The 136,417-nt window shown below is 42.2% G+C and overlaps 6 protein-coding genes across 8 annotated transcripts; 1 reads left to right on the top strand and 5 right to left on the bottom strand.

The window, feature by feature from the left end:
* The first annotated feature begins 30,339 nt into the window (after positions 1-30,339).
* On the top strand, positions 30,340-36,195 carry gstz1 (glutathione S-transferase zeta 1). 2 transcript variants are annotated; one of them, XM_080837882.1, is made up of 9 exons: positions 30,340-30,470; positions 30,569-30,620; positions 32,464-32,531; positions 32,642-32,722; positions 33,429-33,554; positions 33,837-33,912; positions 35,211-35,263; positions 35,628-35,677; positions 35,927-36,195. In XM_080837882.1, exons 1-9 carry the CDS (start codon positions 30,453-30,455, stop codon positions 36,051-36,053), a joined length of 651 nt encoding a protein of 216 aa, XP_080694008.1. In that variant the 5' UTR covers positions 30,340-30,452; the 3' UTR covers positions 36,054-36,195. The 2 variants fall into 2 exon arrangements, with proteins under 2 accessions (XP_080694008.1, XP_080694009.1); XM_080837883.1 differs by lacking the exon at positions 30,340-30,470 and having other exon boundaries at positions 30,589-30,667.
* A 2,749-nt stretch (positions 36,196-38,944) lies between these two features.
* tmed8 (transmembrane p24 trafficking protein 8) lies at positions 38,945-42,642 on the bottom strand. 2 transcript variants are annotated; one of them, XM_080836780.1, is made up of 4 exons: positions 42,508-42,642; positions 40,971-41,261; positions 40,529-40,589; positions 39,435-39,586 (listed from the first exon to the last, which is right to left on the bottom strand). In XM_080836780.1, the coding sequence occupies exons 2-4, from the start codon at positions 41,257-41,259 to the stop codon at positions 39,568-39,570; spliced, it is 369 nt and encodes a 122-aa protein (XP_080692906.1). In that variant the 5' UTR covers positions 41,260-41,261; positions 42,508-42,642; the 3' UTR covers positions 39,435-39,567. The 2 variants fall into 2 exon arrangements, with proteins under 2 accessions (XP_080692905.1, XP_080692906.1); XM_080836779.1 differs by lacking the exon at positions 40,529-40,589 and having other exon boundaries at positions 38,945-39,586.
* A 4,011-nt stretch (positions 42,643-46,653) lies between these two features.
* Positions 46,654-61,822, bottom strand: LOC308364600 (CXADR-like membrane protein; the record flags this gene model as incomplete). Its single annotated transcript, XM_080837784.1, is given in 9 exon segments — positions 46,654-46,695; positions 46,697-46,797; positions 46,956-47,158; positions 48,830-48,968; positions 50,080-50,202; positions 51,415-51,582; positions 53,472-53,670; positions 54,726-54,883; positions 61,792-61,822. Coding segments are annotated over 9 exon segments (1,164 nt in total).
* A 4,378-nt stretch (positions 61,823-66,200) lies between these two features.
* On the bottom strand, positions 66,201-67,331 carry kcnj1b (potassium inwardly rectifying channel subfamily J member 1b; the record flags this gene model as incomplete). The annotated part of the gene is made up of 1 exon (XM_080836488.1): positions 66,201-67,331. The coding sequence occupies one exon, from the start codon at positions 67,329-67,331 to the stop codon at positions 66,201-66,203; it is 1,131 nt and encodes a 376-aa protein (XP_080692614.1).
* A 3,358-nt stretch (positions 67,332-70,689) lies between these two features.
* On the bottom strand, positions 70,690-82,916 carry foxred1 (FAD-dependent oxidoreductase domain containing 1). The gene is made up of 11 exons (XM_080837956.1): positions 82,547-82,916; positions 80,366-80,583; positions 79,518-79,628; positions 79,107-79,225; positions 77,369-77,463; positions 77,118-77,219; positions 76,125-76,201; positions 75,249-75,412; positions 73,519-73,648; positions 72,830-72,934; positions 70,690-71,312 (listed from the first exon to the last, which is right to left on the bottom strand). Exons 1-11 carry the CDS (start codon positions 82,695-82,697, stop codon positions 71,058-71,060), a joined length of 1,527 nt encoding a protein of 508 aa, XP_080694082.1. The 5' UTR covers positions 82,698-82,916; the 3' UTR covers positions 70,690-71,057.
* Positions 82,917-119,624: 36,708 nt separating this feature from the next.
* On the bottom strand, positions 119,625-126,091 carry LOC308364468 (NLR family CARD domain-containing protein 3-like; the record flags this gene model as incomplete). The annotated part of the gene is made up of 3 exons (XM_080837601.1): positions 119,625-121,444; positions 121,561-121,756; positions 126,023-126,091. The coding sequence occupies 3 exons, from the start codon at positions 126,089-126,091 to the stop codon at positions 119,625-119,627; spliced, it is 2,085 nt and encodes a 694-aa protein (XP_080693727.1).
* Positions 126,092-136,417: the final 10,326 nt, after the last annotated feature.

Below are 136,417 nucleotides of genomic sequence, written 5' to 3'. Positions count from 1 at the left end.
GGCCACGAGAGGCTCAGCCGTGGGGGCCCTGGAAAGGGCTACTTACTGGGGAGACTCCAGAGTAACAGGGATCAACCAGCCAGAGTAACAGAGATCAACTAGGCAGAGGAACAGAGATCAACCAGGAGAGATCAACTAGAAGAGATCAACTAGCCAGAGGAGAACAGGGCAGACCTACAAACTTGACTTTAGACAGGTAGGTGATGCTCCGCCGAAGCAGAGCTTCCAAAAATACCGTAAACTCGGGGTGTCCCCTCCACGGAAATCTTTAGTAAAAGGCGAAAGATTTGTACGAGTTGAAGAGAAACCCGAGCGTGCCTTCCACGCCGCCTCTGGCCCGGGGGCTCGTAAGGCGCCGGGCGCGGCCCTCACGGTGTGTCCTGTCTGTCGCAGGCACTGGAACTGCGTAGACGTGGCTTCTGGACACTCAACTAGCAAACGAGCAAACACACACACACACACACAATCAATCAGTCAGTCAGTCAATCAATCTATCAATCAGTTGCAATCTTGTTTTTGAAAAAAAAAAAAAAAAAAAACAGGATTTATGTATGGATTTATGTCTTTCATTATTTATTTATTTATTAGAAAGGAGGGGAAACTCACTAGAGGACTGCAGACTGGACACAGACGTGGAAAAGTTCTCGGCTACTGCTCCTGGAAGACAGAGCGCTCCTTGGGCAGCAGCAGCAGCAGCAGCAGCTGCACTGCATCATGGGTAATCATCCTGTTTTTAGACAAAGAAAGGAGTGCACCGTTCCCAGTGGCACTGCAATACCGGGTCGATGCGTGGAGCGGACGGAGCAAGCCCCTCTTCCGACTCCCTGTTCAAAAAATCCATTTAATATATAGTCCTCGGGTAGAGGACGTATCAGATATTAAACTGATAAGAACAGATACTACACTTGATCTTAGCCAAAAGGCCGAGAAGCGATAACCCACAACTGCACTGGCGCGGGGGGCGTTCTGGGCCACGAGAGGCTCAGCCGTGGGGGCCCTGGAAAGGGGCTACTTACTGGGGAGACTCCAGAGTAACAGGGATCACCAGCCAGAGTAACAGAGATCAACTAGGCAGAGGAACAGAGATCAACCAGGAGAAGATCAACTAGAAGAGATCAACTAGCCAGAGGAGAACAGGGCAGACTACAAACTTGACTTTAGACAGGTAGGTGATGCTCCGCCGAAGCAGAGCTTCCAAAAATACCGTAAACTCGGGGGTGTTCCCCTCCACGGAAATCTTTAGTAAAAGGCGAAAGATTTGTACGAGTTGAAGAGAAACCCGAGCGTGCCTTCCACGCCGCCTCTGGCCCGGGGGCTCGTAAGGCGCCGGGCGCGGCCCTCACGGTGTGTCTGTCTGTCGCAGGCACTGGAACTGCGTAGACGTGGCTTCTGGACACTCAACTAGCAAACGAGCAAACACACACACACACACACAATCAATCAGTCAGTCAGTCAATCAATCTATCAATCAGTTGCAATCTTGTTTTGAAAAAAAAAAAAAAAAAAAACAGGATTTATGTATGGATTTATGTCTTTCATTATTTATTTATTTATTAGAAAGGAGGGGAAACTCACTAGAGGACTGCAGACTGGACACAGACGTGGAAAAGTTCTCGGCTACTGCTCCTGGAAGACAGAGCGCTCCTTGGGCAGCAGCAGCAGCAGCAGCAGCTGCACTGCATCATGGGTAATCATCCTGTTTTTAGACAAAGAAAGGAGTGCACCGTTCCCAGTGGCACTGCAATACCGGGTCGATGCGTGGAGCGGACGGAGCAAGCCCCTCTTCCGACTCCCTGTTCAAAAAATCCATTTAATATATAGTCCTCGGGTAGAGGACGTATCAGATATTAAACTGATAAGAACAGATACTACACTTGATCTTAGCCAAAAGGCCGAGAAGCGATAACCCACAACTGCACCTGGCGCGGGGGGGCGTTCTGGGCCACGAGAGGCTCAGCCGTGGGGGCCCTGGAAAGGGGCTACTTACTGGGGAGACTCCAGAGTAACAGGGATCAACCAGCCAGAGTAACAGAGATCAACTAGGCAGAGGAACAGAGATCAACCAGGAGAGATCAACTAGAAGAGATCAACTAGCCAGAGGAGAACAGGGCAGACTACAAACTTGACTTTAGACAGGTAGGTGATGCTCCGCCGAAGCAGAGCTTCCAAAAATACCGTAAACTCGGGGGTGTTCCCCTCCACGGAAATCTTTAGTAAAAGGCGAAAGATTTGTACGAGTTGAAGAGAAACCCGAGCGTGCCTTCCACGCCGCCTCTGGCCCGGGGGCTCGTAAGGCGCCGGGCGCGGCCCTCACGGTGTGTCTGTCTGTCGCAGGCACTGGAACTGCGTAGACGTGGCTTCTGGACACTCAACTAGCAAACGAGCAAACACACACACACACACACAATCAATCAGTCAGTCAGTCAATCAATCTATCAATCAGTTGCAATCTTGTTTTTGAAAAAAAAAAAAAAAAAAAACAGGATTTATGTATGGATTTATGTCTTTCATTATTTATTTATTTATTAGAAAGGAGGGGAAACTCACTAGAGGACTGCAGACTGGACACAGACGTGGAAAAGTTCTCGGCTACTGCTCCTGGAAGACAGAGCGCTCCTTGGGCAGCAGCAGCAGCAGCAGCAGCTGCACTGCATCATGGGTAATCATCCTGTTTTTAGACAAAGAAAGGAGTGCACCGTTCCCAGTGGCACTGCAATACCGGGTCGATGCGTGGAGCGGACGGAGCAAGCCCCTCTTCCGACTCCCTGTTCAAAAAATCCATTTAATATATAGTCCTCGGGTAGAGGACGTATCAGATATTAAACTGATAAGAACAGATACTACACTTGATCTTAGCCAAAAGGCCGAGAAGCGATAACCCACAACTGCACCTGGCGCGGGGGGGCGTTCTGGGCCACGAGAGGCTCAGCCGTGGGGGCCCTGGAAAGGGGCTACTTACTGGGGAGACTCCAGAGTAACAGGGATCAACCAGCCAGAGTAACAGAGATCAACTAGGCAGAGGAACAGAGATCAACCAGGAGAGATCAACTAGAAGAGATCAACTAGCCAGAGGAGAACAGGGCAGACTACAAACTTGACTTTAGACAGGTAGGTGATGCTCCGCCGAAGCAGAGCTTCCAAAAATACCGTAAACTCGGGGGTGTTCCCCTCCACGGAAATCTTTAGTAAAAGGCGAAAGATTTGTACGAGTTGAAGAGAAACCCGAGCGTGCCTTCCACGCCGCCTCTGGCCCGGGGGCTCGTAAGGCGCCGGGCGCGGCCCTCACGGTGTGTCTGTCTGTCGCAGGCACTGGAACTGCGTAGACGTGGCTTCTGGACACTCAACTAGCAAACGAGCAAACACACACACACACACACAATCAATCAGTCAGTCAGTCAATCAATCTATCAATCAGTTGCAATCTTGTTTTTGAAAAAAAAAAAAAAAAAAAAACAGGATTTATGTATGGATTTATGTCTTTCATTATTTATTTATTTATTAGAAAGGAGGGGAAACTCACTAGAGGACTGCAGACTGGACACAGACGTGGAAAAGTTCTCGGCTACTGCTCCTGGAAGACAGAGCGCTCCTTGGGCAGCAGCAGCAGCAGCAGCAGCTGCACTGCATCATGGGTAATCATCCTGTTTTTAGACAAAGAAAGGAGTGCACCGTTCCCAGTGGCACTGCAATACCGGGTCGATGCGTGGAGCGGACGGAGCAAGCCCCTCTTCCGACTCCCTGTTCAAAAAATCCATTTAATATATAGTCCTCGGGTAGAGGACGTATCAGATATTAAACTGATAAGAACAGATACTACACTTGATCTTAGCCAAAAGGCCGAGAAGCGATAACCCACAACTGCACCTGGCGCGGGGGGGCGTTCTGGGCCACGAGAGGCTCAGCCGTGGGGGCCCTGGAAAGGGGCTACTTACTGGGGAGACTCCAGAGTAACAGGGATCAACCAGCCAGAGTAACAGAGATCAACTAGGCAGAGGAACAGAGATCAACCAGGAGAGATCAACTAGAAGAGATCAACTAGCCAGAGGAGAACAGGGCAGACTACAAACTTGACTTTAGACAGGTAGGTGATGCTCCGCCGAAGCAGAGCTTCCAAAAATACCGTAAACTCGGGGGTGTTCCCCTCCACGGAAATCTTTAGTAAAAGGCGAAAGATTTGTACGAGTTGAAGAGAAACCCGAGCGTGCCTTCCACGCCGCCTCTGGCCCGGGGGCTCGTAAGGCGCCGGGCGCGGCCCTCACGGTGTGTCTGTCTGTCGCAGGCACTGGAACTGCGTAGACGTGGCTTCTGGACACTCAACTAGCAAACGAGCAAACACACACACACACACACAATCAATCAGTCAGTCAGTCAATCAATCTATCAATCAGTTGCAATCTTGTTTTTGAAAAAAAAAAAAAAAAAAAAAACAGGATTTATGTATGGATTTATGTCTTTCATTATTTATTTATTTATTAGAAAGGAGGGGAAACTCACTAGAGGACTGCAGACTGGACACAGACGTGGAAAAGTTCTCGGCTACTGCTCCTGGAAGACAGAGCGCTCCTTGGGCAGCAGCAGCAGCAGCAGCAGCTGCACTGCATCATGGGTAATCATCCTGTTTTTAGACAAAGAAAGGAGTGCACCGTTCCCAGTGGCACTGCAATACCGGGTCGATGCGTGGAGCGGACGGAGCAAGCCCCTCTTCCGACTCCCTGTTCAAAAAATCCATTTAATATATAGTCCTCGGGTAGAGGACGTATCAGATATTAAACTGATAAGAACAGATACTACACTTGATCTTAGCCAAAAGGCCGAGAAGCGATAACCCACAACTGCACCTGGCGCGGGGGGGCGTTCTGGGCCACGAGAGGCTCAGCCGTGGGGGCCCTGGAAAGGGGCTACTTACTGGGGAGACTCCAGAGTAACAGGGATCAACCAGCCAGAGTAACAGAGATCAACTAGGCAGAGGAACAGAGATCAACCAGGAGAGATCAACTAGAAGAGATCAACTAGCCAGAGGAGAACAGGGCAGACTACAAACTTGACTTTAGACAGGTAGGTGATGCTCCGCCGAAGCAGAGCTTCCAAAAATACCGTAAACTCGGGGGTGTTCCCCTCCACGGAAATCTTTAGTAAAAGGCGAAAGATTTGTACGAGTTGAAGAGAAACCCGAGCGTGCCTTCCACGCCGCCTCTGGCCCGGGGGCTCGTAAGGCGCCGGGCGCGGCCCTCACGGTGTGTCTGTCTGTCGCAGGCACTGGAACTGCGTAGACGTGGCTTCTGGACACTCAACTAGCAAACGAGCAAACACACACACACACACACAATCAATCAGTCAGTCAGTCAATCAATCTATCAATCAGTTGCAATCTTGTTTTTGAAAAAAAAAAAAAAAAAAAAACAGGATTTATGTATGGATTTATGTCTTTCATTATTTATTTATTTATTAGAAAGGAGGGGAAACTCACTAGAGGACTGCAGACTGGACACAGACGTGGAAAAGTTCTCGGCTACTGCTCCTGGAAGACAGAGCGCTCCTTGGGCAGCAGCAGCAGCAGCAGCAGCTGCACTGCATCATGGGTAATCATCCTGTTTTTAGACAAAGAAAGGAGTGCACCGTTCCCAGTGGCACTGCAATACCGGGTCGATGCGTGGAGCGGACGGAGCAAGCCCCTCTTCCGACTCCCTGTTCAAAAAATCCATTTAATATATAGTCCTCGGGTAGAGGACGTATCAGATATTAAACTGATAAGAACAGATACTACACTTGATCTTAGCCAAAAGGCCGAGAAGCGATAACCCACAACTGCACCTGGCGCGGGGGGGCGTTCTGGGCCACGAGAGGCTCAGCCGTGGGGGCCCTGGAAAGGGGCTACTTACTGGGGAGACTCCAGAGTAACAGGGATCAACCAGCCAGAGTAACAGAGATCAACTAGGCAGAGGAACAGAGATCAACCAGGAGAGATCAACTAGAAGAGATCAACTAGCCAGAGGAGAACAGGGCAGACTACAAACTTGACTTTAGACAGGTAGGTGATGCTCCGCCGAAGCAGAGCTTCCAAAAATACCGTAAACTCGGGGGTGTTCCCCTCCACGGAAATCTTTAGTAAAAGGCGAAAGATTTGTACGAGTTGAAGAGAAACCCGAGCGTGCCTTCCACGCCGCCTCTGGCCCGGGGGCTCGTAAGGCGCCGGGCGCGGCCCTCACGGTGTGTCTGTCTGTCGCAGGCACTGGAACTGCGTAGACGTGGCTTCTGGACACTCAACTAGCAAACGAGCAAACACACACACACACACACAATCAATCAGTCAGTCAGTCAATCAATCTATCAATCAGTTGCAATCTTGTTTTTGAAAAAAAAAAAAAAAAAAAAACAGGATTTATGTATGGATTTATGTCTTTCATTATTTATTTATTTATTAGAAAGGAGGGGAAACTCACTAGAGGACTGCAGACTGGACACAGACGTGGAAAAGTTCTCGGCTACTGCTCCTGGAAGACAGAGCGCTCCTTGGGCAGCAGCAGCAGCAGCAGCAGCTGCACTGCATCATGGGTAATCATCCTGTTTTTAGACAAAGAAAGGAGTGCACCGTTCCCAGTGGCACTGCAATACCGGGTCGATGCGTGGAGCGGACGGAGCAAGCCCCTCTTCCGACTCCCTGTTCAAAAAATCCATTTAATATATAGTCCTCGGGTAGAGGACGTATCAGATATTAAACTGATAAGAACAGATACTACACTTGATCTTAGCCAAAAGGCCGAGAAGCGATAACCCACAACTGCACCTGGCGCGGGGGGGCGTTCTGGGCCACGAGAGGCTCAGCCGTGGGGGCCCTGGAAAGGGGCTACTTACTGGGGAGACTCCAGAGTAACAGGGATCAACCAGCCAGAGTAACAGAGATCAACTAGGCAGAGGAACAGAGATCAACCAGGAGAGATCAACTAGAAGAGATCAACTAGCCAGAGGAGAACAGGGCAGACTACAAACTTGACTTTAGACAGGTAGGTGATGCTCCGCCGAAGCAGAGCTTCCAAAAATACCGTAAACTCGGGGGTGTTCCCCTCCACGGAAATCTTTAGTAAAAGGCGAAAGATTTGTACGAGTTGAAGAGAAACCCGAGCGTGCCTTCCACGCCGCCTCTGGCCCGGGGGCTCGTAAGGCGCCGGGCGCGGCCCTCACGGTGTGTCTGTCTGTCGCAGGCACTGGAACTGCGTAGACGTGGCTTCTGGACACTCAACTAGCAAACGAGCAAACACACACACACACACACAATCAATCAGTCAGTCAGTCAATCAATCTATCAATCAGTTGCAATCTTGTTTTTGAAAAAAAAAAAAAAAAAAAAACAGGATTTATGTATGGATTTATGTCTTTCATTATTTATTTATTTATTAGAAAGGAGGGGAAACTCACTAGAGGACTGCAGACTGGACACAGACGTGGAAAAGTTCTCGGCTACTGCTCCTGGAAGACAGAGCGCTCCTTGGGCAGCAGCAGCAGCAGCAGCAGCTGCACTGCATCATGGGTAATCATCCTGTTTTTAGACAAAGAAAGGAGTGCACCGTTCCCAGTGGCACTGCAATACCGGGTCGATGCGTGGAGCGGACGGAGCAAGCCCCTCTTCCGACTCCCTGTTCAAAAAATCCATTTAATATATAGTCCTCGGGTAGAGGACGTATCAGATATTAAACTGATAAGAACAGATACTACACTTGATCTTAGCCAAAAGGCCGAGAAGCGATAACCCACAACTGCACCTGGCGCGGGGGGGCGTTCTGGGCCACGAGAGGCTCAGCCGTGGGGGCCCTGGAAAGGGGCTACTTACTGGGGAGACTCCAGAGTAACAGGGATCAACCAGCCAGAGTAACAGAGATCAACTAGGCAGAGGAACAGAGATCAACCAGGAGAGATCAACTAGAAGAGATCAACTAGCCAGAGGAGAACAGGGCAGACTACAAACTTGACTTTAGACAGGTAGGTGATGCTCCGCCGAAGCAGAGCTTCCAAAAATACCGTAAACTCGGGGGTGTTCCCCTCCACGGAAATCTTTAGTAAAAGGCGAAAGATTTGTACGAGTTGAAGAGAAACCCGAGCGTGCCTTCCACGCCGCCTCTGGCCCGGGGGCTCGTAAGGCGCCGGGCGCGGCCCTCACGGTGTGTCTGTCTGTCGCAGGCACTGGAACTGCGTAGACGTGGCTTCTGGACACTCAACTAGCAAACGAGCAAACACACACACACACACACAATCAATCAGTCAGTCAGTCAATCAATCTATCAATCAGTTGCAATCTTGTTTTTGAAAAAAAAAAAAAAAAAAAAACAGGATTTATGTATGGATTTATGTCTTTCATTATTTATTTATTTATTAGAAAGGAGGGGAAACTCACTAGAGGACTGCAGACTGGACACAGACGTGGAAAAGTTCTCGGCTACTGCTCCTGGAAGACAGAGCGCTCCTTGGGCAGCAGCAGCAGCAGCAGCAGCTGCACTGCATCATGGGTAATCATCCTGTTTTTAGACAAAGAAAGGAGTGCACCGTTCCCAGTGGCACTGCAATACCGGGTCGATGCGTGGAGCGGACGGAGCAAGCCCCTCTTCCGACTCCCTGTTCAAAAAATCCATTTAATATATAGTCCTCGGGTAGAGGACGTATCAGATATTAAACTGATAAGAACAGATACTACACTTGATCTTAGCCAAAAGGCCGAGAAGCGATAACCCACAACTGCACCTGGCGCGGGGGGGCGTTCTGGGCCACGAGAGGCTCAGCCGTGGGGGCCCTGGAAAGGGGCTACTTACTGGGGAGACTCCAGAGTAACAGGGATCAACCAGCCAGAGTAACAGAGATCAACTAGGCAGAGGAACAGAGATCAACCAGGAGAGATCAACTAGAAGAGATCAACTAGCCAGAGGAGAACAGGGCAGACTACAAACTTGACTTTAGACAGGTAGGTGATGCTCCGCCGAAGCAGAGCTTCCAAAAATACCGTAAACTCGGGGGTGTTCCCCTCCACGGAAATCTTTAGTAAAAGGCGAAAGATTTGTACGAGTTGAAGAGAAACCCGAGCGTGCCTTCCACGCCGCCTCTGGCCCGGGGGCTCGTAAGGCGCCGGGCGCGGCCCTCACGGTGTGTCTGTCTGTCGCAGGCACTGGAACTGCGTAGACGTGGCTTCTGGACACTCAACTAGCAAACGAGCAAACACACACACACACACACAATCAATCAGTCAGTCAGTCAATCAATCTATCAATCAGTTGCAATCTTGTTTTTGAAAAAAAAAAAAAAAAAAAAACAGGATTTATGTATGGATTTATGTCTTTCATTATTTATTTATTTATTAGAAAGGAGGGGAAACTCACTAGAGGACTGCAGACTGGACACAGACGTGGAAAAGTTCTCGGCTACTGCTCCTGGAAGACAGAGCGCTCCTTGGGCAGCAGCAGCAGCAGCAGCAGCTGCACTGCATCATGGGTAATCATCCTGTTTTTAGACAAAGAAAGGAGTGCACCGTTCCCAGTGGCACTGCAATACCGGGTCGATGCGTGGAGCGGACGGAGCAAGCCCCTCTTCCGACTCCCTGTTCAAAAAATCCATTTAATATATAGTCCTCGGGTAGAGGACGTATCAGATATTAAACTGATAAGAACAGATACTACACTTGATCTTAGCCAAAAGGCCGAGAAGCGATAACCCACAACTGCACCTGGCGCGGGGGGGCGTTCTGGGCCACGAGAGGCTCAGCCGTGGGGGCCCTGGAAAGGGGCTACTTACTGGGGAGACTCCAGAGTAACAGGGATCAACCAGCCAGAGTAACAGAGATCAACTAGGCAGAGGAACAGAGATCAACCAGGAGAGATCAACTAGAAGAGATCAACTAGCCAGAGGAGAACAGGGCAGACTACAAACTTGACTTTAGACAGGTAGGTGATGCTCCGCCGAAGCAGAGCTTCCAAAAATACCGTAAACTCGGGGGTGTTCCCCTCCACGGAAATCTTTAGTAAAAGGCGAAAGATTTGTACGAGTTGAAGAGAAACCCGAGCGTGCCTTCCACGCCGCCTCTGGCCCGGGGGCTCGTAAGGCGCCGGGCGCGGCCCTCACGGTGTGTCTGTCTGTCGCAGGCACTGGAACTGCGTAGACGTGGCTTCTGGACACTCAACTAGCAAACGAGCAAACACACACACACACACACAATCAATCAGTCAGTCAGTCAATCAATCTATCAATCAGTTGCAATCTTGTTTTTGAAAAAAAAAAAAAAAAAAAAACAGGATTTATGTATGGATTTATGTCTTTCATTATTTATTTATTTATTAGAAAGGAGGGGAAACTCACTAGAGGACTGCAGACTGGACACAGACGTGGAAAAGTTCTCGGCTACTGCTCCTGGAAGACAGAGCGCTCCTTGGGCAGCAGCAGCAGCAGCAGCAGCTGCACTGCATCATGGGTAATCATCCTGTTTTTAGACAAAGAAAGGAGTGCACCGTTCCCAGTGGCACTGCAATACCGGGTCGATGCGTGGAGCGGACGGAGCAAGCCCCTCTTCCGACTCCCTGTTCAAAAAATCCATTTAATATATAGTCCTCGGGTAGAGGACGTATCAGATATTAAACTGATAAGAACAGATACTACACTTGATCTTAGCCAAAAGGCCGAGAAGCGATAACCCACAACTGCACCTGGCGCGGGGGGGCGTTCTGGGCCACGAGAGGCTCAGCCGTGGGGGCCCTGGAAAGGGGCTACTTACTGGGGAGACTCCAGAGTAACAGGGATCAACCAGCCAGAGTAACAGAGATCAACTAGGCAGAGGAACAGAGATCAACCAGGAGAGATCAACTAGAAGAGATCAACTAGCCAGAGGAGAACAGGGCAGACTACAAACTTGACTTTAGACAGGTAGGTGATGCTCCGCCGAAGCAGAGCTTCCAAAAATACCGTAAACTCGGGGGTGTTCCCCTCCACGGAAATCTTTAGTAAAAGGCGAAAGATTTGTACGAGTTGAAGAGAAACCCGAGCGTGCCTTCCACGCCGCCTCTGGCCCGGGGGCTCGTAAGGCGCCGGGCGCGGCCCTCACGGTGTGTCTGTCTGTCGCAGGCACTGGAACTGCGTAGACGTGGCTTCTGGACACTCAACTAGCAAACGAGCAAACACACACACACACACACAATCAATCAGTCAGTCAGTCAATCAATCTATCAATCAGTTGCAATCTTGTTTTTGAAAAAAAAAAAAAAAAAAAAACAGGATTTATGTATGGATTTATGTCTTTCATTATTTATTTATTTATTAGAAAGGAGGGGAAACTCACTAGAGGACTGCAGACTGGACACAGACGTGGAAAAGTTCTCGGCTACTGCTCCTGGAAGACAGAGCGCTCCTTGGGCAGCAGCAGCAGCAGCAGCAGCTGCACTGCATCATGGGTAATCATCCTGTTTTTAGACAAAGAAAGGAGTGCACCGTTCCCAGTGGCACTGCAATACCGGGTCGATGCGTGGAGCGGACGGAGCAAGCCCCTCTTCCGACTCCCTGTTCAAAAAATCCATTTAATATATAGTCCTCGGGTAGAGGACGTATCAGATATTAAACTGATAAGAACAGATACTACACTTGATCTTAGCCAAAAGGCCGAGAAGCGATAACCCACAACTGCACCTGGCGCGGGGGGGCGTTCTGGGCCACGAGAGGCTCAGCCGTGGGGGCCCTGGAAAGGGGCTACTTACTGGGGAGACTCCAGAGTAACAGGGATCAACCAGCCAGAGTAACAGAGATCAACTAGGCAGAGGAACAGAGATCAACCAGGAGAGATCAACTAGAAGAGATCAACTAGCCAGAGGAGAACAGGGCAGACTACAAACTTGACTTTAGACAGGTAGGTGATGCTCCGCCGAAGCAGAGCTTCCAAAAATACCGTAAACTCGGGGGTGTTCCCCTCCACGGAAATCTTTAGTAAAAGGCGAAAGATTTGTACGAGTTGAAGAGAAACCCGAGCGTGCCTTCCACGCCGCCTCTGGCCCGGGGGCTCGTAAGGCGCCGGGCGCGGCCCTCACGGTGTGTCTGTCTGTCGCAGGCACTGGAACTGCGTAGACGTGGCTTCTGGACACTCAACTAGCAAACGAGCAAACACACACACACACACACAATCAATCAGTCAGTCAGTCAATCAATCTATCAATCAGTTGCAATCTTGTTTTTGAAAAAAAAAAAAAAAAAAAAACAGGATTTATGTATGGATTTATGTCTTTCATTATTTATTTATTTATTAGAAAGGAGGGGAAACTCACTAGAGGACTGCAGACTGGACACAGACGTGGAAAAGTTCTCGGCTACTGCTCCTGGAAGACAGAGCGCTCCTTGGGCAGCAGCAGCAGCAGCAGCAGCTGCACTGCATCATGGGTAATCATCCTGTTTTTAGACAAAGAAAGGAGTGCACCGTTCCCAGTGGCACTGCAATACCGGGTCGATGCGTGGAGCGGACGGAGCAAGCCCCTCTTCCGACTCCCTGTTCAAAAAATCCATTTAATATATAGTCCTCGGGTAGAGGACGTATCAGATATTAAACTGATAAGAACAGATACTACACTTGATCTTAGCCAAAAGGCCGAGAAGCGATAACCCACAACTGCACCTGGCGCGGGGGGGCGTTCTGGGCCACGAGAGGCTCAGCCGTGGGGGCCCTGGAAAGGGGCTACTTACTGGGGAGACTCCAGAGTAACAGGGATCAACCAGCCAGAGTAACAGAGATCAACTAGGCAGAGGAACAGAGATCAACCAGGAGAGATCAACTAGAAGAGATCAACTAGCCAGAGGAGAACAGGGCAGACTACAAACTTGACTTTAGACAGGTAGGTGATGCTCCGCCGAAGCAGAGCTTCCAAAAATACCGTAAACTCGGGGGTGTTCCCCTCCACGGAAATCTTTAGTAAAAGGCGAAAGATTTGTACGAGTTGAAGAGAAACCCGAGCGTGCCTTCCACGCCGCCTCTGGCCCGGGGGCTCGTAAGGCGCCGGGCGCGGCCCTCACGGTGTGTCTGTCTGTCGCAGGCACTGGAACTGCGTAGACGTGGCTTCTGGACACTCAACTAGCAAACGAGCAAACACACACACACACACACAATCAATCAGTCAGTCAGTCAATCAATCTATCAATCAGTTGCAATCTTGTTTTTGAAAAAAAAAAAAAAAAAAAAACAGGATTTATGTATGGATTTATGTCTTTCATTATTTATTTATTTATTAGAAAGGAGGGGAAACTCACTAGAGGACTGCAGACTGGACACAGACGTGGAAAAGTTCTCGGCTACTGCTCCTGGAAGACAGAGCGCTCCTTGGGCAGCAGCAGCAGCAGCAGCAGCTGCACTGCATCATGGGTAATCATCCTGTTTTTAGACAAAGAAAGGAGTGCACCGTTCCCAGTGGCACTGCAATACCGGGTCGATGCGTGGAGCGGACGGAGCAAGCCCCTCTTCCGACTCCCTGTTCAAAAAATCCATTTAATATATAGTCCTCGGGTAGAGGACGTATCAGATATTAAACTGATAAGAACAGATACTACACTTGATCTTAGCCAAAAGGCCGAGAAGCGATAACCCACAACTGCACCTGGCGCGGGGGGGCGTTCTGGGCCACGAGAGGCTCAGCCGTGGGGGCCCTGGAAAGGGGCTACTTACTGGGGAGACTCCAGAGTAACAGGGATCAACCAGCCAGAGTAACAGAGATCAACTAGGCAGAGGAACAGAGATCAACCAGGAGAGATCAACTAGAAGAGATCAACTAGCCAGAGGAGAACAGGGCAGACTACAAACTTGACTTTAGACAGGTAGGTGATGCTCCGCCGAAGCAGAGCTTCCAAAAATACCGTAAACTCGGGGGTGTTCCCCTCCACGGAAATCTTTAGTAAAAGGCGAAAGATTTGTACGAGTTGAAGAGAAACCCGAGCGTGCCTTCCACGCCGCCTCTGGCCCGGGGGCTCGTAAGGCGCCGGGCGCGGCCCTCACGGTGTGTCTGTCTGTCGCAGGCACTGGAACTGCGTAGACGTGGCTTCTGGACACTCAACTAGCAAACGAGCAAACACACACACACACACACAATCAATCAGTCAGTCAGTCAATCAATCTATCAATCAGTTGCAATCTTGTTTTTGAAAAAAAAAAAAAAAAAAAAACAGGATTTATGTATGGATTTATGTCTTTCATTATTTATTTATTTATTAGAAAGGAGGGGAAACTCACTAGAGGACTGCAGACTGGACACAGACGTGGAAAAGTTCTCGGCTACTGCTCCTGGAAGACAGAGCGCTCCTTGGGCAGCAGCAGCAGCAGCAGCAGCTGCACTGCATCATGGGTAATCATCCTGTTTTTAGACAAAGAAAGGAGTGCACCGTTCCCAGTGGCACTGCAATACCGGGTCGATGCGTGGAGCGGACGGAGCAAGCCCCTCTTCCGACTCCCTGTTCAAAAAATCCATTTAATATATAGTCCTCGGGTAGAGGACGTATCAGATATTAAACTGATAAGAACAGATACTACACTTGATCTTAGCCAAAAGGCCGAGAAGCGATAACCCACAACTGCACCTGGCGCGGGGGGGCGTTCTGGGCCACGAGAGGCTCAGCCGTGGGGGCCCTGGAAAGGGGCTACTTACTGGGGAGACTCCAGAGTAACAGGGATCAACCAGCCAGAGTAACAGAGATCAACTAGGCAGAGGAACAGAGATCAACCAGGAGAGATCAACTAGAAGAGATCAACTAGCCAGAGGAGAACAGGGCAGACTACAAACTTGACTTTAGACAGGTAGGTGATGCTCCGCCGAAGCAGAGCTTCCAAAAATACCGTAAACTCGGGGGTGTTCCCCTCCACGGAAATCTTTAGTAAAAGGCGAAAGATTTGTACGAGTTGAAGAGAAACCCGAGCGTGCCTTCCACGCCGCCTCTGGCCCGGGGGCTCGTAAGGCGCCGGGCGCGGCCCTCACGGTGTGTCTGTCTGTCGCAGGCACTGGAACTGCGTAGACGTGGCTTCTGGACACTCAACTAGCAAACGAGCAAACACACACACACACACACAATCAATCAGTCAGTCAGTCAATCAATCTATCAATCAGTTGCAATCTTGTTTTTGAAAAAAAAAAAAAAAAAAAAACAGGATTTATGTATGGATTTATGTCTTTCATTATTTATTTATTTATTAGAAAGGAGGGGAAACTCACTAGAGGACTGCAGACTGGACACAGACGTGGAAAAGTTCTCGGCTACTGCTCCTGGAAGACAGAGCGCTCCTTGGGCAGCAGCAGCAGCAGCAGCAGCTGCACTGCATCATGGGTAATCATCCTGTTTTTAGACAAAGAAAGGAGTGCACCGTTCCCAGTGGCACTGCAATACCGGGTCGATGCGTGGAGCGGACGGAGCAAGCCCCTCTTCCGACTCCCTGTTCAAAAAATCCATTTAATATATAGTCCTCGGGTAGAGGACGTATCAGATATTAAACTGATAAGAACAGATACTACACTTGATCTTAGCCAAAAGGCCGAGAAGCGATAACCCACAACTGCACCTGGCGCGGGGGGGCGTTCTGGGCCACGAGAGGCTCAGCCGTGGGGGCCCTGGAAAGGGGCTACTTACTGGGGAGACTCCAGAGTAACAGGGATCAACCAGCCAGAGTAACAGAGATCAACTAGGCAGAGGAACAGAGATCAACCAGGAGAGATCAACTAGAAGAGATCAACTAGCCAGAGGAGAACAGGGCAGACTACAAACTTGACTTTAGACAGGTAGGTGATGCTCCGCCGAAGCAGAGCTTCCAAAAATACCGTAAACTCGGGGGTGTTCCCCTCCACGGAAATCTTTAGTAAAAGGCGAAAGATTTGTACGAGTTGAAGAGAAACCCGAGCGTGCCTTCCACGCCGCCTCTGGCCCGGGGGCTCGTAAGGCGCCGGGCGCGGCCCTCACGGTGTGTCTGTCTGTCGCAGGCACTGGAACTGCGTAGACGTGGCTTCTGGACACTCAACTAGCAAACGAGCAAACACACACACACACACACAATCAATCAGTCAGTCAGTCAATCAATCTATCAATCAGTTGCAATCTTGTTTTTGAAAAAAAAAAAAAAAAAAAAACAGGATTTATGTATGGATTTATGTCTTTCATTATTTATTTATTTATTAGAAAGGAGGGGAAACTCACTAGAGGACTGCAGACTGGACACAGACGTGGAAAAGTTCTCGGCTACTGCTCCTGGAAGACAGAGCGCTCCTTGGGCAGCAGCAGCAGCAGCAGCAGCTGCACTGCATCATGGGTAATCATCCTGTTTTTAGACAAAGAAAGGAGTGCACCGTTCCCAGTGGCACTGCAATACCGGGTCGATGCGTGGAGCGGACGGAGCAAGCCCCTCTTCCGACTCCCTGTTCAAAAAATCCATTTAATATATAGTCCTCGGGTAGAGGACGTATCAGATATTAAACTGATAAGAACAGATACTACACTTGATCTTAGCCAAAAGGCCGAGAAGCGATAACCCACAACTGCACCTGGCGCGGGGGGGCGTTCTGGGCCACGAGAGGCTCAGCCGTGGGGGCCCTGGAAAGGGGCTACTTACTGGGGAGACTCCAGAGTAACAGGGATCAACCAGCCAGAGTAACAGAGATCAACTAGGCAGAGGAACAGAGATCAACCAGGAGAGATCAACTAGAAGAGATCAACTAGCCAGAGGAGAACAGGGCAGACTACAAACTTGACTTTAGACAGGTAGGTGATGCTCCGCCGAAGCAGAGCTTCCAAAAATACCGTAAACTCGGGGGTGTTCCCCTCCACGGAAATCTTTAGTAAAAGGCGAAAGATTTGTACGAGTTGAAGAGAAACCCGAGCGTGCCTTCCACGCCGCCTCTGGCCCGGGGGCTCGTAAGGCGCCGGGCGCGGCCCTCACGGTGTGTCTGTCTGTCGCAGGCACTGGAACTGCGTAGACGTGGCTTCTGGACACTCAACTAGCAAACGAGCAAACACACACACACACACACAATCAATCAGTCAGTCAGTCAATCAATCTATCAATCAGTTGCAATCTTGTTTTTGAAAAAAAAAAAAAAAAAAAAAAAAAAAAAAAAGAGTAAAATGGCGGGAAAACTCACAGTGGCCGAAAAGGACTGACTGGGAAGTTATTTTGAAAAAAATTATTACATTTAATTTTAGTACATATTTATTAGTTCAGTTCATTGATTGAATTGATCTGTACACATTATTTTTTAATTTATACACAAATAAATGTATTTTTTCACAAAATGTAACTTTTTCACGTCGTTTTAGTTTTGAAACAGGGGTGTGTTTGTTAGTGTCCAAAAGTCCATGTTTGTGTTTAAAGTCAGTGTGTGGATAAACAATACAAACCAATAAATAAGGCAGGAGGATGTGAAGATGGCGGCCAGTTATTCTGTTTAGACTTGGTATTTAGTGGCCACTGGAGAGTTGGCAGCCATTCTATCATTATCAATTGGACAATGAGAACAAAATATAACTGCAAATGTTCAAGAAGGATCAAAGTTATGGTGAAATAGTACCTCTCTTAACCTGCAACACTATTTACAATTAGTTTTTTCACTTTGTCTCACATATTATTGAATACTTTTCAGTCCTATAGTTTGTGTTATAATATTTTAGTTTAATATGTATGTTGTCAACACTGCATCATCCTGTAATTTCCAAGAGGCATTTCCCCATTCTATCATCATCAATTGGATACATTCAATGTATACATTTAGAGGTAAACTAAATGTATCCTAACATACCCTAACATGAGCACAAAGCATAAGAATAATACTCTCTAGTCCTAACATATTTGTATTTCCTTACCCCTGGCATTTTAAAGGAGAAATACTATACATACATACATACATATACTATACATATAATCAATAGAAATGCCACTGTGTTATTTCTCAACCGAAGATAGTCTCACTAGGAGAGAGAGAGAGGAAGAAAGAGAGTGGGTAGAGTGTGGCTGTCCATATGCGTAGATGAGGAGTAGTAGTGGTGGTGAGGAGCGATGTTTCCACTTCCATCAGCAATTGGATCGTGCTATAAGGGAGAGAGAATATTTTTCAACTTTCATGGATAACTCCCAGAGTACGAAATACTATCACTATCATTAAAGAGCACAAAGCATAAGAATCATACTCTCAAGAGTGCTCACATATTTTAATTTTCTAACCCCTGGCATTTTAAAGGATAAATACTATATATATCAATAGTATTTCTATTGATTATATGTAATCAATAGAAATACTATACATATAATCAATAGAAATGCCACGGTGTTATTTCTCAACCGAATCCAGGCAGTGAGTGAGAGTGAACAGGTCAGTGAGATTACCAGCAGCCACAGTAGCAGGTCTGAGAGGAGTGGTGTCGTGTGTGTGCGTGCGTGTGCGTGTGCGTGTGCGTGTGTGAGCAGTCAGATGCAGTGAGATTCCCAGCAGCCACAGCAGCAGGGCCAGCGTCACTCTTCCTAGACCACACACACAGGAAACAAGCAGATTCTTTAGAGGTGCATTTTCACACTATAAATATACATAATATTATATATAACTATAAATATTAAAAAATGGCATTTGAAATGAATATGTAATTTGTATTCAATTCAATTCCATTTATATAGTGCCAAAACAAGATAGGAGGTGGAGGGAGGGAGGGAGGGTTGTGTGGCAGAAGGGGAACAACAACAGTATGCACTTAGTATATATATTATGCTTATATATTAGTATATATAGGGTTATATTAGTATATATATATTAAACTTATATATTAGTGTATATATTATGAAAATCTACTAACATCTACTAACATCATATGGTGGCATCCTCATCATTATTTATTCAGGGAGGATTGACTCAGGGAGGATTGACTGAGCACAGGGCTCTTTTGCAGCAATGCCCTGATCGAGGGTACATAATACAGATGAACAATAAATAAACAAACCATAACAAAACAAAAGACAAAATACATTTTACAACTCAGAAATTAGGTATAAAAAAAAGTTAAAAAAACTAAATAAAAACAGAGAATCAGAGGAAGGCTTAGCATCTAAAAGGCTCTTCAATTGGTTGACAGACAAATCCTTGGTTAGTTTCAAATCCAGTTGAACAGTGTTCCATTTATGGGAAGCAGAGAACTTGAAAGCTATTCGACCTATATTAGTTATGGTAAGGGGGATTTGAGCTGCTCTGTAACCGTGTGATATGACAGATGGATTTACATTTTTTAAGTGACATAATAAGGCAGTTTATCACTAAGGCTTTATAAACAAATAAAATACAGTGTATTTCCCTCCTGTTTGCTAGAGGGGTCCAACCAACATTCTTGTATAAATTACAACAGTGGGTCCTGATAGCGTCTCCTGTGACAAAGCAAATAGCACTATGGTAAAGAGAGTCTCGGAGTTTTAAAGTAGAGGGTGCAGCATGCATGTAAACAGTGTCACCATAGTCTGACTGAATTATTGATTCGGCTTTTCAAAAGTAAAACCAGATCTAATTCTATAAAGAGAGCCCAGTTTAATTGAATCCTTCGTAGCTAGTTCAAAGACATGTGATTTAAATGACAGCCTATCATCTAGCCAGATACCTAGGTATTTATAGCAAGGAACTTGCTCAGTCCCAGGTTCATACATGCTGCATGCAAAAACAGATTAGTGGGTCTACACTGTGCTACTGTTACAGGGGCAAGTAACATGGTTTTAGCTGGCAATAATATATATATATATATAATTCTAGCATAGGCTATAGGGTAGAGTAAGTGTACGGAATCACAGTGGTGATGGGTGCATCTGGGCCGAGTGTATCTCCAGGTAGATCGGGTTGAGAGACTACAGCAGCGTCCCATAGCGAAGATAGTCGGACTAGGAGAGGAAGAAAGAGAGTGGGTAGAGTTTGGCTGCCCACATGCGTAGATGATGAGTGGTGGTGGTGAGGAGCAATGTTTCCACTTCCATCAGCAATTGGATCGTGCTATAAGGGAGAGAGAAAATTTTTCAACTTCTGTTTATTGGAATTTTTCAAAATACTACATAAATCCAAGCCCATGTGTACTCCCCCCACCCCAACCCAGCATCAATTTGACAGACACACAACCAAACATTAAAAAAAAAACTTAAGTGACATACCTCACCTGTTCTTGAAGGCACCTTTAACTGACATACCTCACCTGTTCTTGAAGGCACCTTTAACTGACATACTGTACCTCACCTGTTCTTGAAGACACCTTTTACAGACATACCTCACATACCTCACCTGTTAGCACCCTTCACTAACATACCTCACCTGTTAGCACCCTTTACTAACATACCTCACCTGTTAGCACCCTTTAGTAACATACCTCACCTGTTCTAGTCAGCACCTTTTTCGAAATACCGCACCTGTTCTAGTCAGCACCTTTACTGACATTCCTAACCTGTTCTAGTCAGCACCTTTACTGACATTCCTAACCTGTTAGCACCTTTACTGACATTCCTAACCTGTTAGCACCTTTACTGACATTCCTTACCTGTTAGCACCTTTACTGACATTCCTAACCTGTTAGCACCTTTACTGACATTCCTAACCTGTTAGCACCTTTATTGACATTCCTAACCTGTTAGCACCCTTTACTGACATTCCTAACCTGTTAGCAACTTTACTGACATTCCTAACCTGTTAGCACCCTTTACTGACATTCCTCACCTGTACTGCATCCAATGTTGGATCCCAGTGCAGAGGTTCCCTGAAGTGAGAAGCCAGGTGCAGTGATGTCAACAGCAGCAGAGGACTCTGGACCACACTAGAGTAAACAGTTAAAGTGCATGTCTTGTTAAAAAAATTAAAATCAACTTTCAGATGTGTAACAACTGATGTGTTCAATTTATGTGTCCAAAAAATAAAACACAAAGAAATGAAAGTAAATATATTTTAATATATAAATACATATATTATAATACATGAAACAAATATTACAAATTGGCTAAAGTTCCATTTCAGTTAAAGCTTAAACATTAATTTGGTACAAACTGCATCGATCTGTAGTTCCTCATTCATTGCATTCGAAAGTTTATGATAAGGCAAATACTGCCACCTTCTGGCAATATAACGCCACAACCAGGCATTTTAATGAGCAATAAAAAGGGCAAGGATCACCTGTGAATTAAGCAGAAATAAGTACCACAATGCAGTCCAATTCTTCAGAATGCCCATGGAGTACAAACTCTATGCTTTCATAGTATGAACATAGTTCAGAACAGAATGTTAACAACTGTATTGGTAAATATAAAAACGCGACAGGAAAATAAATACAACTGTGAGCCTAAATATCATACAAGCGAACACTTGTTTCAACAGAATCAGGACTCTGTTTTAAGCATACTTTATGATGTACTGTAGTTATGCCGACAAAGTTTTAATTCTACTTCACACTTTTATGCCTCATCTTATTCGGTGGTTCTTCTATGTGTTACCGTGTTAATTACGCACGAAGAACACCTACCGTCACCAACCGTCTACCTACCACCTACCTACCGTCTTCCAACAAAACGATGTATTAATTAATTTACAGTTAATTATGGAAGCGACTACATGGTTTCTAAACTGTTAAGACGCAAACTTAAATATATATATATATATATAGCCAATTGTGTACCCATTAAAAGTTTCAAAACTGACTGAAGTTAGCTAAATGGCATCTCATAGCTGTAACGTTATAGGTTCGTTCATTTTACCTTTCTTATGTTAGGAATTGGCTGACGTGAGTGAATGCTTTCCTTTATATTGCCAGAATTCCTATACTTAACCAAATCTTAATATGACAACTGTTTCCATCTTTGTTTGACAGGCTAGCAAACGCCAGTGTACTCATAGCTCACCTTGTTTTAGCACAAATGCTCCCATGCGATGCTAATATAACGTCTTTATGCTAAATTACCGCGCACAAATCACAGAAGATGCACAACTTATGAGACTGCAACGCTGAAATCATTTGCTGGTCCTATTTCTTATCTCTTCACACATTCTTCATAATCGACGTTTAACGTAACTCAAATGGCTTACTGTTAGATATACAAATATACCAGCCTTAGTCAAGGATGCAGCAATGCAGCAATGCAACTGCTAGAAATCAATACCAATTCCACCTGGAGTTGCACCATCCTAGCTAGGTTAGCAAACAATACTTTTATCCGGTTTCAGTCGTCTATTAAATTAAACATAAAATTAAAGCGTAACAAAATAGGAACAACTCTCCACACACGTATTTAGATTTTATTTTCATTTTAAAGTTGCATAACCAATTGCACTTACTTACCCCAAGAGGTGACGAAAGGCGGGTTCATCTCCATGCATGGTGGTGCGTCGGGACAAACTTGTAGCCCACTCCGGTTGCTAAGAAAACTATATATAGACTATATAACTAGATATTGGCAGAGGTGATTTTTGTATGTATCTTTACTTTAATCGAGTATTTATTTTCTGGCATATTTTTTTTTACTTCTAACACAGTTATCTGTACTTTCTACCCTTTACATTTTTTCAAAAGGCTCGTTACGCTTGGTTCCGGTTTTGTTTGAAAAGTTTCAAATGTGCGCCATCCAATACAGATCAATGGCGCCATCCACATATGCTTATTTCGAGCGTAATTGGATGAAGCATAGAGACCCATAACACTCATTGGTAGTTAGGCTATTCATCCTCTTTACGCATGACGCAAAACAAGAAAACAGAGGCAACTGAGCGACAAATGATACAATGCGCATCATCAACGGCAGTGTCAGAAAAAAAGCAGGAATTTCATCTGAACTCCACTTCCGGTGTTTAAAGAACAAGTTTGGCATTCATGAAAGTTTTCTCATCTGGGATTTGATCGAACTTCAGAAGAATTTCAGAACGCGAAATAGCGGTCAGTTAAATGCAATTCCTCAAAAAAACACAAGATGGCCCACGTAGCAGCTCTGTTATTTAAGGACTATCCCTGTGGATGGATATTTAGGAGCTTAATAATGCACTAAGAAGGTTAAGCAATCTACTCCAGGTCGGGATAACATCTGCTATGTCAGAAAAAAGAGGAAAATAATCTCTAGTCAAATAATTTAACAAGATGTGGAAGGAGGGTATTATGCCAAGGTGCTGGAAAGAGTCAGTGGTTATTCCCATAAAGAAGCCAGGAAAGGATCCCACACTACCTGATAGTTATAGACCAATAGCTGACCTCTGAAATGAGGAAAGTTATGGAAAGGATGGTCAATGATAAGCTAATCTACTATCTAGACACTAAAGGTCTGATTAATGTACAGTATATCAGAGTGGTTTCAGAAGGGGAAGGAGCACTATGGATCCTGTGTGATTCTATAATTTAGGGTACATTCCATGTCCACTAATGTTAATGATTATTATTCTATAAAATATCTTCAAGCCCAATACATTTTATACATTAACTTACTCCATGTAATAACATCATGCAATTTTTTTTTTTGCATTATATGCATGGTTTTGCTTAAAATGTGTCTTAAAGTGCTTAAATTCACTAATTCTGCCATGCCCGAATTCCAGTTAGGCAAGTTGATGTGTCAAAAATATTGAGTAAAAACCATTAAAATAAATAAAAACTTGTTATAATTAAGTTGAGAAGTCTAAATACTAAAGGAAATTATTATTTTTAAAAACTGACTTTATTATTTAAATACTTTAAATAAGTTATTTTTGTATGTCCACAAAAAGCCTGTAACTAAGTATATTTCCCACTGTAACTCAAAAATGGCTGCATCATGTGATGTAATTTTCCTCTGTGGCGGCAATTTTAAACCAAGACATCCGGTGGTAAATACATGATACAGGCAAGACCAGTTTACTGTACTAATACAGTACTGTTACTGTTACAGGGGTAGGGGACGTAGGGACAGAGAAACATTTCAGTGGTGGCAATAAATAAATGTATATTGTATATAAATGCTAGCATAGGGTATGGGGTACAGTATGTGTACGGCAATGCAGTGGCGGTGGGTGCAATTGGCCGAGGGTTTCTCCGATAGAGCAGGTGGAGAGACTACAGCAGCGTCCCATGGGGAGATAGTCTTGATTAGTAGGGAAAGAAAAGGAAGAAAGTGAGTGGGTAGAGTTCAGCTGTCCATGTGCGTAGATGAGGAGTGGTGAGGGTGAGGAGGAATGTTTCCACTTCCATCAGCAATTGGAACATGCTATAAGGGAGAGAGAACATTTATGTTAGTAGACATCAATTTCAGAAACAGATAGGGAGAAACATTTGGGTAGTAGATTTAACAGTAGGCAATATGGCTATTTTATCAGTGTTATTATAGGCATACGCAATATGATATGGAAGGAGAGAGAGAGAAAGAGAAAGGGAAAAGATATGTTTAGTAATGCTGGCAATTTGTCATTTAGTTTAGTAATGTACTTATGGAGGTATCAGTCGTAAACTTTAGGGTCGCAGGGTATACAGCAGTGCCCAATTGGCTGGTGACAGTAGCAACACGCGCCGTATGCTGTACCCGGGATCCGTAAAGGTCCTCCTACACGGTACAACATACGCTGTCTGTAGCCCAGTTTTGTTGATTAGGGGGGTATTGCATGTGTTTAGATATGTTTAGTTTTGCTGGCATTGAGCATTTTGTTTAGTTTGGTATATGTGGAGATTTTAGTCGTAAGCTTTGTTAGGGTTGCAGGGCATCAGTGCCCATTTGGTTGGTGACAGTCGCAACATGCGGCGTATGCTGTACCCGGGAACCGTAAAGGCCTTCCTACACGGTACAACATGCGCTGTCTGTAGCACATATTTTAATTTTGATTTTTATTAAAACAATATTTGTGTTCGGATATGTCAGGGTGGCTGGCACAGCAGGTGATGGGTTTGTTGACGGATTACTTTTGGCTATAGGATGCACTAAAGAGGAATGTCTTAGGAGGAGAGGGAGGAGAGGGAGAGGAGAGGGGCTCGGTAGCTAAAGGCTCTGCCTCCTATTGTGGTTTTTAATATTCTTGGAATTACCAGGAGGCCTGCACTCTGGGAACGGAGCAGCCTTGGAGGGCAATAGGGGACGACTAATTCCTTAAGGTAGTTTGGAGCCAGGTCGTTTAGGGCTTTATATGTTAGCAGGAGTACTTTGAAATCGATTCTACTTTTGACGGGGAGCCAATGCAAAGAGGCGAGTACCGGTGAGTTGGAGGCTCTTAATTGTGTTGATGCTGCATCCGGACAGGAGAGCATTACAATAATCGAGGCGGGAAGTAACAAATGTGTGGATTAGTTTTTCTGCATCTTGGAGGGATAGGACCTTTCTAATTTTGGCAATATTGCGTAAATGAAAAAATGATGTCTTTGAGATCTGTTTTATGTGTAAGTCAAGTAGAATGTCTTGGTTGATAGTTACACCAAGGTTTTTGATGTTAGTGTTGGGTGTTGGGAATAGAGGTCGACCGATATGGTTTTTCTATAACCGATGCCGATGCCGATACTTAAAGGTCAGGGTTAACCGATAGCCGATATGGGCTGCCGATTTTTTTTTTGCCGATTTTTAGGGCCGATATCTAAAAGTTTTCCCATTAATTTGCATGCTAAAGCGTCACACTAATAATAAGTAGATGCAGACAATTTTTACAATTTTTACTCCCCTACTAGTATCTTAAGTCTGAAGTCCGTGCCCCCGTACACACACACACACAGCCTAATACTTACAAACATCCATAATCTAGGAATCCAGAGAACCCCCACCCCCCCTTTTTTAATGTATTATTTATTATTTTTGTTATGATTATTTTTGTTATTCTTTTCTTCAATGTATATACATATATGTATGTGTACAGACTATGATTTGTCTTTATTTTAGGGTTGCTGTCTGGGCCGTGGGAGGGGGGAAGGGAGAATTCTTTGTAAAACTTGAATCCGTCACATTTTATGTTTTCATGTGTTGTTACTTTAAAAAAAAAAAAAAAAAAATATTTTTTATAAAAATCGGCCGATGCCGATAGATTAAAAAATGACACATATCGGCCCGATACATCGGCCGACCGATATATCGGTCGACCTCTAGTTGGGAAGCCATTGAGTGTGGGTAGAAGGGTAGATAGTGAAGTTCTCAGTTGATCGGGGCCTACAAGCATAACCTCAGTTTTATCAGAGTTGAGGAGCAGGAAGTTGTTAGCCATCCAAGATTTTACATCATGGAGGCAAGCTTCTATCTTGGGTAAATGTAAAATTTCATCAGGTTTCATGGATAGGTATAGAGTTGGGTGTCATCAGCGTAGCAATGGAAGTTAATGCCATGTTTCTTTATGAATCTCCTCTAAATTTCAGAGTTTTTGATCATAATAATGAAATGATAGGTGAAATTCTAACATGAAAGAGTTTAAGAAAATGGCATGTGGTCTTGTAGCCTGTGTCTACCATTTTAGTTACTGGATGAAATATGGAAAATTGTCAACTAACTGACCCGTCAACTAAGTTACACCTAGGTACCTTAGTTGGCGGGTCACTTAGTTGACAATTTCCATATTTCTGAATGTCATCAGACATAATCACCTAATAATTGTCATTAAGAGTCTACATATCTTTCAACACACATGATAAACCTGGTTTAACTTTCTCACTGAACAGATATTTAAGTATTCTTTCATTTTTTTGGTGAAACTGGTGTAACCTAGTTGACAGCATAATTTAAGTTAAAATATATAAAAACAGTTCATGTTTAAGCTTTTGCAGCCAACAGATATGTGTCACTGACAGGTTTAACTAACTCAGGGCTTTGTTTGTTTATTTGAGGAAGAATCAGGTCCATACACTTTTTTGTCACCATGAAATGTACCCTAAATTATAGAATCACCATGTCTGGGGCTGTGGTTTGATGACAAGCTTCTGTGGGCAGATCATATTGATAAGGTGGTGGGAAAATGTAAAAAGGTACCTTTAATGTGATGAGGTGTTTGATTGGGGGGCAAACAGGACTGCATTAAGAGCAATTTACACAGAATTAATATGGTCTGAGATTGACTATGGGTGTTTTATGCTGCACCGAGCCATTTGATGAAACTTGATGTAGTCCAGTACTAAGCCCTGAGAGTGTGTTGTGGTCAGTGGTCAGTTTACGATACAGAGCTTATCCTGCGTTTGTGTATAAATTACAATATCAAGTCTCTAGCTTTAGAGACTTTCCACAGGCCTTCAAAGATTCTGCAACAGAACGTAGAGTAAAATGTCCGAGCTAATTCAACGGAATTCAAATCTTTCTTAATTAGGTCATTTAACTTGGGAAGATAAGACAAAAACTGAGAACTAGATGAAATATTGTTTGAAAAGACAGAAAAGAGTTAACATACATCACTTGTAGCAGCCACAGATTCTTTCTTTCAACAATACAAAGTAAACAAGACCACGTCTTCAATCGCATCTACTGTCCACAAGGTGGCAGTGTTTATCTAGCTACAATACTAAATCTACTACATTTAAGCATAGCATTTCTAGAAGAAGGCAGAACACTCTCCCTTACGCTCCTTTGTAACTTGCCTTGCAGTGTTGAGCACTCGGCATGTTCAAATTATTGTCCTCACCGCCTTCTTCACTATGCATTTAACATTCTCCTTGCAAAGTGCTAATTATTATTTTTTGTATATGTATTGTATGTATCTTTAAAGAAGAAGATTCAATGTTTCTGGGGATGTTTTATGACACTAGGACAAAAACTCGCGGAGCTCCAAAGGCATATTGACAACAATAACAAACTCGTTTTATTTTCTTACACATTTAGCTCGGTATCAAGTTACTTACTGTCTGAAAAAACGTGTATACTTGACTGCTGGTCCAGTTTTCTCTGCTTTTAAGGTAACCTCAAATCCTCCATTACTCTACCTTACTTTCTTTGCGCTCAACTGACTGACGAAAAAGTGTTAGGTATCCATGCCAGCGCAGAAGGACGTGAGGTGGTTTCAAACAAAATCACACAAGTACAATTAGGAGGGGGGATTCACACACTTGTGTTTTTCTTAACAAACGGAAATACATTGAAAATAAATAAGACATGACAAGAGACCGGGTTCATAAAAGGAGAACATATGTTTTACATATTTTCTGCTGTATATTGGGGGGGGGGGACGGGACAGGTTGGTATTTTCTCAGTATTGGGGGGGACACGACACCCCCCCCCTCAAAGAATGCGTGGTAATGCTGTGGCCGTTGCCGTGCACTAGAAACTTCTTGGAGCCATAGATGAGAGATAGGTAAGTAGTGAGGACCAGTGGCAGGAGTCCATACGGAGGAGGTGGCTGACTGATGAAACAAAGGGACGACTGCTACTACACCCCACACCCCATGCACTAAATATAAATACTGCTCTATACTTACAGAAAAAAACATGTCATGCACAGTAAAAAATAGCAAAACACTCATCAGGCAAGCGAAAAGAGACTGATCTAAATAGCCAAAAAGTGTGAAGTTATTCACTTGAGTTTTTCTAAAAGTAGAACAATTAGAATCAGCAAGCAAGAAAACATAGATCACATAGATCATAGAAAACATATATCAAACATAGAACACAAGATCATTCAAATCCAACAAGAACATGCATTTCTATGAGCAAAACCAGATGCATTCAGTGTCCATCTTGAAAAATGGCCGCCACCTTGGATTTTTGAATAGCACATCAGGCAGAAGTTTCCAAAGGGCCAGGCAAATGTCACAGATCCAAAAAACAGCTTTGGGTAAAGAAAAACCAGCCAGGAACCAGGGTCGGGGTAAAACCTGGACTGGAGCAAATATCAAAGTTCAAAGTACTTTATTTGTCATTGCCACGAAGACAACGAGACAGTAGAGGCAGCAACAGACTTCTTACACAGCTAAATAATAATAAATAACAATTAATAAATAGATTCATAAATATCATACATAAAATAATAATAATAATAAAAAATATGGGACAGACATTAAACAATACAGGACACCATAACACATGGACTAGGGAGTGGAGGTACCGGGCCGGACTGTGACAGATGCGAATGGTTACGGGTGATAATAAATTCAAAATAAAAAGATTGTTAACAAATCCCAAAGCTTGAGTCCGAGTCAAGTCTCAAGACAAGTTACTTCAAATACAATTGAATTCAATTTGTTTTATATAGCGCCAATACAAATACATTGTTAGAAGACCCCCTAAATCTCTTAGTTTATGATGTTCCCTACTAGAAATCCCAGGAAAGCTGTCTAAGAACAGCCTACTCAATAACTTCTGCAGAACAGTAAACATCCTCTATCCAGGCCCAGACCTTTGCAGTGTGGGTATGAATACTGGAATGGTGTATGCAGGGGTGTAGTGGTCCCTGGAGAAGTGGGTATACTCTAAAAAAAAAAATAAGCAGCCCATACAGCACAGGATAAACGCCCTGTTTTGAGAAGTGGGTATACGCAATGCTGACTGAAAAATAAGTGGGTATACTCCGTATACCTGCGTATACCCTGGACTACTACCACTGGGTGTATGTGGCTGGCTGCTGTGGCAAGCTAGAACTAGGGATGCATCATCCAGCAGGGAGTGGTGGCTCTCCTCCTAGTGGAGGGGCCCCAGACATAAGGGGTTCATAACCCTAACCCCAGACATAAGGGGTTCATAACCCTAACCCCAGGCATAAGGGGTTCATAACCCGAACCCCAGACATAAGGGGTTCATAACCCTAACCCCAGGCATAAGGGGTTCATAACCCGAACCCTAGGCATAAGGGGTTCATAACCCTAACCCTAGGCATAAGGGGTTCATAACCCTAACCCTAGGCATAAGGGGTTCATAACCCTAACCCTAGGCATAAGGGGTTCATAACCCTAACCCTAGGCATAAGGGGTTCATAACCCTAACCCTAGGCATAAGGGGTTCATAACCCTAACCCTAGGCATAAGGGGTTCATTAGTACTGACTGGATCCGGTTTGGGGGTGGTGAGAGAAGTTCTTCAAGTCCACTGCCACCCTCTTGACTTATATGGTGCTGAGGATCTGCTGGAATATTCCTCATTTATACATAGGCTACATTCTGCTGTGGCTTCTTAAAATACTGCTAGCTACTCTTTATTAAGATGTATTATATTTATCTAAAGTTGTTTTAGATAAACATGTTTTACTGTTAATTTTTCACTTTTCACCCACATTTCACGTCTTAGTACTTTTTACACGGTCCCTAAAATGTAGCGTCTTGAATGTGGAACATAATATCTAATTTCACATCTGTAAATTAATACATCTCCCAATCTGCAGGCTCTCTGAGTTTCAAATACACATTTTACTCTAAAGCCTATAGTTAGTAAGTGTATGTATGCAAGCGTTATACATCCTATAGGCCGACACTACCTTCGGATGAATATGCAAAGTCATGATATCCACGAGAGGAGGATTCCGGCGATCTCTTCCGATTGGCTGAGGACTTGGCGAGTTCAACACCGTGTGCTGAAAACAATCATCTCCATCTCTACAAATGGCAAACACTGCTAAGGTTATTATATTTCACGTATTATCAAACTTTAACCAAACGAATGTTTATCATGTGAAATAATCAATAACAATGGTGCATAACGTTGTTTTGTCTTTAAGCCCGTTCTTCATGGATACTTCAGAAGCTCTTGCTCTTGGCGAGTTCGCATCGGTAAGTTGCAATTTTGGACACAGAAGTAATTTGGAAACCACTGTTAAGTAAGTCGTTGGCGTTGGGGGACTAGTTACCTTAGCACTAAAAACTTTCTCGCTTGTTTTGCCTTTATCTGGTGAAGCTGTGCATGCATGGTCGCAGATTCGTCGATCTAGTTTAAGTTACATTTGACGCTCAATTTTGATGTTCATTAACTGCATTCCAGCATTAAATGATCATGCTCCTATTGATGATTGCCAAAAGGCTGGAGAATATACTACAAGGTCCCATTCTCCTGACAAACTGAAATTCATTCAATTTATTACCAATTGAGGTTGTTCAATGAAAAAAATATTAATTACATTTTACAGTTTTTTACGATTGCTAAAACCCATTGGCTGAACAGTTCTCTGAATGAAGTTCTCAGTTGCCTGAACTAACTAATTGTGCAGTCTGTTGTCAATACCGTAAACTATTTCTCACGGTAAAACACAATTTGCAGATCTCACTTAAACTTTTCAGCAAAACTCTAAACACATTCTCAGTCTCAAAACACATTCTGCACTCCAATGCACATGCCATCCATACTGGTAAACACAAGTGCCAACAATCCAATACAAATAGAGAACACATGTCATTGATTAAACACAACCACTCAAAATGTATTTAACTTGTATCAAATTATGTGACACAACCAGTATAAGCCAGTTTAGAGAGCAAACAGGTTGTTGAAGGTGGGAAGGAGAAAGTCTGAGTGCATTGTAGGCTGTACAGTATAATGTACAATAAACAAGTTGTATGGCCCTGAACATTGTGCTTTCTATTTGGTACAGTAACAGTACTGACTGCTCAATATATTTTGACTGGTTGCAGGTTCATATAACGTAACAAAGAACAAGAGTGAGTTGTGAGTAGTGAGATGCAGTGTACAGTACTATGGGTACAAGGAGGAGAAAGAACCAACACAAATTAGAGCAAAGCAGAGTAGTAATTTCTGATACATTTTTATAGCTTCTATGAGAGAACATGTTTTCATTCATCAAAAGACAATGACAGAAAAATATGAAATTTCCTCCCTGACAACCATATGTTTTGAACAATGTGTTTTCTATTTTTTGGTGTATTGTTTACTGACTGCTTGAAAGTGTATATCATTTTGATCACTTTTTTTATGATTTGAGAGCAGTGTTTGATTTTGAGCACAGGTAAAACTGTTTAAAGGCGAAAGTTTCATTTTGCAAGAAGATTCAGAGGTTTTGTAAATAGTGCTTGAAGATGAGGTTTTGTTTATAGAGTTTAGAGAAAATGGGTGACTGTTTCAAGAAATGTGTTTTAGCAATCGTAAAAAACTGTAAGCACAAGTTACTGTCCATGATCGTCCTAATACGTTTTTGAACAAATTGCACTCTATAACTGTTCAAATGCATTATTATTATTATTATTATTATTATGCACAGAAACATATTCTGGCATATTAGGCTTACTACTTACTTCAAAATATTCTAAATGTCTCAATATCTCCATTTACACGCACGTGAGTCTCTTCGACTGAGTTATCTACTGTCATCTACTTCCAGATGGCAGGATCTACTTCATTTCTCTTTGCAGCATTACAGCCAGAGCCTCAATCAAACCATTGAATTGCCTTAGACAAAGCTGTTCCCAAACTTTTTAAGTTTGAGACCCTAAAGAGAAATTTGTGATTTATGTATTATGCCCCAATTGTTTGTATTATGTCTGTAAAAAACTGCATCGCTGAGGGTGTTTCTGATTAACTTTGTTTCTGAATATAAAAATGTATTTGAACTGTTCTCCTTAAATGACTAGCAAAATCCATGAGTGTGTTTTACTGTGTCCTCAGCTTTCGCTCTTAAAGGAATCGATTATGACCAGGTCAATGTAAACCTCGTAAAAGATGGAGGCCAACAGGTAATGTGCCAGTTAGTATGACCCTGAGCTTCAGTACTGTAACACCACGAAATGTACCAGGCCAATGCATACAGGTATGGTAATTGCATGTTACTCTATTGTTATTTCAGGTAACAGATCAATACAAAAGACTAAACCCCATGCAACAAGTACCTGCTGTGACCATTGATGACATGACATTGTCTCAGTCGGTAAGCTGCTCTCATAAATGACCGCTGTTCTAATGTGACCTGACAAATGGCCGCTGTTCTATTGTGACCTCATAAATGACCACTGTTCTATTGTGACCTCATAAATGACAGCTGTTCTATTGTGACCTCATAAATGACCGCTGTTCTATTGTGACCTCATAAATGACAGCTGTTCTATTGTGACCTCATAAATGACAGCTGTTCTATTGTGACCTCATAAATGACAGCTGTTCTATTGTGACCTCATAAATGACCGCTGTTCTATTGTGACCTCATAAATGACAGCTGTTCTATTGTGACCTCTGCTATTGATTCTTCCTTTTCATGATATTGATAAGATTGATTTGACCTCCCTCTCAAAATAACTGTAACCTGGTACTGCCTTTAAAGTTTCTGGGCATTTCCCATTCAAAAGTCTATAGCAATGAAACAAGAATTTCCTAGATATACCCAATCTGGTTCATGAAGAGCTACGTATGCAAAGACGTTGAGAAAACGTTTTGTTTATTGGATAAATGGTCATATTTTTATATTCCAAACCATTATTGTCAATATGTTCTTCAAATGCAGGAATGGTAGACAACAGTACTAACTGTACTAAATACTGGGTTTTACCTTGGAAGGTGACATATAAACAGCGTCCTATAAGCTGTCATTATTAGTCCATGCATCCTGAACAGTGGCTGGATATTGGATTGTCCCGTAGTTGGCGATCATCCAGTATGTTGAGGAGACACGCCCTGGACCTCGTCTCCTGCCCTCCGACGCCAAACAGCGTGCCCAGGTGCGCATGATCTGTGACATCATCGCTTCTGGAATTCAGCCATTGCAGGTAAGATCTGTGACATCATTGCTTCTGGAATTCAGCCATTGCAGGTAAGATCAGGGGGAAACAAAACTTACAGCAGTTGCCAAATGATGTCTCTATGTATTGCTCTATGTCAAGACAAAATCATTTTAATTTTAAAAATAAATAATTCTGATGATGTGTAGATTACATTGTCAGGTGTTTGGTTGTCATTATCAACATCATCCTCCAAATCGATGTATTGTATGATAAAAAAGATGATAAAAGACCAACTGTTTTAGCTCTCGATTGATATTTCTGTTGTAGAACCTTTATGTGATCAAAAAGATCGGTGCAGAGAAGGAGTCATGGGCCAACCATTTCATTCAGCGAGGGTTTGAAGGTGTGTCAAAAACTCAAAATTATGTGTTTTTATGTATTCTTTCAGTATTATTTATACGAATGAGATAAAACCTTAAAATATGTACTTGTCTATAAGTCAATTGTTAGAATATGTTTCAGCTTGATTTGACATTTGGATCGATCATATTCGAATGTACTAATATACAACACAATAGTGCACGATAGTTACATTCAGAAATATTTTAGAGAACCAAATTTGCAAACTCATAGCCTGTATGATTAAATCAGTTAGTCTAACTGCATACTTCTATATCTCTTTGCAAACTCATAGCCTGTATGATTAAATCAGTTAGTCTAACTGCATACTTCTATATCTCTTTGCAAACTCATAGCGTGTATGATTAAATCAGTTAGTCTAACTGCATACTTCTATATCTCTTTGCAAACTCATAGCGTGTATGATTAAATCAGTTAGTCTAACTGCATACTTCTATATCTCCTGTAAGTAGTGAACTATACATGCACTCCTTTCATTAATGCTGTCATTTGCCTTCTACACATGCATCAGTAAAATGAAGCCATCTATCTATAAATCCAGAAATCTCTGTGTGTCTGTCTATCTGTCTGTCTGTCAGTCAGTCTGTCTAGGGCGTATCTCCCTGACGTTAGTTACGTTAGTTATGAGATTTCGCATGTAGCTTACGCATGTCATGAACCTGTGCATCCTTGATTTTGAAGATTTCATATTTGTATTTTATCGTTTGCCGTAGGCACTATGGGTAGTGTAGTAATTCAGAGAAAGAAGGGCGGACCCGCGCGACGTCATAGAACAGTCGTCGTCATGTCTTGCTATTACACTACCCAACAGCTACACCTACGTCTGCTAACACTACAGAATGCATAACTCCTACGGGCACTGCACTAGTGTAATATAATGCACATGTTCCCATGGTCCCTCTGCTTCCTCCACATGTTCCCATGGTCCCTCTGCTTCCTCCACATGTTCCCATGGTCCCTCTGCTTCCTCCACATGTTCCCATGGTCCCTCTGCTTCCTCCACATGGTCCCTCTGCTTCCTCCACATGTTCCCATGGTCCCTCTGCTTCCTCCACATGTTCCCATGGTCCCTCTGCTTCCTCCACATGGTCCCTCTGCTTCCTCCACATGTTCCCATGGTCCCTCTGCTTCCTCCACATGGTCCCTCTGCTTCCTCCACATGTTCCCATGGTCCCTCTGCTTCCTCCACATGTTCCCATGGTCCCTCTGCTTCCTCCACATGTTCCCATGGTCCCTCTGCTTCCTCCACATGGTCCCATGGTCTCTCTGCTTCCTCCACAGCCCTGGAGCCAGTCCTCAAACAGACGGCAGGAGTGTATTGTGTTGGGGAGGAGGTAATAATAATAATAATAATAATAATAATACATTTTATTTAAAGAGCCTTTCATGACACCCAAGGTCACTTCACAAACAGGTTGTTAGAATTACAGTCATCACATAGAAATAAATAAAAATAAGAAAAATAAAAGTCAGTCAGTCAATCCATGAGCTATCTTGAAGAAATTAGTTTTAAGTCTGCTTTTAAAGTCAGTAATTGAGTCACAGTGTCTGATGTAGTCTGGCAGTGAATTCCACAACTTGTAAGTGTGGAGCTCCATGTCAAAACTAGTCTGACTGGAAGACATTTAATGAACAACTGAAATGTACAACACACCCAAAATGGCCTTCCAGACCTAACCCTAACCTTAACCCTTCTAGATATCCATGGCAGACATCTGTCTTGTGCCCCAGGTCTACAATGCTGAAAGGTAACACCAAGCAATCACATTTGTAATGCAACAGACCAGTCTTCAATCATTTTAAAATCACTGAACTATCTGTCATGAGTCAGTCAGACCAGTCTTCAATCATTTTGAAAATCACTGAACTATCTGTCAGGAGTCAGATAAGTGTTCAATCATTTTAAAATCACTGAACTATCTGTCATGACTCATGAGTCAGACCCGTCTTCAATCATTTTAAAATCACTGAACTAACAGGCATCCTCCATCTAACAGGTTCAAGGTGGACATTGGCCAGTTCCCGACTATCAAAAGGCTAAATCAAACACTCTTAAATATTGAGGCCTTCAAAGTCAGCCATCCTTCATGTCAACCAGACACACCTGCTGCCGTGCAGGCATAAACTAACAGAGCCTTGGTCTACATTCCTGACTAAATAAATAGTATGATGTGGCTCTAATCTCCTTTCAAGGTTTAATTCATTAAAATGCTTTAATACAAATACTTAAGTCTATGTCAGTATTTTAGGGTCACAGTGTGTCCATCATATTAAAGCACAATCATGTAACATTAATAACATTAATGGTCGTATTCTTGATTCAGCTTATTTTTTTTAAATGTATTTACATTGTGCCAGACCTGAAGGCGAAACAGTCGTGCAGCACACACAATGGCATCAATGAACAGGAATGCACAAAGGTACACCTAAATGAAGACCAACACTTACTAAGAAAGTATTAACATTTTACAGGAAGTTCAAGTTATAAGTGAAAGAAGATTACCATGCCAGTATGGTCAGTATTATTTGTATAAAATAGGTGACAGTTGCTGGGACTCTAATGGGAGGAGCAGACACATGAGTGACAGCAATAGGTTAACCCTTCCTAGTCTGCTGCAACTCTAATGGGAGGAGCAGACTCATGAGTGACAGCAATAGGTTAACCCTTCCCAGTCTGGGAGGAGCAGACTCATGAGTGACAGGAATAGGTTAACCCTTCCCAGTCTGCTGCAACTCTAATGGGAGGAGCAGACTCATGAGTGACAGGAATAGGTTAACCCTTCCCAATCTGCTGCATCCATTATGTCTGAAATCTGGAATCCAATCTTTGCACCACATTGTCTCACCAGGGCTATAACATAACATAAATATATATATATATATATATATATATATATATATATTTATGTTATGTTATAGCCCTCATGACAATGTGGCACATGTGGCACATAATAGCATAAATGTCGCTTATATACATGATACATAAAAGCATACATGTGGCTTATTTACACTATACTTAAAAGATGCACGCGATGCATACAAGATTAAAAGTGGAGAAAAATGGAGAGTATTGGTTTTAGAACTGCTTAGGCTATATCCAGTGTGCTCATAAGGTTACTCATTTTAGGATAAGCAAAGTTCTGAAGCAGAAAACTCAATGTCAAGTGTGGACAGAGGACATCAATCTCATTATTCAATGGCATGGCCCCCAGGATTAGGGCACGGTAAGAGACTGGGATACAAACCTTGGTCTACTGATGCAATAGGCCTACTGATGCATGCCTGCCTGCCAAGCCAAGGTGAGTTCCCTTCATGTCCACTGGAGCCAGGTGGCGATGGCCAAGACATGGTTGGCCATTAGTGGGGTTAATGCATATCTCCTAGCGGGGTTCTTTAGCGGCTGTGTGCCTACAGTCCTGTAGCATTTATAGAAGCATTTATAGAAACATTTATAGAAACATTTATAGAAGCATTTATAGAAGCATTTATAGAAACATTTATAGAAGCATTTATAGAAACATTTATAGACGCATTTATAGACGCATTCATAGAAGCATTTATAGACGCATTCATAGAAGCATTTATAGAAGCATTTATAGAAACATTTATAGTAGCATTCATAGAAGCATTTATAGAAGCATTTATAGACGCATTCATAGAAGCATTTATAGACGCATTCATAGAAGCATTTATAGAAGCATTTATAGAAACATTTATAGACGCATTTATAGAAGCATTTATAGACGCATTCATAGAAGCATTTATAGAAGCATTTATAGAAACATTTATAGTAGCATTTATAGAAACATTTATAGAAGCATGTATAAAAGCATTTATAGAAGCATTTAAAGGCACAATATGCAACAATTATGCTTCAGGATTAGGGTTAGGATAAGCAGTTTAACCTTAAAATAACAGCTTAAAAAAAATTGGGGCGCTACAATGACTTTTAATATGGAGAATTGCGTCCGTGCCAATGGCATAGCAGGGTCATAGGCATATAACTGCCTTCTGTAGTTTTGCCTGCCGCAGCCCGCCGACCTGACTTGTTTACCATCTGCCGATATAGTAAGTAGCTTATTTGCCGCCTTGCTTAGTCTTGTGTTGCACATGCTTGATGTTTGACTGTGTAAGGACAGTCGTTGAGTAATTAGTTTGTCATAATGTCAAAGTCAGCACATTTCAAGAGATTTCGTTAGTTTTAGCTGCTAGCATACCTTTAGCGAATAGCTATTAATCCTTAATGCACCTTTAAAGAAGCATGTATAAAAGCATTTATAGAAGCATGTACAGAAGCATTTATAGAAGCATTTATAGACGCATTTAAAGGATTAAATCAGGAGAGGGTCTTTGAAAACCTTTTTAAACATCATTTGTCTAACTAGTAAATTTGATTGAGACACTTTATTAATGAAATGGTGTTGGTATTTTAATTTTATTACACTTGATGCATTACTTTAAAGTAACACTATGCAACAATTTGAAACTGTTTGAGCTATGGTTTTATAGGCAACTTTTGGTACCATCCTCAAATTAATGTTGATAGCATATGGTCATGTGAAGGACAGATAAACACCTGTGTCTTTCCCACTAGCCATCCAGGATTTGCCCTATGTAGTTCTGTGTACCAGGCTGTAATACCCTAAAAATGGAAGAAAAGCTTTCATAGATTACATTGCTAGCTTTACTGCCAAAAGACACCAGTAAGTGTGTTGGCAAGCTTCAATCACTGTCAACTGGGCTGTCGGTGGTCTTTGCAAGGTTTTTGCATGCCTTTTAGGAAGTTAGCTTACTAGTTTTGGAACATAACTCCTTTTTGATGCTTTAATATACTTGTTTGATTAATTGAATTCCATAACGCGTATTGCTTCATTTACATAGTTTTTTTTCTCATGTTTTCTAAGTTGCTTTGGACAAAAGCGCCTTTAATTCCTTTACTATATCTATAGAAGCGAACAACTTAAGTACAGAGAGAAACAACATATTTGATATAACCTTTATTACAATTACACTATATCTAGGCTTAGGTCCATTGATTTTACAAAAATAAGGCGTAACAGACGGCTAAGAATATGCTAGTTTGGCAATGAGAGGCATCAGCTAAAGAAAGAAGTAATTCTACTAGCAAGTCCCATGGTAATGTTCTTTATGATCCATTATCCTTTCCCCAAAGTAACTGTTAGGGTGGATGCAAAGAACGTCATTACAGTAAGCTAAGAGGAAGGTTATATCCTGCTCAGACCATGGATTTTACACATCTTTTTAGAATGGGACTTGCTAAAAAACTTTCTTTTTCTTTGCACAGGCACTCAATGTTGTTATGTGAGGCCCTTGTAACATCCACGTGATTAACTGTGCTTTGTTTTGGCTTACTAAGCATGGCATATTAATAGCAAACATTCTCAGTAAATATACATTTATATAATATCATCCTGCGCTTCAGTTCCCATAGAACACTCTGTAGTATAAAGTCTTGTTTCTCCAGAGGGAATAGGAGTTGTCAAACTTCAGAAGATAGGTCCCTTCCCCGGGGAACTCATGGCTCCCACCCTGCACTGCAAGGTGACTATCCTGCCGATACATGGGCAGAATCTCCCCCAGGTTTGTGTTGGCAGCCAATTTACATCCTTTTTCAACATCAGCACTGTTTGCAGGTCCTGGAAAAGAAAAAGAAAAAAACGTGTCATGACTATTACACTAAAGAAGAAAGAAACTGTTCTTTGACTGTTCTGTCGCCCCTGTACGCCCTGCACAAGTCAGCAGTCAGTTAACTCCTTTTCCAATAATAAAAGAAGAGTTCAGCAAGCATCTCTCCACCGTGGTTATTGGAGGCGGAGTTAACTGACTGCCGACTTGTGCAGGGCGTACAGGGGCGACAGAACAACATGTGTTTTACTACGATTTCAATATGATCAAGTAGTTGATATGGTGAGATCCGATAACTTCTGGCATTGAGAGAGTTCAGCAGAGTCTGATCAGGTAGATGTGATTTCATAAACTGTATGTCATTTAAGGTTGATCTGTTTATAACCTCTTCGGCCTGACAAAAAAACTAAACGTATGTTTTGGTCAAACAAATGGAAGCACTTTACAGTTTGGTAATAAGTGGGTAGTATCATCTTAAAAACATGGTGATAATTCCGATGATGTTGAAGAGAGAATAGCGCTATGGTGAAATGAAGGGTGAGTAACATAGATGCACACTACTTCAACTAAAGTCAATGTATGATGTCAATGTATTAGTATCCTAAATAGTGTAGTTAGTATCCTAAATAGTGTATTAGTATCCTAAATAGTGTATTTTAGTATCCTAAATAGTGTATTAGTATCCTAAATAGTGTATTAGTATCCTAAATAGTGTATGTAGTATCCTAAATAGTGTATTAGTATCCTAAATAGTGTATGTAGTATCCTAAATAGAGTATTTAGTATCCTAAATAGTGTATTCCAATTATATAATCTGGCATTTGCGGCTTAGATATTTAGACATACATGATGGTTTCTCTAAAATAGTTTAGCATCATATTGCAAACCGTCTATGAGCCTGATTTGCTTATATGCTAGCAAGCTAGTGAATGTTCAAACGTATACTGACTCACTGTTGTGAGTGGAGTGCTTGAGGGGTGTTCATTTGTGTTTTAAACAGGACTCTCACGACTTCTACACAAAAGAAAGAGAATTGGGGTCCATCCCATGAACAGAAAAAGAAAGGAGCAAGGTGACTACCACAGTCTTGTAAATGAACTGGCCCTGTAAAGTGCAACACTTTAGGGTTATTACATCAGTTATTACATTTTCAAAGTTTTTTTTTTATGCAAGGCCAATAACGTAATAACCGGCCAATAACGTAATAAGTTATTACGTTATTGGCCAAAAGTTATTACGTTATTGGCTCAGCAACTTTATTACATTATTGGCAGTTTATTACGTTATTGGTTTTATTACATTTAAATTATTACGTTATTGGCCGTTATTACGTTATTGGCCGTTATTACGTTATCGGTTGCTACAAGGCCTTGAACGTAATACATTTCCTCTAACCTTCTGGCTGCTCCTCCTCCTCCTCGTCATCACTGGACTCACTAACGTGGACAGTGATGGCAGAGCTGGTGACCGGCGTCCAATCAAAGTACACGCCAAAGCCAATGTCATAGCCGTCAGTGGCGAACTCCCAACACACACGCTGGTATTCTGCTACCGTGGGAACGTGCACCGTCATGATGTTGCCACGGTTAACCTTCACCACAGCACCCTTCTCTTGTTGCAGATTGGTCTTCAGCTCCTTCAGGGACCCCGTCGTCCAGATGGAGGGAGGCTTTACCAGAGGCATAGCTGAGAGGAGGAGGAGGAGGAATGGGAGAAACACAGAGAGAGAGCAAGATGAATGGACACTTTCACAAAAAAAACAACAGTCATTTGCAGGGGCGCAGATAGCACTGGGGACGGGGGGGGGGGACATGTCCCCCCTAGATTCATAGTGACCCCTATCTGTCCCCCCCACTCTCCCTACGTAAGGCGACAATCATCAGTTAATAACTCTGCATAGCTGATTAGGCGATGTTAGCGTCCCCCCCAGTTTAAAAATCCCATCTGCACCGCTGGTCATTTGTACCGTTTACAACAGTGTGTAAGACTAGACAGGGGTACGTAATATCACAGTCAAGAGAAAGAATGACAAGGAAGTTACTGAAGCTTGGACATAAAAAAGTAGGCTATAGGCTACATGACTGGCCAAAGCTGTCCGCCACCCGTTTGGCTCCGCCCACAAAACACGTCATCGCTGTTTACAAACACAAAATAGGATAACGAATCTGCGGCACATCTGCAATAAGTACGTAAATCAAGCAAGGCATCATAACCAGTTAAACTGGATCACCGAGGAATTCCAACTGTATTGTTTATTGTAATGCAAGTCTGAAAACTACAGGTATATGGTGGTGTTCGGCCGTTTAAGTTCGGCCAAAAGGGGTTGTGGTAGTTCCTGGTACGTTAGATATTTCATTATGACCATACTCAAAGAGAATAACACTTGTCATTCTTAAGCGGAGTTGCATTTCTTATAAAGACAAGCAACTGCATTGCCTACTAAGTTAGAAGGTTGGTTCAGTCCGTTACACCGTTTCTACACTCAACGATAAACAAACACACAGCAGAGAGCATCCGGCGTTATATAGCCTAGTTAAGTTAACGTTATCCTATTTAATCAACAATCTAATGAATGCATGAATCACGTTACCCTTAAAGGCAAGCGACATTAAGCTAAGCTTACAAAACCACCAGTAGCTAACAGTTTGTTCTGTACCAGGTTGTGAAGTTCTCTTTTCATATCTTGCCCCTTTTAAAACGAACTGACTATAGCAAGGATCTATAGCTGACATTAGCGATGTGTACCTTACGTTACCTACTTGAAGAGTAGATATTTAGCATGTTACTGCTAACTTAGTGACACTAGCGGTAATGTACACATCCGCGTTAACAAGCCAGCCAACTGATTTACAACCTTTTCCTGTCACACATTGACTCATCAAATACAAACAACAACTGGCAGCTTACATGTTGCTAATATATCAACGCCTACCTTGTCAGTAAATGTGTTGAAGAAAACTGCGTCAGAACAGAGGAACGGGAGATCTTCATAAAACATGTTACCTAGTTATCTGCCTCTGCTTGGAATCAGACGGCCTTAGAAGTTTAGCGGCAATAAGTCTTCCGGTCAATCCAAAATCTCGCGAAAATGTCGTCAGAATAAAAGTATAGAATGTATCCGTATAACTTAAACTCAGTTTCATCGAAGCACTAAACGGGTATGTTAACGTAGGTTGTTCAGCGGTCCTGTGTATGCGTTTAAGAGACGTGTCGATTCGGAGGATGCACTAGACCTATGCCATGTCTGCAGGGTGTGTGTGCATGTCTATGAACTATGTGGCACACTCCTCCTCATCTTCATTATGCAGAAGTGAGCGCTCTTGGGCTGTTTGATATTTCTACCGTTTGTTTTGTGACCTCAGAGTCAGACCGAAATAACCAAATTAGCCCCAGAATCTATGTGACAGTAACATTGCTTGTATGTGAAAGCTAGGCTTCATGTTTTTTTTTGTGGCTTTTTTATCCTCAGGGGATCAGTGGATCAGTGGATTTATGATGTGAATCTATTTGTCAGAGCTACACTGTAAAAAAAAAAAAAAAAAAAAACGGGAAAAAACTGGCAGCTGAGTTGCCAGAACAATCCTGTAAAAAATACATCCACCTGTAAATCTCTTTACAGAGCAGCATGTACATTTAATATTTTAAACCTGTATATTCAAGATTGGATTTGAGCAATATTTACATCACTGTTATGTAATATTGGGCAAGTTTGTTCAGTAAATGTAACATTTTAAGCCTGTATATTCAACATTGAACTTTAGCTATATTTACATCACTGCTATGCTACACTGTAGAACAATCCTGTTGTTTTTTCTGGAAAACACTGACAGCTGTGAATAAAACGGCCAAACCGTAACCATCTTCACAGAACAATATGTACCTTTAACAGTTTCTAATGTATAATATTACATTGTAAACCAGTCCATTTAACATTGGATTAATGCTTATTTTGTGTGACCATTATGCTATAAAACCAATTCTTTCACTAAAATGTAGGCTACATCCAGTTGTTGTCTGTTGTTGTTTACAGGTGGATCTATTTTTTTTTACTGGTAACTCAGCTGCCAGTTTTTTTCCCGTAAAAACGATGGCAGTTTTTTTTTTTACAGTGTAGCTTCCATGCATGAGCAGTCTGGCGAGGGGGGGGGGGGGGGGGGGGGGGGGCAATGCTCACCAATACTTGGAATTTGGAGATCACTACTGATTTGAAATGCTTGGTGTCAGCGCTTCATATTTCTCCTTTAATGTAACTCAATGACTTTATGGATAATACTACGACTGACAAGTATCATGAAATATGCTTGGCCCAAAATGCTATCCAATGATCCTCCGACCTCCGTTTACCATTATTGAACAAGTGTAGGCTATGCAATAGGTACAGTTAACAATTAAGGTCGAATTCATACAGTAGGTAATACAAAACGATTATGTGGCCATCAAGAGCAAGGTGAATTGGTGTAAGGAGACCACTGACTGCATCAACTTATCCGACTGGTGAAGGTAGTAGTTAGCTCAGTCGGAGGGGGTCTCGCTCGGGGTGTAATTCAATGTAGAACCGCCACTGAATGTATTATCACATTGAGCAAGAATTGTTTAAGTATTTCCGAATGTTTTTCCGGCTTTTCTCTGAATACTTCCATCCTCATATTATTCCAGAGAGTAAATGCAGGGGGTGTGTCGTCTAGTAAAGTGGGTGTGGTGTGTAGTCTGGGAGACTGCAGATAGACCCTTCTTATGATGAGAGCTCTAGAATTCTCTAAATGCTAAGGAAAGGTATTTTATTTTGAATGCTTCCCTTTTCTCTCCTTTATCACAGTGTACACTGAACCATTCTTTTGGAGAGGAAGGAGATCATGCTGTTCCACAAATCCTTGTTGCAGCAAAGTTTAAAGCAGAGAGGATTGAGGTGAAGAGAGCGCTGCAAACATACAACCACTTCTGCGTAGCTGTTTGCAAAAGAGAGGGGGTTTATCCCCCTTTCTGCAGACCAGAGAAAGTCTTTGCCCCATTGCAGTCAATTGGAGATAAATCATTGCACGTCATTTCTCTTTGGGGTGGTTAAGGGTCTTTTAGAGCCATATATCATGATCCACAAGTGTTTGTGATCATTTTGATCTTAAGACCAGTAGTGGTCCCTGGAGAAGTGGGTATACTCTTTATTTCTTTTAAGCAGCCACTACAGCACAGGATAAACGTCCTGTTTTGAGAAGTGGGTATACCCAATGCTTACTGAAAAATAAGTGGGTATACTCCATATACCTGCGTAAACCCTGGACTACACCACTGCTTAAGACTGTCAGTTGTGAGTTGAGATCAATTACTCTATGTCAGCCCATGCATCTACCTATCTGGACCTGCAACCTGGTTGCTAGCTAAACTAGCTAGTAACTGCAGATGTGTCATCTGTATGAAACGATCACTAATGAGCTAACATAAATGGTGTGAGTTTAAACTGACCTTTGAACCTTAGCTAGTTTACTTGAAACAACACAAGTCAAACTAATATAGTCCTTGGCCGCTAGCTACTGAGGTAATTTAAGCCATGTTGCCATTGATACTGACAACCGTTTACATAGCTTCCTAAGCTTGCGTTCCGTCCTCAGTCCCATTGGGGAAAATAGCCAGTAACTGAGGTCTTGTTTCTCAGGAATATCCGTCAGGCTTATTCTTAATGAAAATGGCCTGTGATGCAGATATGTACATATGACGTATCAATCAACTTCATAATAATGAAGCACTTAAAGAATGAACAGCGTCAAATCCCAGACACATTTAAGTATTTAGGAACGTAGGAAACAATTCAATAATACCACGCCAACTGGTATAAACATATCAAGTTACTTAATTTAAAAGGAACTGAAAGTATATCAAGTTCAAGGTCATACATACAACAGACATCAATGTTCAACACTGAAGCACTATCACTGCTAGTGGATTGATTATCGTAAAAAAAAAACAACCTAATTGTTTAATTTTTTATAAATATCAACACATTCATCTACTCTCTTTATTTCTCAAGACAACATAAATTGAAGAACTGGAATTAAACATTTGTGTTCATTAACATATGTGTGCATATTTATATCTGCTGACACACATTCAGAGGTGTACTGTAAAGGAAACAAACATGGAGCACAGCGTATACTTTTCAATGCAGACATCTTGAAAGAACAACTTAAACAACATAAAACTGTCTACAATATTGTCATGGGGAGAATTCAACTGCTATAATTCAGCACATAGGATATTGGATATTCAATGCCCCTCAGACAGAAGTAATATGAATACACTGGTATTCTTTGGCCATTTATTACAAAATGGCACATACAGTTACAGGCTATGTTTAAACTGCAGTCAATTCCTATTTAGTTTTCGTTGAATTTCTTTTCTGTTGTTTCTTTATAGATCCTGTCAACTTCAACAGGCCCAGAGGCATCAGAAGGATAAATGTCAAGACACCCTCTCAGTTGATCAAGAGAAAGCCCTGTTAGTACTGATCTGGTTTTCTTCCATATTTTTGCACTTGGCAAAAGGAATTGAATCAATAACCATTCTTATCTTGCTAGCAACATCAAATGTCACCATTCAAGTGTTGTCAAAAATGTTTAATTGCTATTTCATATATCTGACTGAACATCTTTTCCATCCATCTTTTTTGTTATTGTATTTGTATTATTATCCATTATACCTCTTTCCCTATCAGGTGTTCTGGTACTATGGCCTTTGGGTCACATGATCGAAAGAAAGATTTTCTCATGGCTTCCTCGTGTGCCCGGGTGTAAGGAAGGACTGTCGACAAATAGACAGTGAAGCAACGCTTGTTTGTTTGGAACTAGTGTCACGTAGCAACTGTAGCATAGCACGTAACATAGCAACTGTAGCATAGCCCGTAACATAGCAACTGTAGCATAGCCCAAGACGCAGCTTGCCTCGTTTGTGCCGCGGCAGCATTTTTAGAATCAAACACATGTTTGGAGATTCCAGCTCGCTTTGCACATCATGTCCATCAAAAAATGTGCCTGTGCAACAGGTAAAAACACTGTCAATATACGGTTCCGTCATTTTTAAGCCTGAACTTCTATGCCGTTTGGACGGCCTGTGTTTGAGCAGGGATCATGACAAGGCATACCACCCATTCTGAGCAGGTTGGCTGAGTACGTCGTTAGAGAGCTTGGCTGTGGGGTGCCTGGATACTCTGGAACTCTAAGGAGCACTTGGCCAGCTGTGTTCTCAGTGTTATATCCTAGAGTGTTCTGTTCCCATGGTGTTCTTTTAACAGGCCATGTTCTATTAGTGACCAGTGTTCTGGAGTGTTCCCTAGCTCTTGTGTTCCCTATAAGTGTTCTGTGTTAGGGGTTGTTAATGCCTTCTTTTGAGTGCCAAGTGTGGGATGATGCTGCTGGGGGCAGTTGGCTGCCGGTTCATGATCCTGAGCGGCAGCAACTACGAGCAGCGGGGACATGAGGCCGCCGCGGTGCTCGATAGATTGCGTAGAAGACGTTCCGGAGTGCGTGCTGCCGGAATGGAATGATGAAAGAGAGTTTGGCTTCACGAGCTTCGCCTTGGGAGCTTCAGCATCCTCTCTGGAAGACAAGATGGAAACTCACAGTATCATCTGGATAAGACCCTCCCGAGCCACCTGTTCCTCCTTCACTCTCACCCTGACTACACCAACATCCTGATTAAAAACTTTTGGCGACAGAGCATTCTCACGCACAGCACCCCGACTCTGGAATTCCCTCCCCCAATCTGTTCGCCTCTCTCCCTCACTCACCACATTCAAGTCCCGCCTCAAAACATACCTCTTCACCCAAGCCTATGATCTTCCCTATCCCTAGCCAACATTACCCAACTGCCTACACTTCTACCCCCTGTTACATCTCAATAACTCTGTTTTTTTCTGCCTGTGCTGTGTATGCTTGTGTTGTCCCCCCTGACTGTAATACCCCCCCCCCCCCCCCCCCCTCTATGACTTTGTAATTTGCGACTTTGGGTACTTGAAAAGCGCACTATAAAATAAAGGTATTATTAAGACACAATATCCTTATGTCATGCAGTCACATACATCATTTTACACTCTCAGAGGTTCTATAGGACAGGATACAGGAATATAAATGATAGCTTGATATTTAATCCAGATTTAAACTAAAGATATGAGTTGGGTCATTGGAAGTCATTTGTATCAACAAGGGATAATTGAACATCTGCATCTATCTGTCCTCCACCGAGTGCTGCACTGTAGACGCTAAGCTAACCCCCACTGCAGATACTAAGCTAACCCACTGCAGATGCTAAGCTAACCCACTGTAGATGCTAAGCTAACCCACTGCAGATGCTAAGCTAACCCACTGCAGATGCTAAGCTAACCCACTGCAGATGCTAAGCTAACCCACTGTAGATGCTAAGCTAACCCACTGCAGATGCTAAGCTAACCCACTGTAGATGCTAAGACCTCTCCATGATTTGTTTCATTCATTCGGACACTTAAAGACAAGAAGAAGCATGGGCATTCGATCTAAAGCAGTGGTTCTTAACCTTATTGGAGGTACTGAACCCTGCAAGCTTCATCAGTGCATTCACCGAACCCTTCGTAATTTGAAAAATAAATTAGGATTTCTTCAAACGTAGGTATGTATAAAAACGTCCCAACATTTCTAGTGTGAACTGGGCTATACTGTGTGTGTCTTGACCCCTGCCGAACCCCTGAGAGTGACTTAACGAACCCCTGGGGTTCGATTGAACCCCTGGTTAAGAGCCACTGCTCTAAAGAGTGCTGTGGGTGATTAAAGAAGCACTGCAATCATGGCCCTCGACTGTGGTCAGTAACTTTGTGTGATGCCCTTGCTTCTTTAATCACCTCAGTCACTTAATGTGATGCCCTGTTGTCATGTGATGCCCTGTTATCATGTAAAATGTATCTATGTTACATTTATGGAACGTTTACTTATTTATCTATCTATTTCTCTTTACAAGTATTTGTAACCGCCCCCCCCCCCTTTTTTTTCTTTCTTTTCTACTGTGAGGCGCATTGTGTTACCTTTGTGTATGAAATGCGCCGTACAAATAAAGTTTGATTTGATTTGATTTGACTTCAGTCACTTCAGAAATCAAAGTGACTGTGGATCTCTGATGTCTTACAGATACTGAGGGGATCATCAAGCTTCAAAAGTCTTTCTCTGCTTGCTTATTACAGATACTGAGGGGATCATCAAGCTTCAAAAGTCTTTCTCTGCTTGCTTATTACGGACCAATACCTGATTTCGTTAGGAGTCTCCTCTTCCTCATATTTCTTTTCTTTAGTGCAGAGGACAGTCCAGACGATGAGAAAGGTAAGAAGGAGCCCAAAGGATACTCCCACCAGGGAACCAGCCAGCACCCCTATACCCCGGAGATCTGTGGAGCAGGAGAATAACAATCTGAACTGAGATCTGAACTGAGATCTGTTGAGCAGGAGAATAACAATCTGAACTGAGATCTGAACTGAGATCTGAACTGAGATCTGAACTGAGATCTGTGGAGCAGGAGAATAACAATCTGAACTGTAATTTAGTTGCACACACGTACACAGTTAAACACAGCTATTTACACTCAAACCTTTTAGATCATATAACTTAACTTACTCTGTACATATGATACAAAAAACATATATTTTCTAATGCCACGTAAAAACAAACATTAATCAGTGTAAATATGCTGTTTTATGTGTTCCTTTATTTCTGATCAGATATATTTTGTATTTTTGATTCAGATATATATAGTATATACGTATATATTTACTTTTCTTTAATGCTGAATAACTGAATTGATAGAAACAGTGAGGAAGAAATGACATTAAAATAGCATTGAATTATTTATTTGGATGGTAGCTGCTGCTGAGGACTCTGTGTGCGTACATAATGAATACATCAAATATTGATTAGTTATTCAATTAGTGAAGCAAACAGCTCGCAGGAAAAAGAAAGGATGCTATCAGAGACGGTAGTGAGAGGCATATTCAAAAATTCAGTTTAGTTTGAGTTTTTCAAAGCCAAACTTAAAGTCTCTATTTTAGCTCCATAATCTTTAATCTATACTCCAAAAACCCTATCCCATCCCTGCCCTGCACTTCCACTAACCTGCTGACCAGTTGACCAAAAGCACACTCACTGCCCTGGGCCTAGTTTCCCGAACGCTAAAAAGGACTTGAAATCGGTCGTAAGAGGGATATTGCAGAGCGGTTTCCCGACGCCGAACTTACGGCAATGATGAGTCTACGATGTCGCCAAAATCCACGTAGGCCGTTAAGATACGTCGTTATCGGGAAACGAGGCCCTGTTATACAAAAGCACACTCACTGCCCTTATTTACAAAAGCACTGTAACCTTCCTCTATTCTACAGTATCCCAATGGCATACAGAAGACAATTAGCAGCACGATTTATCCAAAGCCACATATTAAAACTTGCAGTGTTTCTTTCTGGAATTTTGTGAGTTGAAATGAATTGAATCGCATGTGCGTTACTTACAGTGCAACCTGACCTCCACACTGCAGCTCTCCTCTCCAGCATCATTGCTGGCGGTGCATCTGTACCACCCAGCACTGTCCTTGCTCACGTTCCTCAAGGTCAGAACCTCAGGAGTTTTCAAATCTATAATAGATAATGACACGTATGGTTATCTATAATACACATGACACGTATGGTAATCTATAATACACATGACACGTATGGTTATCTGACATATACAGTATTTGTATCTAAGTTGATGTGATGAATTTGCTGCCATGCCTGTACACCATTGGTTAAAGACGTCATTGTAAGGCAAGTTTATTTATTTCATATGGCACAAGTCAATGGCAGTTCAAAGTGTTTACAAATAAGCAGACTAAAGATCATTGAGGGTTAAAACGTAACATACATTTAAAGAGATTTCAGATCACCTGACCAATTGGTTGTATGCTTTGCACAGCCCACACAGGGTCAGGCTTTAGCAAAGCAATGGTTTTCACACTGGATTGTGCAGGCTATTAAAGCCTCCTTTGAAAGGAAAGGTGTAAGCTTGCCACAGGTGCTTGCAGACAACATGCGGTATGGCGACCTCTTGGCTATTTAACTAACCCTAGACATAAAGCAGATCTGTTGCTGCTGATTAGGCCAATTCTCATATATTTATTCACTTTTATTGTTGGATGTCACTGCCCCATCCTTTGCACTGTATGTTCTGCGATAAGGGCCTAGTGGCAAGGATAAGGGCCTAGTGGCAAGGATAAGGGCCTAGTGGCAAGTAAGCTCGGTGTTTGCCTACTGGGTTTCAGTGGGGGTGAGAAGCAGATTGTATTATAGCACTTCACATCCCGGGACTTTTTCTACATCCTCATATGTGAGCTGTGTCCCATGAAGCAACCGAAGGAGGACGTCCTGTTCCTTTGAAGACTCGGTCCTCCAAGGGAACGGAATAAGACACAGCTGAATGTGGGCTCGTTCTGTGAGCAGACTCGGTTCTCCAAGGGAACGGAATAAGACACAGCTGAATGTGGGCTCGTTCTGTAAGCATCTTGCTATGAAGGGGGCAACGATTCATGCGTGCATAGGCCTACTTTGTGAGATGTGCAATCAAGAGGTAGGGGTGGGAGGATTTCCAACGGTCTGTTTAAAGGCACCCAGTGCAACTTTATAGGCTTGAGACTCGAAAAATAAACATTCAATTTCTAGTCTTTTTTACACGTTATTGAAACTTACTACGTGTAAAAAAGACTAGAAATTGAATGTTTATTTTTAAGCCTCGAAAGTTGCACTGGGTGCCTTCAATTGGGTTAGAGTTCATTGAGGTGCCAAAGATCTGGTTCTAACAGCACAACTCACCTTTCTTTGCCAGTGAAGGTAGCTTTCCTACATACTTCTCTTCGTCCACCAGTCTCTCCCAGTTGTACCGTATGGGATCGGAACCTTCCGTGGACTTACAGCTCATTGTGACATCACTGCCCTCTAGAATGTTGTCCTCCGTCCAGCATTGGGGCTTTGACGGCTTCACTGTGAATGAACAGTTGGACTGGTTAGCATTTCAGAGAATAAGGGTTTTTAACGCACTTCTCTTCTCTCTCTCTCTCTCTTTCTCTCCCTCTCTCTTTCTCTCTCTCTCTCTCTCTCTCTTTCTTATCTCTCCATCTCAGCTCTCCTTGTTTTCTGTCTTTCTCTTTCTGGTCTCTTATTATTTCTCTCCTAATTACTCTCTTTGCCTTGGAGATGGACTTGTTCCCTAAGCCTCTGGTCTGGTGTGGTGTAACCCTAACCCTAACCCTAACCCTAACCCTTCAGAGAATAAGGGTTTTTAACGCACTTTTCATTCCAAACAATCTCAAAGTGCCTATATGCTTAATTGTAGGGGTGGGAATCTCTTGGGACCTCACGATTTGATTCGATTCCGATTCAGAGGTCAACGATTCGATTCTAAATCCATTATCGATTTTAAACCGATTATCGATTTCAACATAAACATGGATGTGTAAAAAAAAAATAACATTTCAGAGAATACGGGTGAGGGACAGAGACATATGCTTAATTGTATGGAAAATATTTATCTACATCAATATACAAAGTACTGGTATAAAAAGATCATAAGTCAGGAGTCATAGCATGTTTGTCACTCAGTAGACAAATAACATTTTACTGACCACAATGTTTCATGGGACACAATGTTTCACCCAGCCGACCTCAAGCAGATGGGTCCCCCCTTATGTGCCATGGTTCTGCTTAAGGTTCCTTCCTGACTAACAGGGAGTTTTTTCTTGCACTGGTTGCCATTGTAATTGCACTAAGAGGGTTCAGGCTCTGGGCTCTGTAAAGCGCCTTGAGACAATTTTATTGTTATGGCGCTATATAAATGAAATGGAATTGATTTGAATCTGGGACTTAGAGACAGCTATTCAACTTTAAAGCACGGACCCTCTGGAGTTTTGGAAAACAAATTACAAATATAGGTAGATACATTTTGTCTTGTCTACAGGGTACTCACATCTCACTCCACCAAGTACTTCAAATGTACTTGTGTAGTTTATTCAAGCTGAGCTCTTCAAACTCACCAAGCACGAGGAGGTTCACAGTGCTCCAGTGATACTAGTGATATATATAGCATAGCATAGCATAGCATAGCATAGCATAGCATAGCATAGCATAGCATAACATAGCATAGCATAGCATAGCATAGCATGCTGTTGTACTTGTGTAGTTTATTCAGGCTGAGTTCTTCAAACTCACCAAGCACGAGGAGGTTCACAGTGCTCCAGTGATACTAGTGATATATATAGCATAGCATAGCATAGCATAGCATAACATAGCATAGCATAGCATAGCATAGCATAGCATAGTATAGTGTAGCATAGCATGCTGTTGTACTTGTGTAGTTTATTCAAGCTGAGCTCTTCAAACTCACCAAGCACGAGGAGGTTCACAGTGTTCCAGTGATACTAGTGATATATATAGCATAGCATAGCATAGCATAGCATAGCATAGCATAGCATAGCATAGCATAGCATAGCATTGCATAGCATAGCATAGCATAGCATAACATAGCATAGCATAGCATAGCATAGCATAGCATAGTATAGTATAGCATAGCATGCTGTTGTACTTGTGTAGTTTATTCAAGCTGAGCTCTTCAAACTCACCAAGCACGAGGAGGTTCACAGTGCTCCAGTGATACTAGTGATATATATAGCATAGCATAGCATAGCATAGTATAGCATAGCATGCTGTTGTACTTGTGTAGTTTATTCAAGCTGAGCTCTTCAAACTCACCAAGCACGAGGAGGTTCACAGTGTTCCAGTGATACTAGTGATATATATAGCATAGCATAGCATAGCATAGCATAGCATGCTGTTGTACTTGTGTAGTTTATTCAGGCTGAGTTCTTCAAACTCACCAAGCACGAGGAGGTTCACAGTGCTCCAGTGATACTTCCCCCCAGTCTTGACCTTGCAAGTATACTCCCCGGTATCAGACAGTGAGAGGTCACTGATCAGAAGTGAGGCGTCGCCTCTGAGGTAGTCTGCTATGAAAGATGTACGCCTCACTTCATTTTCATTGGGGTCAAACACCTGGCCCGCAAAATATGTGATCACCTAGAGGGAGACAATGTCAGAAAAATAATATATATTTTGTGTTAGACTAAAGAAAAAGCTTTGGAATATGTGCATGTAAATACCCTGGCCTACTCTGGTCATAGCATAGCATGGCATAGCATAGCATAGCATAGCATAGCATAGCATAGCATAGCATAGCATAGCTTAGCATGGCATAGCATGGCATAAAAGCATGCTGAGGTCAGTTGGTGCCTGCTGTTGTTTATTCTTGTTCCCACAATCTCATATGGTCGCAATGGTCAACTGGACAGAGAGCATCACAATTCATTGGAACGTCACTGGAAGACACATTCAAATGTTCTAAAACTGATTGTTCCTTGGCTAAAAGCCGTTGTAAATTCCAGCATTACCTTACAATTTGACCTGATACCATTCCATATTACTGCGCAGCGAATGGCAAGGTATTCATATAGCGCATTTCATACCCAGTGTTCCATCTCGCTGTTGCGTTGCTTCAAGGGTTGCATGGCAACGATTTATTTAGGAACTATAATTTTTAGTGGCGGAAGAATGACGGTTTGTCATTCAACTATTGTTTCTTAAATTGAATTGTCTTTATTCATGAAACCATATCAAATATTTGTAGTAACAGTTTTAGAAAAGCAATAAGCCCCGCGAGTCCGTGGTTTGCGCTGATTTTAGAACACGTAAGGGGGTTTAATGGCACTCCGAGAACTCCCCTTACCTGTTCTAAAATCAGCGCAAACCACGGACTCGCGGGGCTTATTGCTTTATAATCACATCTCACTCCGCCATGCCATACCATATACAGGGTAAGCGCTGAAGGTGAGGTGTAAAACCAACTAAAACAGTCATGGCACAGTAAAACAACAAACATATGACAAATTATGACAACAAGGCCCATGTTCATGAAGGAACCTACAGCTGAAAGTATCTCCTCACAGGCCCCATGTTCATGAAGGAACCTACAGCTGAAAGTATCTCCTCACAGGCCCATGTTCATGAAGGAACCTTCAGCTGAAAGTAGCTCCTCTCAGGCCCATGTTCATGAAGGAACCCTATAGTCTACTCACCACAGTCTGTTTAAAGTTGGGCTTCACCAAGAGCCACTCAATATCAATCGTTGCAGGGTTGGCCTGCCAGAGCTTATGGTAACAAGGCAGTGTGGCATTGTCACCCACTACCCTCTTCAGCTCTGTGCTGGCGAGTGCTCTTAGCAAGCTGAACAGAACTGTGAACAGAACCAAAACACCCAGTCAGACCCTTAAAACCCAGCCCATTTAAACAGCTGTGAACAGAACCAAAAGACTTGAAGACAGACCCCTAAAACCCAGCCCATTTATTCAGCTGTGAACAGAACCAAAAGACTTTAAGTCAGACCCCTAGAACCCAGCCCATTTATTCAGCTGTGAACAGAACCAAAACACCCAGAGTCAGACCCAGCCCATTTATTCAGCTGTGAACAGAACCAAAACACCCAGAGTCAGACCCAGCCCATTTATTCAGCTGTGAACAGAACCAAAAGACTTGAAGTCAGACCCAGCCCATTTACTCAGCTGTGAACAGAACCAAAACACCCAGAGTCAGACCTCTAAAACCCAGCCCATTTATGGACGGATTAAGAAACCACGGCTTGTAGGTCTTGACATTGAGATTCTGCGCCTAAACTAGCTTTATCGTATCGTCAAGTCACATGATCAAATAGCGAGTTGACATTGGCGAACAAGATACATATTACCCAGCAATCATCATTGCATATCTGTAAATGACAAAAATAACAAATTAAATAAGAAATTATTAATTTAATTGAATCAGCCTTTTAATAGTTTCCAAAGTGTATGTACGATAAGCATAGGCCATAATTGTGTTATTGATTGCTACTGACGATTTCCCCCTAAAAATTATGAAAACCATAACAGAGACAGGTTTGCAATTTTGCCGGAATATATAGCATAAGGGGTCTTAAATAGTCCAAGATAAAAATCATCCTCGATCACCGTCACATTAAACTAGTAACACTGCGGCAGCAGCCCTATACCATAAATGGGTTGGAATACCCATGGGGACCCGGTTCGAGTCTGACTCGCGGCCATTTCCCAATCCTTCTCCCAAATCTTTCTCCAGCTCACTTCCTGTCTCTCTCTACTATCCTGCCCGATTAAAGGCATAAAAGCCCAAAAACAAATCTTTAAAAAAAAACTAGCGACACTTTATCATCTATACGTTTGGAACATTTTTGAAAATAGGGTCTGCTTTGCCTACGAACCTTCCACGCTGGCTGCATTGTCTGTAGTTATGCCCCTGGCTCACATTTTCTTACACAGCACAGGAACACTCAATTAAAGCCAAATTAACAAAATCCACCTTTTCCTACCACAAATAAGAGATACATAACAGCGACTTCACGCAGAGGCTCTGGCTTAAGGGCTCCTGGGCCCTTTCTTTAATCCATCCCAGAGCTTCTTTAGCCTTTTTCTGGCTAATGTAAATATGATGAGACTGATGGCCATCTATGTTTTGTTAGGTTCAATACTGTAAATATTTAGTCTTTGAATACAATGTATGTATTTGCCAATCAAAGCCTTTGAAACGTGCAATTGTATGCTTAGAATTGCTCTTTAGTATACCATAGAAGCATATGGAAAAATCATCGAAAAACACTGAAGCGGAAAAGTTTGTGAAACACAAAATTTGGGTCACTGCCAGAAATGTTGGGCATGACTGAACCCATATTAGGCAGCCAAACTCCACCCACTCACTTTGTCCCTTTCTCCCCCTCCTAGTTTACACTATCTTCACTGTGGGATGCTACTGTAGTCTCTCCACCTGATCTACACACACACACACACACACACCCTCCTGGTTTACACTATCTTCACTGTGGGATGCTGCTGTCATCTCCTCTCCACCTGATCTACACACACACTAACACACACACACACACACACACACACACACACACACACACACACACACACACACACACACACACACACACACACACACACACACACACAGACACACACACACACACACACACACACACACACACCCTCCTGGTTTACACTATCTCCACTGTGGGATGCTGCTGTTATCCCTCCACCTGATATACTTGCAGAAACCCTCTGCCTACACTAACTTTGAACTTTGAACTTTGAACTTTTCCTTCTCTTTTCTAAATGAGATGGTGAAAGGGAAACACAGCTGAACATAGTGGGTGAGGGGTACACTGATAGTTCACAGCTGAACATAGTGGTTGAGGGGTACACTGATAGTACACAGCTGAACATAGTGGGTGAGGGGTACACTGATAGTACACAGCTGAACATAGTGGTTGAGGGGTACACTGATAGTACACAGCTGAACATAGTGGGTGAGGGGTACACTGATAGTACACAGCTGAACATAGTGGGTGAGGGGTACACTGATAGTACACAGCTGAACATAGTGGGTGAGGGGTACACTGATAGTACACAGCTGAACATAGTGGTTGAGGGGTACACTGATAGTACACAGCTGAACATAGTGGGTGAGGGATACACTGATAGTACACAGCTGAACATAGTGGGTGAGGGATACACTGATAGTACACAGCTGAACATAGTGGTTGAGGGGTACACTGATAGTAGCCTACACAGCTGAACATAGTGGTTGAGGGGTACACTGATAGTAGCCTACACAGCTGAACATAGTGGTTGAGGGGTACACTGATAGTAGCCTACACAGCTGAACATAGTGGTTGAGGGGTACACTGATAGTAGCCTACACAGCTGAACATAGTGGTTGAGGGGTACACTGATAGTAGCCTACACAGCTGAACATAGTGGTTGAGGGGTACACGGATAGTAGCCTACACAGCTGAACATAGTGGTTGAGGGGTACACTGATAGTAGCCTACACAGCTGAACATAGTGGTTGAGGGGTACACTGATAGTAGCCTACACAGCTGAACATAGTGGTTGAGGGGTACACTGATAGTAGCCTACACAGCTGAACATAGTGGTTGAGGGGTACACTGATAGTAGCCTACACAGCTGAACATAGTGGTTGAGGGGTACACTGATAGTAGCCTACACAGCTGAACATAGTGGTTGAGGGGTACACTGATACTAGCCTACACAGCTGAACATAGTGGTTGAGAGATACACTGATAGTAGCCTACACAGCTGAACATAGTGGTTGAGGGGTACACTGATACTAGCCTACACAGCTGAACATAGTGGTTGAGAGATACACTGATAGTAGCCTACACAGCTGAACATAGTGGGTGAGGGGTACACTGATAGTAGCCTACACAGCTGAACATAGTGGTTGAGAGATACACTGATAGTAGCCTACACAGCTGAACATAGTGGTTGAGGGGTACACTGATAGTAGCCTACACAGCTGAACATAGTGGTTGAGGGGTACACTGATAGTAGCCTACACAGCTGAACATAGTGGTTGAGAGATACACTGATAGTAGCCTACACAGCTGAACATAGTGGTTGAGGGGTACACTGATAGTAGCCTACACAGCTGAACATAGTGGTTGAGGGGTACACTGATAGTAGCCTACACAGCTGAACATAGTGGTTGAGGGGTACACTGATAGTAGCCTACACAGCTGAACATAGTGGTTGAGGGGTACACTGATAGTAGCCTACACAGCTGAACATAGTGGTTGAGGGGTACACTGATACTAGCCTACACAGCTGAACATAGTGGTTGAGAGATACACTGATAGTAGCCTACACAGCTGAACATAGTGGTTGAGGGGTACACTGATACTAGCCTACACAGCTGAACATAGTGGTTGAGAGATACACTGATAGTAGCCTACACAGCTGAACATAGTGGGTGAGGGGTACACTGATAGTAGCCTACACAGCTGAACATAGTGGTTGAGAGATACACTGATAGTAGCCTACACAGCTGAACATAGTGGTTGGTACACTGATAGTACACAGCTGAACATAGTGGTTGAGGGGTACACTGATAGTACACAGCTGAACATAGTGGTTGGTACACTGATAGTACACAGCTGAACATAGTGGTTGAGGGGTACACTGATAGTACACAGCTGAACATAGTGGGTGAGGGATACACTGATAGTAGCCTACACAGCTGAACATAGTGGTTGAGGGGTACACTGATAGTAGCCTACACAGCTGAACATAGTGGTTGAGGGGTACACTGATAGTAGCCTACACAGCTGAACATAGTGGTTGAGAGATACACTGATAGTAGCCTACACAGCTGAACATAGTGGTTGAGGGACACACTGATAGTTCACAGCTGAACATAGTGGTTGAGGGGTACACTGATTAGCCTGGCCATTACCAGCCTGTGACTCCATTTCATTCCGTCTTTCAGTCTGGGCCAACCCAATGCATTTTGGTTTCCGAGATGGGCGGGTGCTTATCTTGAGGTTTAAAATCATTGGAGTTCCCTTAACCAATCAGCAACGTTTAGTAAGCATTCGGTAGATTAAACTCTTCCCAAAGCCAGTTGGGAGAAGAGCTACGACGTCCTTTCCAATCATAAAACTTACAAGAAAATACTCTTGTTCTCCTTTTAATTTTCTGATGTTCTCGAGAGTTGAGACAACTTTTCCGATAGCTTTTCGTGTCTCTTCCTCCAAGGCGAGTTTTGCGTCACAGCTCTGAACTGTTCGCTGATTGGTCCTACAAAATGTTGAGTCCTGGAGACGATTGTCAACGGGGTTAGGCCAGACTGAGTATGAGCTTGAAATCAATTCAGGCGGAAATACGTAGGCTGGTGTCACCAGGCTATACACTGATAGTACTGAAGGCAAATCCTCTAAACTAAAACTATTCTTCCCCTGATGCTGGGCCATAACAATCAGAAAATATCCCTATTCTACTGTCACAGAAAATGTTTAGATGTATCAAATATTTAGCCCATAACTAACAGAACAGATGTTCCTTTCCGTAGCACAACCTTGTAAACGAAAAAATGAAATAAATGATGGCTCCCTCTGTTCTCTGTGAGAACTTATTCTGCGATGGCCTTCTAAGAGAAACTAATTTAGTTGGACAGGTTTGGTAGCCATCTGATTTTAAGGTCATATTTCCCTTGCCACAATGTGAGGATCTGCCTCTTGTGTCTGAATGTTGAGTTAGTGACTGGCCTGGTGTGGGGATGTCACTATGATTCTGACGAGCAGAATGACATCTCTTCTCTAATGGGTGACCCCGCTGGTCTGCATTCTGCTAATTAAAGCCTACAGTACTCCAGTCATTCTGATCATTAAAGCCTACAGTACTCCAGTCATTCTGATCATTAAAGCCTACAGTACTCCAGTCATTCTGATCATTAAAGCCTACAGTACTCCAGTCATTCTGCTAATTAAAGCCTACTCCAGTCATTCTGATCATTAAAACCTACTCCAGTCATGCATCACTAAGCCACTTCTCAGGAGGTGACATAGGCCATATCAGACCGTTTACTTCGGGCTGATTTCTCTATTTCTAGATACAGGAACTATGACACACAAAAATACTGAAATAATAGTTGTTCAGTTTTACATTATTTTAGAAGTGACCACCTCTGCAGGGGACTTGTATAAGGGAGGATTTATTATACCAGTGGTCACAGAAGAACACGGCCATACAAAACATTCACAACACTTATTAATCCTGCCAAACACCACGGACAATGGCAAATTGTTGAGTCCAGTGGCTAAAGATCTTACTAACCTTGTAGTTTGAATGTGTGTTCATACTCTGTCAATGGTTATTATATGCTTTAAGAAATGGCAGTTGCATTATCTAACACCACTGGCATTATCTAAGAGCACTTGACAGCAACTGTCAGAGCAGCTCAGAGAGCAAGCAGTCTGATACAGGGCCAGTGCACAGCACGATGTCACTTCATGTGTGTGTGTGTGTGTGTGTGTGTGTGTGTGTGTGTGTGTGTGTGTGTGTGTGTGCTGAGCAGTCTGATCCAGGGCCAGTGCACAGCAAGATGTCACTTCCTAACCTCTGCTTCAGTGGCTTGTGTCTCCCACTTGACACACACCCACACACACACACACACACACACACACACACACACACACACACACACACACACACACACACACACACACACACACACACACAGATACACACACACAGATACACACACACACAGATACACACACACACACACACACACACACACACACACACACCCTTCCTAACCTCTGCTTCAGTGGCTTGTGTCATCTCCCACTTGACAGATACTTTGTCTACCCCTGGAGATGCAGTCTAAATATAGACAAGTGGCACACACAAACATCACCCACAAGTCCGTTATACAAATTAACTATAAAACTCTCATGAAGTACAGACAAATATGTTGTTAACCATATATGTTAAACATTTCAGATGGGAAAATATTTACAAAATATTTTAGTCCTTCAGATGTTTGTTGACTTAGACTTTAAGAGAAGATATAGAGCTGTCGTAAAATATTCATAATCAACATCTCGTCTACAGAGAAACAAAGAGGGTTGCGCAAACAATATTCCGGTCTGATTTGATGAACATAACTCTTCGGACATTTCGGGTTTGGGATTAATTTACTCCCATACGCCAATGGTGCTACAGTTGGCTGTCTTGTTTAATGCAAAGTAAAACTGCACAGTAAATCATTCAATTTAATGAGCAATCTGTACCCCAAGATAATTATTAATTTCAGGTTTAGCTAATTCCCGTTTCTATTGTCAGGAACATATAGGATTACATACGCCAAACAGGTGTACTCAATACGATATGTTCAGTCAACGTTCCATTTAACTGACAGAAGACGCCAGCGGAATTTATGTTCAAACTGGTTGTTAATGTAGCCTATACAGGTTCAATTCACTCAGTTTAAAACTTGATGTCATGTTGAAGTCATGATACTCTGTCATGTAATAGGGCACAATTGCTTCCACTCAGGGCTATAATGCATGACATTGATTTGGATAATGGGTTAAATTATGTGGGGGAAAAGTTCCCATACGGCTGTTATAATGACCACACCTGCGCTTCCAGCTAAAAATAAACAGAGAGGGATTACTTGAACTGCGACAACAGGACACATCTGTATACATTCAAAATGCACAGGTCCCGCACATATCGATGTTTGGAAAGCGTGTTCTAAACTTACCCAAAACTAAAACACGAATTTTGGTCAGCATCACGACTCCGATTTGTAGCCTACTGAAGAAGCTCGCAGTCGCACTGAAAAAATGTCCTTCATTCCTACATATGTTCAGCCTACTGTATGACAAAGGCAGTGGTTTAATTCATTGGGTAGCCTACTAGTCGGCAATGATCGACCTCTTCACTTCGCAGATGATGCATGTCTGCAGTTCGCACTTTAACCGTGATCGCACCGGCTCTCCGTCTGCTCCTATTGGAAGGTTCCGCAGCATATGACGGGAAACAATGTCGAATGTCTTGCGTTTCGTTTTTGGCGAGTGCTTTTACACTTGTTTGTCCCGTGGATTTGACCAATCCTTACCGATATAAATAAATGGACAACGTGACCCCATTCACTCTCTCTAGATAAAAGTGACACGAAATTGTGTAAAGTGAGAGTTCTTTTTTGTAAAGTATATCTGGTATATGGTAAACTGGGGCCAGTTTAGTGTGTATCTGCAGAGTTAATGCATACAATTCTGTTTCTAAAATTCTATTCAATATTAATTATTAAAATTAAAAAATGGCAACAAAATAAATTGTCCAGGGGGGTTCAGGTCCCAGAGCCCGGGGCCTTTTAGTGCCATCTAGTGGTAAAGTTGAATACTCTTTCCTTTACAAGTGTGTGCGACTACTTACAGTGGCTGTCTAATTCCATAACAATGCAAAAAGCCCTGAGCCAGTGTTTTGGTTTGTCCATTCTGGGCTACTGTGGAAACATGGAGCGTACCGTGGAATAGGACCCACCCCTAATGTACAGTCATGGCCAAAAGTTTTGAGAATGACACAAATATGCATTTTCACAAAGTTTGCTGCTTCAGTGTCTTTAGATATTTTTGTCAGATGTTACTATGGAAGACTGAAGTATAATTACAAACATTTAATAAGTGTCGCTGGCTTTTATTTTAATTTGATTTTTGTGTCATTCTCAAAACTTTTGGCCTCGACGTTAGATACCAAAGGCTCATTCTAAGCTAACGAAAACACAACAATGCATAGTTACTAATGAATACATCATTATGAACACTATATTATATTTCAGATGCCATTAAAAACAACACAGTGTACTGTTACAAGTTCCAGATAAATCCCAAAGTCAAAGAAGTAGAATTATTGGGTTATTAAGAAAGTGTTAAATAAATAAAATGATGTAAAAATATAATTTCTTTTTTGCAAATGCTGGGACATTGAAATGTTTTGTTCTTAAATGCTAAATAAAAACATTTGAAATGTATTTAAGAAAGTGTTAAATAAATAAAATGATGTGAAAATATAATTACTTTTTTGCAAATGTTGGGACATTGAAATGTTTTGTTCTTAAATGCTAAATAAATCCATTTAAAATGTTGGTCAGTTTAGTGGAATAGAGAATTAAAACATTTAACTGTATTCATCCAGTGATTGTTAAGGTGGCGATTTGGAATATAAACTAGTGATCAGGTCTTTTTGTGGGAATGATCAATTATTTTCCCAATATACATATGCAGAAGCTTTATGTCCTCAGGCACAAAGCTCTAAGCATGGATTAGGACCAGTCACAACCACCAACATTAAAACAGTTCAACAGGACAGCTCACAACCACCAACATTAGAACAGTTCAACAGGACAGCTCACAACCACCAACATTAAAACAGTTCAACAGGACAGCTCACAACCACCAACATTAAAACAGTTCAACAGGACAGCTCACAACCACCAACATTAAAACAGTTCAACAGGACAGCTCACAACCACCAACATTAGAACAGTTCAACAGGACAGCTCACAACCACCAACATTAAAACAGTTCAACAGGACAGCTCACAACCACCAACATTAGAACAGTTCAACAGGACAGCTCACAAACACCAACATTAGAACAGTTCAACAGGACAGCTCACAAACACCAACAATAGAACAGTTCAACAGTTGAAGCTGAAATGATTAGTCATATTAGTTGATACCGGCGCTGACCGGTTACAGAACAGACTCTAGAGCTCTCCCTGGTGGCACTCTCAGAGAATCACTCTGTTCTTCACCGTCACAGAATCACTCACTGTCACAGAATCACTCTGTTCTTCACCGTCACAGAATCACTCTGCTCTTCACCGTCACAGAATCACTCTGCTCTTCACGTCACAGAATCACTCTGCTCTTCACGTCACAGAATCACTCTGCTCTTCACGTCACAGAATCACTCTGCTCTTCACATCACAGAATCACTCTGCTCTTCACGTCACAGAATCACTCTGCTCTTCACGTCACAGAATCACTCTGCTCTTCACTGTCACAGAATCACTCTGTTCTTCACCGTCACAGAATCACTCTGCTCTTCACGTCACAGAATCACTCTGCTCTTCACGTCACAGAATCACTCTACTCTGCACCGTCACAGAATCACTCTGTTCTTCACCGTCACAGAATCACTCTGCTCTTCACCGTCACAGAATCACTCTGTTCTTCACGTCACAGAATCACTCTGCTCTTCACGTCACAGAATCACTCTGCTCTTCACCGTCACAGAATCACTCTGCTCTTCACCATCACAGACTTACCAACACAAATTGAGATATGTTTAGGATAGTTATGTCATAAACAGGAGTTTAATTGGCATTAATTGATTTCAGGGATTTGTTTTAAACGTGTTTTTTAGAAAAAGTTTCAATCTTTATTCCTTGAAGTTGCATTGTGCCTAGTATAGGCTACAACAGAAAATAGAACAAGTTCAAACAAGACCACAAAAATGCAAGCTGTAAAATATAAAATGTACATCACAAAACAAGAGAATGATGAACTAAATGAAACTGGCAATAGATGAAGAACTACAATCAAATAAATGCCCTACATATAAAGTCACATTTTCCAGAGACTGAAGCCTATTCCATCATGCAGTGGTGTAGTGGGAGGGGGACGCGGGGGGATGCCGTCCCCCCATTGATTTCACGCGGGTATGTTGAAAAAAAAAAATCACTATACAAATTTTTTTTTTTCTTTTTTTAAATCCGTATTTTTACGTTATTTTCCAATTGGACGAGAGACGTTCCATGAATGGATATCACAACTCGGACTTTTCACAATAATAAATTGTTCGCATACAATGGGAAGATTCTATACCGTTGAAACCAACCAAAGTTGAGAATGCACCAGTTAAAAAACACACCTGACAAAATGTGTGTGTGCGCGTGCGATTCAGTTTTTGGTGACGTCACACCTAGCGTCCCCCCACAAAAAAAAATCTCCACTACACCACTGCCATCATGGAAATGAGCCCAGTGGATGGGCTTCCTAGAACTATGTTACATGAACTGAGATTATTTTGATTTAAGTCAGAGCATTGAGGTCAAGTATTATTGATGTGGCAGTGTCAGGAACACGTGGCCTGTGTCATCGTGGTAGTGGTTATTTTGCAGTATTTTCCCACCAAACACCAACACCTGTGCGTGTGTGTGTGTGTGTGTGTGTGTGTGTGTGTGTGTGTGTGTGTGTGTGTGTGTGTGTGTGTGTGATATGTGTGTGTTGTCTTCGTGGTGGTGGTTATTTTGCAGTATTTTCCCACCAAACACCAACACCTTGTCAAGTGGAAACAGATGGGTATAATAATACAATAATAATAATGAAACCAGCCAGCACACTGGCCCGTACCAATGAGGCCTCTCTTTCACCAACCAAGGTTTGACCTGTCAGTTTAAACAGTTCATACTCAGTAGTCAATCAACTCAAGTACTATATATAATAGAAGTGTCAGTTTTGAGAATCACCAGGGGTTCCATCTCAGGTTGTCATTTGGACCCTGGATTATTTCATTAAAATGGGCTTAAAACATAATCCTCACATGGTTACCAGATGGATTGCTCATGATTCAAATCAAAGCTACTGTTCTCTCATGGTAGCAGATTTACACAGGCCATGCATTTAAAACACATTTTGCATTTAACTTTGATACCAAACGTGAAAGTAGCACATTCTCTAAGCATCCTTCAGATTGGTCTCCTAGGCTAAACACTTCAAGAAACTGTCAATAAGACCAGGGGTTTTCAACTGGTTTTGTCCCAGGGACCACCATTCTGACTAGAAAGTATTCGCGGCCCACTGATGTACCTGCGCACGTGTGTTTGTAACCGCCCCCGTCGCCACGCCCCCCCGCACAGATATTCTGCCTGTAGCACTTGTCAGTGTAATTTCTTCGCTGAATATGGGTATACATTAGTATATTTCAGGCCATGTGGCTATTCAGACTATTTAGATTGAAATATTTTTCTTATTTGAGAAAGAAAATATCAATATAAAAATGTTTTTAATGGTGAACTGATCAACATCGGCTCATGTCGCGGACCCCCTGCAATGCCGTCGCGGACCACCAGGGGGCCGCAAACCCCTGGTGGAAAACCCCTCAATTAGATAGCTGTGTTATCTGTTGATTGATCAATGTCAATCACCTCAAATCCAGTGTTGTCAATGCCTTGTTTTTTCTGTGGATGTTTATGTTCATGCTGACTGTCATTGTGGAAGCAGTAGGCACAGTGAGGCGTTGCTATGGGCACCGTCTTGGAGAAGTTCGAGAAGTCCACGCGATACTTGCCCCCTTTAGTGCGCGACACGATGGGAAGGAAGCTGTGACCCCACTGGATCTCACGCGGGATGAAAGAAGTTCGCACCTGGCACACTGAGCTGGTGGATTCGGCGGTCCCGTCTAGGAATACCACCAGCTCAAACTCCTCCTTGTGCAGGGTGTCCGCGGACATCTCACAGAAGGGGCTGCTCTTGTCGATGATGTGATAGAGTGTGAGTGGGCAAACGAAAAAAAGATTGTCCTTGCCTGCATCCACCGTGAAGTCGATACTGATCTGGTCCAAGATGACGGTCTCTCCTTCGGCCGTTATAGTTGTCCTCAGCAGCTTGCCGTAGATATGACTGCCTATCAGAAGGGTCTTCCTCAGGTTGGCCACCCGTATGAGCAGACAGAGACTGCCTTTCTTCAGGCAGATCACAGCTGTTTCACTGAACGTCACTGTTTTCGCTCTCTTCTTTGGGAGGGAGATTTTGGCCAAGATGAGCCCACACATGAAGCAGTTTATGATGGCTCCTATGAGGGACTGGATGATGATCAGTATGACGGTACAAACACAGTGCCCTGTTAAAGCACGCCCACCGTATCCAATGGTTGTCTGCGTCTCAAGAGAGTAAAGAAAGGCAGTTGTTAGGCCGTTTACATTTTCTATACATTTTACATGACCGTCTGTCGTGTTCTGTCCCAGCAGGTCACCGTTACTCTTAGCGATCGAATACCATAAAAGCCCAAAGATAAACCAACTACCAGTGAAGGCCAAGCCAAAGTAGCACAGAACAAAACGCCAACGGAACTCTACAAAAGTGGTCCAGAAGTCCATGAGGAAAGCGATGTGATTGGGATATCGGATGTTGCCAAACTCGATGTTGCAGCGGCCATCTTTGGTCACCAGGCGGGTCTGTCTCATCCCACGCTCAGCTAAGTGCTCGTGGATCCCCCGCTGCAGGCACTGGATCATACTGCAGCTGAGGACAGAGGCACAATCACTATCAGTGTAAATATAAATAATAAACAACAAATAAACACAAAGGCACAATTACTATCAGTGTAAATATAAATAATAAACAACAAATAAACACAAAGTCACAATTACTATCAGTGTAAATATAAATAATAAACAACAAATAAACATAAAGTCACAATTACTATCAGTGTAAATATAAATAATAAACAACAAATAAACACAGTCACAATTACTATCAGTGTAAATATAAATAATAAACAACAAATAAACACAAAGTCACAATTGCTATCAGTGTAAATATAAATAATAAACAACAAATAAACACAAAGTCACAATTACTATCATCAGTGTAAATATAAATAATAAACAACAAATAAACACAAAGTCACAATTACTATCATCAGTGTAAATATAAATAATAAACAGCAAATAAACACAAAGGCACAATTACTATCAGTGTAAATATAAATAATAAACAACAAATAAACACAAAGTCACAATTACTATCAGTGTAAATATAAATAATAAACAGCAAATAAACACAAAGGCACAATTACTATCAGTGTAAATATAAATAATAAACAACAAATAAACACAAAGTCACAATTTGTGTCAAATGGCTTTGTGATAACAATAACAACTTAGAGTTAAATATGTTTTATACTATCAGTGTAAATAAAAATAATAAACAACAATTAAACAACATGAGCACTGGCATTATATCAAGTAACAACTTAAAAAGCCTGAAATATGCTGTTTTATGATCTTTAATATTTCATACTTTTACTCAGGAGTCCCATAATTTAGATAAGATAATTGTTATAATGATACCTTTTTTGAATTTTGTATTAGTAAAAGGTTATTGTACAATTAAAACACTCAAAAGTCATACAGTAAATATGCTAAAACTTTCCCAAATGACTATTCTCTCAACCAGCTCAATCCACAAATGGTAAAGTAACATTTTTTAACACACCTAACTAAACCTTTCTGAATGACGAAAACACTTGATATTGCAATGGCATCAACGTCATGTAAATTCAGACAATAGAATTCTTTCAAACCCTTTCTGCTGCTGAAGACTATACACACATTTGCCAGTGGTGAAGTGGTCCCTGGAGAAGTGGGTATACTCTTAATTTTTTTAAGCAGCCCATAAAGCACAGGATAAACACCCTGCTTTGAGAAGTGGGTATACTCAATGCTGACTGAAAAATAAGTGGGTATACTCCGTATACCTGCGCATACCCTGGACTACACCACTGACATTTGCATAGAAAGAGGATTGTGGCGGTGGCCACAAAGCAAAGAATAGATCACCGTCACTGTCACCTAGAAGCGTGCAAAACGCACTTTACACCGTCACTTTGATTTGATTTGATTTGTTTATTTGATTAAGAGGGACAGTGTGCATTAATAAACATTAGAACGTAAATGCACCCAATTGTAGCCAAAAGGCTAGTTTCCATTGGCAGTCCCCCTGCCAGAGAGAAACTGGCTAAAGATAGGGAAGAAGAGAAGGAGAGAAAGACAACACCCACTGTCACCTAGAAGTGTGCGTAACGCACGTTACATACCTTCTAACTCCAGTCGTCAGCCAAACTGTAGACAGGATTAGTTCAAATCTTACAGATGTCTCTTACACTGGTTGCCATCGGAGTGCTGCACAGTTCTAATCCTCACTGAAATGTCCTAAGCCAAGGCACATGTCACAGTGTACGCCGCCAACCTAAACACAACGACATGCTAATGGTTCATACTTGAGCTCACACACACACCCACCCACACCCACCCACACACACACACACACACACACACCCACCCACACTAACCCTAAACACAACGACATGCTAATGGTTTATTGGAAAATGGGTCCATTCCATTTGCTACTTGAGCTCACACACACACACACGCACACACACACACACACCTCACAACTGTTGATCATTCCCGGAATTCATTTTTCATTCATAATTCTATATGATCATTACGTACCATTCTGTGTGACAAGGACAAAACCTCATCAAGGTGTGTGTTGGCAATCTGGAATATTCTGGACTTGATGGTCTTGCTCTGCTGTCCACAAATACTCAACGTGCGTACGCTGAGGAAAGCATCAGCACCAGTGGTGTAGTGGTCCCTGGAGAAGTGGGTAAACTTATTTCTTTTAAGCAGCCCATACAGCACAGGATAAACGGCCTGTTTTGAGAAGTGGGTATACTCAATGCTGACTGAAAAATAAGTGGGTATACTCGGTATACCTGCGTATACCCTGGACTACACCACTGATCAGCACCAAAGAATCATTGCCATGTTTCTCTGCCTGTTCCTACTAAGTACTAAGGGTGTGCAGTGAGTAATGCGAAGAGAACCTCGGATAACTTTTCCCCTTTTCTTCTCGTACTCTCTCCACCCCTCCCCCCATATCTTGGCCTCCTCAGGATTTGCATAAGAATACTACTGTTGGATGCCAAGCGGGTAAGGAATGTTCAGGTTCAGAAGTTGTACCCCGCCATAGAAATATTATGGGAAGGTTAATACATCTGTACTTCTATGTGTGTGTGTGTGTGTGTTTGTTAGAGAGAGATTATTGTCAATGTCTTATTTAAATGTTTTTAGTTAAACTGCACATTGGAGACTGGTCAAACGCAATTTCAAACTTCTGTGCTAACCCTGTTACATAGATTTTTGACAATAAAGTACACTTGAACTTGATCTCTCAGGAATGTGTAACTAAGTAACTAACTATGCCTGGTCAAGTCAATCAAGAATAGAAGTATCTCACAACGGTAGCAATAACACATTATTTTATTTATCTTATTTAACATTTACTGTAAAGCACACGTGATGGTGTTGCTAGACCAATTCTAATAGGATTAGGCTTACTAATCTATTTTAAATCATTGCTTTTATTCATTCATTTGTTCCCTTGTTGTTTTGGACAGGAAACTTGAACCACTGTGGTAGTTTACGGGTAAGGCTGAAATGTGTTTCTGAAATATGTACAATAAGTGCATTTGTTTTTTTGCACCTAAGTAAAACTACTTATTTAAATAAAAAAAATGAAAATGACAATTACAAACAATAATAACACACAAACGAAAAATTAATAAAATCTCTATTCATTAAGTTTCTATTACACAGAAAAAACCCAATTCACAATAAATTACATTTATATCAAAACTGTCTCCTTGATACGCCGTGTGTGTGTGTGTGCACTGTGTGTCTAAAAAGCATAAAGGGAGTTGTGGAGTTGATGGTTGTTCATATTGATGAGAGCATGTTCTGCCACAAGCAAAAAGGTTAACCGTACAGTGGTTGTACATCTTCAAAATGTGGAACGAGACGCCCATTTCAAAACCAGCCTAATCGCAGTGTTCCACACACACACTTGTCCTAGTATTAGGTGTATATAAAGGTTGCTATTTGTTACTATCTATGGTTGTAATTAAGGGCACTGTAGATTGCAAATGGAAGATTCTTTGATGAAAGCAAAGTCAAGTCATTTATTTGATGGATAAAAACAAGAGCAGATGTGTTTTTATTAGGTGTATTGCATGGTTTCAAAGCAAGACTTATCCACTGCTTAAAAAAATATGTGTTTCTATTTTGCTTTTGAAAACATGTTTTTATACCACATTCTCCTCATACAATGTCCTCTTCCAACAGTGGCTCATCATGAAGAACTCTCTTAACGTCGAGGGCACTGAGATCCAGAGTTCATACAATGTTCTCCTCCAGCAGGGGTTCCTCGTGAAGAACCCTCTTAACGTCGAGGGCACTGAGATCAAGAGTTTGGTAGCCTCCCTCCAGAATCAGCTCGGCCATGGCGCGGCCGATGGCAGGAGACTGCTGCAGTCCATGGCCACTGAACCCCGTGGCAAAGTACATGTTACGGACCTGAGGATGGATCCCCAGTAAGCCGTTCTGATCGAAGGTGTTGTAGTCATAGAAACCAGCCCACGCACTTGTAACCTGCCAAAGAAACATAGTAACGTATTAGTCACAGATGCATAGTAATGTATTAGTCACAGAAACATAGTAATGTATTAGTCACAGAAACATAGTAATGTATTAGTCACAGAAACATAGTAATGTATTAGTCACAGAAACATAGTAATGTATTAGTCACAGAAGAAACATAGTAATGTATTAGTCACAGAAACATAGCAATGTATTAGTCACAGAAACATAGTAATGTATTAGTCACAGAAAGATAGTAATGTATTAGTCACAGATGCATAGTAATGTATTAGTCACAGAAACATAGTAATGTATTAGTCACAGAAACATAGTAATGTATTAGTCACAGAAGAAACATAGTAATGTATTAGTCACAGATGCATAGTAATGTATTAGTCACAGAAACATAGTAATGTATTAGTCACAGATGCAAAGAAGCATAGTAATGTATTAGTCACAGATGCAAAGAAGCATAGTAATGTATTAGTCACAGAAACATAGTAATGTATTAGTCACAGAAACATAGTAATGTATTAGTCACAGAAACATAGTAATGTATTAGTCACAGAAGAAACATAGTCATGTATTAGTCACAGAAACATAGTAATGTTTTAGTCACAGGTGCATAATTAGCTTATGGCAGGCAAGCACTGTTTGGTAGATGGACATGAAACAACGCAACAACAAAGAGAACAACATTGCAACGTTTTTAGATCCAGAAGTGTATGTAAAACGGTCCTGTTTAAGTACAGCGTCAGTGACATATGCGGGATGCCTTATGGCGGTATCATGTTTTACAATGATGCACACTCATACTTTCTTCACAGATATCTCAGATCATCTGCTCTGTATGCTGTCTAAGTGTTTATTGTTGCCAATCATTTGCAATTTAGACATGAAGAGAGCAATCCATCACTGTGTCAATATATATTTATGTTGGGGGCAGGTTATTTTCTAATTTTTTCAGTGTGAGGTTAAGCTAGTTCACCAAAGGAGAATTTTGTATAACCCTTTTTATACCAGATTTCTATTGAAAAAATCATACTAACCTAGTAGACAGGAACAATTTGGTTGTGCAAGGCAGTGTGCGTACCTAGCTTATTTTAGTTTATGTGTATTCTATAAAGCAGATGCACCTCTATTTTTTGGGGGGAGTAGGTGTATAAAATATTGAGGCACAGTTTTCTTTCTGTACTGTGCTTCATGTCTGTAAACCAATAACAGGCCAAAAAGGCTAAAAACATTTAGAAAAGCCAGTGTGAAGAGCATCCTAGCTTTTAGTTCCCTGAACACCAGCGGTGCAGATGGGATTTTTAAACTGGGGGGGACGCTAACATCGCCTAATCAGCTGTGCAGAGTTATTAACTGATGCTATTCGCCTTACGTAGGGAGAGTGGTGGGGACGGATCAGGGTAACTATGAATCTGAGGGGGACATGTCAGCCCCGTACCCAGTGCTATCTGCGCCCCTGCTGAACACATATCAACTGTGCTTCAGTCTCACATTTGACGTTGTATATACAGACTTGCCTTTAAACTTTCAAAAGCAGGAACACGATGGGCCAAGTGTGGCCAGATTTTTTCTTGGAAGAAATCATGGTCAACATCAAGGTTTGTGGTGTCTGGCTCCTCGACCTGAAAAAGCAAGAACATTTAGACCTAAACACGCACACCTACACAACCAAAGATGGATCAATAATAACCTAACCACGCACACCTACACAACCAAAGATGGATCAATAATAACCTAACCACGCACACCTACACAACCAAAGATGGATCAATAATAACCTAACCACGCACACCTACACAACCAAAGATCAATAATGAACATTTAGACCTAACCACGCACTCCTACACAATCAAAGATGGATCAATAATAACCTAACCACACACACCTACACAATCAGAGATCAATAATGACCTAACCAAGCACACCTACCCAATCAAAGATGTATCAATAATGATCTAACCAAGCACACTACACAACCAAAGATCAATACTATCAATAGTTACCTAACCATGCACAAACCTACACAAACAAAGATCAATACTATCAATAATAACCTAACCATGCACACTACACAATCAAATATCAATACTATCAATAATAACCTAACCATGCACACTACACAAACAAAGATCAATACTATCAATAATAACCTAACCAAGCACACATACACAATAAAAGATCAATACAATCAATAACTGATAATCACCTCTTCAGGGGACAGGCCGGTGATGTAGTTCCCTCCGAGTCCCTCTCGTCTGAAGTACACTCCTGAGTAATCAATTAAGAAAGGGGTATCCAGTCCTGGCCCGTGGGGACTGTGCACTACATAGATGTATCTAAAAACACACACACACACACACACAGAGACACACACACACACACACAGACAGAGACACACACACACAGACACACAGACACACAGACACACAGACACACACACAGACACACAGACACACACACACACACACACACACACACACACACACAGACACAGACACACACACACACACACACACACACAGACACAGACACACACACAGACACACAGACACACAGACACACACACAGAGACACAGACACACACAGACACACACAGAGACACAGACACACAGAGACACACACACACACACACACACACACAGACACACACACACAGAGACACAGACACACACAGACACACACAGACACACAGACACACACAGACACACACACACACACACACACACACACACACAGACACAGACACACAGACACACACAGAGACACAGACACACACAGACACAGACACACACACACACACACAGACACACAGACACACACACACACACACACACACACACACACACACACACACACACACAGTACTATATATGAAACACTGGAGTACTGTGTATGGAGTGGATATGGAGTTTGATGATTTACAAACATTTAAAAAACACTAAAAGTTTGGATATGTAAATTGAAACAATATTAATTCGATTATTTTTTAAAGCATTCTCAATTTACAGCACTTTTCCACAAGTGCCTCAAGCGTTCGCACAGCACTGTACGTGTATATGATGAGAAGCTTAGCCAGGCTTTTGTTATACAATAAACACAAAAGTAGACTGACTAGTGGATCAACCTACAACAACTTCAAATACAGATGATAAAAGAGAACACGTTTCTGATACACTCCTGCTTCCTCAGAGAAGCTCATCAACACTACATGTTATCCATCAAATACACATCTTTACATATGCTGTATATATATATAATATTTTGAGTGAAAGACCAAGAGGATAAACAGCAAAGACATATTCTTTTATGGCCCGTTTAGCTCATATTCACTAGGGGTGCCAATATTTGTGGAGGGCACTGAGCACACACCTCTTCCTGGGCTGCACTGGTATGGGAGTGCCTCTCCCATCTCCTGAGGGTCAGAGCCAATGCCCACCATCCCTGCTACTGTCCCAGCGCTGGCCCCTGCCAACCCTAACCCTAACCCTAGCTGGGCAACATGAGCACACACCTCTTTCTGGGCTGCACTGGTATGGCCTCCATGGCCTGAGGGCCAACCCTAACCCTAGCCCTAGCTGGGCAACATGAGCACACACCTCTTTCTGGGCTGCACTGGTATGGCCTCCATGGCCTGAGGGCCAACCCTAACCCTAGCCCTAGCTGGGCAACATGAGCACACACCTCTTTCTGGGCTGCACTGGTATGGCCTCCATGGCCTGAGGGCCAACCCTAACCCTAGCCCTAGCTGGGCAACATGAGCACACACCTCTTTCTGGGCTGCACTGGTATGGCCTCCATGGCCTGAGGGCCAACCCTAACCCTAGCCCTAGCTGGGCAACATGAGCACACACCTCTTTCTGGGCTGCACTGGTATGGCCTCCATGGCCTGAGGGCCAACCCTAACCCTAGCCCTAGCTGGGCAACATGAGCACACACCTCTTTCTGGGCTGCACTGGTATGGGGGTGCCTGCCCCCTCCATGGCCTGAGGGTCAGAGCCAATGCCCACCATCCCTGCTACTGCTCCAGAGCTGGCCCCTGCTGCGTTGACCACCACAGTGCACTCCACAGGCTGGATCTCCATACTGTTCGGCATCTGCACCTGGAAAGATAAACATCACAATCATCCAATTATGAAAGATTAACAGTACAATCATCCAATTATGAAAGATTAACAGTACAATCATCCAGTTATGAAAGATTAACAGTACAATCATCCAGTTATGAAAGATTTACAGTACAATCATCCATTTATAAAAAAATAAACAGTACAATCATCCAGTTATGAAAGATTAACAGTACAACCATCCATTTATAAAAAATAAACAGTACAATCATCCAATTATGAAAGATTAAAGCCTAATTTATACTTCGGTGGACGACACTTTTGAAAAGGTCGCCGACAAAAAAAAAAGTGTCGTCCAGGCTTGTGTGTTTATACTTCAGGCAAACAGTCGCCGAGTTCGTCATATTGGGAGAGGCGCTTTTTGAAAAAAAACATAATTTTAGTTAGAAATCAGCTGTTGGAATCAGCTGTTAACCGCTCAAGGAAAATTCAAACAACCAAGTCAATGACGCGTGCCGTCTATCTAACCAATCGCCCTTGCGAGACACTTTGTGACGACTTCAGCGCCAGTAGAAATTTCTCCATGTAGCCGACACTTCAAAACGACGGTTTAAAGTGTCGTCCATGACGTAATTTTTGTCGGCGACCTTTTCAAAAGTGTCGTCTACCGAAGTATAAATTAGGATTAACAGTACAACCATCCATTCATGAAAGATAAAAACATGTCCTAACTGAATGCTTGACCTACGTTTGCATGTGTTATCCTTCTGATTTGGAGCCGGCCGAACTCTTTGCTCTCTATTGAATGGACTCTGTGATTGAAACCTGAACGGTACAAAAACATTTTAAATTACAAATTAAACTTTCATAGATTCTGTATAACAATTCATTAACACTTTTTTTATAGTAACTTTCACAATGACCGTTACCTGCAATATGAATAATTTGTATTTAAACACAAGTGTTTAGAGTCTAATCACATGTGTTATAGCCATTTACTTCTTTAGAACACTTGAAGAAAAATAAATTAGTAAGTGCCAAAGACCTTGTGGTAATTATTGGTTAAGACATTAATTTATTTTCCCTTTAGTGCATCTTAAAGTAGGGAATAGTGCTTCAACATTATTATCATTATATTTATTTAAATCCGATGATGTCTGTAGAATTGATTCACCGATGATCTCACAAAATCAGCCCTTAAGAACACGGGCACACTCCAATCTGGCCTATCTATGACTGCTTTTCCACGTTCTTAAATCCTGCTCTTAGCTAAGAACGAATCCCAGATGAGAAACCATTCAGGAGAGGCAGAAATATCTGCTTAACTTTGTCTTAACTGTGTTCAGGAATGAGGTCCATTGTTGTATTAAAAGGACTGCTCAACCTAAACTACACATTTTATAGTTGATGAGCTTTCGTTTGGCGATATCTACTGACATTTCCTGTAAGATTCACAGCATTGCTAGCTTCCTTCTCTTAAGGTTCCGAAACCTTTGAAAATTTAGAACACTATTTAGAGGTGATCAGGGGACACCTCTTTTCTCAACAATAATTAGTAAACCTGACACGTCCTCTATTAAAATTCTGTGACTTCTCTGGAGTATGAACATATGAACGTGTTTATGAGTCTTAATGTTTATACCATATATTCAATGTTTAATTCACTGTTGTAAGGCAACCTTGGGTTTCTTGAAAGGTGCCCTATAAATAAAATGTATTATTATTATTATTTATTAAAAACCTTTGACTTCTCCAAAGGACTGTTCCACGCCCATTGACATAGCTTTGCGTCTGAAAGCACTGAGGAGGGTCCAAGGGTCGAACCAGCCTTCATTCTCAAGCCCTGAGAAAACAAATATGTTGAGATAATGAGAGACAATGAAGTGTTTGGACAATATAAAGTGTTTATTTGTTTTATTTTATTAATATAAAGTGTTTATTTGTTGTTGTAAGTGTTGGGTATTTAAAGCAGAACACAGAAACTAAGCTCACCATAAGAGGCTAGTGCCACTCCATCAGTGTTGATCCATGGAAACATGCCCTTGAGTTGGGTTGGAGACAGGAGCTTGACCTTGGCGCCAGCATGCCTGATGAAAATGAAGAATCTGATAAGTACTCGGATGAGTCTGAATAGTAATCTAAATGAGTCTGAATAGTAATCTAAATAATCAATCAGGCAAAGATAAATTACACATGTTTAAAAAAAAAAAAATAAATAAGATTTATTTTGGGCTTTTATGCCTTTATTTGGACAGGACAGTGAAGAGTTGTGGACAGGAAGCAAGGCGGAGAAGATGTGGGGAGAGGATCGGGAGAACGACAGCAGGCCGGAATTGAACCTGTGTCCCGCGGGCAATGAAGCCCATAAATGGGGGGCTTATCGGCTTGCGCCACAGTGCCCCCCACAAGATATGTTTTTTAAGTAAATACATAATACATTAAAAATGTATGTCGGCCACTACGTTTAGCATGATAGATAACTAGATAACTAGATTTGTAAGCAATACAACCCATAATATATTATGCATTTTAACTCAGAAAGCAAAGCTTAGATAGCTGAAAATGAGTTAAACATGGCTCAGGACTGCTACTTTTGAGATAGGAAATGCCCCTTTTTATAATTCATTGCACCATTGGTTTGATACTTGGAATATGTCTCTGCACTATGAACCCTGAGTTCACAACTGTCTCACAAGATACACACATTTCACATTTATATTTATTAACACCCCTTTAGCACGTTAAGCGCTTCTTGCCACACACAAATACCTGGCAGAGTCTGCACTGCATTTTCCTTTTCCCACACAAAGTGCATTACTACCATCTTCTGGAGTGTGTTACTAACTAACAGCCACCCAATAGCCCCTGAGTATTAACCCTATGGTTACTAACTAACAGCCACCCAATAGCCCCTGAGTATTAATATATGGTTATTAACTAACTGGCACCCAATAGCCCCTGAGTATTAATCTAGGGTTACTAACGAACAGCCACCCAATAGCCCCTGAGTATTAATCTAGGGTTACTAACTAACTGGCACCCAATAGCCCTTGAGTATTAATCTAGGGTTACTAACTAACTGGCACCCCTGAGTATCAACTCTCGGGTTACTAACTAACAAGCACTGAAAGGCCTGACTATTAACTGCAGAATTGCAAAAATGTTTTTTAAAAATCAATGTGTAAACTGCGGTTAACAGTGAAGAAATTGTGGTGTAGTTCCGGATGTTCTGCGCATACTCAAGCACAACTAAAACTAAATTTGTTTTTAAATAAGTACACTACTTACCTATTATTGCACCTAATCGTGTGTTAAATATTAGTAAAATGGGTCACTGAAAAGCGCATTATAAAATAAAGGTATTATTATTTATTATTAAAATGGCGTTCGATAAAGTTATCAGAACATGTCAGAATCACCTCAAGTTCCCAAAACTAGACCCAAGCTCCAGAGCCCTGCCACTGACCTTTGGGTCGCATAGTTGGCCTTCATAATATGAGCTCCCTTTTCACTGGCTACAAACACACACACACCACTACAGCACACACAAACACACACTCTCCTGTACCTACAAACACACACACACCACTACTGCACACACACACACACACACACACACACACACACACACACACACACACACACACACACACACACACACACACACACACACACACACACACACACACACACACACCACTACTGCACACACAAACACACACTCACTTGCCTTTGGGTTGCATAGTTGGCCTCCATAATATGAGCTCCCTTTTCGCTGGCTAGGAAGAGGTACCCCGAGTGGTTGAACTGCAGGTCCACAGGATCCTCGTTGAGTACGCCAAGATGGTCCTGTGTGCAATATGAAACAGCAATGAAAGACCACTCTGATTCCTGAGCCAACATGAGGGTAAACCCTTACCCTAACCCAAGAGAACCTACAGCGTTTGAGTATTGAGATTCTCAGTATTACATGAGAGAACCTACACAGCGTTTGAGTATTGAGATTCTTACATTGATGTTCTTCAGCGTTTGAGTATTGAGATTCTCAGTATTACATAAGAGACCCCACAGCTTTTGAGTATTGAGAGTCTCAGTATTACATAACAGAACCTACAGCGTAGGTGAGTATTGAGATTCTTACATTGATGTTCTTCAGGAAGTCAGCCGAGGCTAGAGACAGTTGAATGTTCTCGGCCAAAGAAAACTGCTGCCGGATTCCTCCAGCTGACAACACCGTAGAGGCCTGAGAATACTGGGGCAGAATAGGATTATGGGTAGTGTAGTATAGCAGAATAGGAGGGTTATGGGTAGTGTAGTATAGTAGAATAGGAGGGTTAGGGCTAGTGTAGTATAGCAGAATAGGAGGGTTATGGGTAGTGTAGTATAGCAGAATAGGAGGGTTAGGGCTAGAATAGTATAGCAGAATAGGAGGGTTAGTGTAGTATAGCAGAATAGGAGGGTTATGGGTAGTGTAGTATAGCAGAATAGGAGGGGTTAGGGCTAGTATAGCAGAATAGTAGGGTTATGGCTAGTGTAGTATAGCAGAATAGGAGGGTTAGGGCTAGTATAGCAGAATAGGAGGGTTAGGGTTAGTGTAGTATAGCAGAATAGGAGGGGTTAGGGCTAGTATAGCAGAATAGTAGGGTTATGGCTAGTGTAGTATAGCAGAATAGGAGGGTTAGGGCTAGTATAGCAGAATAGGAGGGTTAGGGCTAGTATAGCAGAATAGGAGGGTTAGGGTTAGTGTAGTATAGCAGAATAGGAGGGTTAGGGTTAGTATAGTATAGCAGTATAGGAGGGTTATGGTTAGTGTAGTATAGCAGAATAGGAAGGTTAGTATAGTATAGCAGAATAGTAGGGTTAGGGTTAGTATAGTATAGCAGAATAGTATAGTAGGTGAACAAACATATAGGAGACATGTTCCTTATATCCTTACAGCACATACATAGCTTCCTTAAATTCCGTATGTAGACTAAGAAAAATGCTTACTGTAGGATCCTTCTCCACCACCAGCACTCGTAAAGCATCCCGTGGTTTAGTCCTCTTCAGCCAGTAAGCTATGGACCACCCCACCACGCCCCCGCCAACGATCAAGATGTCCACCCTCTCAGGGGGGAGGCCAGGGGTCACCTCGAAGGGCATCCAGTCACTGCCTGGGAGAGCAGCCGCTGCCTTGTCTTGCATCGCCTTGAAGTGAAGATCAAGGTCTGAATGGATACACAGGTGTTAGATAAATGAATATCAAGACGTTAATATTAATGAGACAGAGACCAGGAATCAGAATTTCAGCGCTTTATCTTTTGTAAAAGAGGGAGATGTGTCACAACCAAATATCATGAAAAACTCCAAAGATGAGCTGGGCGCAGCCAGCCTTATGTGAGTAGAAAAAACAGGTTTCATCACACAAAGGGCGGTATTCTCCGATCGCATCGCTTCAGATACCTCTGCAGTGATCTCAGAATATGTCCTTAAGATTTAGGCAGTGTGCATGATCATCAGTACAAAAACAGGTGGTTTGCCTCAGCAAGAGAGTATTCAAGGCCTCAGCCTGTCAGAACACAGGAAAAGCAAGCAGATTCAAATACAATAACAATGTCTTCATTAAAACTTCTCTATCAACAGGACACAGCTCTACATTGACACAGAACAGACAACCGATTTCAGAAAGGATATGGTAAGAAATTATAGCCAAAACCAATTCAAGATGCCGGATAGTCTGGCCTGGTTTTAGCTGGCCTTTCTACTCTAAAGAATACATGAGCGCAGCAGTTATGACTTTTTAGATAAACATTGACAAGTCCGCCAATAGCATATTCAAATAATGGGAAGAGGAGTGACCATGCCAAATTATCAACATTTAAATAAACACTGAAGATTGTTTGTATGAAATATCTCGGACACTATTAAAGATTTTCTGCTGTGCTTGAATGCATCATGTACATTTGCCACATGTTTGTCAGCATGCTTACCCTGATAGCATGCCCCCTGACAGTCCCCTTTAATGACATTTTATTAAATGATTGCTTACGTACAGAATTGTTGTTTTTGATACAGAACTTAGCATATCATGTAAAATCATAAAATGAACAAATTGTGGTAACTACATTATGGACACCCTAAATTTAATATTCAATGTTGGCAATTAAAAACGTAACAGCAGCCCTACTGTGAATCCACAACATTATTCAATTGGACCATTTTGGCTAGGAGTCAGCATTTCATTAGAAAGAGATATATTATATAAGAGATATTTTACTGTGAATAGTTGCAATACAGCAATTAAAGAAATATCAACAGACATCCGGAGGTGTCCTGTCAGACATGTGAAATAGATGTCCATAAGAACCAACAAGCATGGTGGGTTATGTAATATTGTAAATCCATGCAACTATTGATGCTACACCATTTACTTAACCGTCTTTCTCCATTATCCAATCTTCGTTGTCAGGTAGTCGACTATAAACCAACTGGCTGTGGTGAACTGTATGCATGAATTAATACATTTTGTTTTATGTGCACGAAACATATAGTAGGCATATCACAGGGAAGCGTAGGAAGACCAATAACATTCCTCATTAGACATATAGTAGGCATATCACAGGGAAGCTCAGGAAGATCAATAATATCCTAATGCTTTCCATTCATGCCTATAAGAGTCTTGAGCATCTATCTATTCTACACTATAAAGCCTTCAGTTATAGGCATACTGCAGCTGTTAAGACAGAAAGCAGCTAGAAGGTTAGGTAGTGCAGCACTGTACAGTTACAGCAGCAATGAGGAGTTCTGTTCCAAAACTAGCAAGCTAAATACCTAAAAGGAATGCAAAAACCTTGTAAACACACTAACTGGTGTATTTTGCCAGTATAACTGGCAATATCATGCCGTGTAAGCTTTTCTTACATTTTTGCAGTCTATTCCAGCTCGGTATACAGAACTACACCGCGCATTACGTGGATGGCTAAATGAGTAAGACACTGGTGTTTATGATCACACATGATCATGTGCTATCAAAATGAAATTGAATATGGTACCAAAACAAGTTGCCTATAAAACCATACCTCAAAACAGTGTCAAATTGTTGCATAGTGTTACTTTAACTTCAAAAATAGTACCAGCATTTATCAATGAGCAACCTGGTTCGCACGTTTAGAACTAATAAAATAATCTCACTTTTGAAAAAGTCACTTCGTGCGGGTACTCCGGTGCTGACATGTTGAGTCCGCTGTGCGAAACTGCGGGTGCGTGGCCAAAGCGTCTGCGAGGGAATTGCAACAGCTTGAAGGTGATGAATTCTTGAGGTTAACCTCAGCCAAGTTGACATTGTTGGACCGAGGATTCAGAACAGAAGAGGGGCAAATAATCTCGGACACCTGGCTTATTCAGTTAACTCAGCTGGTCTAAACCCACGCTTCGTTCGTTGATAAAGCTACACATTTTAGAACCTCGATATTGATAGACTGATAGTAAAATGGAATGGAAATAAAACAGAAACATATCTGCAAAAGCCCGTTTCCGACTCAGGCAGCGGTCCTTCTACAGTGTATCGTGGTTCCGTGATCAGTCAAATTTGGTGCCTTACTTCCGGCTAAATCTAGAGCAAGACGTACCAGAATAAAAGTCACGAACACTAGTTACAATTTGTCTTGATTGCTAAGACACATTTCTTAATTTTCCATTTCCCTAAACTGTAAACACAAATGCATAACTACGGAAGCGAAATGCATTCACTTCGGTAATGAAATTGCCTTGTTTTTCTAAATGAACAGGTTTATTATTGTTAAAGGCACCCAGTGCAACTTTCGAGGCTTAAAAATAAACATTCAATTTCTAGTCTTTTTTACACGTAGTAAGTTTCAATAACTCCATACCATTACATACCGACATTCAAGCAGCAAAGATGAGACGTCGTTGTGTGGTGAGAACTGATAGAAAATCGATAGCAACAACAATCGCCGCCATTTTCTTTATTTTTTGGTAACCTACAATAAATAAAGCAGGTTCCAGTCAATGGAAAAATGGCTTCTCCCCACCGGCGATTGTTGTTGTTTACGATTTTCTATCAGTTCTCACCACACAACGACGTCTCATCTTTGCTCCTTGAATGTCGATATGTAATGGTATGGAGTTATTGAAACTTACTACGTGCAAAAAAGACTAGAAATTTAATGTTTATTTTTCATTGAATGTTTACATAAAGTTGCACTGGGTGCCTTTAATTCATAAAAAACTGAAATTCAGAAAAGCGGCTCGCATTGGAAAACTTAAGAGTTTGGTTTAATCCACCTTTTTTTTGGTTTTGTTTGAGACATTGGGAGATGCCTTTAAATAATGGTATTAGATGGTATAAGCATTAGTATGTTGACTTTGTGTATGCACCTCAGGACTTGGCAGATGTTCAGATTGAAAGCCCATTCTGATCTGTTGGATGCGTAACGTAGGCTTAACATAGCTTAATATTCTAAGACAGTGATCAGTTATCAAAAAATGTATTGTCATAAACCTGTCAAAAAGCCTGTAAAAAAATCCTAAATCCTTTGATTATGGACAATATTTTATTAAGCGTATCTTAGTGTCCCAAAAAAGTGATCACAAAATGTATCTGGCATCTCACATGACATCAAAACCATCTCCTATCAGAAGAGAAAAACTTAAATAGACCTATGTTAAGCAGACTCCCAATACCAAAGCCTTCAGTGTTCATAAAAGAAGGCACGGAGGGAAGAGTCATCCATCCTTCCTGGGGAGAGCGAGAGAGTGGTATTGAGAACAATATTTATTGTCCTGATCCTCCCAGCTCCATAACCCTGCACTCATGCCATCATCTACCAGCTCCCTACCCCTGCCCTCTTTGTTCTTTGCCCAGGGTTCTTTGTGCAATTTGCTAAAACCGCCCCTGCTGGTAGCACTCAGATCTCTCTTTGAACAGTGTGGCTGTTCTGGTAGCCTCTCTCTTTGAACTGTTCTGGTAGCACTCTGATCTCTCTTTGAACAGTGTGGCTGTTCTGGTAGCATTCAGATCTCTCTTTGAACAGTGTGGCTGTTCTGGTAGCCTCTCTCTTTGAACAGTGTGGCTGTTCTGGTAACACTCAGATCTCTCTTTGAACAGTGTGGCTGTTCTGGTAGCACTCTGATCTCTCTTTGAACAGTGTGGCTGTTCTGGTAGGACTCAGATCTCTCTTTGAACAGTGTGGCTGTTCTGGTAGCCTCTCTCTTTGAACAGTGTGGCTGTTCTGGTAACACTGAGATCTCTCTTTGAACAGTGTGGCTGTTCTGGTAACACTCAGATCTCTCTTTGAACAGTGTGGCTGTTCTGGTAGCACTCAGATCTAGGACAGGTGTAGTGAGCTGCCTAGAATTGTGAGGTTTCATGAGCGGACTCCTCTGTAAGGCAGGTGTGTTTTGTGCCCCTGCAGTTTGAGTTTGGCATCCTGGATGCCTGCCTGTGCATCATGGATAAATGGACTACACTCTAAACCTGAACAAGTTCAGAGTCTTTAAAACTTTTGATGTAACCCATTACATAATGAAATTTGAGTACACATATAAAAAAAAAAAAGGTCTCGCCCTGGGCGAAATTCTATGCAGAACCGCCACTGTTCATGACCGAAATATACACGAATCATTTTTTTTCTTCTACAGTCAAATTTCATAAAGTGTGTGTGTGTGTGTGTGTGTGTGTGTGTGCGTGCGCGTGTGTGTGTACAGGTGTGGTCCTGAAACACGCCATGATCTGCTACCCATGTGTCTGCCAGGGTTAAAGTTGAGATTGTCACATGAAAACTGATGTATGTTGCCTACATCTATATTGTGTAAATATATATAAAAGACACTTTTGTTCAGTATGTATTGTATCGTGAAGAGTGCCCTCCAGTGTACAATACTTGTATTACATCCAGATGTTAACTTGCAGTTTGACTTGGTGTTGCTTGCTGCATGGCTCCAATTGCATCTCCACCCTGTTTTTTTTGTTTATTCCACATTTATCTCACCATCATATTGAGCATGTGATTTGCAGGCAAAGGTGGCGTCTCATTTACTCCTAAATGTCTTTGCTCTTTTATGACCTCTGGTGTACATTGTTGGTATTACACTGCACTGCTGCTTTACCCTCTGTAAGTGCACTTACCTCTGGTCTCCTGCAGGCGGTGCTGCAGAGCACACAGTGGAATCACACACAGACTATTTTCAATGTGAACTCCCAATGACCACAAATATAGAATCATTGAACAATAAACATTAATCTGTTCTTATCAATTATGTTTATTATCAATATTAGAATTAAGGGAATATGAATGAAAACATTCTTTATAAAACACTACTGACAAACTCTTTGAATGATTTCATTGGTTACTTTAAAAAACATACATATTCCTTCAAATAGAATCGTGACGAAAGTAGTATGAGAGGGACATATATTTACAGTCCAGTGGAGTACAGAGATAGGAGTAACATAATTTCTTCCTAAACAAAAACAGGTATAGTGGAAAGGAGCAGTTGGACAACTACTATATGTCCCACAGACCCGAATACCATACAAGGGTTAAAAAACATACATATTGCTTCAAATAGCATCGTGATGAAAGTAGTAGACAAGGGAGAGGGAGTATATTAACAGTCCAGTGGAGTACAGAGATAGGAGTAACACAATTTCTTCCTAAACAAAGACAGGTACAGTGGAAAGGAGTTGTTGGACAACTACAGTATATCATATATGGAGTGACTTCATAATGTCACTAATCATTCCAGTAACTAAAGAGAACGCATATATACATCAGATGTCATTATTTGTTTTATACACAGTGTAGAGGAATATTTAATGTGGAATAAAATGTGAATTGATTCATGAGAGTCTAGATACCTATGATGATATGTTTACAGTTTGGATCTTTCTGAAGTTCAGAGATCAGCTGCCGTGCTGCGGGTCCAGGATGATTCCCACGCAGCCAAAGCACTCTGAGGGCTGATGGGTTTGATCTCACTGCTGATGCTAAAGATCTGAAGCCTTCATCTGTAATACTGCAGCATCTCAGGCTGTAGAGAGAAAGAAGGAAAGACTCTATTAGATCAGCTGAGGGACACACATGAGGACAAAGAGGGAAGCAGTTATTACCTCATGTGTTCTGTGCATGCTGGACATGTAAGACATCAAAATAAACCACATCCATATTTCTGAAAGGGGAGATTATAAATGTACAAAGTACAGTATGTGAGTGTAATACAGTAAATGCTTTTGGGTTTCAAGATGATGTGATATGTGTGTGTGTGTGTCTCTTTATTATAAAGTTGCATGTGTGTGTGAGAGGGAACATGAAAATGTCAGCAGTCATTTGTCTTGTGAATCTCAATTTAGTTAAGCATGACAGACAGTAGAGAGAAAAGTTTGCTTTTAAATAATAAAATGTTACTGTTAATATTTTTCTTGATATTGTGTGTGTGTTTATGTATGTATGATAAAGATGGGAAGGGAGTGTGGTAAGAAGTGTTTTACCGCTGTATTGACTGCTCTACACACAGTCTGCTTTGCAGACACACACCAGTGTATGTATTTGTAAGTATGTGAGAGTGTCACGCCCGGCTTTGCCTTGAAGGGTCTGCCTCACTCAAACCCTTGTCATAGTAAGACTTTGAGCTGTCCCTCTCCCTCCGGTCTGCAGGGGGAGCTGTCTGGTTTGGCCAATGTGGCTAGATAGCAAACTGTGTATTTGTAAGTGTGTATGTATGTTTGTATGTATTTCTGTGTGTGTGTGTGTCTGTGTGTAAATTGGTGTTTTAGTGTGTCTGTGTGCAGGTGTTTTAGTGTGTGTGTGTGGGTGCGTTTGTAAGTATGTGTGTGTGAGTTTGTATGTGACCATATGTGTGTATGTGTGTTAACGTTTTTGTGAGAGTGTGTTTGTGTGAGTTTGTGCATTTGTGCGAGTTTCAGATTCAACTGGATATCCAAGTCTCCCTGTTTTCTTCATTCTAATTGGATGACCCTCAGCGATTGCACCTTTCCCCTGTCACGACCCAGCCTGGTCTGCCCCGCCCCCTGCTATGAGTGCTCTTCCACAGCTGGGGAGCAGAGTCTGCGCAGGTGCCCACAGGTGTGTCGAATGAAGGCTTGATGAGCTCCACAATAAGAGGGCCTTGGCACAGTGCACGGGAGGCTCCCTCTGCTCGACGCGTCATTTATGTTTGTTTGTTGGGCATACTGTATGTCCACCCATTACACACCCACTTGCACTACACTTTTATTTCTGACAATTATACTGACTTTTCAACTATACTTTTAATAAATGTCCGTTTGATTGTTTTAACCCTGCTCGTGGAACTCCCGTTCATGTTCATGCAGAGAGCTGTGCATGTAACACCCCAACCCCCTCTAACACACTAACATGCTACTTTAACTACTCAAAGTCTTTCGACGATGTTGCCATTACATCTGAATATCTCTGTCTGAAACAGAACACTATGATGGCCATTTATTACTACACTTGATTTATGTGTGACTACAGAATGTTCTTTAACTTCAAATACCCTTCAAATACCACGCCACTACTCTGCTTAATTTGTGCCAACTAGAGAAGTGTTCTAATTAGCAGACGCTTTTATCCAAAGCGACTTACAAGGATGTATACACATTTTACACTGATGGCACACTGCACATCAGGAGCAATTAGGGGTTCAGTGTCTTGCTCAAGGACACTTCGACAGGGTATCAAACTAGCAACCTTCTGATTACTAAACGACTTCTTTACCTCCTGTACCACTGTCACCCCTTTTCACCTCTGGGTCATCCTGAGCGAGTGACAGGGACTTCATGAGGTTTGAGGCCATTCCTCTTCTGTCTTTGCACTCACACCTCTTGATGACATGTAAGCTGGGTTCAGTTTGGTTCCATTTTGATACATCTGTGTTTTCCCTTATGAGAGAGATTCTATTTGGCACTTATTTGGTGAAATCTTGTTGCTCATTTGCTATTTCTATAGAGACTTTCCTAAAGGCTGACTGACTCAGCTTTAACAACTTCTCAGCATTTTGTCCACTTTAACAGCCAGTACTGCAGCTGCAAGTTCTATGCCAGGGATGATCATCTGTTTTAAAGGAGCCACTCTTGCTTTACCAAGCATGAAGGACACACGTACCATATGAGGTAACTTATGGTGCCGTATCCACGATCACTGGCATCAGAAAAGTCTGAGTGGTCCAAATGGTTTCACACACTGTGCCACTTATAAGTTCTCTGATGAATCAAGACGTTCGATCCATCTTCTCCATTCGTCAGGTGCAGCTTGAGGTATTCTGCTGTCCCAGTCATGCTTACTCCTGCAGAGCTTTTGAAGAAGCAACTTTGCAGGTAGAGTGGGAGGGCACAAGAAACCAAGTGGGTCATAGATTGAGCGCACTATCGATAGCATGTTCGTTCGAGTGTGAGGTTCCTCCCTTTGACACAGAGATGTAAACTCATTGACTAGCTCTACTGCTTCCTGTTCAGATGAGAGGGACTTCAAGCAGCCATCAACATTGCAATTGTTCTCAATAGTTCTTATTAACTTGGGATGGAATGTGCTCTTGTTGTCTCTAGCTGTCTGTCTTAGTGCAAAGTTTGCACACCTTGGAGATGATCCAAAATGGTGCACCAACATGTGATGCTCAACTGGAGGCTTACCAACATCACCATTAGGCCACCACAGAAATCTCAAGAAATGAACATCGGATTTGGCACTCAAACTTGAAACATTGCACACTAGCATACTGAATCATTATTACCCATTTGCACGTGAAGAGGATGGGAGTTCACTATCACCATCAAATTCACTGATATTAACTCAGTATTTGGTCCTGTGGTACTCACTTCAGCATCCCCAGTTTACAGGTTGGATCCTCCAGAAAAGAAGAAAGATGCTTCACTCCTGAGTCTCCTGGTTTATTCCAAAACAGCAGCAGGTCTCTGATGTGTGAGGGGTTTGATCTCAGTGCTGATGCAAGAGAACTGAAGCCCTCTTCTGTAATACTGCAGTTTCCAAGGCTGCAGAGAGAAAAGGATTTTTTTTTATGTATTTCCTTTAGAAAACCAAAACTGTGTATTTGTAAGTGTGTATGTATGTTTGTTTGTATGTATTTCTGTGTGTGTGTGTGTGTGTGTGTGTGTGTGTCTGTGTGTAAATTGGTGTTTAAGTGTGTGTCTGTGAGCAGGTGTTTTAGTGTATTGAATTGAATTGAATTGAATTGAATTGAATGCCTTTATTGTCACTGTACTTTGCAATACAATGAAATTGGGAGCGCTACTCCACTAGGTGCTTAAATACAACAAATAATCATTACAAGACATACAAAACACAATAAATACAATTTAAAAAAAAAAAAAAAAAAAACAGTAAAAGGAGCAATGACCAGGTAGTGCAACTATTAAAGTGCAAGAAGTGACAGTAAGTGGCTGGGTTTAGCTATGTTTGTTTAGAGAGACTATTGCGTTTGGGAAGAAGCTATTTTTAAATCTTGTGGTACGGGACTGTATGGACCTATAACGCCTACCAGAAGGTAACAATTGAAACAAGTGGTGGCCGGGATGAGTGTTGTCCTTGATGATGTTCTTGGCTCTTGAGAGGGTGCGGCAAAGTGCAATATCTGACAGGGGAGGGAGGGGGCAACCAATGATTTTTTCTGCAATTTTTATTATTCTTTGTAGAGCTGTTTTGTCTGCTGCAGAACATGCAGCAAACCACACAGAGATGCCGTATGACAGGATGCTCTCGATGATGGATCTATAAAAGGACACCAGCAGCTTTGTATCCAAGTTGTTCTTCTTCAGTATCCTGAGGAAGTAAAGGCGCTGCTGTGCTTTTTTAATACTTGCTGTGGTATTAGTTGTCCAAGAGAAACAGTCTGTGATATGGATGCCCAGGAATTTGAAAGAGTTGACTCTCTCCACACCCTCACCATTTATAAGGAGAGGTTGGGGGGAGGTGTTGTGTTTTCTGAAGTCAATTATGAGTTCTTTTGTTTTTGTGGTATTTAGGATGAGGTTATTGGCTGAGCACCACTCAGACAGATTCTGAACTTCCTGTCTGTAGGCGGACTCGTCCCCGCCCGTTATAAGTCCGACCACAGTGGTGTCATCTGCAAACTTTATGATAGAGTTAGTGGGGAATGTTGGTAGACAGTCAAAGGTGTATAGTGAATAGAGGAGAGGACTCAGCACACAGCCCTGAGGTGAGCCGGTGCTAAGTGTGATGGTGGAGGAGAGGTGGGGGCCAATTCTAACAGTCTGTGGGCGGTTTGACAAAAAGTCTTTTATCCAGCTGCAGGTAGATGGGGGTAGTCCGAGGGTCAGCAGTTTGTTTATCAGGATGTCGCGGATGATTGTGTTAAAGGCGGAGCTATAATCCACAAAAAGCATCCTTACATAACTGTCTCTCTGTTCAAGATGGTTGAGGGCAGCATGGAGGGTAGTGGATAAGGCATCATATGTGGATCTTTTAGCCCTGTATGCAAACTGATGATTGTCCAAGGAGTGAGGGAGACTGGCTTGTACATGTTTGAGTACCAGTCTCTCAAAACACTTCATTATGAGAGGGGTAAGGGCCACGGGTCTGTAGTCTGCTAGGCTGTTTGATGATGATGATGGTTTCTTGGGTATAGGGATGATAGTTGCTGATTTCAGAGAGGAAGGGACAATGGACTGAGCGAGAGATATGTTGAAAATGGTGGTAAATACAGAAGAGAGTTCATCACAACACGCTCTAAATACCTTCCCAGGTACCCCATCAGGGCCAGCAGCCTTCCTGGGATTCACTGCTTTGAGAACCTGTCTCACTTCGTGTTGTTGGACAGTGAGAACAGAAGTGTCAGTGACCACACGAGGCGATAAAGCAGAGGTGCTCTTGGTCTCAAAACGGGCAAAGAAGTTGTTTAGCTCTTCTGCCAGCAGGGCACCGTTTGCTGTTGTTACTGTTTTTTTCCTGCCCTGATAGTTAGTGAGGTGTTGTAACCCCTGCCACACTCGTCTCGGTTTGTTATCCGAGAAATGATTTTCAATTTTCTCTTTGTAGGCTAGTTTGGCAGTCCTGATATGTGTGTGGGTGAGTTTGTAAGTATGTGTGTGTGCGTTTCTATGTGACCACATGTGTTTATGTGTGTTAGCGTGTGTGTGTGAGTGTGTTTGAGTGAGTTTCTGCATTTATGCGAGTTTTTGTGTTTGTGTGAGTTTGTGTGTGTGAGTTGGTGTATGTGTGTTTGTAAGTGTGTGTGCCCGCGCGTGCTTGTTTGTTAGTCTTTCAGTTGAGTAGGTGGGTAATACAGGGTTGTGTATGAATGTATATTTTCTGTTTGTGCTTTACTTTCAGAACCTCACAAACATACACCCACTTACACCTCAATGTATTCATCGTTGTTTACAAGTATTTAAAGAGTTCAGATTCAACTGGATTCTTCATTCTAATCGGATGACCCTCAGCGATTGCACCTTTCCCCTGTCACGACCCAGCCTGGTCTGCCCCGCCCCCTGCTATTAGTGTTCTTCCACAGCTGGGGAGCAGAATCTGCGCAGGTGCCCACAGGTGTGTCGAATGAAGGCTTGATGAGCTCCACAATAAGAGGGCCTTGGCGCAGTGCACCGGAGGCTCCCTCTCCTCCACGTGTCGTTTATGTTTGTTTGTTGGACATACTGTATATCCACCCATTAGACACCCACTCGCACTACACTTTTATTTCCGGCAATTATTCTGACTTTTCTACTATACTTTTAATAAATGTCCGTTTGATTACTTTAACCTTGCTCGTGGAACTCCCGTTCATGTTCATGCAGAGAGCCGTGCATGTTACACCCCAACCCCCTCTATAACATGCTACTTTAACTATTCAAAGTCTTTCGATGATGTTGCCATTTCATCTGAATATCTCTGTCTGTATCAGAACACTATGATGGCCATTTATTACTACACTTGATTTATGTGTGACGAGAATGTTCTTTAACTTCAAATACCCTTCAAATACCCTTCAAATACCACGCCACTACTCTGGTTAATTTGTGCCAACTAGAGAAGTGTTCTAATAGCTTGTTTGTTGGTTTTTCCTTTTCTTTTGTCTTTGGTGCCAAAACTGAACACAGTGGTGCTCTATTTACATTTAATCATTTAGCAGACACTTTTATCCAAAGCGACTTACAAGGATGTATACACATTTTACGCTGATGGCACACTGCACATCAGGAGCAATTAGGGGTTCAGTGTCTTGCTCAAGGACGCTTCGACAGGGTATCAAACTAGCAACCTTCTCATTACTAAACGACTTCTTTACCTCCTGTACCACTGTCGCCCATTTTCACCTCTGGATCATCCTGTGTGAGTGACAGGGACTTCATGGGGTTTGAGGCCATTCCTCTTCTGTCTTTGCACTCACACCTCTTGATGACATGTAAGCTGGGTTCAGTTTGGTTCCATTTTGATACATCTGTGTTTTCCCTTATGAGAGAGATTCTATTTAGCACTTATTTGGTGAAATCTTGTTGCTCATTTGCTATTTCTATAGAGACTTTCCTAAAGGCTGACTGACTCAGCTTTAACAACTTCTCAGCATTTTTTCGACTTTAACAGCCAGTACTGCAGCTGCCAGTTCTATGCCAGGGATGGTCATCTGTTTTAAAGGAGCACCTCTTGCTTTACCAAGCATGAAGGACACATGTACCATATGAGGTAACTTATGGTGCCGTATCCACGATCACTGGCATCAGAAAAGTCTGAGTGGTCCAAATGGTTTCACACACTGTGCCACTTATAAGTTCTCCGATGAATCGAGACGTTCGATCCATCCTTCTCCATTCCTCAGGTGCAGCTTGAGGTATTCTGCTGTCCCAGTCATGCTTACTCCTGCAGAGCTTCTGAAGAAGCAACTTTGCAGGTAGAGTGGGGGGACACAAGAAACCAAGTGGGTCATAGATTGAGCACACTATCGATAGCATGTTCGTTCGAGTATAAGGTTCCTCCCTTTGACACAGAGATGTAAACTCATTGACTAGCTCTACTGCTTCCTGTTCAGATGAGAGGGACTTCAAGCAGCCATCAACATTGAAATTGTTCTCAATAGTTCTTATTAACTTGGGATGGAATGTGCTCTTGTTGTCTCTAGCTGTCTGTCTTAGTGCAAAGTTTGCACACCTTGGAGATGATCCAAAATGGTGCACCAACATGTGATGCTCAACTGGAGGCTTACCAACATCACCATTAGGCCACCACAGAAATCTCAAGAAATGAACATCGGATTTGGCACTCAAACTTGAAACATTGCACACTAGCATACTGAATCATTATTACCCATTTGCACGTGAAGAGGATGGGAGTTCACTATCACCATCAAATTCACTGATATTAACTCAGTATTTGGTCCTGTGGTACTCACTTCAGCATCCCCAGTTTACAGGTTGGATCCTCCAGAAAAGAAGAAAGATGCTTCACTCCTGAGTCTCCTGGTTTATTCCAAAACAGCAGCAGGTCTCTGATGTGTGAGGGGTTTGATCTCAGTGCTGATGCAAGAGAACTGAAGCCCTCTTCTGTAATACTGCAGTTTCCAAGGCTGCAGAGAGAAAAGGATTTTTTTTTATGTATTTCCTTTAGAAAACCAAAACTGTGTATTTGTAAGTGTGTATGTATGTTTGTTTGTATGTATTTCTGTGTGTGTGTGTGTGTGTGTGTGTGTGTGTCTGTGTGTAAATTGGTGTTTAAGTGTGTGTCTGTGAGCAGGTGTTTTAGTGTATTGAATTGAATTGAATTGAATTGAATTGAATGCCTTTATTGTCACTGTACTTTGCAATACAATGAAATTGGGAGCGCTACTCCACTAGGTGCTTAAATACAACAAATAATCATTACAAGACATACAAAACACAATAAATACAATTTAAAAAAAAAAAAAAAAAAAACAGTAAAAGGAGCAATGACCAGGTAGTGCAACTATTAAAGTGCAAGAAGTGACAGTAAGTGGCTGGGTTTAGCTATGTTTGTTTAGAGAGACTATTGCGTTTGGGAAGAAGCTATTTTTAAATCTTGTGGTACGGGACTGTATGGACCTATAACGCCTACCAGAGGGTAACAATTGAAACAAGTGGTGGCCGGGATGAGTGTTGTCCTTGATGATGTTCTTGGCTCTTGAGAGGGTGCGGCTAAGTGCAATATCTGACAGGGGAGGGAGGGGGCAACCAATGATTTTTTCTGCAATTTTTATTATTCTTTGTAGAGCTGTTTTGTCTGCTGCAGAACATGCAGCAAACCACACAGAGATGCCGTATGACAGGATGCTCTCGATGATGGATCTATAAAAGGACACCAGCAGCTTTGTATCCAAGTTGTTCTTCTTCAGTATCCTGAGGAAGTAAAGGCGCTGCTGTGCTTTTTTAATACTTGCTGTGGTATTAGTTGTCCAAGAGAAACAGTCTGTGATATGGATGCCCAGGAATTTGAAAGAGTTGACTCTCTCCACACCCTCACCATTTATGAGGAGAGGTTGGGGGGAGGTGTTGTGTTTTCTGAAGTCAATTATGAGTTCTTTTGTTTTTGTGGTATTTAGGATGAGGTTATTGGCTGAGCACCACTCAGACAGATTCTGAACTTCCTGTCTGTAGGCGGACTCGTCCCCGCCTGTTATAAGTCCGACCACAGTGGTGTCATCTGCAAACTTTATGATAGAGTTAGTGGGGAATGTTGGTAGACAGTCAAAGGTGTATAGTGAATAGAGGAGAGGACTCAGCACACAGCCCTGAGGTGAGCCGGTGCTAAGTGTGATGGTGGAGGAGAGGTGGGGGCCAATTCTAACAGTCTGTGGGCGGTTTGACAAAAAGTCTTTTATCCAGCTGCAGGTAGATGGGGGTAGTCCGAGGGTCAGCAGTTTGTTTATCAGGATGTCGCGGATGATTGTGTTAAAGGCGGAGCTATAATCCACAAAAAGCATCCTTACATAACTGTCTCTCTGTTCAAGATGGTTGAGGGCAGCATGGAGGGTAGTGGATAAGGCATCATCTGTGGATCTTTTAGCCCTGTATGCAAACTGATGATTGTCCAAGGAGTGAGGGAGACTGGCTTGTACATGTTTGAGTACCAGTCTCTCAAAATACTTCATTATGAGAGGGGTAAGGGCCACGGGTCTGTAGTCTGCTAGGCTGTTTGATGATGATGATGGTTTCTTGGGTATAGGGATGATAGTTGCTGATTTCAGAGAGGAAGGGACAATGGCCTGAGCGAGAGATATGTTGAAAATGGTGGTAATTACAGAAGAGAGTTCATCACAACACGCTCTAAATACCTTCCCAGGTACCCCATCAGGGCCAGCAGCCTTCCTGGGATTCACTGCTTTGAGAACCTGTCTCACTTTGTGTTGTTGGACAGTGAGAACAGAAGTGTCAGTGACCACAGGAGGCGATAAAGCAGAGGTGCTCTTGGTCTCAAAACGGGCAAAGAAGTTGTTTAGCTCTTCTGCCAGCAGGGCACCGTTTGCTGTTGTTACTGTTTTTTTCCTGCCCTGATAGTTAGTGAGGTGTTGTAACCCCTGCCACACTCGTCTCGGTTTGTTATCCGAGACATGATTTTCAATTTTCTCTTTGTAGGCTAGTTTGGCAGTCCTGATATGTGTGTGGGTGAGTTTGTAAGTATGTGTGTGTGAGTTTGTATGTGACCACATGTGTGTATGTGTGTTAGTGTGTGTGCGTGAGTGTGTTTGTGTGAGTTTCTGCATTTGTGCGAGTTTTTGTGTTTGTGTGAGTTTGTGTGTGTGAGTTGGTGTATGTGTGTTTGTAAGTGTGTGTGCCCGCGCGTGCTTGTTTGTTAGTCTTTCAGTTGAGTAGGTGGGTAATACAGGGTTGTGTATGAATGTATATTTTCTGTTTGTGCTTTACTTTCAGAACCTCACAAACATACACCCACTTACACCTCAATGTATTCATCGTTGTTTACAAGTATTTAATAGAAAGAGTTCAGATTCAACTGGATTCTTCATTCTAATCGGATGACCCTCAGCGATTGCACCTTTCCCCTGTCACGACCCAGCCTGGTCTGCCCCGCCCCCTGCTATCAGTGCTCTTCCACAGCTGGGGAGCAGAATCTGCGCAGGTGCCCACAGGTGTGCTGAATGAAGGCTTGATGAGCTCCACAATAAGAGGGCCTTGGCACAGTGCACGGGAGGCTCCCTCTGCTCGACGCGTCATTTATGTTTGTTTGTTGGGCATACTGTATGTCCACCCATTACACACCCACTTGCACTACACTTTTATTTCTGACAATTATACTGACTATTCTACTGTACTTTTAATAAATGTCCGTTTGATTGTTTTAACCTTGCTCGTGGAACTCCCGTTCATGTTCATGCAGAGAGCCGTGCATGTAACACCCCAACCCCCTCTATAACATGCTACTTTAACTATTCAAAGTCTTTCGATGATGTTGCCATTTCATCTGAATATCTATGTCTGTAACAGAACACTATGATGCCATTTATTACTACACTTGATTTATGTGTGACAAGAGAATGTTCTTTAACTTCAAATACCCTTCAAATACCCTTCAAATACCATGCCACTACGCTGCTTAATTTGTGCCAACTAGAGAAGTGTTCTAATAGCTTGTTTGTTGGTTTTTCCTTTTTTCTTTTGTCTTTGGTGCCAAAACTGAACACAGTGGTGCTCCATTTACATGTAATCATTTAGCAGACGCTTTTATCCAAAGCGACTTACAAGGATGTATACACATTTTACACTGATGGCACACTGCACATCAGGAGCAATTAGGGGTCCAGTGTCTTGCTCAAGGACACTTCAACAGGGTATCAAACTAGCAACCTTCTGATTACTAAACGACTTCTTTACCTCCTGTACCACTGTCGCCCCTTTTCACCTCTGAGTCATCCTGAGCGAGTGACAGTGACTTCATGGGGTTTGAGGCCATTCCTCTTCTGTCTTTGCACTCACATCTCTTGATGACATGTAAGCTGGGTTCAGTTTGGTTCCATTTTGATACATCTGTGTTTTCCCTTATGAGAGAGATTCTATTGGGCACTTATTTGGTGAAATCTTGTTGCTCATTTGCTATTGATATAGAGACTTTCCTAAAGGCTGACTGACTCAGCTTTAACAACTTCTCAGCATTTTGTCCACTTTAACAGCCAGTACTGCAGCTGCCAGTTCTATGCCAGGGATGGTCATCTGTTTTAAAGGAACCACTCTTGCATGAAGGACACATGTACCATATGATTGTCGGCAGTCATTCTGGAGTAACTTATGGTGCCGTATCCACGATCACTGGCATCAGAAAAGTCTGAGTGGTCCAAATGGCTTCACACACTGTGCCACTTATAAGTTCTCCGATGAATCAAGACGTTCGATCCATCCTTCTCCATTCCTCAGGTGCAGCTTGAGGTATTCTGCTGTCCCAGTCATGCTTACTCCTGCAGAGCTTTTGAAGAAGCAACTTTGCAGGTAGAGTGGGAGGGCACAAGAAACCAAGTGGGTCATAGATTGAGCGCACTATCGATAGCATGTTCGTTCGAGTATGAGGTTCCTCCCTTTGACACAGAGATGTAAACTCCTTGACTAGCTCTACTGCTTCCTGTTCAGATGAGAGGGACTTCAAGCAGCCATCAACATTGAAATTGTTCTCAATAGTTCTTATTAACTTGGGATGGAATGTGCTCTTGTTGTGTCTAGCTGTCTGTCTTAGTGCAAAGTTTCCACACCTTGGAGATGATCCAAAATGGTGCACCAACATGTGATGCTCAACTGGAGTCTTACCAACATCACCATTAGGCCACCACAGAAATCTCAAGAAATGAACATCGGATTTGGCACTCAAACTTGAAACATTGCACACTAGCATACTGAATCATTATTACCCATTTGCATGTGAAGAGGATGTGAGTTCACTATCACCATCAAATTCACTGAAATTAACTCAGTATTTGGTCCTGTGATACCCACCTTAGTACCTCCAGTTTACAGGTTGGATCCTCCAGAAAAGAAGAAAGATGCTTCACTCCTGAGTCTCCTGCTTTACTCCTATCCAGATACAGCTTTCTCATGTGTGAGGGGTTTGATCTCAGTGCTGATGCAAGAGAACTGAAGCCCTCTCCTGTAATACTGCAGTTTACAAGGCTGCAGAGAGAAAAGGATTTTTTTGAATGTATTTCCTTTAGAAAACCAAAACTGTGTATTTGTAAGTGTGTATGTATGCTTGTTCGTATGCATTTCTGTGTGTGTGTGTGTGTGTGTGTGTGTCTGTGTGTAAATTGGTGTTTTAGTGTGTGTCTGTGAGCAGGTGTTTTAGTGTATTGAATTGAATTGAATTGAATTGAATTGAATTGAATTGAATTGAATTGAATTGAATTGAATTGAATTGAATTGAATTGAATTGAGTTGAATTGAATTGAATGCCTTTATTGTCACCGTACTTTGCAATACAATGAAATTGGGAGCGCTACTCCACTAGGTGCTTAAATACAATAAATAATCATTACAAGACATATAAAACACAATAAATACAATAAAAAAATAAATTAAAAAAAAAACAGTAAAAGGAGCAATGACCAGGTAGTGCAACTATTAAAGTGCAAGAAGTGACAGTAAGTGGCTGGGTTTAGCTTTGTTTGTTTAGAGAGACTATTGCGTTTGGGAAGAAGCTTTTTTTAAATCTTGTGGTACGGGACTGTATGGACCTATAACGCCTACCAGAGGGTAACAATTGAAACAAGTGGTGGCCGGGATGAGTGTTGTCCTTGATGATGTTCTTGGCTCTTGAGAGGGTGCGGCTAAGTGCAATATCTGACAGGGGAGGGAGGGGGCAACCAATGATTTTTTCTGCAATTTTTATTATTCTTTGTAGAGCTGTTTTGTCTGCTGCAGAACATGCAGCAAACCACACAGAGATGCCGTATGACAGGATGCTCTCGATGATGGATCTATAAAAGGACACCAGCAGCTTTGTATCCAAGTTGTTCTTCTTCAGTATCCTGAGGAAGTAAAGGCGCTGCTGTGCTTTTTTAATACTTGCTGTGGTATTAGTTGTCCAAGAGAAACAGTCTGTGATATGGATGCCCAGGAATTTGAAAGAGTTGACTCTCTCCACACCCTCACCATTTATGAGGAGAGGTTGGGGGGAGGTGTTGTGTTTTCTGAAGTCAATTATGAGTTCTTTTGTTTTTGTGGTATTTAGGATGAGGTTATTGGCTGAGCACCACTCAGACAGATTCTGAACTTCCTGTCTGTAGGCGGACTCGTCCCCGCCCGTTATAAGTCCGACCACAGTGGTGTCATCTGCAAACTTTATGATAGAGTTAGTGGGGAATGTTGGTAGACAGTCAAAGGTGTATAGTGAATAGAGGAGAGGACTCAGCACACAGCCCTGAGGTGAGCCGGTGCTAAGTGTGATGGTGGAGGAGAGGTGGGGGCCAATTCTAACAGTCTGTGGGCGGTTTGACAAAAAGTCTTTTATCCAGCTGCAGGTAGATGGGGGTAGTCCGAGGGTCAGCAGTTTGTTTATCAGGATGTCGCGGATGATTGTGTTAAAGGCGGAGCTATAATCCACAAAAAGCATCCTTACATAACTGTCTCTCTGTTCAAGATGGTTGAGGGCAGCATGGAGGGTAGTGGATAAGGCATCATCTGTGGATCTTTTAGCCCTGTATGCAAACTGATGATTGTCCAAGGAGTGAGGGAGACTGGCTTGTACATGTTTGAGTACCAGTCTCTCAAAATACTTCATTATGAGAGGGGTAAGGGCCACGGGTCTGTAGTCTGCTAGGCTGTTTGATGATGATGATGGTTTCTTGGGTATAGGGATGATAGTTGCTGATTTCAGAGAGGAAGGGACAATGGCCTGAGCGAGAGATATGTTGAAAATGGTGGTAAATACAGAAGAGAGTTCATCACAACACGCTCTAAATACCTTCCCAGGTACCCCATCAGGGCCAGCAGCCTTCCTGGGATTCACTGCTTTGAGAACCTGTCTCACTTTGTGTTGTTGGACAGTGAGAACAGAAGTGTCAGTGACCACAGGAGGCGATAAAGCAGAGGTGCTCTTGGTCTCAAAACGGGCAAAGAAGTTGTTTAGCTCTTCTGCCAGCAGGGCACCGTTTGCTGTTGTTACTGTTTTTTTCCTGCCCTGATAGTTAGTGAGGTGTTGTAACCCCTGCCACACTCGTCTCGGGTCGTTATCAGAGACATGATTTTCAATTTTCTCTTTGTAGGCTAGTTTGGCAGTCCTGATATGTGTGTGAGTTTGTAAGTATGTGTGTGTGAGTTTGTATGTGACCACATGTGTGTATGTGTGTTAGCGTGTGTGTGTGAGTGTGTTTGTGTGAGTTTCTGCATTTGTGGAGTTGGTTTGTGTGTGTGTGCCCGCGCGTGCTTGTTTGTTAGTCTTTCAGTTGAGTAGGTGGGTAATACAGGGTTGTGTATGAATGTATATTTTCTGTTTGTGCTTTACTTTCAGAACCTCACAAACATACACCCACTTACACCTCAATGTTTTCATCGTTGTTTACAAGTATTTAATAGAAAGAGTTCAGATTCAACTGGATTCTTCATTCTAATCGGATGACCCTCAGCGATTGCACCTTTCCCCTGTCACGACCCAGCCTGGTCTGCCCCGCCCCCTGCTATCAGTGCTCTTCCACAGCTGGGAAGCAAAATCTGCGCAGGTGCCCACAGGTGTGTCGAATGAAGGCTTGATGAGCTCCATATAAGAGGGCCTTGGCGCAGTGCACCGGAGGCTCCATCTCCTCGACGCGTCGTTTATGTTTGTTTGTTGGACATACTGTATGTCCACCCATTAGACACCCACTCGCACTACACTTTTATTTCCGGCAATTATTCTGACTTTTCTACTATACTTTTAATAAATGTCCGTTTGATTACTTTAACCTTGCTCGTGGAACTCCCGTTCATGTTCATGCAGAGAGCCGTGCATGTTACACCCCAACCCCCTCTATAACATGCTACTTTAACTATTCAAAGTCTTTCGATGATGTTGCCATTTCATCTGAATATCTCTGTCTGTATCAGAACACTATGATGGCCATTTATTACTACACTTGATTTATGTGTGACGAGAATGTTCTTTAACTTCAAATACCCTTCAAATACCCTTAAAATACCACGCCACTACTCTGCTTAATTTGTGCCAACTAGAGAAGTGTTCTAATAGCTTGTTTGTTGGTTTTTCCTTTTCTTTTGTCTTTGGTGCCAAAACTGAACACAGTGGTGCTCTATTTACATTTAATCATTTAGCAGACACTTTTATCCAAAGCGACTTACAAGGATGTATACACATTTTACGCTGATGGCACACTGCACATCAGGAGCAATTAGGGGTTCAGTGTCTTGCTCAAGGATGCTTCGACAGGGTATCAAACTAACAACCTTCTGATTACTAAACGACTTCTCTACCTCCTGTAACACTGTCGCCCCTTTTCACATCTGGGTCATCCTGAGCGAGTGACAGTGACTTCATGGGGTTTGAGGCCATTCCTCTTCTGTCTTTGCACTCACACCTCTTGATGACATGTAAGCTGGGTTCAGTTTGGTTCCATTTTGATACATCTCTGTTTTCCCTTATGAGAGAGATTCTATTTGGCACTTATTTGGTGAAATCTTGTTGCTCATTTGCTATTTATATAGAGACTTTCCTAAAGGCTGACTGACTCAGCTTTAACAACTTCTCAGCATTTTGTCCACTTTAACAGGCAGTACTGCAGCTGCCAGTTCTATGCCAGGGATGGACATCTGTTTTAAAGGAGCCACTCTTGCTTTACCAAGCATGAAGGACACATGTACCATATGATTGTCGGCAGTCATTCTGGAGTAACTTATGGTGCCGTATCCACGATCACTGGCATCAGAAAAGTCTGAGTGGTCCAAATGGTTTCACACACTGTGCCACTTATAAGTTCTCCGATGAATCGAGACGTTCGATCCATCCTTCTCCATTCCTCAGGTGCAGCTTGAGGTATTCTGCTGTCCCAGTCATGCTTACTCCTGCAGAGCTTTTGAAGAAGCAACTTTGCAGGTAGAGTGGGAGGGCACAGGAAACCACGTGGGTCATAGATTGAGCGCACTATCGATAGCATGTTCGTTCGAGTGTGAGGTTCCTCCCTTTGACACAGAGATGTAAGCTCCTTGACTAGCTCTACTGCTTTCTGTTCAGATGAGCGGGACTTCAAGCAGCCATCAACATTGAAATTGTTCTCAATAGTTCTTATTACCTTGGGATGGAATGTGCTCTTGTTGTCTCTAGCTGTCTGTCTTAGTGCAAAGTTTGCACACCTTGGAGATGATCCAAAATGGTGCACCAACATGTGATGCTCAACTGGAGGCTTACCAACATCACCATTAGGCCACCACAGAAATCTCAAGAAATGAACATCGGATTTGGCACTCAAACTTGAAACATTGCCTGAATATCTGTCATCACTGCGACCATCTACTGCTAAATTAGGTCAGTTTGCATTTGGGATCCTCCAAAAAAGAAGAATTTAGCTAATGTACAGTATATTAATTAAAGAGAATGTGACAGCATCCACTTACTTCAGTGTCTTTAGCGTGCAGTGGGAATCCTCCAGTAAAGCACACAGCTGAGTCATTCCCAAGGCTTTTGGTATGCGCCCTCTCAGATTCAGCTTAGTCATGAGTAAGGGGTTTGAACCCACAGCTGAAGCCACAGCAGCACAGGCTTCCTCAGCAGCACTCCCCTTTAGGAACCTGTACAAATAGAGACAATAAACATATCTGTTGTCTGACACAAAACATCATCACTGGTGCTTAAATTAAATAAACAAAAAAATATAAAATCTCCTACCAAGGCAGTCTCTTACAAAAATGTAAAAAGTGAGCTGAGTCACATACTGTATGTGTTTTTCTCATGGGAAAGCACACACTGCTACCCACTTGTGAAGTCTATTAGTTCAATAAGTCTGCTTGGCCTGAAGCAGCAGCTTTAAATCTTACAGGCTCAGTTTTCACTGCAACAGCTGAGCTCATCCTGTCACATTCAATATAATGTTCATCTATGGTCATTAGTGATGCCCCTAAGCAGGGTTTTTCCTGGGTCAAAATGGCTCTTCTGTAGCCTGACGATGTCATACTCATAATTCTAGTCAGAATTTGAGTCTGAGTCTGCTCCATTGAGTTGTGATTATGGGGCGTGTTTCAACGAACCAGGAAAGAAAATGCCTCTTCGCTCAATTGGATACCTAGAACTAATCAGAGCAACGTAGTATGACCATCTGATACATTCAACTTTTACCGGATCCCGTAGGAAGGATGGCAAAAACATCTTTACGATCTACAAATGCCTTGATTGCGTTTCTTTGTTCCTCTTTCAAAGTTAATGGGCTGTCGAGGTCTTCTAAAACGGACTCAATGGCAGAATCTACACATATTAGCTCTCCAGCGGCAGCCATGTTTGTTGAACACGAATTTGAACCGAGCGCTCTTTGGTGACGTGATTGATTACGTTACTGTTCATCATCAGTCGATCATCGTATAAAGCCCCCCTGGCACTTTGATTGGCTGTACTGTTTTCGACCTGGAAAAATCTCTCCCCAACGGTCGATGAGCCAGACTGAACTTCCCGTCCAAATTTTTTTGTGGGCTGAGTTCGGGCTGGTATCCAGGCTAGCTCTTCGGTGCTCCACCGTCGGCCATCTTATGGTTATTTGAGGAATCGCATTGAGGAATGACATTTAAAAAAACTGTCTGTGTTAAAATGGTTAACGGTTGATTTTGTGAGAATCCGTTAGGTGATTGCGTTCACGTGAACTCTACAGACATCCTCGGATTAAATAATTATAATAATAATAAATACCAGAATATTACGTTTCACATTTATAGTCATGATATATGAGATAGTGACACACACACACTCTGAATTTTATCTCTGCATTTTACCCATCTAGGGTAGTGATACACACAGTGGAGCACACAGTGAAGCACACTAACCCGGAGCAGTGAGCTGCCTTCAGCGGCGCCCGGGAAGCAGTGATCAGGGTTAGGTGCCTTGCTCAAGGGCACCTCAGCCGTGGATGTGGGCATGGGAGAGCAGTGCTCTACCACTTCCCCCAACCACATTTTTCCTACTGGTCGGGGATCGAACCTTCCACCCTCCTCTATGAGGTAGTATATATTGTTACACTAGGTCTCTATTGCTCGTAGCTTGACTGTTCTCTTCCTTCTACGTCACTTTGGACAAAGGTGTCTGCTAAAATGATTGAATGTGAATGTAAATGTACACGAAAACTGCAAATGTAAGTGAATAAATAAATAAACACTAAACCCAATCGCGTTTAAATAGCCGTAGTGGAATAGAATGGACACATATATATCCTGCAGTAGCCTACCTCCATGTCTGCACTGGTTAAGTTAAATCTGCGTTTTTTTGCTCGCTTTCCGCTTAGACATGACTTGCCTTACGAGGTGCTTTCGTGTGGATTCGGGAGATTCCGACAGCACACGTTTCTACGATTGCGTGCCCTAATAAGAAACTGGCGGGGCGTGTATGTATGCAAATCCACTTTCAAGAGAACGCGCATCAATTTAAGAAACTAATCCGGAGGAACACAGCTTATGAACGCATTTTGCGGGAATGCAGCGGAAGCGTTTCTCTTACGTTGTTTTTACAAAGTCGTGTAAGTAACATTTCAGAAGAATTTCAGAAAATGAATGAGAATGAGGCCCAATGTCTTATTTTTTTTTTTTTTTTTTTTAAATTTCACAAATAATGGAGGCTATGCTTGAGGTTATCATTTTGCTTCCAATTTAAATCAAAATAGATAGGCTAATATATTGACAATAGTCCAAGCCCCATGGTGCTATCATGTATGGTTAAAAAATTATCAAGGTTTACCTCGTATATATGCAAACTACTGAAATCTAGATCAATAGAATCTAGAACTAACCAGTGGTCATTAATGGAACACACAAATTATGAAAGTCAAGTTTATCTATTATTACTATTTATGTTTATTATACAAACCTACATACCATTATTTTCACCAATGGAGGCTGCGTTGGAAATCGATAATCAAACTTTTGACAGCATTTTGAGTGGAAATTTAATGTGCATTTGTACAGGTGTATTCGTGCACGTCGGGCTGGCCCTCGCAGTGGAACGACAGTTTATAACCGCACCAGTTTATCAATAATAATATTAATATTATTATATTCGAGGTGCAACACAAACGAGTTGAGCTTTCATTGATAAACCAATGCTGTTGTCTGCCTCTCCCGAGGCCCCACGTTTACTGGTACTCGTTCAAACGGGTAGACAAATCAAGATATAGCCTACACCTGTGTAAGTTCTCATCATAGCAGATATTTTAATACATTAAAAGCCATGAATATTGAAACCGCCGACAGGATGCATACACAGGTTGTAGTGAATAGGTAAGTGTTCACCTTTTCCCTTTTGGGGAAGAGAATACAAAAGGGGCTTTGGGGAGTTCCCTGTTGTATGGTGACTGAGACACCTTCTTAGCGGAGCTAATCGAGTGTCATGATTTCCGAACTAGTCTTTTTAAATGTGTGTGACAGAGTGCCTTAATAAGCGATTGTGAGAGCTCTTAAAGGGCTCTCGGCGTCGAAAAGCAATCAATTCATTATTAAAGGAGGTCACTAAAGATCGCATTTATCAATACGCAGGTTGAGTAATTAAGTGATTGGCTAACAGTTGCGTATAGATCAGACTTATCAACTCGATAAGTTCAGAACGAGGGTTCAGCTGTAGCCTACTTGAAACATACTATTCAGAACATATTCGCTGACATGCATTGCATACGTGATGAATTGCTTACAAATCTGCTTAAAACAACTAATGAAGGTGTTTTAGAATAATATTTATGCCATATACAATTATGTAAACACCACTTATTAATGTTAGCTGTCTAATTATTTAGCGCAATGCTAGCATGACTCTACCGTAATTCGATTTTTAACCAAGGTAGCCAATTTAACTGCAAAATGTTGATCGCGACCTGTTTACAAATCCGGTTAAAAAGATAAAGGTGGGCTGTTATTTATAGATAATAAATATTTCCCAGGCATCTAATGGCTTACAGCTACCTGTAAAGCATCTAAACGTACAGAGTAAAGGAAGGTTGGCTGCTAAATCGGCAGCCACCAGTCTTTGGATAGCTCTCATAAGTCAGTTATTGTATATGGCATTAATATTATTCTTACCATCACACATAGGATATATAGGTTCACACACACACTGCTTAAATGAAACTCTAAGCCTACTATCAAAGTATTGTTTTTTAAAGATAATGTAGGCAACTGCTAGCTAGCTGGATAATGCTCGCTAGCTGCTTTATAAAGCTGCTTCTCTAAACTGGCAAGCTTGAAAAGCCTCGGTTCAATGATTGGCTGAGGGGGTGGGAGGCGGGTTCTGCTGCTGCTGTCTTGAATTCAACGTGAGGGCTCAAAACACCATTAAGCTGAATTGGACGAGTTTTATTTTATCGTAGACTCTTTTTTTTTTGCCTTAGGCGCTCAGGATTTTTCATAGGCGCTCGGGAAAACGGCTTAGGCGCGCGCCCAAATTTAATTGAAGAAGATGAATTTGTATATAGTCGTAATTACAGTCTTATAACTTTTTTTAACTACTTTGGATTAAAGCCTTGGTCTTGATATAAACTTACCTGAGATTTTTCAGTTTACACTTCGGGTCATCCTTTAGGTCTAAAAGCAGTTTCACTCCTGATATCCCTGGATCATTTCCTCTGAGATCCAGCTCTCTGAGATGATTGGGATTTAACCTCAAGGCTGAAGCCAGACTAGCATAGCCCTCCTCTGTGATACTGCAGTCTGAGAGTCTAAAGTGAGGCAAACACACCAAGACATTTACAGTGCATTTAAAGTGAAAACATTTTCATAGACAAATTTAAGGCATCAATTCCACTGAGGCAAGGCAAAGAAAAACACAACAAGACATATCAGTGCATTTAGAGTAAGACCATTTTTGTAGCCAAATTTAAGGGATCAGCAGTTTACTACGTGAGGTACATTGGACGACAGAGTATTTGAAAGTTTGAAAGGTGATATTACCGCAGTTCAGTTGAAAAAGCATGGTGAAAGTCCCTTTTTTATTGAACTGAATAATTATTTTTAAACATTTACTCAAATATAAAAGAGTCATTCAGATTTTCTATGAAACAGTTTGTGATCTTGTGGTTTTCTTATACTCTAAACATTTTATTTTCATCTGAGTGCTTGGCCCAAAACATAATTGAAATAACTTTCGTATGACCCTGTACAGTGAGCTGTTAGCATGGAATGGAAAAATCTGTTTTAAGTCCATGTACAGTATGTACTTTAAATGATTTGGAAAACTGTGTACGAAATACAGTTTCTCTATCTATAATAATTGGGAGCTCTGAAGCCTTCCTCTGTAATATTGCAGTTTCTCAGGCTGTAGAGAGGAAAGGCAAACAAATTCTGCATGTGTGTGTGAAAGTTTGTAGAGTGTGTTTGTGTGTTTGTAAGTGTGTGTGTCTAAGTGTGTGTGTTAGTATGAGTGTGTGTGTGCGTGTGTGTGTGTGTGTGTCCGTCTGTCTGTCTGTCCGTCCGTCCGTCCGTCCGTCCGTCCGTCCGTCCGTCCGTCCGTCCGTCCGTCCGTCCGTCCGCGTTTCTTAAGTGACTGTGTGTGTTTGTGTAATGAGTTTGTCTCATGAAGATGGAGTGATAGATAGATATGAAGTGTTTACTGCTGAAGTAATATAATCCTTTTACATGTGAACAGCTTGACAATTCACTATCACTGTCAAATTCACTGATAGCAACTCAGTAATTGGTCCTGTGATACTCACTCTAGTTTCTCCAGTTGACAGTAAGGATCCTCCAGAAAAGAAGTAAGATGCTTCATTCCTGAGTCTCCTGCTTTATTCCAATCCAGACGCAGCTCTCTCATGTGTGAGGGGTTTGATCTCAGTGCTGATGCAAGAGAACTGAAGGCTTCCTCTGTAATATTGCAGTTTCCCAGGCTGTAGAAAGGAAAGGTAAAAAAAAAATGTCTGTTTGTGTGTGTAAACGTTTGTAGTGGGTGTTTGTAAGTGTGTGTGTCTGTCTTAGTGTGTGTGTAAGAGAGTTTGTGTGTGTGTGTGTGTGTGTGTGTGTGTGTGTGTATTTGTGTGTGTGTGTGTGTGTGCAAATATTTGTAGTGTGTTTGTAAGTGTGTCAGTATGTGTCTAAGTGTATGTGTAAAAGTGTGTAACTGTGTTTGTGTGTGTGTGCTTGTACGTTTGTGTGTTTGTGCTCGAGAGAGAGTGTGTTTGTGTGTGTTGGTAAGGGTGTGTGTGTTTGTGTAAAAAAGGTGGACAATTAACAATTAGAATAAATATTGAAAGGCATGTAAAACAAATGGAAAAGGAGAGTGATAAAAAGTTTAATGCTGAAGTAATATTATCCTTTTACACGTGAACAGCTTGACAATTCACTATCACTGTCAAATTCAGTGATAGCAACTCAGTAATTGGTCCTGTGATACTCACTCTAGTTTCTCCAGTTGACAGTAAGGATCCTCCAGAAAAGAAGTAAGATTCTTCATTCCTGAGTCTCCTGCTTTATTCCCATCCAGACGCAGCTCTCTCATGTGTGAGGGGTTTGATCTCAGTGCTGATGCAAGAGAACTGAAGGCTTCCTCTGTAATATTGCAGTTTCTCAGGCTGTAGAAAGGAAAGGTAAGAAAAAAATGTCTGTTTGTGTGTGTAAACGTTTGTAGTGGGTGTTTGTAAGTGTGTGTGTCTGTCTTAGTGTGTGTGTAAGAGAGTTTGTGTGGGTGTGTGTGTGTGTTTGTGTGTGTGTGTGTGCAAATGTTTGTAGTGTGTTTGTAAGTGTGTGTCCGTATGTGTCTAAGTGTATGTGTAAAAGTGTGTAACTGTGTTTGTGTCTGTGTGCTTGTAAGTTTGTGTGTGTGTGCTCGAGAGAGAGTGTGTTTGTGTGTGTTTGTAAGTGTGTGTGTGTTTGTGTAAAAAAGATGAAAAAGGAGAGTGATAAGAAGTTTAATGTTGAAGTAATATTATCCTTTTACACGTGAACAGCTTGACAATTCACTATCACTGTCAAATTCACTGATAGCAACTCAGTTATTGGTCCTGTGATACTCACTCTAGTTTCTCCAGTTGACAGTTAGGATCCTCCAGAAGAGAAGTAAGATTCTTCACTCCTGAGTCTCCTGCTTTATTCCCATCCAAACCAAGTTCTATGATGTGTGAGGGGTTTGATCTCAGTGCTGATGCAAGAGAACTGAAGCCTTCCTCTGTAATATTGCAGTTTCTCAGGCTGTAGAAAGAAAAAAAAAATCTGTTTGCGTGTGTAAACGTTTGTAGTGTGTGTATCTGTGTATGTGTGTCTGTGTGTGTGTGTGTGTGTGTGTGTGTCTGTGTGTGTGTGTGTGTGTGCGTGTGTATTTAAGTATGTGTGTGTATGTCTGTATGTGTAAATGTTTGCAAGTGTGTGTGTCTTAGTGTGTGTGTCTGAAGGCCCCGTCACTCCATAACGTTCTGGTCAACGTTCTCTGAAAATTTTAATCATTCAATTTTGAGCGTTCTAGAGCGAGGTGGACTCGTGTGACTAACGCATGACTAGTGTGGGACTGACGCATGAAGAACGTGTAACAGCGACCAAGTGACGTGTCACTGGCACGCGACGAACGTGTGCTGACGTGTCACTGGCGCCCAACGAACGATAAGTCAACGTTAGAAGAGCAGGTTGAGCGTGTGCCTAACGTGTGAATAACGACAGAGTAGCATTTTGCTGCCGTGTGGGTTTTATGGTCAAACAGGTAGAAAACGTACTCAGTGAATTCAATTGTTCTGAACAGTGAACATCATGCCGCCAAGACGAAAAAAAGGTGTGAGGGGGGAAGGATAAAAAACTCAATACGACACAATTTGTAATGATCCATGATTTAGTCCAGCAGTGTTGCTTCGTCGGGGTCTTCTGTTATATGCTTGCTATAGCCCAGCATGAAGTAGATGTACTGAACTTGAACATAGCTGAGCACATCGAGGGAACTCGCCCGCAGAGAAGAAGACCCTGACGAAGACGACAGTGCTGGACTAAATCATGGATCATTACAAAATGGATCATGGATCATTACTAAATGTGCTTTATTACTATTTACCTTTTTGGACGTGGAAAAAGACAGTAGAAAGGTTCCAAACTTTATAGTTTATAGAATGTTGCTAGCAGATGTTGTGTGCATAGGAGGGTATATATAAGATATATTATATATTTATTTACCCTCCCTAGTCATTCTGGATCCTCCATAGTGGGTGTTGTTTACGGTAGCCCAGAATCAACTGAACCCTGCAAGCATCGGTTTATATACCCACATACATGGACGTTCATAAAACGCTAAAATGACGCTCATTGGACGTCATATGACGTTCGTTTGATGTTAGTCACACACTCCGTGCGCTAGGGGTCCATTCAGTGGTATTAGACAGGTTGCCAGTGAGTCGTTCACTGCAAAGCACACGTTTAATAACAACCAAGTAACGATATGGTAACGACTGACTAATGTTACGACCCTGGCGGGTCTAGGCCCCGCCCTATGATATTGCATGCCTGTTCTGTCTCTGTCTCTACAGGAGCTAATTAGAAACAGGTGTACAGCAGGTGATTGTGAACAGGTGGACCCCATGATTGGCTGGGCTACAAAAGGCCTGATCAGTCTGCAGTCAAGGAGAGCGTTGGATGGGAGCGTTGGATGGAGAGTTGGATGAGAGTCATTGGATTGGGTTATCGTTGGATTTGGGATAGAGATTTGGATTGTCGTTGGTTTTGGGATCGTAGTTGGTTTTGCTTTATCGTTGTTGTTTGTTTATATTACCATTTAACTGAATTCACATCACATCTTTTGTTTCTCTTCATAACACTGACATTCACCACACGTTTGCTATAATTATTAGATACTATATATATATAACTGTAACCATTAATAAATACTTATATTATATTATTATCATAAATTCTGCGTGGTCTCCCCTTTATGTTTCGTGTATTGAGCTGTGCACGTCACATAATGGGGGCTCGACCGAGATTGTTTTCGGGATAAGGTAAGGTAACTTTTTATCCACTCATTGGGAAATAGTGGTTGAAAATCTAATTTAATTGATTGATCGTACGTTTGTTTTTTGTTGCTGACGGGCATAAAACTGCCAGTGCAGCAGGAAGGGTATTTGAAATTGGGGAGACACGCGAAGAAATTGTTAGTTGGCAACTTTTGGTTTTCGTTGGGTGGCCGTGGAAGGAGAAAAGTCATTTTTTAAAGTGACTGCAGCTGTTGGCTTGCGCTGCGAGGGAATCGCGCTGTGCATAATTGGGCAATTGAGTACAGGTGTTCGTAAACAGGGTGGAAAGGGGTAGGTTAGACCAGCAACGTGAATAACCCAATCCAATATGGGGTGGATGAATATGTTAGATTTTGAGGAGCATAAGAGGCTTCTGAAAATGCAGGCGGAATTGGAGAACGGGATGCAGCTGAAAATAAATATGCTAACTGAGATGGACGCATTGGGGAGAGAAAAAGAACGTCTATTTAAAATCGTAAAACTGAGATTAAGGCAAGGAATGGTTGAACAGGATTATTCCATTTTGCAAAAAGAGCAGTTAAGAGTAGTTGCCCAAGGAAAGGTGATTGAAGACGATCTCATTCGTGGGGAGCGATTGGTTAAGGGAAATCCTTATGAGGGTGTGTCGGAGGTAAAGGCCATACAGAGGGATCTTTCTGAAACAAAGACGGTGAATGAGAAAATAAAAGTGGAAAACCAGAAGCTGCTTGCTCGAATTGCAGAAGCATCTGAGAAGTTGTCAGCCAGAGAACATGAAGCAAAAAGTCGTGAGAATAGGTTGCAACTTCAGCTCAATGAGGCGTTCAATTTGAATCATTATTTGACGGCACAGATTGACGACCAGAAGGCTGAAATGGTGGAACAAGAAGAACGGATTAAGGAAATACAGAAAGAGAAAGAAAGTCTATCTGAAATATTCCCACAGCTGCAGATGGATTATGAGGCTGAATTGAAGGAAAGAGACAAAGCTCTGGGTGAACTAAATAAGTTGGTAAAGAGGAATGGACAAGAAACCATTAGCCTCAACGAAAAAGTAAGACTCTTAAGAGATGACAAATGTTTATTGAAAAAAAAGCTGAATAAGAGCAGGAAGGAGGTTGTTGCTTTGACTGAAGAGGTGGGGGCTTTAAAAGCAGAGCAATACAGCATTTCGAGTGCAATGATGGACATTATCCACAGGCCTGCGGACTATGAGAACCTCAGGATGGATGACGAGGGGCAGACTGGGATATTGAATGAAGAAGGAGAGAAGCTGGACGGCGCAGAGAAATGTAAAGATGATTTGACCAAACATCTGCAAACTGCCATCCAGCAGCATGAGAAGTGTGCTTCGGAGAGAGAGGACCTGATGGTTCGACTGAACATTCAGCAGACCAACGTCGGGCAGCTGGAGGCTCAAGCTTTTGGGATTAACAAAGTGAAAAGGGCACGAGAAAAGGACCATTTGGCTACAGTTAAGGAGATGGACGAAGTCCAGGATCGGCCGCACAAACAGGAGCAGCATCTCCAGCAGACTGCACAGTTTTGCAAGGATGCTCAGCAGAGCGCTCTCATGGACATAGAGTTGGACTATGGGCGCCTGGTTGAAGGGATCAAGCTAGCAGAGAAAGACACTCCGATGGAGGATATGAAAACGCAGCTATGGACTCAGAGAGAGGAATTTGTGGAGGGCGAGGCCCAGTTTCGGGTGGAGAATGGCCTGACTAAACTGTTCCACAGTGGTTTCACACCTCACAACGGAAAAGGAACTTTTGCATGGACTATTGCGTTGACCCACACTCCAGATGTGCGGATGGGTTGGGCTGTGAAATTGTGCTGGCATGTTTAATTAATTTATCTCCTCTCCTGTCTCCTCCCCTGTCCCTCTTAAACTGCTTTTCCAGGGCCAGGAATTGCTGAGGGACAAATAGGTTGTATGACTGGTGAGCTGGATGAATGGTGAGCGTGTGAGTGGAAAGGTGAATTGGATGGAATAGGTGAATAGGATGTATTGTATTATTGTAAATATGGGTTTTGGATAGTGCAGAATCCCACTTAGGTGGGCTTCTGTCTTAAGGGGGGGGATGTTACGACCCTGGCGGGTCTAGGCCCCGCCCTATGATATTGCATGCCTGTTCTGTCTCTGTCTCTACAGGAGCTAATTAGAAACAGGTGTACAGCAGGTGATTGTGAACAGGTGGACCCCATGATTGGCTGGGCTACAAAAGGCCTGATCAGTCTGCAGTCAAGGAGAGCGTTGGATGGGAGCGTTGGATGGAGAGTTGGATGAGAGTCATTGGATTGGGTTATCGTTGGATTTGGGATAGAGATTTGGATTGTCGTTGGTTTTGGGATCGTAGTTGGTTTTGCTTTATCGTTGTTGTTTGTTTATATTACCATTTAACTGAATTCACATCACATCTTTTGTTTCTCTTCATAACACTGACATTCACCACACGTTTGCTATAATTATTAGATACTATATATATATAACTGTAACCATTAATAAATACTTATATTATATTATTATCATAAATTCTGCGTGGTCTCCCCTTTATGTTTCGTGTATTGAGCTGTGCACGTCACACTAACGACTGACCAACTATAGCCGAGCACGTGCAACGTTATTCAGTGTTTAAAATTAAACGTTGAGAACTTTTGAGCATGTTCAAAACGTTTTATTTGGACTAGCGTTCTCCGACGATCACTGGAGATAACTGACGATTACAGCGTTTACTAGCGTCCACACAACGCTCTTCAGGCGCTATACCAGCGACCATGGACGATTACCAACGTTTCCTCTAACGTCAAAGAACGTTGACCAGAACGTTATGGTGTGACGGGGCCTTTAGTGTGTCTAAGAGTGTGTGTGTGTGTGTGTGTGTGTGTGTGTGTGTGTGTGTGTTTGTGTGTGCATTAAAGTATGTGTGTGTATGTCTGTGTGTGTGTAAATGTTTGTAGTGTGTGTTTGTTTGTATGTAAGTGTGTGTGTGTGTGTGTGTATGTCCGTCCGTCCGTCCGTCCGTCCGTGTGTGTGTGTGTGTGTGTGTTTTTGTGTGTCTGTGTGTGTGTTTGTGTGTGAATGTGTGTGTGTGTGTGTGTTTAAGTCTGGTGTGTTTGTGTGTGTGTAAGTATGTGTGTGTGTATCTGTGTGTGTGTGTGTATTTAAGTGTGTGTGTAAGTATGTCTGTGTGTGTGTGTGTGTCTGTCTGTATGTCTGTCTGCATGTCTGTCTGTCTGTGTTTGTAAGTGTGTGTGTGTGAAATGAGTTTGTCTCATGAAGATGGAGTGATAAATACACATGAAGTGTTTACTGCTGAATTACTAGTGACCCTTTACATGTGAAAAGCATGAGAGTTCACTTTCACTGTCAAATTCACTGATATTAACTCAGTATTTGGTGTTTTGATACTCACTCTAGTTTCTCCAGTTGACAGTTAGGATCCTCCAAAAGATAAGAAAGATGCTTCACTCCTGAGTCTCCTGCTTTATTCCCACTCAGCTGCAGCTCTCTGATGTGTGAGGGGTTTGATCTCAGTGCTGATGCAAGAGAACTGAAACCCTTTTCTGTAATACTGCAGTATGTCAGACTGTAGAGAGAAGGAGAAAAACATATTTAATATCAGTTGACTGTTAGCACATCCATGCATAATAATACTTACCACAGTAAACAATGACTTAATAGTCATCATATCAGGAGTCTAAATAAAAATATATGTATGATACTGATCTTACTTCCATCTGAGCATTTGTCCCCAAATGTGCTTGTGATGGAGACATTTTAATGAGGACATTGGGCCTCATTCTCGTTCATTTTCTGAATTTCTTCTAAAATGTTACTTACGCGACTTCGTAAAAACAACATAAGGGAAACGCTTCCGCTGCTTTCCCGCACGCCTGAAAATGCGTTCATAAGCAGCTGAATTCTTCTCAGCTGTGTTCCTTCGGATTAGTTTCTTAAATTGATGCACGTTCTCGTGAAAGTGGATTTGCATACATACACGCCCCGCCAGCTCCTTATTAGGGCACGCAATCGTAGAAACGTGTGCTGTCGGAATCTCCCGAATCCACACGAAAGCACCTCGTAAGGCGAGTCATGTCTAAGCGGAAAGTGGGCAAAAAACGCAGATTTAACTTAACCGGTGCAGACATGGAGGTACTGCAGGATATACAGCCGCGGAAAAAATTAAGAGACCACTTCAAAATTATCAGTTTCTCTGGTTTTACTATTTATTGGTATGTGTTAAAGTAAAATGTACATTTTTGTTTTATTCTATAATCTACTGGCAACATTCCTACCAAATTTCAAATAAAAATATTGTCATTTAGATCATTTATTTGCAGAAAAATGACAATTGGTCAAAATAGCAAAAAAGATGCAGTGTCTTCAGATCTCGAATAATGCAAAGAAAACAAGCTCATATTCATTTTTAAACTACACAATACTAATGCTTACACTTAGGAAGAGTTCAGAAATCAATATTTGGTGGAAAAACCTTGATTTAAAATCACAACTTTCATGGGTCTTGGCATGCTCTCCACCAGTCTTTCACATTGCCGTTGGGTGACTTTATGCTACTCCTGGCGCAAGAATTCAAGCAGCTCGGCTTCTTTTCATGGCTTGTGACCATCCATCTTCCTCTTGATCACATTTCAGAGGTTTTTGATGGGATTCAGGTCTCGAAATTGGGCTGGCCATGACAGGGCCCTGATCTGGTGGTACTCCATCCACACCTTTACTGGCCTGGCTGTGTGGCATGGAGCATTGCCCTGCTGGAAAAAACATTTCTCAGAGTTGGGGAACATTGTCAGAGCTAAAGGAAGCAAGTTTTTCTTCCGGGACAACGCTGTACTTTGCCTGGCTGAGGTTTGTAAAAGACCATAAGGATTGAAAAAAGCGGACTGGAGGGTCTTCTAGTTCGTCTTCTCTGATGAGTCCAATTTTCAGCTTTGCCCAACACATGGTCGTCTGATGGTTAGACGGAGACCTGGAGAGGCCTACAAGCCAGAGAGTCTTGCACCTACTGTGAAATCGGACTCATCAGAGAAGACGAACTTAGAAGAACCTCCAGTCCGCTTTTTCAATCCTTATGGTCTTTTACAAACCTCAGCCAGGCAAAGTACAACGTTGTCCCGGAAGAAAAACTTGCTTCCTTTTGCTCTGACAATGTTCCCCAACTCTGAGAAGTGTTTTTTCCAGCAGGGCAATGCTCCATGCCACACAGCCAGGCCAGTAAAGGTGTGGATGGAGTACCACCAGATCAGGACCCTGTCATGGCCAGCCCAATTTCGAGACCTGAATCCAATAAAAAACCTCTGAAATGTGATCAAGAGGAAGATGGATGGTCACAAGCCATGAAAAGAAGCTGAGCTGCTTGAATTCTTGCGCCAGGAGTAGCATAAAGTCACCCAACGGCAATGTGAAAGACTGGTGGAGAGCATGCCAAGACACATGAAAGTTGTGATTTTAAATCAAGGTTATTCCACCAAATATTGATTTCTGAACTCTTCCTAAGTGTAAGCATTAGTATTGTGTAGTTTAAAAATGAATATGAGCTTGTTTTCTTTGCATTATTCGAGATCTGAAGACACTGCATCAATTTTGCTATTTTGACCAATTGTCATTTTTCTGCAAATAAATGATCTAAATGACAATATTTTTATTTGAAATTTGGTAGGAATGTTGCCAGTAGGTTATAGAATAAAACTAAAATGTACATTTTACTTTAACACATACCAATAAATAGTAAAACCAGAGAAACTGATAATTTTGAAGTGGTCTCTTAATTTTTTCCGCGGCTGTATATGTGTCCATTCTATTCACTATGGCTTTTTAATTGCGATTGGGTTTAGTGTTTATTTATTTATTCACTTACATTTGCAGTGTTCCTGTACATTAACATTCACATTCAGTCATTTAGCAGACGCCTTTGTCCAAAGTGACGTACAAGGGAGAGAACAGTCAAGCTACGAGCAATAGAGACCTAGTGTAACAATAAATACTACCTTGTAGAATCATGACTATAAATGTGAAACGTAATTGTTAATGATGCAAATATTCTTTATTATTATTATTATTATTTTAATCCGAGGATGTGTGTAGAGTTCATGTGAACGCAATCACCAACGGGTTCTCACAAATTCAACCGATAACCCTTTTAACACGGACAGTTTTTTCAAATGTCATTCCTCAAATAACCACAAGATGGCCGACGGAATTGAGAAATCGCATTTGAGAAGATTCCGGCAGAGTTACGACTGCTATTTCGCGTTCTGAAAGTCTTCTGAAGTTCAGAAGAAATCCCAGATGAGAAAACCGAAGTGGAGTTCAGAATAAAGTCCTTCTTAAAGTCTTCTCAACTGCAGTAGAGAATGAGGCCCATTGTTATTGTATTTTAATCTGCTTGCTTATCCTGTGTGCTAAGGCCTACAGGATGCATACTCTCTTGTTGAGGAAAACCACCTGTTTTTGTACTGATAGTCATGCACACTGCTCTTCTCTCAAGGACATGTTCTAAGATCACTGCTGTAACTTCTGAAGAGATGGACGGGAATACCGCCCTTTGTCTGTCATGAAACATGTCATAAGGCTGGCTGCGCCCAGCTCATCTTTGGAGTTTTTCATGATATTTGGTTGTGACACATCTCCCTCTTTTACAAAAGATAAAGCGCTGACATTCTGATTGCTGGTCTCTGTCTCATTAATATTAACGTCTTGATATTAATTTATCTATCAGACAACTTCTGCAGTTCGTTCAGTAAGCTCTTAACATTGAAAGGGAGGATCCTCAAGTCTATGTGTGTCTGAAACTTTACATGAACATGTGAAACATTTTAAGAAAACTACTGTCTGTCTGCAATGATGGGGATATTTGATCAAGAAATGAAGATGTACAAATGATTCAACATAACTCGTTATTAGCGAAAACTGAAAAATCAATGTCTTACCTGAGTGTCTCCAGTGTACAGTTTGGGTTCTCCAGTCCACAACAGAGTTCTTGGGCCCCAACATCTCCAATACTGTTGTCACTGAGATCGACATTTTTCAGTTTTGAAGATGCTTTGCTGAGGATACATGCCAGTGCTGTACAGCTCCTTTCAGTGAGCCCACAGCTCTTGAGCCTTAAGGGGAAAACAGCCACCAGTGAACCACTGCTGCTGTCTGTATATTAGTGTTGTGCTTCTAAACCAATTCAAAAAATCAGACTATATGTTTTTTCAGGTATATGAAGTTGGGTTTCCATCTAAATTTCATCATTAACAGGAGTAAACAGGAGTCATCTAGGGAAACAGATTTTCCATGAAACAGTTTGGGACATTTCATGATACTCTAAACATTTTATTTCCATCTGAGCATTTGTTCTAGTACTGTATGTACCTTATATTTGTTTTGTAAACTGAGACAACTTCCGTAGTTCGTTCAGTGATCTTTTATTATTGAAAAGGAGGATATTTAAGTATATGTGTGAAAAAATCTCATAATGGGGATACTTTTCATGTATAGTTTTTAAAAGCTTATTTTATCAATAAAATTTAAATGTAAAAATTATCCCACATAACTAATTTCTAAGGAATACTGAATAATCAAAATGTCTTACCAGAGTGTCTCCAGTGTACAGTTTGGGTTCTCCAGTGCGCTACAGAGTTCTTGGACCCCAATATCTCCAATACTGTTGTCACTGAGATCCACATTTTTCAGTTTTGAAGATGCTTTGCTGAGGATACATGCCAGTGCTGTACAGCTCCTTTCAGTGAGCCCACAGCTATTGAGCCTTAAGGGGAAAACAGCCAACAGTGAATATAAGCTCAATGAAAAGGACACTGCTGCTGTCTGTGTATTAATGTTGTGCTTCTAAACCTTCTAAATGTTTCTCCACATATCAGAATTAAAAATGGACAACCGGGAGTTGTGAAAAGCTGTCAGAAACTTTCACAGGAAAACGTGATAAAAGTGCAACAAATGCTGATTTAATTCAAACCTAGTGATATTATACACTATGCCAATAGTGCGATGATCTACCCCTTTATTCTATCACATGTTTATTTACATTAGAATACTGTTTACAAATTTCAAGTGTTTCTAGTCAGGGTTTATTTTTCAAATGGTCAAAATGTGTACTAAAATGTTGGATGGAAACACAGCTAGAGTAATTAACCCTTCCCATCTTGAGAATTCAGACTGCCATCATACTTACTGAGCCTTCTGAGATTCCTCCACTACTGGCTGAAGCCTGAGGAAAGCTTCATCAGATCTGATGTACTTTTTCAAGTAAAACTCATCCAGCTTCTGTTCTGATGTGAGCAGCACAAACACTAGAGCTGACCACTGGGCAGGTGAGAGTTTAGCTCCAGAAAGTGTCCCAGCACTCAGCAAGCTCTGGACCTCTTCCACTAAGGAGTGATCATTGAGTTCATTCAGACAGTGGAAGAGGTTGATGACCCTTTCTGATGAAGGAACCTCCCTGATCTTTGCCTTGATGAAACTGATTGTTTCTTCATTGCCCATCTGATTTCGTCTTCTCTGTAGTAGGCCATGCAGGAGAGTCTGGTTAGACTCCAGAGAGAGGCCAAGAAGGAAACGGAGGAATAGGTCAAAGCGTCCATCTTCATGCTCCAAAGCTTTGTCCACTGCACTCTTTTGTAAGATGATCATGGATTCCTCCATTGAAGGAGACAAATTCAATATCCTTTTCCAAAGCTTATTGGATTTTTCAGGAGCTTGCTGTCTGGATATTATGTCTTTCCCTTCAACTTCCATCATCAAAAACACATACAAAGCTGCAAGATACTCCTGGACACTTAAATGCACAAAGCAGCACACCTTTCCTTGATAAAGTCCTGTTTCTTCTCGAATGATCTGTGAGCAGATTCCAGAGCATACTGCTGCCTCTCTGGCATCAATGCCACACTCTTTAAGGTCTTCATCATAAAAAATCAGATTACCCTTCTCTAACTGTTCATAAGCCAACTTCCCAAGACCAAGGATAACGTCCTGGTTCCACTGTGGATCAAGGTTGTGCACATTTTCAAACTTGCTGCTCCTCTGTTTGGTCTGGAAAATGAGGAAATAGGTATACATCTCTGTCAGAGTCTTTGGAATCTGTCCACCTCCTGAAGAGCCAAGAATTACCCCAAGAACAGTAGCAGCAATCCAGCAGAACACTGGTATTTGGCACATTATGTGGAGGCTTCTTGATAATTTGATGTGAGAGATGACATTGCTGGCAAGATTCTGATCATTGATCTTCTTCCTGAAGTACTCCTCCTTCTGTGGGTCATTGAACCCTTGTACTTCTGTGACCCGGTCAACACACTCAGGCGGGATTTGATTGGCTGCTGCTGGTCGAGAGGTAATCCAAAGCAAAGCAGAGGGGAGCAGATTACCCTTGATGACATTTGTCAGGAGCATATCCAATGAGGTGACCTTTGTCACATCAGTCAAACTTTCATTTTTCTGAAAGTCTAGATGGAGTCGACATTCATCCAAACCATCACAGATGAACAACACTTTGCACTTCCCTTGGCTGAGAAAATTTGACTGCTTTATTTCTGTGAAAAAGTGGTGGAGGAGATCCATTAAAGAGAGCTGTTTTTCTCTCATGAGGTTGAGCTCCCTAAAAAGAAGTGGAAATATGAAGTGGATATCTTGGTTTTCTTTTCCTTCTGCCCAGTCCAGGATGAACTTCTGAACTGAGACGGTTTTACCAATGCCAGCAACTCCTTTTGTGACAACACTTCTGATTGGTTTGTCTTGGCCGGGTAAGGGTTTAAAGATGTCACTGCATTTGATTGATGTCTCCAGTCCAGGTGGTCTCTTGGATTTTAACTCAATCTGTCTGACTTCATGCTCTTCATTTACTTTTCCACTTCCTCCTTCTGTGATGTAGACTTCAGTGTAGATCTTTTCTAGAAGAGCAGAGCTTCCTTGCTTGGGTATTCCTTCAGACACACTCTGGTATTTGTTCTTGAGATTTGCTTTTAGCTCAGTCTGACAAACTACATCCAGCTCATCTATTTAAAACAAAATAATGTTTTGTAGGCCACTGACACCAAAAATGAATAATTACTTTGTTCCTAATGCAACTCATGGAAATAATTACAAATGCAAGAGAAGGAAGAATTCTTACCTTGTTGCAGTTTGTCAGCGAGATCTTTAAGCTTCATATTCCTAAGGAAGTGCACGGCCATCTTCAGAGCCGCTTCTCTGGCTTCACTCTCATCCTCCTCTTTACTCTCAAAGTTCTCTTGGTAATCTGGACTCAGCATCCTCTTGAATGTGTTCAGCTCATTCTTCACAAAGGTGATGATCTTCTCCTCTAACACCTAAAGCACAAATATGTGGTAACGGTCTGCAGTGCATTGAATTACAGAGCATTAAAGAGCACCGATACACTAATTACATTTACCTCAACCCTTAACCTTTTGATAGAGATTATTTCCAAACACGGTTAATGACTTAAGAATATAATAATCAAGTGCCTTGTAATAATATATTACTTGTATGAATCATGTGCTTATGAAAGCAGGAGCATGGCTTTTCTCTCTGTGTGTGTAACTAGAATATTAGGTGCCACTAAGTCTGCATATGAACAAGAGCATGTTTAGACCAGAGGAGATAAGAAAGGAACTGTGCTTCTTCCGACCTTGTGCAAAACTGCCATCCTTGCAAGACAGGGAGCCTCGGACATGAGAAATCCACCACGTGGTTATCCCTGCTGAAAGCTAAACTTCTGTCTATATAAACCTTGCGCAAAGGGTTTATCATTGCCTTCACTTTCAGCCTTGTGCTGGGAGGGGAGCCCGATTGCAATTGTCTTTGTTTGTCTGTCTAATAAATATACTTCCATGCAGCTCTGGAGTCCTGAGGTAACTAGGGTGATTTTTTACCTATCACCTTGTAAATGTACTCGAATAACAAAGTACAGTAAAGTTCTATTACTTAATGATTCTCAATATGACATATTCTATTACACTGCATTTATGAGCGTCATTACAAAGTCCAATGTGAAAAAGTGAGACAGCAAATAATAACAAAATGCAAAGGAAGGGAACTGGGGACTGACATCAGACAGATGGTGGAGCCTATGTCTATATTTAATAAATAACTGCTCAGTGAATTTTCCCATAGGATAATTTATACATTTTTATGAACACTTGTCAATCCAAAATATTAAAATATTAACTCACAGTAGCCCACTTTATCACTTATATGTATTTGTTGTACATGAACTGTATCCTCTTTCCCTGGTACTGATCCTTCTCTAAAGGTCTGGGTGCAAATGCCAATGTGTACTGCTTCTCTGACATCAATGCCAGTCAGGTCTTCTTCATGAAAGATCAGACTGCCCTTCTCTAACTGGTCATAGGCTAACCTCCCAAGAGCAAGGAGACAGCAGTGGATTCACTGGTACTGTAACCATCACTGGCTGTTCTCTTGTGTGCAGTTTTCTCCATTGCTGTGAACTAAAAACTACACACCTAAACTTCCACTGCTGCCTGAAACTCCCTCCATAATACATTGCAAATGACGATATGAAATATGTCAGTATGTAAATATACTTTGCCATTCAAAAGTTTGAAATGAAATGTTCATATTCATCAATGAATATTATGAAGGCAGTGCTAAGGCTAGAAATAATTATTCATTATTGACGAGACAGTTTGGTGCTTTATATAAACATGTATGTGTGTTTGGATGTATATTGCTATAGGTTGGCATTTATATATACATGTATGTGTGTTTGTATGTCTATTGCTATAGGTTGTGCTTTATATATACATGTATGTGTGTTTGTATGTATATTGCTTCAGGTTGTGCTTTATATATACATGTATGTGTGTTTAGATGTCTATTGCTATAGGTTGTGCTTTATATATACATGTATGTGTGTTTGGATGTATATTGCTATAGGTTGTGCTTTATGTATATATGTATGTGTGTTTAGATGTCTATTGCTATATTGCTATAGGTTGTGCTTTATATATACATGTATGTGTGTTTGTATGTCTATTGCTATAGGTTGTGCTTTATATATACATGTATGTGTGTTTGTATGTCTATTGCTATAGGTTGTGCTTTATACTTGCTCTGTTCTGTGAAGGGTGTGGTGCACACCCTGGGAAGATTTAACCTTTGGTAGATATATTCAGTTCATACCTCAGAACAACCCATAACACTTTATATGAAGGGGTGGACACAAGACTGACATAGCACTGTCATAACCATAACATGACTCCCGTCATGAACATGAAGTAGTTTATGAATGTTTATGACTGTTGTCATTAAGTGCCATTCGGTCAACTATATCATTCCAATTTGAAAGTTGACATTGTTTGGGATTTCATTGTTATGACAACTTGTATTAACTAAGACAACATAACCTGTCAAACATGCCTTAACGGGCCTAAGTATCAAATTCATATATAACTAAAACTATAACGATAGCTATACTTATTTATGGTCAATGATAAGCTATATTATATTTAGGGTCAATCTTCGGTTATTTGAATAGCAAAATGTTATTTTCTTTCAGAAACAAGTACATTTGTGAGTAATTCCACACTTCTGAGTGGTAATGTATATTACTAATTATGAACATATACTCCATAGCAGCACTGCATTAAATGTCTGCATCAAACCTGGAAGATGTACTTCAGATCCCCATGTTGACTCTGGGTGAACTGGTCACTGACACCATCTGATTTACGTTCCTCCGTTTGGCTTCTGGGGATGGAAAGTCAAAGTTAGGAGAATTGTCTTTAACTAGGGAGCTAGCCTTTAAACATAAACAAAGGCACAGTTGACCCTAATAAAAAACTAGCCAGCTTGCTAACTGCTGTTCTTGTAACTGATGGCAACACTGTGCTGTAAAACAGGGTTTCCAGCCTAAATCAGAAACCTAGTGAATAGATTGAGTGGCTTATGAAAACAAATTTTTTTCTTATTCCAAAACCATACCTCAAAAACTGCATCATGTGCTTTTTTGTTGAAACAGATGTACCCAGATGTTTTTTTTCCTGCCCTTAGGCTTTTTTTGGTCTGCACATGTTCTGTCTGTTCTATGCTGCAATAACGTATTTCAGAAATAATTTAGTAAATTGATCTTTTTTGATGTACTTTTGAACCGTAGTGGTGATGATGTACAGAACCCAAACGCTCGGCCCGGACACAGTGATGGAGAGAGAATACACTTTTACTGAAACAGGGTTCGGTCCACGATAAACAAGCTAGCATTCCAAAGAGGGAAAGAGTTATCCGAAGAACAGGCAGATGTCAGTCACACAGAGAAATCAATAAACATGAAAAATAGCTGAACGCTGGAATCACGACTATATACACAATAGATAATGAGGGACAGGTGAACACAAACAAGGCGGGGCAGACGATCAAGGGCACGAGTCAAGAACACATGACAACACAAGGGGAAAAAAACTAAGAAACAGGACGGGGCTTGAAAAACTGCACCCATGAGCACATCAATGAGCCACTTAGAATTCTCAGTAAGTTTCTTTGTCTTTTGACCAAATTGTTATGATTTTTGAAATGGTTGTAATATAGTGGTGTGGGAACATGAAGCAATTTTGTAAAAACAAGTGTCGTGAGGCCCGTGTGCAGAGGTAAGTGTCTTGAGGCCCGTGTGCAGAGGTAAGTGTCGTGAGGCCCGTGTGCAGAGGTAAGTGTCGTGAGGCCCGTGTGCAGAGGTAAGTGTCTTGAGGCCCGTGTGCAGAGGTAAGTGTCTTGAGGCCCGTGTGCAGAGGTAAGTGTCTTGAGGCCCGTGTGCAGAGGTAAGTGTCTTGAGGCCCGTGTGCAGAGGTAAGTGTCTTGTTAGGTCAGGCCAAATGGCCCATGTGCAGTGGTGATGATGTACAGAACTCAAACGCAGGTGAACACCATCAAGGCAGTGCAGAGGTGAGTGTTTTGTAGGGTCAAGAAGAAAGGCCTGTTTTCAAAAACAGGCCTACAGGTGCAGGCTGATGGAGATGGCCAAGTTTTCATGGAGGGGTCTCCGGATAAGAGACGCTGACAAGTGAAGGACAGGTGAACCTCCCAAAAAGTTGTAAACAGGATCTCTGAAATATGGCAGGGGCACCCACCTGCTCTCACAAGTCACCGTTGCCCTAAAAATGTTTCTCCGCAATAAGTGAGCTCCTTTAATTTAATCATAATGCGTTAATGCGGTTTTTTTTTCACAGCTCTACTTAAAATGTTTCTCCGCAATAAGTGAGCGGAAATATTCTTATATGCTGAGCACGGATAAAATGTATCGGTTTGAGAAAATATTCTGATTGGTTCAACTTTGATACGTTTTGAGTGTTCAATTAGTTCAATTTTGATACGTTTAAGGCTTTTGATTGGAAAAGCATAGTGACGAAATATGCCATTTACTGTAAAAAGTAAGTGCAGTTTGACAGAGCTGCTCCATGGACCTACACTCATATTGAATGAAAAGTCTGCAAGATTGAATAAACTTCAGTTCATCACATTTGGTCCTCTGACTCTCATTGAAGTATCAACTCTTAAGATTTGAAGAGGTTGTTTTCGCCACAACAGACACTTCAAATTCACTATTTGTTGACTTCCTAACATACCGCTCCTAGCATACCCTTGACATGAGTCTGTTTCATGGACTTGCCTTGATCCATCTGCACCATCTTCATTTTGGAAGTTCAGGGGGTGATCATTTGACCAGTCACTCTTCATGGACACACAAGTGGGCGCAGGTGATGGAGGTCTCTCCTGACGGAGGTGTCTAGACACAAAATAGCACCCATGATTTACTACTGAAGCATTTACACACAAAATCTGACTGGCTATTCTAAACAAGGGGAAGCTGGAAGGGGAGTGTGGGTATTTAAATGAAATACAGTTACAAACTATTTACAGAAAGATTTTTAGTTTGATCAAACATCAAATACCTGGATATGACACTTCAAATCTAATATTTGTTGACATCCTAGCATACCCTTCCTAGCATACTCTTGACATGAGTCTGTTTCATGGACTTACCTTGATCCATCTGCACCATCTTCATTTTGGAAGTTCAGGGGGTGATCATTTGACCAGTCACTCTTCATTGACACACAAGTGGGCGCAGGTGATGGAGGTCTCTCCTGACGGAGGTGTCTACACACAAAATAGCACCCATGATTTACTACTGAAGCATTTACACACAAAATCTGACTGGCTATTCTAAACAAGGAGAAGCTGGAAGGGGAGTGTGGGTATTTAAACGAAATACAATGACAAAATATTCTTATTTAGAGTTGAAAAATCTTATTCAGCCATTGGTCTGTACTGGCTACAGTTATAATGACGTTGCTCTGCACACAATTCCATACGGAATGCAAGAGCGTGGAAAATGTAGTTTTCTCTTCTTACTTCTGTACACACATGTCCTATAGGAGAGGGTGTGCCTCCAAAATAAGTTCCTGCTCCGATGGTAGAATGAGGTGCCAACAACAGCTGTGAGGAATTTCATTGTTTGGAACAAGTCATTCACAAACTGCATAACCTACCTGTAGTCTAAGCTGTTTCTTATTAAACCACCATATTAGACTGAATACATTACCTGACAGAGAGCTTTAAATATTATTATTATTTTCAAATGACTTATAAGATCACTTGACAAAAGAACTAACATGAAACTCTGGTGGAGGAATTCATTATTCCAGTTATTGTGGAGATTATTGTGGTAAACCTGATTGTGTTCAGTGGCTCAGTAGGCATGGACTGTGACTCATTCAGAATTTAGAATAATTATCCATGTTTGTTTATACATTTTTACATAGTGTAGGCTGTGTGCTACGCCAATGGTGCTGGACAGTGACTGACTTTCTGTTATAAAAAGGGAAATGAACACAGAGAATTGAAGAACACAGGCAGTGTTTAAGAGTAAGCTATTACGTTTAGTCATTTAGCAGACGCTTTTATCCAAAGCGACTTACAAGGAATTTGCATTTATACATCAGGAGAATATGTGGAGTAGGCCTATGTGTCCACTAAAAAGCACAAGAGCCACAGAAACACATGGACCTATCAGCTTCATTTAACATCACACATAATTCAGATGATGCATTACCTCTGTCCCTCTGGAGTGTCTCCTGGTGCTTCCATTGCTCAGCCACTCTTCATGGACACACGCTGAACTGGCTTCAGTAGAAACAAGGAATCAAAACAATAATGTATCAAAAACAAATTACATTTCTCACAAATTAACACACTTGCGATCTGTTGAAATATCTTATCTGTGACCATACCTGCATTAGAGTCCCGTGATATAGTGGTGCACTTCCCTATTCCCAGCAGAAACAGCTGATGAGAATGTATTTTTTCTTTCCTTCTTTTTCATCTTAGAAATTAATTATTTCAATAACCCCCCCCCCCCCCACACACACACACACACACACACACACTGGTTTAAAGCACACCTCCCCCTTCTTCCAGATTGATTCCTTGCCTTGACTGCAACCTGCACTACAGATGCAATGACAGCTGAGATGAATGGGTGAGAGAAATGGTGAAGGAGAGACAGACAGACAGACAGAAATATAGAATAAGAGTGCAGGGGAAGAGATAATCAGACAGACAGACAGAGTGATAGAATAAGAGTGCAGGGGAAGACAATAAGACAGTCAGACAGACAGACATATAGAATAAGAGTGCAGGGGAAGAGAGGATCAGACAGACAGAGTGATAGAGTAAGAGTGCAGGGAAAGAGAGGATCAGACAGACAGAGTGATAGAATAAGAGTGCAGGGAAAGAGAGGATCACACAGACAGATAGAGTGATAGAATAAGAGTGCAGGGGAAGAGAGGATCAGATAGAGTGATAGAATAAGAGTGCAGGGGAAGAGAGGATCAGACAGACAGACAGAGTGATAGAATAAGAGTGCAGGGGAAGAGAGGATCATACAGACAGAGTGATAGATTAAGAGAGGAGGAGAAAAGAGGATCTCCACACTCAGACAGGAAAGGAGAAGCAGGAGCAGAAAGAGCAGAAGAAGGAGAGAGCAGAGCAAAGACGAAACCAGCTCAAACACTCTAAAGTTAAAATTCAGTTTTAAATAGTTTAAAAGTTTCTAACATTCTAAGATCCTAAGATAACATTCTCCCCCCACCAGCCAATCCCTTAACGCCTCTGGCAGGTTCATCAGATTGCAAAGACATCATGATCAGACTACTGCCCACATCATAAGGATCAATTCAAGACCAAACATGAATATGTTACATTCATTTCATTACTGCCCAGAATGTAAATCATTTCCACCTACATCGCAGATTTCTGATTCGTTCTGTTAAGTTGTTCTAAAATACTGGATATGAATATCTTCATATATGTAGCCTGCTTGTACAGTACATTTGCCACATGTATGGTAGCATGCATACGTGTATGAATTCATCTGCAATGCTTCTGATTCTCTCCCCTCCCTCTCTCCTCCCTTCCCTAAAGCCCCCCGATCCCCTCTACCTGGCCAGACAGACACAGAGCTTCCCTAAAGCCCCCCCATCCCCCTTTTTTTTTATCTCTCCCCTCTACCTGGCCAGATGCAGACATATGTCCTGAAGGCATTTAGGTTTACCCTACTTTAACAATGTTTGCTACAATAATAATCAGTGTGCACCTAAAAAACTAAGCACAACTTTCAAACACGTAGCTTGTAAAACAATTACTGAAAACACAACATGTCATTCCAGTAAAATAGCTAAATGACTGACCTGTTTATGCCGCCATTTTGTAGCAGTATGTCCGCTGGGGAACCAATCTTTTTTTAAATAAACCAATCACAGCCCGGATGTGTACACACATCAGAATATGTTTCTCAAGATAAGACTCAAATGTTTCTATCAAACATAACCAAGCTTAAGGTTTTCAAATTGAGCTTAGGTAAAAGAAGAGCGCTTCTTCCTCCTGCTAAAATGGAGTCTGTAAAGTGAACTTTGACTATCTCTGCCCCTCCTCTCATGTCAGACCTGTAAGGAGGAGCCCAGAGTGTCTAAGGTGTAAAACGTAATTGTCATGGCGGGCAAAGTTGAGCAAAGTCCAAGAACAAAGTTGAAGTCTGGCCTTTTAAATGTAACTCCTTCCTGTCAGTCTGTGCATGAGAAGCCATTTCACACAGCAAGCATTGCTAGTGTTGATATACAGATAGATACATGGGCAGTGGTGGGAGTTCCTGCATAAAAAAGCTGCATAAAAAAGCTGCATGGAGATCAGTTCTGTGATCAACACTTCTCCATTGGCAGTATGGGACAGTACTATCAGAGTTTCATTGCACATAATATAGCTGACAACCAATCTGAGAGGGGTAGGGATATCACTGAGTAAAAGACATGCGCTATATTCCATTTTCCCTACCTACCGTACCTACCGTACCTATACTTATACGCAGTACACAGTACACACTCACTAGGTACGCAGATTCTCAGCAGGTGAGTGCTGCTCCAAATCTTATACTCCGTGGTGCACTTACCGGAAATTACGATCGCGACAAGCCCCGCGTTCGTCTTTTTCGAGCTGAGCGGCTCTGCCTGGGTCCGCCTCTTCCGCTACCTTGACAAGATGGCGGCCATTGAGAATGGACAGTGTACCCTGCTTCCACACTCAGCGTTTTGACCGTTATGAGTACAGATACGGGTCCTTTGGGTATACTTCTTTTCGACGCGGAAATGGGAAATCGGAAAATGGAACACCCTACATACTCACACTAAGGATGGTAGGTACGGTAGGTAGGGAAAACGGAACAGAGCGATGGTCCTTACTGCTCTTTCCATAGCCACTCCTTGCCTGAAAGTCTTCTAAAAAGCAGTAAAGACCACGTGAGCATGTTTTTCTGTAAAGGCAACACATTTCCTTTTGTATGTAAAGAATCCTCAAAGATTTGCAAGAAATGCCTTCCCTAGGAGAATGTTTCATTATCTCCCACAGAATAGAGCCATTTAAAAGACCTTTGAAACAAGAGCATACCCCGCAAACAGGGAACGTCCCCAGGACGTTAACAGGACATTCGCAAGGTCCCCAATCGTCCCCAATTGGTCACCGCCACAACGTTCGCTAGAGGACGTTACCAGAACGTTTTTGACGTTCGTAGCAAGTCTACGTTTGGTCCTTCTGTGACGTTCGCATGAGTCTTAAATCGGACTTTTAGAGAACCTTATAATTTGGTCTGTCAGCACACCTCCCCAGGACGTCATTTAAAAACGTCCCCGTAACCTTTACCTGCAGGTCCTCTGCGTGACGTTCGCATGAGCCTTAAAACGGACTATTAAGGAACGTTATAATTTGGTCACTCAGCACACGTCCCCAGGACGTCATTTAAAAACGTCCCCATAACCTTTACCTGCAGGTCCTCTGCGTGACGTTCGCATGAGCCTTACAACTGACTATTAAGGAACGTTATAATTTGGTCACTCAGCACACGTCCCCAGGACGTCATTTAAAAACGTCCCCGTAACCTTTACCTGCAGGTCCTCTGCGCGACGTTCGCATGAGCCTTAAAACGGACTATTAAGGAACTTTATAATTTGATCAGCACATGTCCCCAGGACGTCCTTTAAAAACGTCCCCGTAACCTTTACCTGCAGGTCCTCTGCGTGACGTTCGCATGACCCTTAAAACGGACTATTAAGGAACGTTATAATTTGGTCACTCAGCACACGTCCCCAGGACGTCATTTAAAAACGTCCCCATAACCTTTACCTGCAGGTCCTCTGCGTGACGTTCGCATGAGCCTAAAAACGGACTATTAAGGAACGTTATAATTTGGTCACTCAGCACATGTCCCCAGGACGTCCTTTAAAAACGTCCCGTAACCTTTACCTGCAGGTCCTCTGCGTGACGTTCGCATCAGCCTTAAAACGGACTATTAAGGAACGTTATAATTTGGTCACTCAGCATAAGTCCCCAGGAAGTCCTTTAAAAACGTCCCCGTAACCTTTACTTGTGGTCCTCTGCGGGACATTCGCATTTGGTCCTTCCAAAATGTCCCCTTGACGTCCTCTGATGGTCCTCTCTGAACCAGAAAAATGTTTTTCATTTGACCGACATTTTAATGAAAAGCCGGCCAAATATCTAACCTATTTCTGCTTCTAAATTAGCCTATTGAAGAAAACTGACCGCCTGCATAGCTTAAATAATAACATAATCAGGTAGTTTAGAATGCAACATGTTTATTTTCCTAAGTTTACAATGGGAAACAAAAACATTTATGTCTGATGCGCGTCAATAAGTGGCCTTTAAGCGCAACCTGCTGTGGCGTTAAAATGAGCGCCGCAACATGGTCATTGCTCTGTTCAATGAGTCAGGTATTCAGTGTTTGGAAAGTTCACTTTCTACATGAACTTGCTCAGTTCATTGTTCATAATTCAAAATTTTGAACTAAGTTCAAAGCTCCAATTTTCAATATGCTGCGAGTGCTATAATTGTTCAAAATCTCTGTCTGCAATACCGCTCGCGGCTCTTCGGCGCGCAGTAGGCCTATAATAAAAGGAAACGCGCAACACTGCAGGTATTACAGGACAGGTTCATCCTCGTCAGAAGGTTTACCCTCATCACTGTTGTTCAGTTCAGTTGGCCTCTGAAAAAAAGCTTTTAAGGCTAGTCTGCTTGGCCATGTTGGATCCTTCTCACTCAGTTCGCTCCTCGTTTGAAACCGAGGGTTTGCGCTTTATTTAAAATGCAGCATATGCGTGTTGTTAAATAACTTTCTAACGGCAGATTAGGCTGTTCCTTTAAAACATAATAAGGGCAGTGCACGTTTGCTTTATAGGCCTAAATATTAGAATTGTTGTCAAATCCAGATTCTGCTTGCGAGACGGGATTTTTAAAGAAATTCCAATCAGACAATTTGACCGGTGAGCTCTTCGTTCTGTTGCAGCATCTTTGAAGGCCTATGGAAAGCTCAATATGTTAAAGCTAGACACTTGGTCACCTTCCTATGTATGCATTGTATTGGAATCATGCAGACATTACATTTATAGCACAGATCAGTAAAGAAGCATTCATATTTATTTTATTTCATCATTCTTAGTTTGGCTAGTTATTCTGCCTCCCTGTCCGCACGTCCGTGATGTGCCATGGATGTTAATTTAAAAAGTAATCATTACGGAAAACCCTCAATGCGTAGTGACTGAGATTGCTACAATATGCTTTTCCTCAAACCCTCGGAAAAAAAGACTAAGTTTGTTGGCTGTCTCACACTGTGATAAACCTGTTAAAGTGACACAATCGCAATCAGACAGTGTTAGGACAGTAGGTAGCGATCTCGTTTAGTAATAGGAAGGTTTACGGTTCAATTCCCATGCCCGTAATCGTGTGTGTCTGTGTATGTGTCTATGCATATCATATGAAATGTGTAAAATAAATTAACTTGAACTTGTGTGTGTGTGCGCCCTGTAAGCAAAATGACGGCTCCGCGATCTATTATTATTTTATTTTCTTCATTTAGCTCAGCAAAAACGATCGTGCCTGCTACGTCCGCGGTGCATCCTTGAATAACGTACCCAGGACGTCTAAAACACGTTTCTCAGATGTCACCACAATGCCCTCAGGACGTTCTTGCAACTTCCTGCAGAACGTCCCCAGGACCTATAGAAACACGTTCCCCAGACGTAACCACAATGTACACAGGAAATCTACACAGTTTTGCTGAACCTGCATTAACCTGTATACTGGTGAGGGCAGTATAAACAGATTCATTAGTCCCCACTTATCTTCACTGCCCCCTCTCATGGTCATTCTTGGTATGGCAGTGTGACGCCCAGATGGCTAGTTTGAAAATAACATAAATTTTGATTCAAGCATAAGAAGCATGTTAAAACATACAATTACTGTCTAAAAACTTTAAGAGCTTTTGAGCTTTGGTTTTATGCCTGAATGTAATGGTGGCAAAGTTGATCAAAGTCCAATAACACACACATACAGTCACACCCCAGTGTCCGAGATGAGTCCAGATCTTAATCCACTAGCACAACTGGGGCATTATCTCAAATCAGTAGTTGGGAGAAGGCACCCTTCAAATGTGAGAGACCTGGAGCAGTTGGCAAACGAAGAACCAAAATTCCAGTAGAGAGGTGTAAAACACCTCATTAATGGTTACAGCTATTGGAAGCTATTGATGTCAGATATTTGTATTTCTTTATTTTTAAGGGTGTTCTACCCATTATAAAGTTGAGGGTGCCAATAATTTTGTCCGGCCCTTTTTTGAGTTTTATGTGGAATAGAGTCAGATTTGGCATTATTTCTCAGATTGTTTGTGTTTTTCCAATGCAAATTAAGTAAATAAACATGTGAATACAATAGCATTTGTAATTGCAACACTTTTCTGGGAGGAGTGGTGCATTATCTGACAGAAGTGCAGGGGTGCCAATATTTTTTGTCCATGACTGTACATGCACATACAGACACACACACACCCCCCCACACACACACACATACACACAAACACACATACACACACACACACACACACATACACACACACACACAAACACTCTCTCTCTCTCTCTCTTCCTCCCTCTGAGAAGCAACAACATGTGAAGCAGTGTGCCACCCTAGGGAGTGTTTACCAAAAGTGTCATTGTGCAACAAACATTTGAAATAATCACATTTCTACCTTCTGCCCCCCCCCCCCCCCCCCCTCATTTTGTATCTCTACCGCTCTACCTGGCCCATGCAGATGGCCCCCTCTATCTCTACCTCTCTACCTGGCCCATGCAGATGGCCCCCTCTATCTCTACCTCTCTACCTGGTCCATGCAGATTGCCCCCTCTATCTCTACCGCTCTACCTGGCCCATGCAGATGGCCCCCTCTATATCTACCTCTCTACCTGGCCCATGCAGATGCCCCCCTCTATCTCTACCTCTCTACCTGGCCCATGCAGATAGCCCCCTCTATCTCTACCTCTCTACCTGGCCCATGCAGATGGCCCCCCTCTATCTCTACCTGCACTGTAAAAAATGTGCTTAAAATTAACAGTGAAATGGCGTTAAATCGTGCGAGCAGGGTGTGGACTGGTTTCCGGTGGCCTTTAAATAAGGCAATTGATTTGAAATGCCTAATCTTGTAGACGGCGCATCTTCTGCGCAGTCAAATTTTTCACCTATGTTAATGTCTCCATTTATGCCTGGAAGTATGCGTGGCCAGATGTTCAAAGGGAAAAATTCTGATATAAGCCTGACTGGATGGAATGAAACTTTAAATGCAATGTTTTCGAACATATAAGATCCCAGACACTCCACAAGTTGATTTTGTTTTAAGACATTTACAGGTAGAGACTAAACGTCAAATATTAGTTGTTGCTGCTGGAGAAAGAGACACCGCAGCCACCGCTGCCAAGACACTGCAGCCACCGCTGCCGAGACCCCGCAGCCACCGCTGCCGAGACCCCGCAGCCACCGCTGCCGAGACACTGCAGCCACCGCTGCCAAGACACTGCAATCACCGCTACCAAGACACCGCTGCCACCGCTGCCGAGACACTGCAGCCACCGCTGCCAAGACACTGCAATCACCGCTACCAAGACACCGCTGCCTAGACACTGCAGCCACCGCTGCCGAGACCCCGCAGCCACCGCTGCCGAGACCCCGCAGCCACCGCTGCCGAGACACCGCAGCCACCACCGCTGCCGAGACACTGCAGCCGAGACACTGCAGCCACCGCTGCTGCCGAGACACTGCAGCCACCGCTGCAGCCGAGACACTGCAGCCACCGCTGCTGCCGAGACACTGCAGCCACCGCTGCTGCCGAGACACTGCAGCCACCGCTGCTGCCGAGACACTGCAGCCACCGCTGCCGAGACACCGCAGCCGAGACACTGCAACCACCGCTGCCAAAACCCCGCAGCCACCTCCGCTGACCCCGTAGCCTTTGCTTCCCCAGGCGCCTCCGTTGCCGCTTCATCGACCAAGTGCAAGGTCAAACTGCCATGAGGATATGGCTATTTCAAAGTGGGGAGGGATGTAAGGGGTACGGAGTGTCTGTTATTTGGGGACAATGAGATGTTTGTTTATTTACACAGTGCCCTTACTAGGACAGGTGTTGCTGAGTTAGTGTTTAGTGCCCTGACTAGGACAGGTGTAGCTGAGTTAGTGACACACAGTGCCCTGACTAGGACAGGTGTTGCTGAGTTAGTGTTTAGTGCCCTGACTAGGACAGGTGTAGCTGAGTTAGTGACACACAGTGCCCTGACTAGGACAGGTGTTGCTGAGTTAGTGAGTAGTGCCCCTGACTAGGACAGGTGTAGTTGAGTTAGTGAGTAGTGTCCTGACTAGGACAGGTGTAGCTGAGTTAGTGAGTAGTGCCCCTGACTAGGACAGGTGTAGCTGAGTTAGTGAGTAGTGCCCTGACTAGGACAGGTGTAGTTGAGTTAGTGACACACAGTGCCCTGACTAGGACAGGTGTAGATGAGTTAGTGACACACAGTGCCCTGACTAGGACAGGTGTAGCTGAGTTAGTGACACACAGTGCCCTTACTAGGACAGGTGTAGTTGAGTTAGTGACACACAGTGCCCTGACTAGGACAGGTGTAGCTGAGTTAGTGAGTAGTGCCCTGACTAGGACAGGTGTAGCTGAGTTAGTGACACACAGTGCCCTGACTAGGACAGGTGTAGTTGAGTGAGTGACACACAGTGCCCTGACTAGGACAGGTGTATCTGAGTTAGTGAGTAGTGCCCTGACTAAGACAGGTGTAGATGAGTTAGTGACACACAGTGCCCTGACTAGGACAGGTGTAGTTGAGTTAGTGACAGTGCCCTGACTAGGACAGTTGTATCTGAGTTAGTGAGTAGTGCCCTGAGTAGGACAGGTGTAGCTGAGTAATCAGTCAACGTCATTGACTGGAATGTTTTAGTCATTAGTATATAGTTATCAGGTACACGCATTGGTCAGTAGGTGGCAGTGGTATACACTGTACTGTTGAGGTTTCTGTCCTATTCATGGTGAATCTCAAAGTAATTACTTACGAGATTTTCCATTGGAACAGATACAC

The sequence above is a fragment of the Sprattus sprattus genome, assembly GCF_963457725.1.
Source record: "Sprattus sprattus genome assembly, chromosome: 4".
In the NCBI taxonomy this organism is placed as follows: Eukaryota; Metazoa; Chordata; class Actinopteri; order Clupeiformes; family Clupeidae; genus Sprattus; species Sprattus sprattus.
The sequence above is the reverse complement of the archived record's forward strand: the minus strand, read 5'-3'. Positions and strand labels throughout refer to the sequence as shown.

Bases quoted from the DNA above. Each gene is read 5' to 3' on its own strand.
- gstz1 (XM_080837882.1), top strand. The intron at 30,621-32,463 runs GTAAGTTGCAAT...CTGTGTCCTCAG, and splicing joins CTCTTGGCGAGTTCGCATCG to CTTTCGCTCTTAAAGGAATC. The intron at 33,913-35,210 runs GTGTGTCAAAAA...CTTCCTCCACAG, and splicing joins CATTCAGCGAGGGTTTGAAG to CCCTGGAGCCAGTCCTCAAA.
- tmed8 (XM_080836779.1), bottom strand. From the start codon at position 41,259: ATGCCTCTGGTAAAGCCTCCCTCCATCTGGACGACGGGGTCCCTGAAG. The intron at 39,587-40,970 runs GTTAGAGGAAAT...TTTCTTTTCCAG, and splicing joins GGAGGAGGAGCAGCCAGAAG to GACCTGCAAACAGTGCTGAT.
- foxred1 (XM_080837956.1), bottom strand. From the start codon at position 82,697: ATGTCAACTTGGCTGAGGTTAACCTCAAGAATTCATCACCTTCAAGCT. The intron at 80,584-82,546 runs GTGAGATTATTT...GTATCCATTCAG, and splicing joins ACGAAGTGACTTTTTCAAAA to ACCTTGATCTTCACTTCAAG. The intron at 73,649-75,248 runs GTGTGTGCTCAT...GTGTGTTTTTAG, and splicing joins CCAGTGCAGCCCAGAAAGAG to ATACATCTATGTAGTGCACA.